The sequence below is a fragment of the Pelophylax lessonae genome (assembly GCF_965119305.1).
Source record: "Pelophylax lessonae genome assembly, chromosome: 1".
Classification (NCBI taxonomy): Eukaryota; Metazoa; Chordata; class Amphibia; order Anura; family Ranidae; genus Pelophylax; species Pelophylax lessonae.
The window spans coordinates 83,519,008-83,663,186 of record NC_138768.1 but is presented as its reverse complement, the minus strand read 5'-3'; the positions used below and the strand labels follow the sequence as shown (position 1 = coordinate 83,663,186).

General features: G+C 41.8%; 1 protein-coding gene across 1 annotated transcript; it reads right to left on the bottom strand.

Annotated features, from left to right (window-relative positions):
* Positions 1–22,687: 22,687 nt before the first annotated feature.
* LOC309544037 (E3 SUMO-protein ligase ZBED1-like) lies at positions 22,688–94,079 on the bottom strand (the record flags this gene model as incomplete). The annotated part of the gene is made up of 4 exons (XM_082243019.1): positions 22,688–23,360; positions 23,503–24,620; positions 92,209–93,057; positions 93,462–94,079. 4 exons carry the CDS (start codon positions 94,077–94,079, stop codon positions 22,688–22,690), a joined length of 3,258 nt encoding a protein of 1,085 aa, XP_082099145.1.
* Between the last annotated feature and the right edge of the window lie 50,100 nt (positions 94,080–144,179).

The window sequence follows — 144,179 nt, the reverse complement described above, 5'->3', positions numbered from 1 at the left end:
CCTTTCTGGGGTAGATACAGGCCTGAATGTGCAACTCATTGGGTTTCCTCCACTGCCCAATGAGAACCCTTCTCATGGAGCCAGTGGGGAGACTCCCCAGTCTCAATAGCAACATCTGGGAGACATGACAGCACAGCTGAAAATCATGGCCCTGCTGTTAGGCAGCCAAGGCCCACTATACTTTACCTAGCACCTACCTTGTAGGGTGCTACATAAAACTATCAATAAATGCTGTACATACTCACTCACTATGAGACCTGTTATCTGCATTCTGGAAAATACCTAAAAAAAGCTAAAATCCTACTGCTCTCTATCTCCATCTTCTGCTCATGTCCCCAGTTCAGCTGGAGATTTTGCAGCTGTGGTGGTAACTCTGCACATGCTCAGTTTTCAGTGAGTTTCTATGCTGAGCATTTCCTCCCTATCACATCTGAGCAGCCCGTGTGACTATATAGTCACACATGTGGGCGTATACGCAGTGGTAAATGACAGCTCACTCCCTCCCTCCTCCTCCACGCCCACTAACCAGTTAAACACACCAGGGGTAGGATATTACATGTAGATTTATGGTGGCTTCACCTCACGCTTATTCTAAGACACAGGCTGGAGTGGCATGACAAAGCCTGCGACTGGCAGAAATTCGCACACATCATGTTATTTCCACAAAATAATAAAAATGTGATTTTTTTTTTTACTCTGTATTCCAAAGGCTGTTTTTTTTTTGAACATGTGACCAGCAGCAGAGGACTAGAAGCTCCTCCTGCTTATGTTTTCCTGCAAGATCTAGGTCATGTGACAGCTGTATATTGATTAGGAAAAAGGTATTTTGATTTTTTTTTTTTATTTAAAATAATCACAGTGATCTACAACTGCGGCATGCGCTACGAGCTCAGTTTGATGGAGCCTACTCCCAATTACAACCCCTGGATGTTCTACTGGTGCTGAAGGGGAGTGATTTGCGAAAGCTGATATCTACCTTTTATGATATGTTAATTACTTTGTTGGCTACGCAGCTCGCCTTTTCCCTTAAATCTCGTTGGGAGGTAGATGCTGGGGAGATGGATGATGAGGACTGGAGTGAGGTGTTGGAGGTGGGCAGGTTGGTGTCTCCTAAGATGTCAGACAGACTTAAGCAAATCTACATCCTTCACAGGGCATATCTTACATCGGTTAGATTGTCTAAGTTTGATCCCTCTCGGAGCCAGGATTGCCCCAAGTGCCTGTTGTCTGCTGGAACCTTTAAGCATATTATCTGGCACTGCCCACGTGTTGTTTTTGGAAACAGGTTGGTACAGTTTCTGCATGACCAGATGGGCTCCCTGGTTTCGCTGGATCCTCGTCAATGCCTCTTGGGTCTGTTTTTCGGACTCGGAGCTGGACAAATGCACACTGAAATTTTTACATGAGTCGTTACTCAGTGCCAGTAAGGTGCTGGCTCGGAGCTGGATACAGTTCTCGACTCCTACTCTTGCTACTTGGATTGCTGAAGTAAATGCTACCTTAGCATTGATATCGTATTGATATTAACAGGGGGTGTTCTCCTAAATATAATAAAATTTGGGACCGGTGGCTGCAGTCGTCTCAGACGTGTTGTTCTTGATGGTGCTATTCACCTGTCTAATGCTGTGGCTGGGGCATGCACCTTTTCTGTGTTCAGGGGATATGTTTGCCTTTGTTGCACACCATGTTATTTCTTCCTATGGATGCCTTTGTTATTTATGGCTTGATATCTTGACATATTTACTCTATTACTATGGTGGGAACCACACAGGATATTTGGGGATACTGTTTGGTTTTATTTTTTTATTATTTGTTAATTATTGTTCGTTCTGATAACTTTCTTCTTAATATTTGGATTGTATCTCCTGCCGTGTATGTAATTCTTGAGCTATTTTGTGATCCTTTTGGGTATATCTTGTACTTTATACAGTTTAATAAACTTTGTTTTTGATTCAAAAATAATTACAGTGCCATCTTCCCCATACAGAAATAGAAGGTACAATGTAAATTAACAGTGTGTGTTTAATATCACATTGACTATCTGGGGTTCCTACCTTGATCATATATATATATAAACTGAACTACATTAACATATTTTATAAGAAAAACAAAGGGTTTTTGTTGCCCTTATAGGATTAATAATTTGGAAATGATTTATAGAATGTTTTTAAAACATAACCAAAATAATATATTGACATTATTCACATTAACATTGTTATGGAGCATGTTTTGAACAGATGCATTATATAGTATTACCAAAAGTACTGGGACACCTGCCTTTGGCCTAAAATGATAAATAATGTAATTTTTACATTTTTTTTATTGGGAATGTTGTATACTGTAGCAGAAATTTTTTTTTCCAGAATTGTCACTGTTTTTTTATTTATAGCGCAAAAAATAAAAAATCACAGAGGTGATCAAATACCAACAAAAGAAAGTTCTATTTGTGGGAAAAAAAGGACATCAGTTTTGTTAGGGTACAGCGCAATTGTCAGTTAAAATAACGCAGTGTCATATCGCAGAAAATGGCCTGGTCATTAGGGGGTAAATCCTTCCGGTCCAGAAGTGGTTAATGGCATCCCAGTTTTAGCCCGTAGGCCCACCCTTTGCAGCTATAACCACTTCAACTCTTCTGGGAACTCTGTCTGATTACAACTTGGGACAGAGTTGTCTAATACTGGATGAGTCACTGACATTCAGTTCTGTGTTTAAAATTAAATTTAACCACTTGCTGGCCACCAATAGTACATTTACTGCTGGTGGACGGCTTCCCCGGGCTCAGCAATGTACCTGGACATTGCGCCAAACTTCTGGGTTTACAGCCATGTGTGCATGTCCCTGCCTCGCCTGCTGTGGTTGGACAAAGCGTTCATCAGCAGGCTCACAGCCAATAATTATGGCTTTAACCGGTTGCCGACCGCCGCACGACTATATACTGCGGCGGTCAGCCCCGGCCAGGCAGAGTGACGTATCGGTACGTCACTCGCCTGTCACTGACTTGCGAGCCTATCGCGGGCGGGCGCGCGCCCGCCGAGGCGCGCGCCCGCCGCGGCTCGTTCACAGACAAGTCAGTGCGTGTGACCGGCGGACTCGATGTCCGCCAGTCACACTGCGATCGCTCCTGTGAAGGGAGAAAGACAGAGCGGCTTGTGTAAACAAGCCGCCTGTCAGTTCTCCCTGTGTAAAAGTGAAGATCTGTCCGTTCTACTATGTAGAACGGTTAATCTTTGCTTTTACACCAATAGGAATGTCCCTACACAGTTAGAATCACGCCCCTAGGACACACTTAACCCCTCCCTGTCCAATAAAGTTAACCCCTTCCCTGCCAGTGTCATTTTTGCAGTAACAGTGCATATGTATAGCACTGATTACTGCAGTAATGTCACTGGTACCCCCAAAAGTGTCAAAAATGTCAGTCAAGGGTCCGATCCGTCCGCCGCAATGTCGCAGTACCGAAAAAAAAATCGCAGATCGCCGCCATTACGCGTTAAAAAAAAAACACCAAAAATGACAAAAATCTTTCCCTTTGTTAGTAACTTTTGCGCAAACCAATCAAAATACGCTTTTTGCGATTTTTTTTACCAAACATAGGTAGCATAAAACAAATTGGCCGAAAAATGTTAAAAAATTTTGATTTTTACTTTTTTTTTTGGGGAATTTCATATAAAAAAATGTGAAAAATATTGTTATTTTTGCAAAATTTACGCTCTTTTTTTGTTTATAGCGCGTGATCAAAAAATCACACAGGTGATCAAATACCACCAAAAGAAAGCTCTGTTTGTGGGAAAAAAAGGACGTCAAATTCGTTTAGGTACAGCGTCGCACGACCGCGCAATTGTCCGTTAAAGTCACGCAGTAAAAAATCGCAAAAAAACCCCTGGTCCTTTAGCAGCCAAATCCTCCGGGGCTTAAGTGGTTAAACCTGCTGATTGCTGTGGCCAATCACAGCACATATAGAACCTGTGTGTGTTAGTAAGCAGAACATAGATCTAGCTGTTGTTATCTCCCTGATTTCACCCACTGTTCAGACATGAAATCAGGAAGAAAAGCAAGCAAACCAGTCTGTAAGGGAAAAAAAAACAGCACACATACAGTTAGGCATGCAGTTACCTCCTTGATTGCCCTCCTAACCACTTAGCCAGTGCCATTATAGTACAGTGTCAGTGTATGGTATTCTCACTGTATTAGTGTCATTAGCGACGATAGCATAACTTAACATCCCTCCCAACCAATGTCAGTTAGCTCAAGTCCCTGATTGCCCGCCACACTATGACAGTCAAACTGATCACCATCATTACTAGTATAGTGTCTGTCTGGGTCTGTATCCTGGTCATGGTCAGAACTATACCAGTGTCCCCGAAATATAGTTTCCCCAAAAAATGCGGTGCTAGCAGAATCAGCCTTGATCACTGCCAGCACTTGTGACATGTAGAAGAATACATTTTCACCTAAATTTATGAACACATTTTATTTCATTGGATGGGTTTTATAACAGAAAGTGAAAATAGTGTTTTTTTTTTTTCAAAATTTTTTTTTTTTCATTTTTATAATACAAAATTAAAAACTCGGTGGTGATCAAATACCACCAAAATAAAGCTCTATTTGAGTAAAAAAAATATATATAAATTGAATTGCATGTGCATACAGTGTTGCATGACCGAGCTATTGCTGGTAAAGTAGAACAGTGCTGAATAGCAAAACATGGTCTAGTCATGAAAGGAGGTAAAATCTTTGGGAGGTCAAGTGGTTAAGCTACTGGAATGTAAACAGGCCTTTTTACAACAAACTTCTAAGTAGTCTCTGAAAAAAGCAGACTAGAGCTCTACCTGCTTTTGGTCAGGTGGGGTCAAGTGAAGTCTCTGCTATACCCAAGAAGCGGTGGTATTGGTAAGTCAGATTAGCCTTTTCTGAAATGATATAGTGATCATACAATCACTAGGTCAGTTTCCCCTTTGCTTTCAGTAGTAAATAGGGTGGTCAAGTGCCTGCTACTTGCTACTGATACTGGGGTACCAGACAGATGTGCCCTCCGCTTTGGGCTCAAGACAACATCTTGGGGAGCCTGTATCACATTTTGACATATTTTGTAAGATTTTTGCAGCCATTTTGAAATGTAGAGGTACTATAAATAGCACAATCTGCATCACCAATGTGCCCCTGGAGTGAGAAAAGTGAGTTGGTGACAGGAACCTATTTAAATAGGCACAGATAGGTACCATAATCAGCTTTGTTTTGCCGGCAGACGGGTGGGCAGCTAATAAGTTTAGACTTGAAATTATATCCCCTGTGGGAACCTAGTCAGCAAGGTACGTCATTGACAGGAAGTTCCAAAATTGCTGAGATCCTCCTTCTATGGGAAGCCTTCATGCCTACTGAAGCCCACTTTGAAAGGGTGGGAGTAGTAGCTCAGAACTTAAAGGGAATGTAAACCCTCACATATACCCAGTAAAGTGAACAGCCTCAAAATGATACACAGAGATGAAACAAATCTCCCTACATAAGTTTTATTTGTATATCTACTGTCTTCAGCTTTCTACACTGTTTAAAAAGTGAACATCATAATTAGAACTTTTTCTTCCTGTTCCAGCACTGGGTGTGGAGTCTTGGCATACACTTTGAGACAGCTGATTGGAGGAAGGGCACACATCCCCCCCTGCACATGGGCAAAGTAAGGAAGAAACATACAGAGCTGTGCTGTGAATAGACCAGCTCTCTGCTAATCTATCGCTATGCACCCAACCCGACACAAATTTCCAGCTGCTTTTATCTCTTGTGTTGGAGAACTTGTCAGAAGTTATCGTGCTGATAACAGGGAAACGGAGCAGCAGAGAGGCACGGGACTTAGGGCTTTGGAGAGAGATAAGTAAAAACATTACAGATATATGTGCTCAGGTAAAATTTCATGAATGGGGTTTACATCCACTTTAAGGGATGCATTCTCTGATTTGCTCTTTAAAGTGATTGTAAAGCGTTAATTTATTTTTTCATTAAAATAATAAACATGTCATACTTACCTGCTCTGTGCAGTGGTTTTGCACAGAGTTGCCCAGCTCCTTCTCTTCTCGGGTCCCACGCCAGTGCTCCTGGCTCCTCCCTTTCTATTGGGCATCCCCACAGTAAGCAGCTTGCTATGAGGGTACCCCAGCCACTACTCTGTGTGTCCATTCACACACAGAGCCATGGCTTGGCCCAACCCCCTCCATCTCCTGATTGGCTCACTGGCTGTGATTGACATTGGCTCCCGATGCTGCCAATAACCAACCAGGAGTGCGAGTACCCAGAGGAACAAGGCTCTCGTGGACATCTCTGGATCGAGACGAGGGGGCTCAAGTAAGTATTAGGAGGGCTGGGGGGCTGCTGCACACAGAAGATTTTTTACCTACATGCGTAGAATGCATGAAGATAAAAAACCTTGTGCCTTTAAAGTTTACAACCTCTTTAAGCATTGAAGATCTGTAAGCCAAACCATAGGTACCAGTACTTGTTAAACTACCTTTACTGCCTGAAAGGTAGAATCTGGAAGGCTTCTATACCTAAAGTTCTCTGAATTTTAGCCCCGGTTCACACTTGTGCGTGTGCGGGGTTCGCATGTAATGTCGGAGCGCACTGCTCCGACATTACATGCGATCGGCTGTGCGGTGCGAGTTTAGCCATACGGTTTGTATGGCTAAATTCGCACCGCAACCGCACCAAACACGCACAGGGACCCTTTTTGGAAGCCGCATCAGGATCGGATCGCACAGCGGTTCACACTTGTGCGATCCGATCCTGTGCGAACTGCACGATCGCACTGCGATATGCGATCAAACTGGGGGTGTCGTTAACATTACATTGACACCCCCAGCGTATCGCATATGGCAGTGTGAACTGCCGGGGGTGCGTGTGCGATGCAGGAACAGGCTGCGGATTCGCAGCCTTCCCGCATCGCATAAATGTGAACCGAGGCTTAATGTTCTGGATAAAAAATTGTGTTCTTCTCTTGCTACTGCATGTGATGGATTAACAATAAATCATGAAAACATTAAAAAAAAAATGAAACGCACAATACTGTATTTGAAATATAATAAATATTAAATATCTTCATTTTCCTAACTGTTGTTACATGTACCAAGCAATGAGACAGAAATAACAAATAACTATAAATGGTATTGTTGAAATTGTTAAATTAAAATATAACAAGAAATAAATAAAACTGAAATAATATTTATTAGAAGTATAATAAAGTATTAAGACCATTAAAAAATATATAATACATTTTATATATTTTGTTTACCAATACAAAATAATAAATTACTGTATTTTCTGGCGTATAAGACTACTTTTGAACCTCAAAAAAATCCCCCAAAAATGGGGGGTCGTCTTATACTCCGAGTATAATATCTCCAAGGTAACCTAAGTATAAGTATTACCGGTAGATGAAAATTAGGGGGATCGTCTTATACGCCCAGTCGTCTTATACGCCGGAAAATACGGTGGTATTTATTATTTTTTTTTAATGAGAGGTTTGCTTTAATTTTAGGCTTTGCTGCTCTATGAGTGTGCTTCTGATTGAAAATATTAGACCGTGTGTAGTCTTAATGGCATGAAACACCTACAATGCCAATCCCCCTATGTTCTTTGCCAGAGTATATATAATACAGAGTATTATATATTGATTATAATAATGTGATTTGATAATACTGTCATGTACCTTTGTATTCATGTGATATTTATAATTATAGGTCTTCATTAAGCAACCTCAGATTATGTTTTACTATGACTGATTTGACATTTGTACTATTTGCAAAAGTTAAACCACACAAGAGAATTTAGGAAAAGAACAAACAATAAGAAAATGCACAAAGAATAAAGTAACCTTGTAGGTATCAAGTTCAATGGCATTTTATCTATTAGAATGAACACCACTTCTAACATACAAAACAGGCCAGGGGCTCTTAACTAGAGAATTTATCTGGACGTATTGCATTTCAATAAACTTGAATCAATAACTGGGGAACAGCACGGACCCACTGCACATAAAAGATAAGGCACAAACAAATGATTCGCTAAGTGACTGGCCATTATGTAAAGAGTAATAAACAAGAGTTTAACAGCAAAAAAAAGTATTGCTTGAAAAAGTTTTTCTTAGCAAGAAAGGTTAAAGGTACCGTAAATCCCCACTATTATATATTGGTTTATGGGGTAAGACTGGCCGCTTGGAACATTTTCACCTTTCCTAAGTGCTAACCAGCTACTGTATCTTTTACATATAAATTATTATTATTTTAGGTGTTCATTATATATATTAAGAATGAATTCCCAGCAGGGTACACATCAAGGTAGGGTTATCCACCTATCCCTTAATCATTATTTCTAGGCTCATCCCTATTCCTTATATACTTTATATTGCATAATTATATGTACATATTTTATTTTTATAACATTTTATTATATTTTAAATCTAAAAAGATAATATATAAAAATATAAAGCACTGCCAAATGACCAAATCATATTAACACAAAAAACATAACAATAGTAACCAAAAGTATAATCCAAAATTTCTATACCCCGTTCAGTTTATAAGCATATAATGCTATAAATTGCCCCATAAAAGTCCAGATATTATCAGTATTATCAAATCACATTATTAATCCAAATTCTCTATGATTGTCTCCATGTGAAAATATCAATGGGTCATTTCAAAAGGTGTTATCCCACACCTTGTAGATCAATTCACTCACCAGATTTAATTGACCAAAAAAGGCCAAAATAGTGCTCCATAAAACTTCCCAATACCTGTCAACGATGGCCTTCAAAGGATATATCCAACATGGTAAAATACATAGAGTGAAGCTCTAATAGTGCATTATTGTTCACAGTTCACTTACATTGTTATATACTTTAAATTATGCTGTATATTACTTGATTAATAAAGCTCACTCTGCAGCATCATCATACATCAGAGACCACTACTCTAGGATACCCCCTCTCTTTGGGTGAACTCCACCTGGAATATCCTGGAGCAGTGGGGGGGGGGGGGATTGTCAACATGGGAGGAAGCAGAGGTCCCATGTACACTATATATAGTCCTAGTCTTGGGACGAAGAGTTTAAAAAGAATATAGGGACTGATCTGAAGACGAACAAAAGGAATTACAAGACCAAGGTGCCTTGACTTTTGAACTGTTGGTATTAACCGCTTTACGACTGCCCGCCGCAGTTATACTGCGGCAGGCCGCAACTATACGTTGGTCGCGCGCAGGAGGCTAGGGGGCGAGCGCACGCCGCCGGTGAATCGCTCCCGCCCCAGCTCATCAGCGGGGAAGCTAATGCAGCGGGCAGGCGGCTCCGATTGCCACCTGACACCCAAGATCGTTTCCCGTTGTAAACACAGCTGACCGTTCTTCTCCCTGGAATGCTCATAGAGCCCCTGTGACCACGCGGGAGCGCGCCTCCGGGGGCGCGCGCTCGCTCCCTAGACCCTCACAGGCTAGCGACGTAGATCTACGTCACTTTGCCTGTGAGGGGCTGCCTGCCGACGTAAATAGTCATGCGGCAGTTGGCAAGTGGTTCACAGCCACGCGCGCAGTTGCAGTCTGCGTATGTTCGGTTATAAGAATTTGTCCTGCGTGGGCACACTGGAAGGGTAACTGGTTGCTGCATGCTGAGGTGGATGGTCAGGGGAAACCAAGGCCTCCATGGCTAGTATGGGAGTATGGCAATGACCACTACGTTCACTCTCAATAGTTTTAAGAGTAATCCTATTATAAGAGATGTTGGGGAAACGTGTAGGCTAGATTGCAGTTCCAGGGTGAGACTAGAGAATCTGACTCCTCTGCCTGAGGGTGCAAAAACTGGGACAGGTACCTCCGAAGTTGGCGATTGCTGTGGGATGCAAAGAGGTCTATCTGAGGCAGGCTCTCTATGTGGACTAGTTGAGAAAAGACTTGGGGGGTGTAAAGCCCATTCATTGTGATCTGGGAAACTGTGTGAAAGTCGATCTGCCTGCGTGTTCAATTTCCCAGGGAGGTAAACTGTCCTTAGGGCTTGTAGGTGACCTTCCGCTCAAGACATTATGGGCTCCCCCTCTTTCAATAATGTATAGCTGCAAATTCCTTCTTGGCATTGAATATAGGCAACTGCTGCCCAGTTGTCCATCTGCAGAGAGACTGTTGTGTCCCTGATCTTGTGATACGGGGTCCTGAAGGCCAAAAAGGCTGCCGGAACCTTCAGCATATTCAAGACCATTCCCCTGGCTGGGAATCTCCACTTGCACTGAACTGACTGACCCTCGCAGGGTGCTAGCCAGCCTGTCTCGCTTGGCGTCTGTGGTAACAGTGATCCAGTCTAATTGCCCTAAGGGATGTAACTTCTTCAAGACCTCTCTTTTCAATCACCACTGTAGAGGAGTCTTCATACTGAGCGACACTGTTAATAACTGTGGCAGGTTCTGTATGCTCTATTGCGCTAGGAAACCCAGCTGAATCAGACGCAGGTGCCAGGGGATCATAGGAATGCACAATGACATTGTGCCTAAAAGACTGGGGCACTGGGAGACAGACAAGCAAGTGGAAGTTGCTACCCCCAAGATTCTCTTCCTGAACGTCACCGCTTTTACTGATGTAATTGAAACAGAGTCGTTGGTGGTGTTGAAGAGCGCCCCCATGTACACTAACTGCTGGTATGGAATTAGTTGGCTCTTCTTGAAATTGATGATCCAGCCAAATCTTTGCAGGGTATGAATTAAGAACTCTCAGTGTGTCCACAATTCTTTCTAGTCCCTGGCTAGCAGAAGAATGTGTACCAGGTAGCGGTGAACCCAGGGACCCTGCACTCTGCGAGGGTCTAACACAGCAATGAGAACCTTGGTGAGGGTCCTTGGAGATGTGCATAGGCCGAAGGGAAGGCTGTTAAACTGCAGATGCGTCTGACCGACCTCAAATTTCAGATACCTATGGAAGGAAGGCAAGATTGGGATGTGAAGGGAGGCTTCTTGCAGATGCAATGAAAGCGTCCAGTCGTCTGGCTGTATTGTTTAAATAACAGTGTGAAAGGAATCTTGATTTTTTCCAAGAGGATAAAGCTGTTCAGCCTCTTCAGATTTTTAATCAAATGCCAACCCCCATCCTTTTTGCCAATGATAGACGGGTAGAGTAGAAATCTGTGTATGCCTGCCTTTTGTGATGCCCCTGGAATCTTGGTGGGCAAAAAGTGGTCTGGAGGAGGAGCATTGAGGAATTTCCATAAATGTCCCTGGGTGGCTGTTATCTTCACCCAGGAATCCATGCAACTTGCTAACCAAAGGAATAGGAGAAAGCTGCGCACAAAGAGAAATAACTGAATGGAAAAGGCTGCCAGTACAATAGTGTATCAGACCATAAGAATGTATAATATAGGTACAGCGCCACTAGATTAACTAACTAAGCTTGCAAAAGGTAAACTAGAGTCCATAAAGTCCACATAAGAGGATTGGTTCAGATGTAGAAAATGTGGCCATAAATTCCAACATCAATCTTGCAAAAGGAAGCTCCTGGCAATCATCCCATAAAGGTAATAAAGGTTGTCCCCTTACCGGAAAGTTAGACCCCCTGTTAAGGAAGGTCCACCAAGCATGCGATAAACGATCACCAGGAACAAACGATGCACCCAATTCTCCTCCAGTCCTCCACAGGATATCCGGACAGGATCATGGACTCAGTTGACCTCATAGACCCCAGATGTACATCATAGATGTTCCTCCAAGAATACAAATGGGGACGCACATAGTGAAGTATTTACAGATTTATTTGAAAGAATAAAGGTAAAAGCACTCACATGTTGCTGCTTGATACAGGCATGTAAAAAACAAATTGGATGGCCGCGGCTGTATGGCGTGTCTGCATGGGGGCTGGCGTGCCTGATACGTTTCGTCCTGCTGAGTCGTTATTAAAGGCGAAGCCCCCCATGTGCAGCACGCTCTTAAATAGTACCCCTAATTGTTTGGAATGCGATCGCGCACCACTTCCGGTGCGCGATGACGCACTTCCGCTTCCGGTGCGTGATGACGCACTTCCGCTTCCGGTGCGTGATGACGCACTTCCGGTTGCGGCGTGCGTGATGACGCACTCCCTGTGTTTTGTCGGTGCGCTGTGAAGCGCTTCCGCCCTCATTGGAAGTCAGCAAAAGGGAAAAAGCCGATTGGACATCGGCAATCGGAGATTTTCTGGTCTCCCGGCCGCCCAAGGCTAGCTAGAAAGGACCACTCCAATCGCACTATGTCTCCCCAGCCAAAAAACCCCTCCAGCCGACCATCGTGTGAGTTCACAATAACATAAAATATCCAAATAATCGCATAAAAAACATTAGGGATACAAACACATTAAATATAATACATGGAATATAAAAACCATATTCGTCACTAAAAACATCATACTTCACATAAAAAAGCAGCATAAATACACACCCCATAGTGCATCTTATCATATATTTTTATCACCCCTAAAACAAGCAATAGGGATCAGTAGTTGCCCATAGAAACCCATCACAGAAGGGAATAGAAATAATGATGCATGCCGATAATAGTAGATGTTAAAAACCTAGCAACTGTGTACAATTTAATAATATGGTGTAGTCACCACAAGAACATATACATATGTAAACATTCTAGAGCTTTAAAGAACTGAATAAGGGAAGCTGAAAAGGCTCATAAACCAAAATAAGCTCAGATGTCAACAAAAAGAAGACTGGGATGCCAACCAAACCATCAACTATTGTTACCTTTTGCAAACTTGCTAACCAGACATCCTCAAAGTGCGCCAACGTGGGTCCTAGTGCAATCATCTGGGAAAAAGATATATAAAAACAGCGCTTGATGAAAAAAGATATGTAAATATATATATATTCCCCTATTGGGTGAACAGCAGCTGCTCATTGCTTTTTAGTAACTAACCAAGCGCAGGTTTTTTTTTTTTTTTGCATTATTAGAAATCATCTGGGAAAGCTTACCATGAAAAGGGCTGGAACACTGCTGAACACATGGTTTTCTGCTTTTGGGCCCTGAGGAAGGTTGCTTGTGTTCCCTTCTAACCCCCACCTGAGCCCCTGGCCTGACGCCTGGATCTAGGCGCCCTGGACCTGGAGGAGTGCAAACTGCTGGGAAAATGTTTTTACCTCTTTTGCTTTACGTGACATCAGAAGGGGCGGTGCCTCTGTGTGACATAGTCAGGTGGCCCCTGCCTGTATAAGAAATGCCAAGGCGCAGAGTGAGCAGGCAGCGGGAGGCCTCCCAGGAGGTGAGAGAGTTTTTATTTTTTCCTATTTTTGGGGTCTGGCAGGCATCGTGATTGACAATAGATTTACATTGAGGGATTTTTTTATTTTTTAACAAAGGAATAGTCAAAAACTGTCTCTTGTGGTTTTTACTTTTTGACATTTTTTTGGCAAATGGGAAGGGGTTCAATGTACCCAATACCCATTCACATAGGGGGGGGGGTCAGGATCTGGGGGCCCCTTGTTAAAGTGGGCTTCCAGGTTCCTATAAGCACCCTGCCCACAGACCATGACAACCACAGCCCAGGGTTGTTGGAAAGAGGCCCTTGTCCCATCAACATGGGGACAAGGTGCTGGAAAGGTTTGTGTGCATTAGTTACCCACGTGACGCGCCTAGGTATTATCGATTGTGAATTAATTGCTGTGTGTATACAATATAGAAAATAAATTGAGCAGCTAATCTAAACAACAATAAGTTGTGTGGATAGGGATAAAAGTGAGACAGCGATCAATTTAATAATTAAATAAATGAATATAAATACACAAATCACAACGCAATAAATAAGATGGAATATAAAAATAAAAATAATATATAAATTATACAAGAGGGTTTTTTTTTAAAACCCTAAAGCGCACATATATTAAAGTGATTGTGCATATATTAGCATTCCAAATATATTAAAGTGATTGTGCATATATTGGCGGTCTTTATATTTCCAAAGTGCAGGTGCAAAAATGTGCAGCAAAAAACAATTTTTTAAGGTGCTTCATGTGCGGCAGAAAGCATTTCTTCATGTAGAGGGGGAATCCTTCACCTAGTGCTCAGCCCACTTACCAGACAACCCCTTGGGGTCTAGCGTAGGTAAATGGTGTCTTTACTCCCAATGGATCCTATTTCCCCGCTGGAGTATGACCAAGGTATCCTACAGCAGGTTACAAGGGCTGGCTTTGGGTCCCAGTGTCCGTCCCGTTTCAGGCATAGGGTGGTATCGACATGATATAAATAATGCAAAAAACTCTCATGGTGTAGTATGCATGGATTGTGGTTTAATAAAGGAAAGTAGTCACTTACAGTTTGAGTTTCATACAGCCAGCTGAAAGACAGCGCCGCGGCCGGTTTGCGTTCCGGCTGCGTTCCAGAACCCGGAAGTGACGTAGGGCGTAGCACGTGATCCAACGTGTTTCATCTGTAAGCGTATGACGTCATCAGGGATTGTGTGACCCTGATGACGTCATACGCTTGATGACAAAATGCATTGGATCACGTGCTATGCACTACGTCACTTCCGGGGTTCTGGAACGCAGCCGGAACGCAAACCGGCCGCGGCGCTGTCTTTCAGCTGGCTGTATGAAACTCAAACTGTAAATGACTACTTTCCTTTATTAAACCACAATCCATGCATACTACACCATGAGAGTTTTTTGCATTATTTATATCATGTCGATACCACCCTATGCCTGAAACGGGACGGACACTGGGACCCAAAGCCAGCCCTTGTAACCTGCTGTAGGATACCTTGGTCATACTCCAGCGGGGAAATAGGATCCATTGGGAGTAAAGACACCATTTACCTACGCTAGACCCCAAGGGGTTGTCTGGTAAGTGGGCTGAGCACTAGGTGAAGGATTCCCCATCTGCATGAAGAAATGCTTTCTTCCGCACATGAAGCACCTTTAAAAATTGTTTTTTGCTGCACGTTTTTGCACCTGCACTTTGGAACTATAAAGACTGCCAATATATGCACAATCACTTTAATATATTTGGAATGCTAATATATGCACAATCACTTTAATATATGTGCACTTTAGGGTTTTTTAAAAAAAACCCTCTTGTATAATTTATATATTATTTTTATTTTTATATTCCATCTTATTTATTGCGTTGTGATTTGTGTATTTATATTAATTTATTTAATTATTAATTTGAGCGCTGTCTCACTTTTATCACTATGGGAACAAGGTGCTTTGGGGATGCTGCCCCAAAGCACTCCCCATTTTGAGGGCAAGTGGCCTGGTATGGTTCAAGAGGGGGGGCACTTGTTCAGTCCTTTTAATTTAATCTATTCCTGACCTGCCAGGCTGCATGCTCACATAAGGGTCTGGTATAAAGTTTGGGGGGGTCCCATGCCATTTTTTTTTTACTTTGATGTGTGGTTCCCTTTAGAATCCATACCAGACCCCATGCTGTTTTTTTCTTTATTGTTTTAATAGCTGGGTGCCATCAATTGTAACCACGAGATATTTTAAATGGGATTTGACTGATTTTTTTTTCTTTAGAAATGTAATTTTTGCTGTAGCAGGATCTATACATGCTACAGATGAGCCGCTTTACAGGCACATTAATAGGACCCCCCGGCACTATATTTAAAGTTTTTTTTTTATTTTATTCTTATTGTTTAAGATTATTCTTTAAGCACAATTAAAATCACTGCTCCTGAAAAAACATTTTTTTTTTTTTTTTTTTTTATTGATACATGTCCCCCAGGGCATTACCCAGACCCCAATACCCCTTTTATGGCCAACTACTTGCATATAAGCCTTCAAAATGGGCACATTGATTTTTCCTGTTCGGCTCACATAGACTTCAATGGGGTTCGCCGTTTGGTTTAGAACATTTCCTCTGTTCGGTAGTTCTGCTGTGAACCGAACAGGGGGGTGTTCGGGCCATCCCTCCTGTCTATTGCCACCTCTCCAATAAAGTCCGCCAACACCTTCAACTCGTGTAGGGCTCAAATGATATAAGCTCTAGGGATTCCTTCTTTAATCGCTGTGACAGTACTCACGGGAATGAAAGACAGACAATACGCTAATATCATCAGCTCAACCACCTGTCTTCCAGACATCCTTGAATATGCTGATGTACTCACCTGTTATCTACAATAGGTTCTGTATTTACACCTATTGTTTGTTTATTGTATTGCAGGAGCTCGAGGACGGCCGTCTGCTACTTAATTGCCCCAGGTTGATTGAATCACAGTCATCTATTAGTTGCTGAGTGGAAATATACTGTTGGAGTTTCTTGTTCTTTAGATATGTTAATTCTATTTCTGTATACAATTTCATCTGCATAGGATAATGTAGTTAGGCAACCCCTGACCTGTGTGTAGTAATTTGATCAGGAGGGGGATGTGCTCATGTGTGTATAAATTGAGTGTGAAACTGTTCAATAAAGGAGAAGGTTCCAAAACTTGTACAAGCTAAGTTATTGTCTAGCTTTGTATGAGGGTGGCTGGGAAAATCTGGGATATATGTTCATGACTGCATGGAAGCCGTATACTGACGGAAGACCACAAATACAGTGTGGGTCGGTGGTTCCGTTACAATCGCTGTTTCAATATTCTGGGTCCTGAACTTTATAGCACTAGCCACTGAGGTTAGAGCTACAGCCAGACGGCAGGCTAGCCGGCTTTCTGAAAAGCTCTTTTAAGGTCCAGATCTATCCTCTTATCCATCACATTCTTGAATGAGGATTTGTCTTCCATACGGAGCATAACATTTTTAGCTAGGCAGACTACTGCCACGTCTACTATCAGCGGGGACTCAAGTGATGATTTATCTGCCTCCTGCAAAGAATACAACTTGTGTAACAGATTGAAGGAGAACCTTTTCTCTGTCTTCTGCCATTCCTGCTTTATAACATCCTTAATTTTATCTGTAAATGGAAAAAAGGATTGCCATTTCTGAAGAAAGGGGAAGTAGGATTTTGCCTTTTTAGGTGGATCCTCCTCTTCCCATGCATTGGACTATTTGACTGCATGAATATATGTCTCTGCCAAGAAAAAACTAAACCTGAGCTGCTCTGGGTCTCCCTCTGATGAAGAGGAGCTACTATTCTCTGCGAGGGCTGCTGCACTAAATGCAGAAGTCCCTGGCTGATCTTCCTTTGGGGCTTCCTGACTGGCACAGCTAGGGGGGTTTTCTGACCAGGATAATAGAAGTGAGCTCAGAGATAGAGTCTTGCACCACCTTTTTTCATAATGTTGACACTTGGACAGTCTCCTGTTCCCTGTCCACTGCAAAGTTTTCCAGGCAGCCTTTACACACCAACTCTTTGGGCATAGGTACTTCGCCAAAAATCCAGTAGGACTTTTTACTGGGCCGCCGATATTGCTCTGAAAAAGAGGAGGTATGATGTCTCTTTTTGGATTTCTTCTTAGAGTGGGAGTGGCTACAGGGCTTTGCTCTTTTGAAGAATGTACTATCTGTGCTCCTAATCTTTGATAGCGTGAGCATGCGGGGCTGCAACAGATCAAAACAATCTACATAAGAAGGCACTCTTTTGAAATTTCTGAAGACTTACCAACTCGGTGGTCCCCTACCTTAGAGGTTGAGGGTCTTGTATAAGCAACGATTGACTCATGGATTGAGGATAAATAGGATGGCCAACTTAAACGAGGAGAGCTTTAAAGGAAAATAGTGCCCAAGAAAAGGTCTTAGACATGAAAGAGAAAGGAAAAATATGCATAAATAACAAACAAAAAAAATTATTTTTTGGGGCATACCTGTAAAAAAACAACAGGAGGCGCCAATCAGAAGCCTGCCTACCCAGGAGCCAAAAGGAAAGACAATCCGGACCCAGGTAAAGGGGGCTCTGTCTTGCCCAAGCATCAAACGCAATCTGAGCCTTTTGAATTGTCCTGGGAGAGCGAGGGGCCTCCCCCAGGACTCCACCCCTTATTTCTGACAAGTGGGCAGCTTTTCCCCATAAGCAAAATGGCGGTCCACACACCCACTGGCCAGCGTGCATGCACGGCCCGGTGCGGCCTACTGACATAATCAAAAGCATCCCTGGGAAAGAAAACCAGCATGGGGCAGTGTTCTGCCAAAAACACCAACTTGCCGAGATCTTCAACGCCGTTATTTCCGGTGAGTGTACACCAGGAATAATTGGAGACTTTGGCCACTTGGTGTTTTCACACAACACCGGCAGCCTGTACACTTCGGTAGATGCTATAGTTAGTGCAGATTGTTAGTCTGCGGACTAACAATCTGCACTAATTATAGCATCTACCGGAGTGTATAGGCTGCCGGTGTTGTGTGAAAACACCAAATGGTCGAAATCTCCAGTTATATCTGGTGTACACTCACTGTAAAAATACGGTGTTGGAGATCCCAGCCAATTGGAGTTTTCGGTAGAAAGCGGCCATTCTCGCCCTATAAGGAGGCCAGCGATGCCCTAGGCAGCATGACCAAGACCCCAAAAGAGGCAAACAAAAAACACTTTCCAAAAACAGAGAGAAGGGAGGTACGCAAAAAAGGGAAAAGGAGAACACATATGTGGAGACAGAAACAAGAGGAAAGGCAACCCTGTGTGGTACAAGGGACCAAAAGAGAGAAGGAATGAACTAGCTGCCCCCCCCCCAAGCCTCAGACCACAGATACCTTTTGAGGAAACACTGCAGGCCCCCCCCCCAGAACACTGGGACTGCATCGTGGGAGACTGAATCCAGATAGTTACTTTACTGAGGCAGAGGTGGGGACATAGTACTGTTACTCTTCACTGGTGCATTGAGGTATTAGGAAAAAAAGAAGAATGGGGGTGCTAACTACTTCTTTTTTTGCTATTCACTGGTCCTGAGGGAGTGGATGAGAAACAGAACTCTGTCACTGGTATGCTGCCATATTGGCATCAGGAAAATACATTTATAGATGCAATAATTATCACGTAGATTAAATAATATGCCTTTGTATCTGTCTGTAGTTCAACTTTAATTTTTAACAATCGCCCTTTATTTACTAAAATCTATATAGACAATCCATTAAGAGGCAACATATACTGTATTTAAAGTGTGATTTGCAAATCTATATTTTCGAATTAATGTAGCAATAAATTACTATGATTGTAGTGTTTCTGTTTCTCAGTAGTTATTCCTGTGATTGTTTGTTTTATCTTTACTCCATATAATTAAAAAAGACACACACAGCCATCAAGGTGCCAATAATATACAATGTATTATGCTTTAATTTGTAAACTTAGCTTGGGAATTGTTATTGCTCTCAATTATGGGATTAGTCAGCTGTTGATTGTTTCCAACAAGGCGCTCAAGTCAGTTGAAAATAATACATATTTTTTCCTTTAATTGGAAATGTTTTATGATGAACAGAGTGGGAGTCAGTTTCCATTTATAAAGCTCACCTTGGGAAATTAAGTTATTCTAAATAATAAGATTTGTGTGACATGGGTAAATTATAAAATGAGCCACTCATTAATTGCACAAAATATAAATAAAAATATTCAGCTTGGCAAACTTTTAGAAACTTGCTGATAGCTTCAAATATAGTATAATAAATAGACAGATCATTCATAAAAGGAAAAATCGCTTCTGCGCTGTTGCTCCAATACAAACCTCAGCAGCTTGTTCCTAGTATTCCAGACTTGAAAACTTGCAAGCAATGCTTTTGTAGTGTATTGCAGTATTGTAAGTCTCTGTAGTGAACACCACCAAGTGGTGTACCTAGCATATCTGGCAACCAGGAGGCGTTCATTTTTTTTTAACCCTCCCAATCCCCCCCTGCAAAAAATAAAATAAAATTGAAGAAATAAAGTGACACGTACGCATAGCTAAATAAAACCTGAGCCTACTCCCTCTATACTCAGCACACATATGCCACAATCACTTTACCAGCAAAATATGCTTTAATGACTGTGCCACAAGCAAGACTGTAGAAAATAATTATTTGATTCCCTGCAGATTTTGTAAGTTTGCCCACTTACAAAGAAGTGAAGGGTCTAGAATTTTTATCATAGGTGTATTTTAAATGATAGAGACAGAATATCAACCAAAAATCCAGAAAGAACACATGATAGAAATGTAATAAATTAAGTTGCAGTTCATTAAGTAAAATAAGCTTTTAGGCGATTTCTGAAAACCCTCCTTTTCAGAGAAGCCTATCCTACCCACACTTAACAAATATACCTCCATTTTCTCCATCAGCCCATCCCCCACGGTTATTGCCTTTTGTTTCACTTGACCCTTCCTTCTAGATTGTAAGCTCTAACGAGCAGGGCCCTCTAGTTCCTACTGTTTTGAATTGTATTGTAACTGTATTGTCTTCCCTCACATTGTAAAGCGCTGCGCAAACTGTTGGCGCTATATAAACCCTGTATAATAATAAATCCCCTACCAACCAACAATAATTCTGCCTCCCACAGGCTGGCTACAGTATGTGTTCATGTGTAGACAGATTGGTTCTTTAAGAAGGTGCTCCTAATGCAAACTAGTTATGTGTATAAAAGTCACCTGTCCACAAAATCTCTTTCTTCCATTCCAACCCACCATCATGGGCAAGACCACAGAGCTGTCAAAGGATGTCAGGGACAAGATTGTAGACCTGCACAAGGCTGGAATAGGCTACAAGACTTTAGGTAGAAGCTTGGTGAGAAAGAGACAACTGTTCGAGCGATTATTCGCAAATGGAAGAAATACAAAATAATCATCACTTGCCCTCGGTCTGGAGCTCCATGCAAATTTTCACCTCATGGGGTAAAGAGGATCATGAGAAAAGTGAGGGATCAGCCCAGAACTACATGGGAGGAGCTTGTGAACTATCTCACTCAAAGCAGTTGGGACCACAGCCAGTAAACAAACCATCGGTAACACACAACGTCGCCATGGATTGAAATCCTGCAGCGCCCGCAAGGTCCCCCTTCTCAAGAAGGTACATGTACAGGCCCGTCTGATGTTTGCCAAAAAACATCCAAATTATTCAGAGAAGGACTGGGAGAAAGTGATGTGGTCAGATGAGACCAAAATTGAGCTCTTTAACATTAATGCAACACGCCGTGTTTGGAGGAAGAAAAATGCTGACTATAACCCTAAGAACACCATCCCTCCAGTCAAGCACAGAGGTGGAAACATTATGCTTTGGGGCTGTTTCTCTACTAAAGGTACAGGCCGACTTTGAGGGGCCAAAAGGAGGGGCCATGTATTGCAAAATCTTGGATGAGAACCTTCTTTCCTCAGCCAGAACACTGAAGATGGGTCGTGGATGGATCTTTCAGCATGAGCACATCCCAAAACATACCGCCAAGGCAACAAATGAGTGGCTCAAGAAGAAGCATATTAAGGTCATGGAGTGGCCTAGTCAGTCTCCAGACTTTAATCCTATAGAAAATTTATGGAGGGAGCTGAAACTTCGAGTTGCCAAGAGACAGCCAAGAAACCTTAACCCCCCTGGCGGTAATCCCGAGCGTGACTCGGGGTGGATTTTTTAGTCTAGGATCGGTATCCCCGAGTCACGCTCGGGGTGGATGTGCAGGGAGCGCAGCGGTGTCTCTTACCTTCTCCTGGCGATCCATCGATGATCTCCCATTGCTGTGACCGCCAGCCGAGAGTCCCGCCGAGAGTCCGTCCTCCATCGGTCAGATGACTTAATAGTTCCGTTCCCTGCAGCAGCAATGCTGCATGGGAGCAGAACTAGGGAGGGAAATTCAAAGCGTTGCACAAAACACAAACACATAACACATTTTATATATATACATAACACATTTTATATATATACATAACACATTTTATATTATATATATATATATATATATATATATATATATATATATATATATATATATATATATATATATATATATATATGTATATGCATATATATACACACATATATATATATATATATATATATATATATATATATATATATATATATATATATATATGTATATATGTGTATATATGTATATGTATATATATATATATATGTATATATATATATATATATATATATATATATATATATATATATATATATATATATATATATATATATATATATATATATATATATGCACACACACACACACACACACACACACACACACACACACACACACACACACATATATATATATATATATATATATATATATATATATATATATATATATATATATATTAGGGCTGTCAATCGATTAAAATATTTAATCGCGATTAATCGCATGATTGTCATGAGTTAACTCGCGATTAATCGCACATTTGTATCAGTTCTAAATGTACCTTAAATTAATACTTTTCAAGTTTTGAATACATTAATCAACATGGGAGTGGACAAATAGACGCTTTATGCAAATGCATGTTTATTATTAGTGAAACCATACTTAACATAGGATGAAGACTGGACATCTATCAAAGGGACCATAGTATCAAAAGTCATATGTTTATCAAAGAACTTGTTCATGTCTATTATACACATGAAAAAACAACAACATAGAAATAAACGGTTCCCATTACTTCTCTTTCTTTACTCAATTTACTTACACAAACCTTACATTTTTGCACGATAGGGCAGCTCACTTCTTGTAAACATGCTAACCTAAATGTACATTTATTATTACTGAAATCACCCTAAACAGAGCATAAAGAACATTGACATGTTTTACAAAGAACGTGTTCATGTCTATCAAACAGGTGGGAAAAAGAATATAAAAAACCCACAGGTTCCTCACAGATTATTTCTCTTTCTTTGCACTGAGCCAGTTGCTCAAACAGACGAGCCTGTTTACATTTTCAGATGACAGGGCAGCTCGCTTTTTCTGAACAACATGTCCTGAGAGTGAAAACAATCTTTCACAAGGTACGGATGTGGCAGGTGTTGATAAGTATATGCGTGCAAGGTAGGCCATCTCACTGTGTGCCCCTTCATGATTGGACCACCACTGCAGGGGACAGTCCTCTATGCCAATAGAGGGCTCTGCCTTGTAGCGCTCCACACATTTCTCAATACAGTCCTCTTCATCATCATCAGATGAAGATTCTGGCACAGACATGAGACATGTTATCTTCTTAGGTGGTTCAGTTGTCAGTGTCACTGGTTTATCTGGCTGTGCAAGCCCCTCCCTCTTGAGCAAGGCACAGACTGAACTCCACACCTCAGCTCTGTCAGCCCTGCTCAGACATTTGAGGTCCTTAAACCTAGGGTCCAGTGCTGATGCAACCCTCAGCCATGTGGTGTTGGTTTTTTCCTTCCGTTTGTCCATGTCAGTTGTGAAAGTTTCCTTAAACTTAATCATGTAGGCTGGGTCATCTTCTGAGACCTCCATCACACGTGATAGATGACACAACGCGGGCAGCACAACTGAGCAAGAAACAAATTTCTCTCCTCCTAAAAGTTCACTCACATACCTGGAATAATAGAGAAAAGCACTTTAGTTAGACATAATGAATCTCTCACTCACTTTCAATCTCTCACTCTTAACACACGCACGCGCACACACACACACACACACACACAAATATAATAATAATAAGAGTATCAATAAATTACCTGCAGTGTTCCAGCACAGTCTCCAACCTCTTCAGTTTATCAAATTCAGCTGCAGTTGGCATGTTGATGTTGCCTGCATGTAGGCCCAGTGCATCTCTCAATGGTTCTTGATTTCTCTCAACACGCTTTATCATTTCTAGGGTGCTGTTCCACCTAGTAGACACCTCCTGTACGAGTGACTCTTTCTTTTGAAGATGTTTGACTTGCTGCTGTTCAAGCTCGGCTGCGTTAGCAGGGCTATGCTTGAAATGACCCACTAACTTCCTGCATTTTGCCAAGGCGCCATCAAACGGGCTGTTTTGGAGAGAAACTGTGATGGCTCGGTGGAGGCTGTGTGCAATGCAAGGCATATGCTCGAACGGGAGCTGCCTGGCCGCTGCAATCATGTTGCGTGCACTATCAGTGGTCACTATTTTAATTTTGAGTTCAATGTTCCACTGTCTGGCTACTTGAAGAAAGTGCTCAGCGCAAACGTCAGCATAGTGTCTATCTTCTGTCTTCATAACGGTCAAAGCGTGAGACTGAAGTTTCCAGTGCGCGTCAAAATAATGTGCTGTGACGCCTAGGTAGCTATGGTTACTGAGGGAAGTCCAATAATCTCCGGTGAGCGCAACCGTGTTTGTCTGTCTCAATGCCTCCTGAACTTTAGCTTTCTCCTCTTCATATAAGTTGTGAATCTTGGTTGTAATGGTGGCTCTTGAAGGTAGTTCGTATGTAGAATCGTTAGATGCGATGCGAATAATTTCAAGTAGACCCTCGTCCTCGACCACATTAACTGGTCTACATGCTGTAGCCACCCATTTAGCTATAGTTGAGGTGAGTCTATTAGTTGTGGACTTATCCATCGATCTCCGCTGCAAACTTTGATCCATTGTGGTCTGCCTTTGACGAGGGGGAGGGGGGCTCTCCGTGTCAGTTGTATGCTTCGCCATCAAGTGATATTTTAAACTCGACGTGCTGCGGTGATAACTTAATTCACATCGACAATAACTGCAGATAACTTTTGTCTTGTCGACAGAACCATCAGACCTCGTTTTGTATATAAATTTTCCGTTCAGAAGACCCCTTTCTTTTTCCATTTCTGTTTGCTGCTGCATCTTTATCTCTCCAACTACGGGCTAGGCCACGGGTCAATATATATGAACTTCATGAAGTGTTTCTTTCTGTATAGACCACAGAAGAAAGAGGGTCAATTTAGTCAGCAGTAATGTTTGAGGCTATTAGTGTGTAACATAGACAGTTTATTGATAAATTAAATATATTGGGGTTTAGTAACACCCGTGCAAGATAAGGTTGTTAGTGAATACAATCAGTGCATTAATAGGAAACAAGACAGACATAACATAAAGTGACAGATAACCGGCCGGCATATACTTCAAGTGATATACATATATTAATCACAACATGCTTTAATAGCCGTAAATGTTCTTGAAGGGGCTCCTTTTGGGCAATCGGTCGTCGATTTTAATTGGTGACTGTGTATGGGCAGTTGTTCTTATTGAGTTGCTCCGAGGAAATCGTTTAGGGGTGGTTTTATCTAAGTATTGAAAGCAGGGCTGTAAGAACTACCGCTCAAGATTTCCTTGGTTGGGACAGCAGAATATGGCTGTATTGCCGTTATTATATAAACGTCGGTTCAGTACCGCATATAAGTGGAAACAGTGCTCCGATGGCTAAAAGCCATTTCTTCACCCCTGTGTGGTGAATGCTTTATTATGTACCTTTCTGCCGATCTGTAGGTCAGTGCGTCTGCTTCCGCTGTCCGCTCTCGTGCTGTCATCAGTCTCCGCTCTTCCTCGTGGTTCCTGGCGTCCGATGCTTGCTTGGAGCGATGAGGGGGTGTGCCGCCAGGCTAACTTGCGTAGCTTCGTCTGGACGTCGTAGGCCACGGGTCAAACAGCAAACAGGTGATGCGCGCTGCATTAATCGCGCGTTAAAAAAATTATCGCCGTTAAAATGAATCTGAGTTAATGCGTTATTAACGCGCTAATTTTGACAGCACTAATATATATATATATATATACCTATATACACACGTATATATATATATATATATATATATATATATATATATAAAATTATATTATTGATTTGATTATAATTCATGCGTTATATATTTATATATATATATATATATATATATATATATATATATATATATATATATATATATATATATATATATATATATATATATATACATATATATAAAATATATAACGCATGAATTATAATCGAATCAATAATATAATTGTATATATACATATATATATATATATATATATATATACTGTATATATATATATCTACGTGTGTATACAGGTATATATATATATATATATATATATATATATGTGTGTGTGTGTGTGCATATATATATATATATATACACACATATATATATATATATATATATATATATATATATATATATATATATATATATATATGTGTGTGTGTGTGTGTGTGTGTGTGTGTGCATATATATATATATACACACATATATATATATATATATATATATATATATATATGTATATATATATATATATATATATATATATATATATATATATATAATATAAAATGTGTTATGTATATATATAAAATGTGTTATGTGTTTGTGTTTGTGTTTTGTGCAACGTTTTGAATTTTGTGCAACGTTTTGAATTTTTGAATTTGTGTTTCAAATTTATCACATCTGGGATGTCTACTATACTCTTGTTTTGGTCAGGTTTAAGTCAGTAATTACTAAGAATTGTAGGCCTATAATACATAACGCCAAATTTCCATGAAAAAAATTGTACCGCTTTTGGTATATAATTCCTGACATAATCATACCGCCAGGGAGGTTAAGGATTTAGAGAAGATCTGTAAAGAGGAGTGGACCAAAATAAGAAATGTCTTTCCTCGGTGCTTGCCAACAAGGGTTTCTCCACCAAGTACTAAGTCACGTTCTGCTTGGAGACCAAATACTTATTTTACTCAGTGAACTGCAACTCAATTTATAACATTTGTATCATGTGTTTTTTTCTGGATTTTTGGTTGATAATCTGTCTCTATCATTTAAAATACACCTATGATAAAAGTTCTAGACCCTTCATTTCTTTGTAAGTGGGCAAACTTACAAAATCTGCAGGGGATCAAATAATTTATTTTCCCCACTGTACATACAAACCTCAGCACCCCAATTTTAATATAATGACATTTTTTCATGACATATGCTTTTCTACACACAGCCTACCATACAGAATCATTTTAGGATGAACGTAGTGGTCAAGAGTATGTCATGTACAGCCCAATGTACAGAGTGCAGAGGTCAGGACTATGTATTGTAAAACACATTTATGAAAACTTGAGCAGCCAGAATTTGGAGCATCTTTACAAGACAACCAATCAGCTTCTTTCCTCAGCTTGTTCAGATAAGCTTTGAAAATAGAGGATAGACACTGACTGGTTGCCTTAAACAGCTTTTCCAGAATCTGGATGCTACAATTTTGATAAATTCCATGTGGTGTCTATTGTAAAGGGGTCAGGGGAGCGTAACTCACATGCCACTTTGCAAAGTACAATAAAAAATTACCCTCACTTCCCAGTACAAATCTGTCCCCCTCCAAGCCCATAACCCCAGGGTCCTTTATAAAGGGGCGAAAGGGGAAGTTGCCCCAGGCCCCCCTGACAGATGGGGCACCCCTCTATACAAAAATTATATAAAATAATATAAAAAATGAAATATAAAGTAATAAAAAATACATAATAATAAAATATTATAAAATGTATTATAAAAAACAAACTTTTTTAAATTAAATGTCTCTTAGGAAGTAATATTTTGGCGGCCATCATCTATAAAACTCTGGACTTGTATCATTTTTCAAAAATACATTTTGGTGGCTCAAGAAAACCTCATATAGAACGTTATGACTGTGTATGTGTGGGCATGTGTGAATGACGTTGCGTCATGCATTTTAAAAATGGGTGACTATCGCTGAGAATGTAAACCAACCCTGTTTATAAGGGGCCCCCTGAACCTGAAGTGCCCTGGGCCCCCCAAGGACTAAATCTGCCTCTGCATATCCCCACAGCACAGATTTCCCCCCTAAGATCCCTAAATCCCCCCTCCCAGAATACCCCCTTAGTATAGACCTTCCTCAGTACAGACCAACCTCCCCCAAGCACAGACCTCTCTGTACAGATGGTTTCCCCCCCAGCACACACCTATCAGTACAAATACCCCCTCCCAAGAACAGACTCCTCTGTACAGGCACCCTTTCCCCTTAGTATAGATGTTTTAGCACAGACAACCTCCTCTCCCCAGTACAGACAACGCCCGCCTTCCCAGTATAGATTCCTCAATACAGACACCCCCTCCCCAGTATAGATCCCTCCCAGACCAGATTACTATGTGCAGTGGCAGTTCAGAGTGAGGGGAAGTCCTCCCCTGAGCTGTGTCATATGACCAGAGCAGGAAAGGAGCCACCCTGTGGCTCTGAACTGCCACTGTCAGAGGAGCAGCAGGTGTCGACTCTCTGAGGGTGCTGTGTATGCCTGACATGCGGTGCCATCTAAAACCAAAATAAAAGAAATGTGAGACGGCCACAGCAGCTCCAAAGAGTCCTTATTACATTACTTAGGAGGAGATTTTAACCCTCATATTGTAAATAAAAATATATATGTGTTTATATATACCAGTGATCTACCAATATAGTTTTTTTAGTAATGGAAGTTAACCCCTTCCCTGCCAGTGTCATTATTACAGTAACAGTGCATATTTATAGCACTGATTACTGCAGTAATGTCACTGGTACCCCCAAAAGTGTCAAAAATGTCAGTCAAGGGTCTGATCTGTCTGCCGCAATGTCGCAGTCCCGCAAAAAAAAATCGCAGATCGCCGCCACATCGCCGCCATTACTAGTTAAAAAAAAAAACAATAAAAATGACATAAATTTCCCATAGTTAGTAGCTGCGATAACTTTTGCGCAAACCAATCAAAATACGCTTATTGCGATTTTTTTTTGCCATAAATATGTAGCAGAAAACAAATTGGCCTAAAATGTTAAAAAATTTTGATTTTTACATTTTTTTGGGGGGAAATTTCATATAAAAAAGTGAAAAATATTGTTATTTTTTCAAAATTGTCTCTTTTTTTTGTTTATAGCGCAAAAAGTAAAAATCGCACAGGTGATCAAATACCACCAAAAGACATAAATGTTTAAAAAAAAGGACATAAATGTAGTTTGGGTACAGCATTGCATGACCGCGCAACTGTCAGTTAACCACTTGCCGACGTAGATAGTCGTGCTGCGGTCAGCCCCTCACAGGCAAAGTGACGTAGGGCTACGTCACTAGCTTGTGAGGGTCTAGGGAGCGAGTGCCGCCGGAGGCGCGCTCCCGCTCCCACGTGGTCACGGACCCCCCCGCGCGTGTGACCGGCGGACCCGATGTCCGCCGGTCACTCTGCGATCGGCGGGGGAGAGGGAGAAAGTCAGGCGGCTTGTGTAAACAAGCTGCCTGTCATTCTCCCCTGTGTATGAAGGATGATCATACGGTTCTACTATGTAGAACTGTTGATCACTCTTCATACATCTGAAGCCACAGCCAATCACAGTAGAAAGCACGCCACGCCCCTAGGGACACATAGCCCCTCCCTTTCAAAAAAAGTTAACCCCTTCACTGCCAGTGTATTTTTACAGTAACAGTGCATATGTATAGCACTGATTACTGTAGAAATGTCACTGGTAACCCCAAAAGTGGCAAAAATGTCAGTCAAGGGTCCGATCTGTCCGCCGCAATGTCGCAGTACCGCAAAAAAAATCGCAGATCGCCGCCATTACGCGTTAAAAAAAAAAACAACAAAAATGACAAAAATCTTTCCCTTTGTTAGTAAACGCGATAACTTTTGCGCAAACCAATCAAAATACGCTTTTTGTGATTTTTTTTGCCAAACATATGTAGCATAAAACAAATTGGCTGAAAATGTTAAAAAATTTTGATTTTTACATTTTTTTGGGGGGGAATTTCATATAAAAAAATGTGAAAAATATTGTTATTTTTGCAAAATTTACGCTCTTTTTTTGTTTATAGCGCGTGATCAAAAAATCGCACAGGTGATCAAATACCACCAAAAGAAAGCTCTGTTTGTGGGGAAAAAGGACGCCAAATTCGTTTAGATACAGCGTCGCACGACCGCGCAATTGTCCGTTAAAGTCACGCAGTGCCGAATCGCAAAATACCCCCTGGTCAGGAAGGGGGTAAAATCTTCCGGGGCTTAAGTGGTTAAAGTCGCACAGTGCCGAATCGCAAAAAGTGGCCTGGACGTAAGACAGCAAAATCTTACGGTGATAAAGTGGTTAAAGATCTAGAATGTAATTGCATTATAGAATAGTAAAAAAAAGTCAGTTACTTTGCTGAGTAACTAATTACTTTTTCTATGTGGTAACTGAGTCAGTAACTCAATTACTTTTTGGGAGAAGTAATTTGTAACTGTAACTAATTACTTTTTTAAAGTAAGATGACCAACACTGCTTAAATCATATATATGTGTAAAAAGGACGCTCCCACTATGATAACCTAATATGTGTAAACGGTAGCATAAACTCGTATATATATATCTATATATATATATATATAGATATATATATATATATATATATATATATATACACACACACACTATCAAAGTTCAGAAATCAATAGAAGTCAAAATCAATAAACTTTCATCCTATAGGTGAGAATTATTGCAGTTCCATCATATATAAATTGCTGAGATGCCAAATGCTGTAAATATAATTGGTGCAGTCCATGCTCCCCTCCTGTGTGCCCGCTCACTCACCAGCTGCCATAGACTCCCATAACAGAAGTCATGTGTGCTTTGCAAAACATCTGAGATGCTGGGATTAGTAGTACTCCAATGGAGCTCCTTCTTTGTGGGTGTGGATTCCCTTCATGTATAGTATAATGCCAGAAGAGAGGAGGAATATATAACGTAATTCCGTTTATTAAAATAATACTAAAACACAATATTGCACTCACTTTTGTACAAGGCAAAATAAGCATAAAACCTGGAAACTTGAAGTACTTGCATATCACCAGCCGGATCTGACACCACCCACGGTCAACTGACACGTTTTGTCCCTACCACAGAACGTTATAGATAGCCTTTGATAATGTCAGGTGGGAGGGACGAAACGCGTCAGCTGACTGTGGGTGGTGTTGTCAGATCCGACTGGTGACACGCAAGTGGCGGCGTACTTCCAGTTCCAGTGCTTGTTTTACCTTGTACAAAAGTGAGTGCAATATTGTGTTTTAGTATTATTTTAATAAATTAAATTATGCTGGATGATCAATTTACCACTAGTAATTGCATTTTCCCCCCACAATTCTTTACTCTAAACCCAATAAGAGAAATGTAATGGTTGATTTCTACACTTACCTATACACAATAAACTTTTAGAACACCATGCCATTTAGCAACCTTTTTATTGAATTTGTTTATTTTTTATTTTCTTTGCAGGGATGCAGGCAGCGAAAAACTTGGCATGGGTTTAACCCTTCACTACTCTATCCAAAATGTAAAAAGGTTATTTTCCCCAGGTGATCCTGCCTATAACACAATTCCTGTCCTAGGGTGACAACCAGTGTTAATTTTGATTTCAAATTGGGATGACTTTTTAGTCATAGTTTTTGTACTAAAATGGAATTTTATTTTTCGCCGTATTTTAGTCATCTGATTTGTCTTAGTTTTAGTCATATTTTAGTTGACAAAAAATCTCCTACATTTTAACCACTTAAGAACCGCCTTATGTACATTTACTGCGGCAGGGCAGCCCTTAAGCACAAAATCACGTACCTGAATGTGACTGTTTCCATCGGCTATAGGGGGCGAGCGCGCACCGCCAAATCCACACTACCGCTGTGATTGGACACAGCGGGAGCCAATCAGCGGGTCCGGCAGCCACGATAGTTTGGAGAAATGACAGAACGGCAGTCTGCTTATGTAAACAAGGCAGACTGCCATTCTGCCAGACAGGAAGAGAGGGATCCTGTGTTCCTACTAATCAGGAACACAGATCTCTCTCTTCCTGCAGTCAGTCCATCCCCCACAGTTAGAAAGCACTCCCTAGGAGCACACTTAATCCTTTGATAGCCCCTGATGTTAACCCCTTCCATTCCAGTGTAATCTATACAGTGACAGTGCATTTTTTAGCACTGTATTAGTGTCACTGGTCCCCAAAAAGTGTCACTTAGTGTCAGATTTGTCTGCCACAATCTCGCAGTCCCTCTAAAAATTGCTGATTGCTGCCATTACTAATAAAAACAATAAAAAAAAATAAAAAGTCCATAAATCTATCCCATAGTTTGTAGACGCTAAAACTTTTGCGCAAACCAATCAATATATGCTTATATGCCTATTGGGGTTTTTTTCACCAAAAATATGTAGCAGAATACATATTGACCTAAATTGATTTAGGAATTTGAATTTTTTTCTTTTTTTTTTATTGGATGTGTTTTATAGCAGAAAGTAAAAAATATTGTTTGTTTGTTTTTTACATTGTCTGTCTTTTTTTGTTTATAGTTCAAAAAATAAAAATTGAAGAGGTGATCAATTACCCCCAAAAGAAAGCTCTATTTGTGGGGAAAAGTGGACACCATTTTTATTTGGGTACAACGTTGCACGGCCATGCAATTGTCTGTTAAAGCAACCCAGTGACATATCTCAAAAAATGGCCTGGTCAGGAAAGGGGTAAAACCTTCTGGGGCTGAAGTGGTTATTTGACTAAAATCTTCAGTACATTTCAGTCAACTAAAATCGAATGGGTTTAGTTAAATTGTAATGCATTCTTTAGGCATTTCTCTAGACTTTCCAAACTCATTATATACTCCTGGAGTAAAAATCAATAACAATCATTAATAATATTATTTATAGTATTAAGGTTTCAACATGCACTACAGACACAGATTTAGCCGTTGTGATATTTAATGTCTTTATAAATAAAACCAAGTTTCATGAAAAAAAAAATAAAGCATCCCGATTTGGACTGCAAACACCTCCCACTCTCCTCATCTTCACTACATAGAGAGGAAAGGTTGTGTAGTTTACAGAGAAAAGGACCGATAACACCGTTTGAGATTCAGTTCACAAACAATTCATATTATTATTATCATTATTATTCATATAAATGGTTCAGTTTACAGAACACTGGATTTATAGCAGCATAAAAATATATATTTCTGTATTTTCAGAAAATGTTCCATAACAGTTTCATATAAACCAAAATATTGCTTTTTGACATAAGTGCAACTTTAACCACTTAAGCCCCGGAAGATTTTACCCCCTTCCTGACCAGGGCCTATTTTGCGATTCGGCACTGCGTGACTTTAACGGACCATTGCGCGGGCGTGCGACGCTGTACCTAAACAAATTTGACGTCCTTTTTTTCCCACAAACAGAGCTTTCTTTTGGTGGTATTTGATCACCTGTGCGATTTTTTGATCATGCGCTATAAACAAAAAAATGAGCGTCAATTTTGAAAAAATAACAATATTTTTCACATTTTTTATATGAAATTCCCCAAAAAAATGTAAAAATCAAAATTTTTTAACATTGTAGGCCAATTTGTTTTATGCTACGTATTTTTGGTAAAAAAATCGCAAAAAGCGTATTTTGATTGGTTTGCGCAAAAGTTATCGCGTTTACTAACTAAGGGAAAGATTTTTGTAATTTTTGTTGTTTTTTTTTACGCGTAATGGCGGCGATCTGTGATTTTTTTTGCGGTAATGCGACATTGCGGCGGACAGGTCGGACCCTTGACTGACCTTTTTGACACTTTTGGGGTTACCAGTGACATTACTACAGTAATCAGTGCTATACATATGCACTGTTACTGTAAAATGACACTGGCAGTGAAAGGGTTAACTTTTTTGGAGAGGGAGGGGTTAAGTGTGTCCCTAGGGGCGTGTTTCTAACTGTGATTGGCTGTGGCTTGAGGTGTAGGAACAGTGATCAACGGTCCTACATAGCAGAACCGTATGATCACTATTCTTACACAGGGGAGAATGACAGGCGGCCTGTTTACATTAGCCGCCTGCCTTTCTCCCGCTCTAATGGATGATCGCGAGTGACCGGCGGACATCGGGTCCGCCGGGCACACGCGCGGGGGGTCCGTGACCGAGCGGGAGCGCGCATCCGGCAGCGCACGATCGTTCCCCAGAGCCTCACAGGCTAGTGACGTACCGATACGTCACTTTGCCTGTGTGGGGCTGACCGCCGCAGTATATGTACTTGCGGCGGTCGGCAAGTGGTTAACATATATATTGTATATAAAAAAAAGAAAAAGTTATCGGCTATTATGCCATTGCACATATTACCTGAATATTTTACCAACATTACATATTGGAGACCCAAGCGGCCAGCTGGCACATCCGCTGGCTGTCCGGAGACACGAACAAACCGGAATCTGCTATGATTGGGTCTCCAATATAGCAACCCAGAAGTGATATTACCAGCCAAAGGCAGGGCCCCCATCAGGGGGGTACAGGCAATGCAGTTGTAAGGGACCTGAGTGCCCCACGTGGCCCATCGAGCCGGGCCCAGGACTGGCCCACACCTTTAGAAGCAGCTAATGAAATAAATCTTTAGCAGCCAGCCACTGACCCACGTACTGCCAGCAACAGAGAAGCACTACCTGCAGGCTGCAGCCCTGCACATAACCCGCTGAAGTCGGGACACTGATTCCTCCTCCCAGAGACACCTGCAGGTGATCCGTGATCCAGGACTCGCTTCGCTTCCAAGCTGAGGTGGAGCCTGCTGCTGGGTTAGTAAGGTGATTGGGCAGGACTCGGGGAGGGGGTGTGGCCAGCCTCATCAGTGGTAGGACCCAGTCCTCTCAGGTGCATGCAGATATGGTAAGTCACTAAATCAGTGTGTGCGCAGCAGCGTGCTGTTGTAGATTGGTTTGTTGAATGGACTGTATTTAATGTCCCCAGATGGGACATCATACACCTGACCATAACAAATTGACATGATGGCGTTACATTGTGGAAATGGATAAGAATGTTTTTGGGTGGAGGTGTGGACACAAAAAAAATTACAAGGTCATGGGACTTTGAATGAAGCAGGTCCCTTTGAAAAAAGAAATTTAAGAATAAAAATAAAAGATACATATAATTTCAAATTTATTATGAAGTCATTGAGCAATAATTCATGATTATACACAATACACAATGAGTTTTTCAAAATATGATACAAATATCTAAAAAGAAGCTGACATATAAAAATTCATGATTGATCAAATAAATTCACGTTGAGCTGATACATAAAAATATAAACTTAGGAGATTGAAAATGCATGATTGATATAGATGTAACAGACAAAAAATCTAGACATCCTAAGACTCTACGCGTTTCGCTGATCACTGTCCGCTTCATCAGTAGTTTGATGCCAGGGGGTATCTATAAATAAACATAAATTTGAAAGGGGGGGAAAAAAAAAACAACTATAAACTCACAAGTCAGCTCAAAGGGTGAAACCAGCGTCATGCTAGGATGCCGAACAAAATGGAGGAGAGGCAGCAGGTGCAGATCCCACATCCAGCACATGCGCCGGAAGTGGGTCCACACCAAACCCCCCTCCCCTCCATCAGTGTCAGATGGACGAAAGCCACCTTTGCATTGCGGTGCCAGGTGGAAGACGACTCCAGGGGAGGAGTGGAAGAGGACTCCAGGGGAGGAGTGGAAGAGGACTTCAGGGGAGGAGTGGAAGAGGACTCCAGTGGAGGAGTGGAAGAGGACTCCAGGGGAGGAGTGGAAGAGGACTCCAGTGGAGGAGTGGAAGAGGACTCCAGGGGAGGAGTGGAAGAGGACTCCAGTGGAGGAGTGGAAGAGGACTCCAGGGGAGGAGTGGAAGAGGACCCCAGTGGCCACCTGTGAAGCTCTTTTTTACTCCATGCCCAAGAGGGTTAAGGCAGTTCTGGAAAATAATGGTGGCCACACAACATTTTGACACTTTGGGCCCAATTTGGACATTTTCATTTAGGGGTGTAATCACTTTAGTTGCCAGCGGTTTACACATTATTGGCAGTGTGTTGAGTTATTTTGAGGGGACAGCAAATGTACACTGTTATACAAGCTGTACACTCACTACTTTACATTGTAGCAAAGTGTCATTTCTTCAGTGTTGTCACATGAAAAGATAATAAAATATTTACAAATATGTGAGGGGTGTACTCACTTTTGTGAGATACTGTGTATATATATTGTTTGTGGTTCCTAAGTAATTTTCTAGCAAAAAATACTGATTTTAACTTGTAAGCAACAAATGTCAGCAATAGGCCTGGTCTTGAAGTGGTTAAAGATAGGTAATCTACAAAAAAATACATTTATCTTCTTGGGTTTAGATATATACGTTTGTGTCCTACCAAAAAAGTAGTTACCCTTTACGCTAACGAAAACCTAGCAAGGACCAGTAAGTAAATAAATTCAGGCCATTTCCAGTTCAGACATCAGAATGTGTCATTGCCTAATTGCTACTACAATTACTCACTGTGCTAAGCTCCGAGTGAACCCGGAATTGTCAGCTGTGGATTGGAATCTGCTGTGTTTTTTTAACTTTGTATAAATAAGATATTGGACACATTACAGTTTTTCTATTTCCCAATGTACGCACTGACAACTTCCTCCTGTGTGTTTATAATGCAAAGCATTCTAGGTGTACAATGGCTGAGACCCTTCCTTATGTAACACAATGAAAGTATGCTCTAAGACAGTGGTTCTCAATTCCGGTCCTCGGGACCCACTAACAGGCCAGATTTTAAGTATTACCTTGGGGGATGCAGACTAGAATACTGCAATCACTGAGCAGCAAATGAGATCACCTGTGATGTAATTTAGTTATCTTGCAAACCTGGCCTGTTGGTGGGTCCCGAGGACCGGAGTTGAGAACCACTGCTCTAAGAAAGAAAATAATAGCCATTGTGTCCGAAAATAATTTTAAAGAACAACTCCAACAAAAATGTATTTGGCAAATATGGTGGGAAATTGCCAGATTTCTGCATCCAATAGGGGAATAGTTGCAGGAATATATGGAGAACTCAGACCCAGTCACAATATCAGACCAACTTTAAGTTTAAAGACATTTAAATAGTTTTTCAATATGCTGTCCCTTTTCTCATCTAAACATATGTGCAAATAACAAATAATAATAAACATAAATAGAATTAAAAAAAATATAAAGTCTCTTAATTTCCAATAGAAAATCTGTGATAGAAAGTCCACCAATCCAGGTAAAAAAAAAAAAACATTCATCCATGGTGACTCTTATTAGCAATCCAGAGCTCAGGTGCTTCCACACTCACCAGAGGTTTTTGCCCTCCTGCTATAAAGCTAAAGAGTCAATAAAGCTTATGAATATCCCCTAGAGCTGCACAATTAATCATTAAAAAATCGCAATCTCGATTCAACCCCCCTGTCACGGCACTGCCGCGTACTCACCTGCGTCTGGGCGCCTGCGGCGTTCTCGTAACAGAGTCTCGGTGCTTGCCGGCCGCAGAGACACCCTCTCCGGGTCTGCGGTGGCTCCTTCTCCTCCCCTTACCTCTGAGGACTGCAGCGGTACACTGTCATTGGAGGATGGCGGCCGCCATGCGGTTACAGTGTTTTACACAGAGGGAGAGAGGAGAGTTGAAGATCTGGTAAGATCAGGTTCTATGAAGCAAACCAAGATGGCGCTGGGTCTCTGACCTCCCTTTATAGCCCCTGGCAGCCCCACCTACTGGTGGGAGGTGGCGGGTCATGTGATCCTGGCTCCCTATATAAACCAAGCACACCTTCCAGTCAGTGCTTGGTTATTTTCCTTGCTCCTGTGTGTCTGCTAATTGCTTTGTCTGTGTTCCTGGTTCCTGATCCTTTCTCCCGCAGGTTGATACTCCTTGATGACCTGCCAGACCTGACTCCAGAGTTGTCGACCTTACCTCCTCCTCTTCATTAAAGGCCTCCGTGCCACCACAGACCCTACGGGGCCCTGTTCCCACTTCCAGGGACTGCTGAGGGTCGTGATTGTAAGGGAGCGCTGTTCAACTGCAACTGGGTTCCCTCTCCACTGCAAGACCCCAGGTGGGTTGTGACATAATAACCAAGCCGTAAAAATGGAACCCGCAGGAACAGCCAAAGCTTTTACTGCTCTCACCCAACAGATGTCAGCCTTGGCTCAAGCCGTCCAAGATCTACAAGCCAGTAAAGCTATGCTTCTTCCACATGAACAAAGAATGGCTCAGTCTGTACCACTTCCAGACTCACCCCCAGCCACTGGTCCGGTACTAACTGCATTCCCAGAACCAGCCATTCCTATGCCTGACAAGTTTACTGGAAAGAAGTCTGAACTGCGATCATTCATTACAGCTTGTGAACTACTCTTCATCCTAAAACCGCGCACCTACCCCAATGATTATGTGAAGGTCCGCACAACCATTGCCTTGCTGTCAGGTCAACCACAAACCTGGGCACACCAACTCCTGCACTCAAAAAGTCCAATATTGGAAACCTGGGACTCTTTTGCCGCAGCTATGCGTACATTATATGATGACCCTTTGAGACCCTCCGCTGCTCGCTCAGTCCTCCGTTCCCTCCGGCAAGGAAGAAGACCTGTGGAGGACTACACCACGGATTTCCGGGAGTTGGCGTCTGACACTGGTTATAATGATACTGGCCTGATAGAACAGTACCGACTAGGACTATCCGAGGCCTTAAACGATGAATTAGCCCGAGTTGGGGTACCCCCTTCCTTGGAGGGTCTGATCCTCCTAGTCACCCAATTAGACCGACGCTTCAGTGAACGAAGAAGTGAGAGACAGGCTCTAGCTAATCTCCGGATTCCCCAGGGCCTATGCCTTATGCTTCTCCGTCCTCTTCCTCATCCGAAGAACCTATGCAAATAGGCATGGTTCGTCGTCCACTAACGGAAGAAGAACGCAAGAGACGTCATTCTCAAGGACTCTGTCTCTATTGTGGGAAAGCCGATCACCAACTTCGGTCATGCCCAGTCCGACCCACAACTTCACCTGGTAAGGGTTCCTTAGCCCCTTCTTCCTGGACTTCTACTGTTCCATCCACCTCTTCTTACTTATCTGTTTCTCTTTCTCTCCAGTGGGGCAGTAGAGATCTCCAGATTACAGCCATCATCGACTCCGGAGCCAGCGAGTGTTTTATAGACCAGACCTTGGTCCGATCACATCATCTGCTTATGCAACTTAAGTCACGGCCGCTATCCCTATTCGTGGTAGATGGGACTCCTATCAAAACTGGATCCGTACTACATGAAACCGGTCCCATCTGTCTCCTCCTTGGTCACCATAAAGAGACTATCAATTTGGATATTGTACCCTCACCAATATTCCCACTCATCCTCGGCCTTCCCTGGCTTCGCACCCACAATCCAGCGAAAGACTGGATCAAGGGTACTTTCACCTTCTCTTCCACCTTTTGCACCACCACTTGCTTAAAAGAGACACCCACGCATCTACTCACGATAGACTTTGACCCTCCAGTTATCTTGCCAGACAAATACAAGGAATTCCAGGATGTCTTCAACAAACAGAATGCAGATCAGTTGCCCCCAAGACGTCCATATGATTGTCCAATCAATTTGCTCCCAGGTGCCCCTATCCCCTACGGACGTGTATTCCCTCTGTCTGAAACTGAACTCGTGCACCTCAAAGGGTACATTTCTGACAGCCTCGCCAAAGGTTTCATCAGACCTTCCACGTCACCAGCAGGAGCAGGTATATTTTTTGTTGGTAATAAAGATGGAGGTCTTCGCCCATGTATTGACTACCGTGCCTTGAAAAACATCACTATTAAGAATCAATATCCCTTATCTCTGATAACCGAGCTCCTAGATCGATGAAGAAAAGCAAAGATTTTCTCGAAACTAGACCTACGAGGGGCATATAACCTGGTCCGCATACGCAAGGGGATGAGTGGAAGACAGCATTCAGGACACGCTATGGACATTTTGAATATCTCGTCATGCCCTTCGGGCTCTGCAATGCTCCGGCCACATTCCAGCACTTCCTGAATGATGTCTTCCGTGATATACTGGATTCTTTCATCGTAATATATCTAGACGACATCCTGATCTTCTCCTCTTCTTCTGCTGAACATAACGAGCATATGAGAAGGGTACTTCTCCGTCTCCGTGAGCACAGACTCTATGCCAAATTGGAGAAATGTGTTTTTGATACAGAATCCGTGGAATTCCTGGGGTACTTGATCTCTCCGGGGGAAATACAAATGGACCCTCGTAAGATCACAGCTATCCTGGAATGGCCTATCCCTAAGGACAAGAAGTCTGTACAGCGCTTCATTGGGTTTGCCAATTTCTATAGACGTTTTATCAGAGGTTTTTCCCAGGTATGCTCCCCCATTACAGCCCTGACAAAAAGCCACAACCTGTTCACATGGATCAACCAGGCTCATGATGTCTTTGAGAAACTAAAAGAACTGTTTACCCAGGCTGCTATTCTCATCCAGCCCGATTCTACGAAGGTCTTCTTCCTTGTAGTTGACGCCTCCGATATTGCCATTGTGGGTATCCTATCCCAAAGAAGTGAGAGGGATGATCGACTTCACCCTGTGGCATTCTACTCACGAAAACTCCTGCCCGCTGAAATAAACTACGACGTGGGCGAAACTGAACTTCTTGCTGTCAAAAACACTCTAGAGGAATGGCGCCATCTCCTTGAAGGAGCACCCTTACCTGTAACTGTATATACAGACCACCGTAATCTAGAGTACCTACGTACTGCTAAGAGACTGCGTCCCCGTCAAGCCCGCTGGGCTTTATTCTTTTCCAGATTTAATTCGCAGATCACCTACCGCCCTGGGTCAAAAAAATCAAAAGGCAGATGCTCTGTCTCAGATGTATGAAAAGACAAACCCAACAGATCAAACCCAAGACACCATCCTACCTCCAAACCAATTCCTAGCAATACAGGTATCACTCCTAGACCGTATACGCAATTCATCGGTCCAACCACCGGTGGTGATACCTCCTCTGATCCAGAAACAAGGCTTATGGTACCATGGTGAACAACTGTATATACCACCTTCACTCCAGTCTGAGGTAATTGGCCAGTTCCATGATACCCTTTCAGCAGGTCATGGAGGAATTACCCAGACATTTGAAAACATTAGCCGTTATTATTGGTGGCCTTCTATTAAATCGGACGTCAGGGATTATGTCCTTTCTTGTGATATATGTGCTCGATTAAAGACCCCAAAGATAAAACCTGTGGGTCTTCTCCAACCTCCTGCAGTTCCTCGAGGACCATGGTCCGACATAGCCATGGACTTTATTGTGGATCTAAGGAAAAGTGCACCTAAATCAGAGACTGATGTGTCCAGTGATGATCCTGGGCACACACCGTCAAGAGACCTATTGGCAATCCAGATGGTCTCAATTGATAAGTAGGGAGCCACCGCAGCCAAAGTAACACTAATTAAAAAAGGGAGGGGTAAGGTCAGCCCCTAAGAACGGCTGCAATTAGGGATGCTCAAACCAACTTCTGTTCAAATTTCAAAAAACTTTATTGAAGAGCATAGGACACATTGTCTAAAAATACCCCTACACAGGGGAACAGTTTACAAATACATTGTAAGGTGCAACAGGTTATAAACCAATAACATGCATGACAAAAAAACATAAAACAATGACTCACACACACATGGCCGGCCACACATTCATCCCAGAAGATCAGACTAACAGACGCCAGGGCAAGCTGCATGTATCCCTATAACAGAGATATGTAAATGCTGCTGGCTCGTGGGTTCGCTAGTCGGCATGCCACAATATATTGGAATTGAATATTCAAGTGTATGACCAAAAGCTTCACCAACAATTCATCGAGATATAATAATCATCATAACATATGACCCCATCTAGTCAACCTGATACTTGAGAGCTAATTTCATACATGGCTGATGTATAAATTCTTGGACCTGTGTGACAGGAATTCAAGTTGATGGAGATGTTAGTTCATAATTTAGACTCAGACCAGGTCATGACATCCCAAATCGTGGATAAATAAAGACAATTTTTGCTGTTGGCATCCAAGGCAGTCCCTATATGGAAGGGTGTGACTGGAGGAATGTCTGTTTGCCGACAGAGATAGGGTTAATGTGGTAACAGTCCTTGGAATGGACAGTGACTATCGTCCCAGAATTGGTGAGGTATAGGCCACACTATAGTGTTTGGTAGCAATATCAGGCCGACATTATCATCCTACAACAGAAAGTCTCTCCTTAATGTGCTGGTTTAGGAGCGGGAGCTGGGGAGAGACGCAATATGGCGGACTGCGCGGACTCACACCAATATAGAGCTGTATCTAGTGTTGATAGAGTACTATTGGCCCACATATGGCCTTCCACTATGTAGCAGTGGCCTTGCAGTGTACTCAATACAGCCGGTGTTCACTGCCTTTTCTCTATCCCCAAAAGCTTAATAGCAATTGCTCACCGTGCGTTTGCTTCTCCTAATGGAAGAGCTTCTGTTGTCCATCAACGGGTATGGATGAAGCGAAGGCCCGATGGACAGGCTCAGCTCCGGCGTGCCACGAGGAGGCAGCGTGTACCGTGCATTGCGGTTTCAAAGCGTCATCGGCTGGAGCTGGAACGCATCGGTGGCTCTTCTGGGTGACATGCGGCCGGTGTGTGACGTCAACGCGCTTCGCATGCGTGACGCACGCTTCGTCAGGACGTCATTGGATAGTACGGAGGGTCAATTTAAAGGAAAGTAGCCTGATTCTCGAGTGCTATCAGCTGACAGCACAACAGACATTCCTCTATTACCACCTCCTGTGCAGTTTAAAAACCGGATGGCAGTACGCCATCTTGTGGTAAAAAACAGGTAATGCTTACTATATCGTGCCTACTGATATACAAGGCGTGGCTCCAGAACTCAATTCAAAGAATCAAAACAGACCAGACTTTGTGTTTTATCAGAACGTACACTAGCATACAGTCAGGGGTACAATCTCACCATGAATTACCATAGATCGATCCCCTCACAGATTGCTAATTACTGCTACCGTATTTAGAACTCGTCCGGCAAGTCACATAGTGCTTTTTCCATAATCATTGTATAAGACACAACATACAATAATCATGAAGGTAAACAAATACTATGCTTAATAAACCGGTCAAAGGATCCATATACAGGAAAAATATCAGGCATTACCCCGAGTTTTAGCTAAATTGCATATCTAGAAAAAAGCGATATTTTGTAATTAATTACATTTCAGTCCAGCTAAACTTCGGGCCATACCCGTACTTCGCTTCATCCATACCCGTTGATGGACAACAGAAGCTCTTCCATTAGGAGAAGCAAACGCACGGTGAGAAATTGCTATTAAGCTTTTGGGGATAGAGAAAAGGCAGTGAACACCGGCTGTATTGAGTACACTGCAAGGCCACTGCTACATAGTGGAAGGCCATATGTGGGCCAATAGTACTCTATCAACACTAGATACAGCTCTATATTGGTGTGAGTCCGCGCAGTCACACCGCCATACTGCGTCTCTCCCCAGCTCCCGCTCCTAAACCAGCACATTAAGGAGAGACTTTCTGTTGTAGGATGATAATGTCGGCCTGATATTGCTACCAAACACTATAGTGTGGCCTATACCTCACCAATTCTGGGACGATAGTCACTGTCCATTCCAAGGACTGTTACCACATTAACCCTATCTCTGTCGGCAAACAGACATTCCTCCAGTCACACCCTTCCATATAGGGACTGCCTTGGATGCCAACAGCAAAAATTGTCTTTATTTATCCACGATTTGGGATGTCATGACCTGGTCTGAGTCTAAATTATGAACTAACATCTCCATCAACTTGAATTCCTGTCACACAGGTCCAAGAATTTATACATCAGCCATGTATGAAATTAGCTCTCAAGTTTCAGGTTGACTAGATGGGGTCATATGTTATGATGATTATTATATCTCGATGAATTGTTGGTGAAGCTTTTGGTCATACACTTGAATATTCAATTACAATATATTGTGGCATGCTGACTAGCGAACCCACGAGCCAGCAGCATTTACATATCTCTGTTATAGGGATACATGCAGCTTGCCCTGGCGTCTGTTAGTCTGATCTTCTGGGATGAATGTGTGGCTGGCCATGTGTGTGTGAGTCATTGTTTTATGTTTTTTTGTCATGCATGTTATTGGTTTATAACCTGTTGCACCTTACAATGTATTTGTAAACTGTTCCCCTGTGTAGGGGTATTTTTAGACAATGTGTCCTATGCTCTTCAATAAAGTTTTTTGAAATTTGAACAGAAGTTGGTTTGAGCAATTTATTGTGGATCTACCCTTATCACACAAACACAACACCATCATGGTGGTAGTGGATAGATTCACAAAAATGGCACATTTCATTCCTTCTGTAGGACTTCCATCTGCTTCAAAGACTGCCTCCTTGTTCCTGCAAAACATCTTTCGGATACATGGATTACCCCAAACCATCATCACTGACAGTGGGTCCCAGTTCACCTCTCGTTTCTGGTCCCATTTTTGTCGTCTTCTAAGGATCCAACGATGTTTATCCTCAGCTTACCATCCTCAGACCAACGGCCAAACAGAACGTACCAACCAGATTCTAGAACAATATCTTCGTTGTTTCACTACACATCTGCAAGATGACTGGTTATCTCTGCTTCCCACAGCAGAGTTCTCCTACAATAACCACATGCACCACTCTAGCAAGATGACATCTTTTTATGCCAACTATGGTTTCCATCCATGTGCCCTTCCAGACCTACCTTGTCCAAACACAGTGCCCGACGTAGCCTCACAACTGAACAAACTTAGACATCTTAAGCCTATGTTGTACCAGACCCTGAAAATAGCACAACAACGCTACAAAGGATATGCAGACAAGAAAAGGTCCCCAGCACCCACCTATATCCCAGGAGACAAAGTCTGGCTGTCCACACAACATATACGTTACATAGGGCCTTTCACTATAACCGAGATCCTATCTCCCGTGGCCGTCCGCCTGGATCTCCCTTCTACCTACCGGTTACATCCAGTTTTTCATGTATCCCTCCTAAAACCTTGGAAACCCAACAGATTTCCTTCCCGTATTGTTGCTCCACCCTCTCCAGTGGTTGTGGATGGCTCTGAAGAGTTTGAAGTCCAAGAGGTTCTTGATTCCAGATGTCGTAGGGGAAATCTGGAGTAGGGATGATCGAACTTTTGAAAAGTTCGGTTCGGCCAGAACATCCGAACTTCCCGAAAGTTCGGCCCGGATTTCAGAACCCCATTGAAATCAATGGGACCCGAACTTCGGTAATCAAAAAACACAATTTTTAAGTCCTAAAACCCAATAAATGCTCCTAAAAAGTGCCTAGGGTTCTGGGTCATGCCCCATTAACTATTAATCACACAAAAAAAAGTTCTTAAAAATTGTCATTTTTGATAAAAATTATTGAAAAAAAAAAAAAAAAAAGAGAGAGAGATTTTGATTTTGACTTTGGATTTAGTATCCGGGGGGTCTAAAAAGTGTACATGTGAAGTTTCAGCTCTGTAGTATGTCCAGAACCATGAAAAAAAAAAAGATAATTTTTCAGTAGAACAGGGATGTGGGACCCTCCTTTAACACCTATATGATCTTTTTTTCTGGTTCTGGACATGCTACAGAGCTGAAACTTCACAGGTACACCTTTTAGACACCCCAGACACAAAATCACACAAAAAAAGTTCTTAAAAAATTGTCATTTTTGATAAAGAAAACAATTATTGAAAAATTAAAAAAAAAAAAAAAAAAAAAGAGATTTTTTGATTTAGTATCTGGGGGGTATAAAAAGTGTACATGTGAAGTTTCAGCTCTGTAGCATGTCCAGAACCATAAAAAAAAGATTGTTTGTATTAGAAAACTTTCAGCACAGGAGGTTGGCTTCGCTGCTGTAACACCTTGCCGGTTTAATTGCAGGCATTTTTTTGGGTTCTTTGCAGTCAGGAAAAACATCTGAACTTGTGTATAGTGGTACTGTGCACAAGTTCTGATGTTTTGCCTGCCTCCAAAAACCCCCAAAAAATGCCAGCAAAAACACACCTGGGCATTTTTTTTTACGCTAGTGTTTTTTTGGCATTTTTTGGGGTTCTTTTGAGGCAGGCAAAACATCTGAACTTGTGTATAGTGGTGTATATACACACATAATTATATGTATATAGACACCTAGCCATATATAGGTGTGATAGTAGCAGAAATATATTACTGTAAATGATTTCATTAGCGCAAGCATTTATTTCTGCTACTATCACACCTATATATGTCTAGGGGTATATATTCAGACATATATGTGTATATATACCCCCTATACACATGTTCAGATGTCATGTCTGACATCAAACATGTCCTCAAAAAAGCACTGGCAGTGGCAGCCCCTGCAGCATAAAAAATGCTTGGCTGGTGAGAAGCCATATTCCTGTCCCGAAGCAACTCAGAGAAATGATCATTTCTCTATAGCGGTCACCCTGCTATGGAAGGGTTTTGTCACCCTGCCATAGCAGTCACTGCCAGTTAACCCTACACTACACTACGGTCCCCTTACACTTAACACTTTCCCTACAGAAACTAAATTTTTGAAGCTAACTAAAGTGTAAAGGAGCACTCTAACTACACTAGATATCCCTTTCCTCACACTAATAAATAGCTAAATGACACTTTTAAAGTAAAATTAACAGAACTGCTTCCACTCTCTTCCATGTCCAGTATAACAATGCTAGGAATATGGCGGGGCGATCTTATATACTGGGGGGCGTATTCACTAATGATTGGTCTAGGGACCCCCTAGTCACTCCAATCACATTCCTAGCATTCTCCTGCCCCCTCAATTGGCTTTTGCTAATGGTTCTGGTCCAATCACGGGCTTTTAAAGCCCATTTCCTGAAGCATTGCATTTTGGTCGGTTCTGGTTGCCGAATTCCGAACTTTTTGGGCAAAAAGTTCTAAATTCGGCCGAACCTCGAACCCCCAATGTTCGGGCCGAACCGATGGTCGACCCGAACTGTTCGATCATCCCTAATCTGGAGTATCTCATCCACTGGAAAGGGTATGGCCCAGAGGAAAGATCTTGGGAGCCAGCTAAGAATGTTCATGCACCTGCCAAGGTTAGAGCTTTCCACAGAAGACACCCTGGCCGACCAACCCTATTTCGCGCCCTGAGGTCGCGTTTAGAAAGGGGGCTCTGTCACGGCACTGCCGCATACTCACCTGCGTCTGGGCGCCTGCGGCATTCTCACAACAGAGTCTCGTGCTTGCCAGCCGCAGAGACACCCTCTCCGGGTCTGCGGTGGCTCCCTCTCCTCCCCTCACCTCTGAGGACTGCAGCGGTACACTGTCATGGCAAGATGGCGGCCGCCATGCGTTTACAGTGTTTTACACAGAGTGGAGTTTGTTCTTTTAGATCAAAGGGATGAACTTCCGTTCAGGGCAGTTTAACCACTTAGAGACGAAGCCTTTTTCTGACACTTGTTGCTTACAAGCTAAAATCAGTATTTTTTGCTAGAAAATTACCTAGAACCCCCAAACATTATATATATATATATATATATATATATATATATATATATATATATATATATATATATATATATATATATATATATATATATATATATATATATATATATATATATATATATATATATATATATATATATATATATACACACACGGTATATTTTTTTTTTAGCAGAAACCCTAGAGAATAAAATGGCGATTGTTGAAATATTTTATGTCACACTCTATTTGTGAAGTGGTCTTTCAAACACAATTTTTTTTGGGAAAAAATACACATCAAAAAAACAAAACAGTAAAGTTAGCCCAATTTTTTGTATAGTGTGAAAGATGATGTTAAGCTGAGAATCATGATCTTTATTCTAAACAAAAAAATTGTGATTCTCATTTTATCTTGAATCGTGCAGCTCTAATATCCCCCGGGTCCTACTATTTACTCTCTTCTGATGTTATTGTCTTGGGTCATTCGTTGCATAAAAAGCTTCTATGTTCGCATCTAGACTCAGGAGAGAGAGGGGGCGGTGCCGAATGGCAGCCTCGTGTCTGAATGGGCACACTGAGCTGCAGCTCGGCTCTGTGCCCCCCACAGCAAGCTGCTTGCTGTGGAAGCACTCAACAGGAGGGAGGGGCCAGGAGCACCAAAGAGGGACCCGAGAAAAGGAGGATCAGGGCTGCCCTGTGCAAAACCAACTGCACAGAGGAGGTAAGTATAACATGTTTGTTATTTAAATAAAAAAAAAACCCACAAGACTTTACAATCACGTTAAGTTGATTATGAAGTCGAGACTGGACAGCTTCAATACAGTTTGATAAAAGATTGAACGGAAATTAAATTGAAGCAGGATAAAACAATGTCAATGTCGAGCAATTTTCATTTAAATTCAATCTTATTGTGCTTATTCCAAAACTACCATTTGTTAATTAATCTTTACTCCCCTTCTTCCATTGTAAGAAGGTGTTGTGTGTGTATGTGTGTGTGGCTACCACTTGCCACAGAATCATGTACCTGTACGTAATTTTGCTCAAGTGGTTGTCCCGGAGTGATGCGTAGAGCTGCAAGCATCACCCTGGTACCGTTTTTTAGAGCGGATGATCGGCTTTCTTGTAATAACAACCTATGCAATAACAGCCGCTCAGCTGTTATTACAAGCAGTGGGAGGTGACGTCTCTCCCCTCCCACCACCTTCTGTGACTCGCCCGGGCTCTTCCATCCCACCAGGAGACCTGAGCCACCAGCCAGCATGTCCGCCAGCTGGCCAGAGACCCGAACAAAGCTGGAATCGGCTTTGATCAGGTCTCCGATGTAGTAACCCAGAAGCGACGTCACTAACACAAATAACACAAAAAGAAAGCTCAATTTGTTTGAACAAATTATATAAATTTCATTTGTGTACAGAGTTGCATGACCGCACAAGTGCCAGTTAAAGTAGAGCAGTGCAGAATAGCAACAAATGCTCCGGTCATGAAGGGGGTAAAACCTTCCGGAGGTCTAGTGGTTAAACAACAAAGGTCATGACAAGGAAAATAAGGATGTGTCTCATTCAGGAGTTGGAATTGCCTTCTATAATCTTTTAATTAAACTAATCTGTCAAATACACATTTGTGTGGCAATCACTTTATTTAAACAAAGAGTTTGCACAGCATGCCCGCTAAAATCTGATTTATCCAAATCCAATAATGGATGGGTGACGTCCTGTCCCTTCCTTCAGTAAAGAAATGCTGGAATTCCCATGCACATAAAAGACAGTTGGGCTAAAGGTAACCACTCATAAAAAACAAATAGTTCTCATTGTTTTTGCATAAAGACTTGGACTTAGCCCTGTATGAGCGCAGAATTGGATGAGCAAATAAGGAAAAATCCGCTTACAGGCACTTCACTCAATCCAATAGAGCTATCACTAGTCAGGATGGGATTATTCTAGAATATTTGTTCAGCATTATGAACATTTTTCTTTAAATATGAACTTCAGTTGAATACAAAAGATGCAAATGAATGCAGATGTGTAACAAGTATTACATAATTGCATTTATTTATTTTATAATTTTATTTTATTTTTGCAAGCAGTAGAAGTACCTGAATTTGACTTGTTATACACCTCTCTTAGTCCACTGTACAGAAGAGTTTAGACTGGGAGAGGGAGAAGCAGCACCAGGTGCCAAATAGGGTAATCCACAGTTAAAGCGACACTAAACTTTGGCTTAAAATTGGTCCCCAGTCCCACCATCTTGGATGTGGGGGTTGGCCGTGACTTCCTGAAGTCTGACACTGTACATGCATGATTAATGACAGCACAGTGTGACCAGTCTGCAGCCTCCCGGGATGTGTGATGTGTCCCTGGAAAATGCAAGTGGGAAGGAGGAGGGGCCAGGCCAAGCTGATGTCATTCTCGAGAACTGCAAAAGTTTGGAGCTGGTTAGGGTGACCACCTTTTCAAACTGCCATTTAGGTCACCCCCCGGGTTTGTCCTGGGGTATGCCCTGCAATGCACTGCAAGCTGCACAGTGCATTCAGCTCCCTGAGTGGGCAAAGCCTTGGGCGCAGTAAAAGCTGGTTGTTAAGTAGTGGCAGAGTTGTATAAAGTACTCAAAACCCATACTTGAGTAAAAGTGCAAGTGCTCGATCAAAAAGTGACTTGAGTAGAAGTGGAAGTGCTCTATCAAAAAGTGACTTGAGTAGAAGTACTAAAGTAGTTTTTTTTTAATTTTGCTACTCAAGTACTGAAAGTAAAAGTACCAGTAGTTTTGAAAAAAAATTGCTACTCAAGTACTGAAAGTAAAAGTACAAGTACTGTGTTATGTAGTTATTAAAGAAAGAAGAAGTCAAAAGTTTGAACATAATTATTGTTTTTTATTATTTCAAATGCAGCTTTTATTTATGCATACAGTAGCATTTATTTTCGTATGCGCTGATAATACACATGTTTTGAGCTTCATGCAAACCTGCCATCTACTGTTCTGGCAGTGGTAATTTTTATAATTGTAACGAGTAACTATGCAGCACAAAAAAAAATACTGGAGTAGAAGTATTGAAATCATTGAAAAAATGTAGTGAAGTAAAAGTGGAAGTAGGAGAAAAAAATTCTACTCTAGGAAAGTACAGATACCGCCTTTCGGTACTTAAGTACAGTAGTGAAGTAGTTCTACTTAGTTACTATACATCTCTGAGTAGCGGGCGGGGAAGCCTGAGTCATCAGCTGTCAATGGGCTTCCACACTGACAGCTGAATAATAATAAAAATAAAATGCCAGAAAAAAAAATGTTTTTAACCTCTTGCCGACCGCCCACCGGGAGGAGCAGAGGCAATTGCCGCTGCCCTCCCGCGATTGTCGGGGAAACTGACAGAAGACCCACCTGCTTATGTAAACAAAGCAAGCGGATCTTCTGTCAGACAGGCAGGGAGAGATCAGCAGTTTCAGGTAAGCTGAAACCGCGATCTCTCTGTGCCTGTCACAGAACTCCCCCCCCCCCCCCCACGCAGTTAGTAAGCACATTTAGGCATACATTAACCCCTTTGATCACCCCCAGTATTAACCCTTTCCCTGCCAGTGTCATTTATACAGTAACAGTGCATAATATTTAGCACTGATTACTGTATTAATGTCACTGGTCCCCAAAAAGTGTTAAAAATGTCAGTTAGGGGTCCGATCTGTCCGCAGCAATGTCGCAGTCCCGCTAAAAAACGCTGATTGCCGCCGTTACTAATAAAAAAATAAAAATAAATAAAAAGTCCAAAAATCTATCCCGTAGTTTGTAAATGCTATAACTTGTGCACAAACCAATTAAAATACCCCGTTTTTTTGGGATTTTTTTTTACCAAAAATATGTAGCAGAATACAAATTGGCCTAAACTGATAAAACAATAAAAAAATTTTATTTGGAATGTTTTATAGCAGAAAGTAAAATATATGGCGTTTTTTTTTTTTTTCAAATTCTCGTTGTTTTTTGTTTATAGCGCAAAATCTAAAAACCGCAGAGGTGATCAAATACCACCAAAAGAAAGCTCTATTTGTGGGAAAAAAAGGACATCAATTGTATTTGGGTACAGCGTCGCACAACCGCGCAATTTTCCGTTAAAGTAACAAAGTGCTGAATCGCAAAAATTGGCCAGATCATTAAGGGGGTAAAACCTTCTGGGGCTGAAGTGGTTAAAAACTGGTGTGGAGTCCCACCAGATTCTATACCAGACCCTTATCCAAGCATGCAGCCTGGCAGGTCAGGAAAAAGGGGAGGTGAGCGTCCTCCTCCTGAACCGTACCACATGCCCTCAACATGGGGGGGGGGGGGGGGATGGGTGGATGCTATGGAGCAGGGGAGTCTTTTTTTTTTTTTTACTTTTTATTTACCCCAATTTTATTGTTTTCATTATTTATCTGTCAGCGGGGAAGCCCATTGACAGCTGATGACTCATCGGTTGTTAAGGACGCTGCGGCCGGCTACTGGCTCCGCTCCTTAACAATCAGCTTTTACTGCACTGGGCAAAGCTTTGCCCAATCAGGGCACATAATGCGCTGTGCCGGGTGGCTGTGTCAGTTTCATTCCGGGACACTGTATTGTCCCAGGGCGACGGTGCCTGGGAACCAGGACAGACCTGCAAAATGTGAGACTGTCCCGAGTAATCCAGGACACATGGTCATCCTAGAGCAGGTACCTGTTACCACATCCACATATATATATCTCAAAAATCTTCAAACATGAACATTAGACTTTACTCACATGAGGGGGAACCCACAAAATGGTATATAATAACACATTATTTTATTACAAAGCTATAAAATACGTTCAAGACCCGAAGAGGCCAATAAGAACAACTTGTACTTAACCTCTTTAAGACCCACAGTACATTTAAACTGGGCAGGCAGCACAGGCAGGCTTGGCAACTTATATATACTTTGCTTTGCACATCCGCACTGGTGCACACCCTGATGTGCGCAAGCACACCACTCCTGTAACTGCTGTTTTCACTACACACAGCGGATTACGATTCTCAGTACCTGGCTTAATGGTGGTGGAATTTACAGAATGGTTCACACTGGGGAAGCACACACTGAAGTTAGGAAGTTGTACAAGATCTATTTGCCACATCCTGATAGCAGCACAACAGCAGTGGTGGAACTCTTTTAGTTCAATTTACAAAGGACTGGTTTAACATTTAGGCTCCATGAAGCTGTTGTTATCTTTTTTTCTGCTCCTAGAGGCTGAATAGTGTTTGGATGTCAATGTGGGAAATACAGCAAAGTGTGAGTGGTAGGATTAGTACATTTGGAGGATAGGGTTGTAGCACTTTATTTATTTGCAGTAAATGTAATATTGGTAGTATTGTGCAGAGTGTCAAGGGGTCTGTGGTAGTGAGCCCTTATAGATCCCCAGCTCAGGATTCCCCAGGGCGCGGAGTCTAAGCCCCAGCCTGCTTCTTCACCCTTGCCCCTGATGGTGGGGATGGACTTGCAGCAGACTGGAACCAGGTTGCGGCCCCCAGGTAGGCCAAGCTGAGAATGTGGAGACCGCTGGCGTGTGCAGGGTAAACAGGAGACTATAAGGAGATCCAAGAGACAAGCCGAGGTCAGGACAGGCAGCAGACAAACGTAGACGGAGAAACAAAGCCGGGTCGGTACACAGGAGATCAGATACAATAGCCAAGGGATACACGGATGGGAGCTCAGAGAACAGCGAAGTTGCTCAAGCAAGGAACAGTGCACTGAGCATTAGTATATATAGGGAAGCAAACAGGGAGGTGTAAAATATAAAACTACCTGCGCTGCTCCCCGAACCAAATAAGTATATATATATATATATATATATATATATATATATATATATATATATATATATATATATATATATATATATATATATATAATAAATATTGTGCTTAAGGTGCTAGTGCTTAACTCAATATGCGTAATACCTATATCAAAATTACCAGTCCATATGTATAACAAACGTGAATAAATAAATAAATATGACACAATAAATGTGAAAAATTACCAGTCCATATGTATAACAAACGTGAATAAATAAATAAATATGACACAATAAATGTGAACGGTTGTCTTCTTCTTGTGCTCAAAAGATTAAAAACAGTGACAGTCTTTGTGCATAAACACAAGTCCAAAGTGCTGCGTGCTCATATATAAAAAGTGCTGGTGCTCTTTGTACACGAGTAGGTGCTCCCCTCTTGGTCCCCTACTCACCAGAAGCCAAATAATAAAGCGCTTTCAAAATATCCTTTGAAGATAAATGCCTTATTGGACCACCAATTCAACAGCTTTGAAGGTATACTGTAGATCACAACATCCAGGTGATGCTCAAAAAAGAAAGAGATGCTGGCATCGTGAAGTATGTAAAAACTTTATTCGATGCACACAATACAGGTTACACTTACAATTTAGCAGAGGTTCACACGCCTGAAAACCATCCCACGGGTCGCCACTCAGAAGGCTGTCCTCACTCCCCGTGTCTCCGTAATCCGGAAGCTGGATGCAGTCAGGCGTAGTATATATTCGGACGAATAGCTTGACGCGTTTCGCTCCTCGCACAGAGCGTTATCAAAAGCGAATTCGTCTCGAATGCATACTATATTTATATGGTACACTAATTCCATAATTGCAGACACCTAGAGGAACCGGAAGTAGAATGTCGCCATCTTGTAACTCCCATCATGACATACTTCCTGTTCATTACCATCTAACTATATCCTTAACTTTCTCTATAATGACCACAGATATGTTCCTCCTTAATCTGATCTAAACCCCCTTCTTTGTATTAAAATCCTGATTGGATATTATATACTCCTTAAGTTCGAGTTTTAATGTATTATGAATTTCATGGCGAGACAGGAAGTAAGGAGACCACCATCTTGGGACTCCTATTATGACTCACTTCCTGTACAGCGCCATCTTGCTATACCCTTCTTCTTACATACATAAGCTGCGGATATGTACTGTGTGTTATGCGCCTTCCTCACACTCCTCATAAATCAATGCCACGTTATTAGGGTGCTTTTATATTGTGGGCTGGACTATTATATGTAAAATGTCGGTAATGTCATTGCGGCGAAACCGGAAGTAAGGAAGCCGCCATCTTGGGACACCTTACCTACCTCACTTCCTGTCCAGCGCCATCTTTCTATACCCCTCTTCTTACATACATAAGCTGTGGACATGTACTGTGTGTTATGCACCTTCCTCACACTCCTCATAAATCAATGCCACGTTATTAGGGTGCTTTTATATTGTGGGCTGGACTGTTATGTGTAAATTGTCGGTAATGTCATAACGGCGAAACCGGAAGTAAGGAAGCCGCCATCTTGGGACACCTAACATACCTCACTTCCTGTCCAGCTCCATCTTTATATACCCTTCTCTTTATATGTACTGGCTGCAGATATATAATGATACCTTACTTAGACTTTATATGTATCGGGGCTATATTGACAATTATTCTTTCCTTATGACATAGGATCTTACATGTATTAAATTGATCTGTCATTACGGCGAACCCGGAAGTCCCGCCGCCATATTGGGACTCTCACAGCGGTGCACTTCCGCACATCACCCTATTGTTAACTATTATATCTTACTCAGTGAAATTTATAAGATAATCTTATCTGTTTTGATGATTGTTAACTATTTAGGAGGCATGGGTTTTCTAATTCCGATAACTCTTAACAGTAAAAGAATGATAAATAAAATTATATACCTACACATTAACTCCATTCTGTATGACCACCTTATAAATATACCCAACTTATAAATATATCAAACTATATCAGAAATCCTGCTATCATTATTATCAGCGTATAACCCTATCCTAGCTGAAAAACTGGGAATGGGACATGTATCCAGTAACGGATTGTATATTCCCCTCGAAAAAACATATGAGCTCCTAGCTGTTAAAATTAACTCATTAATTGAGACATAATGTATACATATTATCCTATATGTCTATATGAGAGGCACAATACATTACCAGATTATTAATTAAGATTACTAAAAAATCTAAATATTTCAAATATTTAGAACCCTTTAAAATATAAATATTAAAATTAAATTAAAAGTTATTAATAAAACAATTAATATCCAGTTCCACATTGAGACCTGCAGGAACCATGGTTTTTAACTGTTGAATCCACCATGTTTCATTTTGGGACACCGCCCTTTTTAAATGTGTCCCTCTCCAATGGGGAATGGTTCTATCTATCCCACAAAACGTCATTCTTTTGGGGTCTTTATTATGAAACAGTCTGAAATGGTTGGAGAGGCTGTGTTTGCGGAACCCTTTCTTTATATTACTAATATGTTCCCTCAACCGTACTCTCAGTTTTCTCGTAGTGCGGCCCACATACTGTAGGCCGCATTCACATTGTAGTACATATGTCACATGTGTATTCCTACAATTAATAAATTTATTAATCTCATACTCTTTCTTTGTTGTCCAGGATTTAAAACTTTTGATGCTCCTTCTGTTGTCTTTGCGGCATGTATTACATGCCACGCATCTACCGCATTTATAAAAACCTTTTCTATCTAAAAAGGTGACCAGTTTCTTTGGCGGGTCTGGAATACTCTTAACTACTTTGTCCTTCAGAATGGGGGGTCTCCTATAAATGAACCTTGGTTTGTTTGGCAATATTTGTTTAAAAGTAGGATCCCTTAGTAAAATGTTCCAATGTTTTTTGATACTTTTCTCTATGTGTCTATACTGCTGTCTATACTTTTTCACATTTATTGTGTCATATTTATTTATTTATTCACGTTTGTTATACATATGGACTGGTAATTTTGATATAGGTATTACGCATATTGAGTTAAGCACTAGCACCTTAAGCACAATATTTATTTATATATATATATATATACTTATTTGGTTCGGGGAGCAGCGCAGGTAGTTTTATATTTTACACTTTTTAAGGCACATCCCTTCCTTATACCGAGCAGCAGCTCACCCTATTTTATTCTTCTAATAATTTTAATCCTCAGCGCTAGCCTTTTACAACTTTAAGAGGGAGGTGACCCATGAAGTAATTGATAGGAACAGGATATAACCCACAGTGGAGCAGGCGACGCCCATAGAAGCCCAAACACCACATGTGAAGGGAAGCAAGACAGAAGCACTGCAGCAAGGAGGTAAGAATATACAGACAAAACTATAGGCTAACTTGTGACACAGAGATTATATGGTATAGGTTCCATCATAAAATTATCACACCAATCAAGGCAGATCTCAAAATGCCAAGCGCATTAATCCATGTTTTAAAGCAAACCTCATGGCACATAAATCTATTAAAGGAATATGGAATGTATTCCATATGGAAAAAACAATTGGCCCTGACCACATTATAAACACCCTGCAGGGACAAACAACAGGGGACTAGGCAATAGTGCTAGCCTTGCAGCTCCGATGTGGGATCAACCAAGCTTTGAGATAAAGATTATACAGCGAGTGATGTCCAAATGCAGTTTATTGAAAAACATAAGAACACAGAACATCACCAAAGAGTGACCACTAGATGGAAGGAATCCACATAGGATTATGTGACTAGGACAATGGAGACACCATCGATCCCACATAAGCTATAAAACAATAAAAGTATAAAAAACAAACAACAAATAAAATTAACTCAATTGTGCAAGTATCCAGCAGCTAGATTCTTCAACTAAGTCAATCTCTGTGCAGGCATCCAGCAACCCAAACCACCCATTTGCACACTCTCAATCCTCCTTATTTACCCCCAACAGCAAGGTGAACACCCGCAGACCACACACAGCTGTGCACCCGCCATCACTGGGCACCCACAACATAGCCCAGGTGTATACAACTCCCAGCCCCTCCCGAGCATCGCCCAGTACAAAGGAGGAGAAGGGAGTAAAGCATGGGAGATGGGAGGCACAGCTATAGAGTGCTATTATTATATGTTTATTATATGTATCGCTTTTCTTCTTCTTTATTTGATCAGTTACCACTGCTTCTCATGCGTCCTGAAGAAGCAGAAACGGAAAACGCGTTGACTCATAAGGACTTATTTCCACATAACATTTCATATTTAGACAGTAAGACCATGAATCACTACATTATTTAGTACAAAGTGTGTTAAAGAGTTTCAGTTGGTTATTTAGCTGTAGATTAAATACAAGTTGTTTTTGTTGACCTCTTCGGGTCTTGCATGTATTTTTTAGCTGTGTAATAAAATATTGTATGTTTTTATATACCATTGTATGTGTTTCCCTTCATGCAAGTAAAGTCCAAAGTTCAAGTTTGAAGGTTTCTGGAGGTTCCTCATGTGTGCGCTCTAGTGGGATAACATGAAATAAGTAGTGTGCACATCAGCCGCTAGATAGAGATGACCATCACTACTCTACATTACACATACGTAGGTTGCCAGCAGAAAGAAGACGAGCTTTTAAGGGATAAACTGTAATGTGAACCTTACAATGAGAGTGAGTGTTGTTGCACCTAATGCCCTTAGTAGTGTCAATAAAAGAATTGTGCTGTAAGGTGCAAACAAAGGCTAAAGTCTTCCTCCTTAGTGTCCTTGGTAAATAGTAAGTGGGTCATATATAAACATCGATATCATAAAGTCAAACACTGGTTCCTAGATAAACTCTAATACAGTGATTATAAATTTGAAACACAAATATGTACTGAAAACAAAATCGCAACAGAATGGTGTGAAAGCAAAATCCCAATATCAAAATATTTATCACTTTTTTTCACACAAATTAAGCTTTCTTTTGTGCTACTTAATCACCGTTGAGTTTTTAATTTCTTGCTAAAAACTAAAAAAGACCGTCAATTTTAAAACAAAAAAGTTTTTGTTAGTTTCTGTCAGGAAATGTTGTAAATAAGTTATTTTTCTCCTTCACTGTTGTGCGCTGGTGAGGCTGCACCTATGGGCACTGTTAGGCTGCGCTGATAGGCACTGATGAGATGGCACTGAAGGGCACTAACGAGGTAGCACTGATGAGGAGGCACTAATATGCAGCACTCATGGGCACTGGTAGGTGGCACTGATAGGCAGCACTGATGGCACTGATAGGTGGCACGGATGGGCATTGATAGGTGGCATTGATGGACACTGGTAGACGGCACTTATGGGCAATGATAGGTGGCATGGATGGGCAGCACTGATGGGCACTGATGTGTGGCACTGAAAGACAGCACTGACTTGCATTATTGATGGGCACAGATTGGTATCACTGATGGGCACAGATTGACGTCACTGCTGGGCACAGTTTGGCATCACAAATGAGCACAGTCTGGCATCACTGTTGGGCACTGTGGGGGCTGCACTGATAATCAGCTGTAATTGGACACAGCTGATCACATGGGTAAACTGCTGTGTCATTGGCTCCTTACTGGGATCAGGGTCGCACCGTGTACCAGTGACTGCGTGTACAAACGCAGTGAGATTGGGGTTACGTCATATGACATCGTCCAAGAACAACGGAGCATCCCGCCCGCCGTCATTTGTCTATACGGCGGTCGGGAGGTAATTAAAGCAGTTTTTTCTCTATAGAGTCTTTAAATTTTAAATTTTCTTTGAGTTGATTATTTTTTTCTGTCTTTAGTAAACAGTTTAAGAAAGCTTCATTGTAATTTTCAAGATCAAATTTATATTATTTTGTTCCGATGTCAGTGGACCCTTAAACGGCGTAGGGTCGGTACTGGGGGAAGAGCAGGATGAGCTATGATTACATTTTTAAATGAAGGTCCACTAAGTTTCAACATTTTACAAAGTTTGAAAGTGACTTTAAACATTATGTACTTTAATGTTTTCTCAAATGACTTACTTCATATATATGTTATTTACTCTTCAAATAGCAATGAAGGGAAATGCAGAGTATTATATTTGTTAATAATGAGCCATTCAGCTATCTTCATAAACAATATTGTGAATGTGAGTTACCTGTTTAAATATAGCTGAGCACAAAAAAACTTCCAACATGGGATGAAACCAATGTCATCTGTGTAATGCATGGAAAACAATTGTTTAAATACACATAAAAATATAATAGAATGAGCATAAAGGGGAAGAAAAAAGCCTAACCTGGCTTTCATTTTATTGTCTATTCCCTTAATAGCCTCCTACACTTATAATTATCATGCTTTGTTAAAGAAGTGAGTGACAAATAGGCAGGTCATTAACTTTCCTTTTCAAATCTTTATAAGAATAACAACTTTTTTATTGGGCCCCTTTGGTTTGCTCTTGTCTTCCAATGTAACAAATAAATATAGAAAAGAGGCAATTAATAAGATTCCGATGTACAATGAATACGATGGCTCATTGTGATAAAATCACATAGAAAAAGTTCTAAAAGGTAGACAAGAAAATACGTATCCCAGCTTATGTCTTTATGTAGCATTTAAATTAGCATAAATGTAAAGAATAAAAGTTGGAGAAAGTACTCACGTGTATGTATCCATACATTAAAGAAGTTGGATGTATTTTATAGCGTTTAAATTATCATAAATATAAAGTTGGAGAAAGTTCTCTTGTGTATTCATATTATAAAGAAGAGAACTTTGGGACTCATTTACATGGATGAATTGGCACAGACAGAGGCAAGAGACATAATTTTGCTGTAGTTAAGCAGACACGTAGCTGAAGAGAGCTGCAGCTGCTCAACCTGTACAAAGCAATGACAGCCTAACAAAAGCCGCAGCTGTCTCACAACATTTGCATGTACCAGTACATCCATCGGCTACTTACAGTTAGGGACAATGTCCGGCCAGGGTTGGCTATCTGTCCCTAGATGCAGGTTACTACTCAATATGTGGATACATGTGGACAGTTTCAGCTTCTGTCAGGCTGCCATTACTTTGTATGGGCTTCCAGGCTGCAGCTGCAACCACCTATCATTCCACCTGCACCAATATGCTGTCCCTCGGTGCTGCCCATGTCTGGTAATCCATGTGAATGAGTCCTTAAAGCAGAACTAAACTGTAAAAATGCTATTTAATGCATTTTTAATATCCAAAGCAAACTCACCCATCAATGTCTCCATGCTTTATTTTGTTGAGAAATAATTTTTAAAAACCTCCCTAGCATTTTAAGCAGTGGCCATCTTGAGTAAGGGCATATGATTTATGTAGCATCTACTTCATGGAATCCATCTGCCTTTAGCTCAGGCATGCAAGCATGAGGGTGTTCTTAGCTGAGGAAAAACCCTCCTCTCCTCCCCCAAAAAAATGCCCACAAAAACTCCTGGGATGTCTGCAGTGATGACTCTAGGAACAACATTTAAGGGGGCACATAAGACACCACAGTCAAAACTGGGGGGGGGGGGGCACTAATAATTTTCACCACTAAATCATACCACTGAAAAAAATGAAATATTTATATATAAATATGATTTAAAAATATGAGTGTAATGTGGTATGCAATGATACCTGTTATTGCATATTTAATGCAGTATATTTCAGTGTATGACGTGCCATTTACCACAGTATATCTCTGTGCATTACTGCACATTTAATACAGTATATTTCAGTGTGTTATGTGTCATTTAACACAATATATTTATGTGCATTAGTGCAGTTTTACTGCAGTATATTGTAGTGTGTCGGTGAATTGTGTCTGTGTAGTGATTACTTTCCATTGATTAAAGTGCATCCACGTACACATTTCCTTGTCTTTATTACATTGTGTTAATAAGCACCTTTCCATTATGTCTGGGATGCCAACAAGGAGAGGCAAATGTTCCCATGGCACTGTGAGGGGGTCAGCAGCGTATGTGTCCACAGGTAAAGGTGAACGTGGTCAGTCCTCAGGCAGGGCATCATTTCCTCTGTTTAGTGATGTTGCCCCTGCTATCCAGCCACAGCTTACAGAGGTGGTGGTGGACTGGCTTACTAAACCATCATCCTCCTCCTCCTCCTCCTATACCCAAGCAGAGACTAATGCGCAGTCGACTGCAGCTGTCAGAGTGGCTAAATCTTCCTTCTTGTCCCTCAGTTATTTCTGCTTTAGCCCCAGCATCAGGCATGGAGGAGTCAGCTGAGTTATTTGAACACTGCTTCAGCCACTTGCTCCTTGATGATGCATAGCCATTACTTGATTCAGAGGTTGGTTCTGAGGTTGAGGAAGGTAGAAACATGAGCCTACAGAGAAGGGAGAACACTGGTACAACAATTGGCCGTCAAGTTCCCCCAGCCACAGCGTATTGCCAAGTTGTCTCCAGTCGTAATGGATGAAGGAGATGATGATGATGAGGTCACTGGCGTGACTTGGGTGCTGGATAGAGCAGAGGAGGAAAGTGAGGGTGAGGTACAACCCCAACGAGGCAGCCATCATGGAAAAGTAGAGGGCAGTCACCCTATTCCATCACATTGTGGAGCTGTTATCTCCCGACACCCTTACGACAGCTCAGCAGTCTGGGTCTTTTTTAGCACATGTGCAACCAATCGCACTGTTGCAATTTGCAAACTTTGTGTCAAGCACATCAAGCATGGCAAAAACACCAGCCATTTGGGTACCACATGCTTGACAAGACATTTAACCTCCCACCACATTGGCAAGGTCACCGGAAAGCCACACAAAAGGGCTGCAATTCTGTTCCTCCTCCTTACTTATCTCAGTCTACCCCCTCTATACCTCATGACCTCTCAGCAGCCTCCACTGACAGGGATGATGGTATAGCGCAGGGTGTCCCAGCTCCTTGCAGCACATCTGCCAGAAGCACACCTCCAGCTGCAGACTACAGCCGGGAAATGTATCTGCCCCATCTGCTGCAGCAAAAAAAATACAGACACTGCCACCCACATGCCCAGCATCTAAATGCAAGCTTGTCAAAGCTGCTGGCTTTACAACTTCTGGCTTTCCATCTGGTGGATTCTGCCCCTGCTGTGAATTTGCAGAATGTGCTGTACCACAATGGCAGGTTCCCAGTTGGTATTTCTTTGTGTTGTGGTGTCATTGGGCAAGGCAGTAAACTGCAAAGTCCATGTTACTGCTTACACGTGGTCCAGCAAGCATGGTCAGGGACACTATATTTAGTTTACAGCACATTGGGTAACTCTGCTTGCAAGTCGGAAGGATGCAGGACAAGGCTCAGTGCTGCAGCTTGTTGTGTCACCACATCTTCATACAGCTAGTGGTGATGATGCAAGATTTTTCAGCTCTACCCCCTACTCCTCCTCCATGCCCTCCTCTGGGGAATTGCCCTACGAACCACAAGTACCCCTAAGTGTTCAAGGGGCTATTCAATGAGTCAGGCTAAAAAGTGTCATGCAGTGCTTCAGTTGGTGTGTCTAGGGGACAGGAACCACACTGGAGCAGAGATTCTTGCAGCTCTGTAGGGGCAGGCCCAGAGGTGGTTCACGCCATGCCAGCTGGAGCACGGAATGGTGGTATGCGACAATGGCACAAAACTTCTGTCCGCCCTTTGACAGGGAAAGTTGACACATGTGCCATGCCTGGCACATGTCCTCAGTTTGGTGGTGCAGCATTTCCTAAATAGGTACCCAGGTTTGGAAGATCTCCTGAAGCAGGCCAGAAGAGTCTGTAGCCATTTCAGGCGGGCATACACAGCCAATGCTCGGTTGGCTGAAATTCAGCAGGAATTGCACCTGCCTGTAAACTGCTTGATTTGTGACATGCGCACCAGGTGGAGCACGACTTTGGCATTGCTGAAGCAGCTGCACATGCAGCAGAGAGGCATCAATGAGTACCCATGTGAGTATGGCACAACCATAGCCCCAGACCAGCTCCGCTCTTTTCCCAACGCCTGTGGCTGCTGATAAAGGATGCATTCCCTGTACTGTCACCTTTCATTGAGGCCACAAGGATGGTGAACCATGACAATGCATGCATCAGTGACACAATCCCTATTGTGTTCCTACTGGAGCGGACTCTGTGTGGCATTATGGACAGGACACTCGAGGCAGAGCAGCGGGAGGAAGAGGAGGACTTCCTTTCCTCTCAAGGCACTCTTTATGCAGACACCATTTTTCCTACGCCACAGAACGCACAAGAGGAGAGGGAGGAGGAGGATTCTGGCAGTCTTGGAGGCACTGAAGCAGAGGAAGACATACATCAACCCTCAACAGATGGTTTTCAATCCCCAGAACCCTTGGGAGTAGTACGTGGCTGGGAGGAGGCAGTTCCAGATGCTGTAATCCTCACTGACCCCGAGGAGTCTGCTTCTCATGCCTCCGCAAACTTGCGGTGCATGGGCTCACTCATTCTTCAAAGCATGAGAAAGGACCCAAGGCTACGTGGCATCAAGGAGAAGGATCACTATTAGTTGGCAACCCTCCTTGACCACCGTTACAAGGGGAAAGTCTCAGAACTCATCCCGTCCCCACAGAGGGTGCAGAAGATGAAAGCTCTTGAGGACACTTTAAAGAGGAGTTTATCTAATGCTTTTCCTGACTCAGGTATGTTACAGTGTCTTGGAAAACATTGTTTTGAGGCTTTTGTTGGTCAAGAAAGGAGCAGTAGAGAAGGGGGCCACCTAAGTGCTGCATTTAGCAATTTATTTAGTCCTCGCTGCCCAGGGCTCTCAGCTTCCGCATCCCTTCAGCAGCATCTGCATCATTATGGTGGGCGATTATCTAGGGCCAAAAACAGACATGGAGAGCTTTCCAGTTGACGGTCCACTGGGTTACTGGGTCATGAGAATAGACCACTGGCCAGAACTTGCCCAGTATGCAGTGGAGCTGCTGGACTGCCCTGCATCCAGCGTGCTTCCCGATTAGGCATTCAGTGCTGGTGGAGGCTTTGTTACTGATAATAGAACACATCTATCCACAGACTCCGTGGATCGTCTGAACATTTTATCAAAATGAATCAGTCCTGGATTACCAGCAGCTATGAAGCTCCTGATGCCGATGTTACTGATTAAGTGTTTTTTGGGATATGGAATCTCTGCAAGACTTCTAGGCTGCCTAGTGTTGTGGGTATTGATTTCTTCTGAAAGAAATTTTTTGGTGTATGTTTCATGGGCACAATTAACACCCAAATACCAATTTTTCCGCACCTGTTTGACAGGTGCACATCATTTCAATTTTTGACAGAGGCAATTCTTGCTGTCACCAAGAGTACCTCTATAGAGTTATGATGTGAAGGCACCTTTGACACCAAAAGACCAATTTTTCCACAAATGTTACTTCTATCCAAAGTCTGCGGAAGAGACACCAGAATTTATCCAAAAAATCTCTAATCTTTTTTCCAGTGCACTACATTGTGGCCTCATCATACAGACTGGCTCCCCAAACCTTTGTTGACAAAATAAAGAAAGCTTGCAGGAAAAAAATTCATTTTTTTGGCTTTATAAATGCAATTATTTCTATAGGCAGCTTCTATACACAGTATGGATGTGGCATTTTGCAGGTACCCTCCAGACACTATATTAAAAGGAATTTTTAATTTTTATTGTTATTTCTAATTTTGATGTTTTCACTTTAGGCATCAGTAAAATCACTGTCTTATTTAAAAATGATGTTTTTTACAAACTTTTTTTTATTGATACATGTCCTCCAGGGCAGTACCCAGACCCCCATAACCGTTGTATGTCCAATTACTTGCATACTGTATAAGCCTTCAAAATGGGCACTTTTGGTTTTTCCTTTTCGGGTCCCATACACTTCAATGGGGTTCTTTATTGGGTTCCAAAGTATATGCAGTAAGAGCCCCTAGTGTTGGTGCCAGTTTACACAGTCATAACTGTCAGAAACTGGGGTTAATAAACACTGTGACTGGCTACTAATGCAGCTTTGTACAAATTGTTAATACCTTAGGGGGGGTGAGAGGCCACTAGCCAGTAATGCAAGGGGTTACTAATAATGACAATTGCCAATACTGCAGCTTTGTACAAATAAATGAATAGTCTCTTGGGAAAGTGAGGTGGTTAAACAACATTTCCACTAGCTAGTAATGCAAGGGGTTAATAAACACTGCCACTGGCCTCTAATACAGCAATGACCAGTGGCAGTGTAAATTAACCCCTTGCATTGCTGGCAATGTTAATGAATCCCATCACTTCCCTCAAGGGTTTAATAATTTCTTTCTATCAGACCGATGCTATCTTCAGCTGCTGCACTCACACTTGTGTTACCTCTACGCTGCTCGGCACTTCCGGCCTGGATATGACATCATGTCAGAGCGGCAGCAGTGGGTGGGACTAACTTTCCCCTGTTAGGCGGAGATGACGGCGCCTGACAGTATGGCTGTTTCTTCATGCCGAGTGCAGGAGCTGAGAGAGCGCTCTACTACTACCACTCTGCAACATGTCCCCATGATCTAACAGTCCGCACGATCCAGATGTGGCAGCCTAATTTAGTGGTGGGGGGCAAGGAATAACCTAAGGTGGGCAATTGCCCTCCCCTCCCTGATCCCCTGTAGGGATGCCACTGGATGCATGACATAGTTTTGGCCTAGGTCGCAAACCAGTAAACAACTAAAGAAATGTAAAAAATAATAATAATAATTAAAGCAAATAAATATACAATACCATCCTATCTATTTACTAATTCTAGCGGCAAAACAAATAAAATTAGTTAATGTTGACTGAAAGAGTTTAGGTCCACTTTAAATCTGCTTAAAACTATTTTTTCAGATTTGGATAAAACAATATTTTAGTGGAATTTCACTGGAAATATTTTTCTGTTTAAGCTCTTCCCATTTGCCAAGTCTATTATAAAGGAACCCCATCTTGAAATCATTAATCCATAGCAGATATAGAAACCCAATTAGAAAGACTTCAACACTGGTATCATGTTTGCTGGTTTTTAAAGAATGCATAACTATTTTTAATTATTTTTTAGTCCTAAACATAATAAAGAACACATAAAAAGAAAAGAAAAACAAAACAAAAACACTATATTCAGATTTTGTGTTTATATCAGTATTTGTATGTGATTTACAGTATATAGCATTGTTTGTGTTATATAACAGTTTGCTCAGTGATTTACAAAATAAAGGGAGACAGTACAGAAACAATACAATTCAAGTCAAAAGAATTAAGCCCCATACACATAGGTTCAATGCCGGGCAACATCGGCCAGTTCAATAAAAACATTCAGCCCATGTGTATGGGAGCCAGTCCAAATGTTGGATGAGCATGCAGGAAAACCCAGCATCTGACTGGCTCCCGATCAGCACTCTCAGCCAATGGCAGCTGAGAGCGGGGGGGGGGGGGGGCGTCCCCCTGTCGGAACACAACTGCTCAGCGGGGGAAATCGCTGTACTAAGGTTGGATTGTTAGTACAGTGGCTCCGACCAGAGCTGGGTCTGAGTTGAACAGAAAAAGATTCAGTCTGTACCAGGCTTTAGGAGGGTTTGCAATCTTGGTCTCTATTAATCTACAGCCTTAGGCGCTGACCTGAGAATCCTATGGCAAGGTATATTTGGAATGCAGTGACTGTGATTTGTGCACTGTGTCCTGTTGTTTTTAGGAAAAAATGCTGGATGCCCTTGAATGGCATGGACACTGACCAACTTTGTGATGTGCTTGCTGTTCATTGGATTTAAATTCTGTCCTGACACATTCTTTTCCCCCTCCCCACCATTTTTCTTTTTTTGTGGGGTGAGATATACCTTGTGTCAATGCAGTCTTGATTAAGAGAGAAGGTTTTTTGTAGATATGGTGATATATGGGGCTTGTCCATTGGTGCTTGTTTGTGTCCACATGGATTAGTGTACCCACATTACATATTTGAGAGATAAATAATTTCATAGGGCAGAAAGCAGATAGCCCACATCTTCAATAAGACAGTATTTACTAGTAATTGGAAAAGGAGAAGAAGAATTGGACTTTATTGGCACCAGTATTAAAAATTATATATTTTTATTAGAGAATAGTATAAAATTGTTAGACAAAAAATCAAAGAAAAAAAGACAAACATACAATTCCATAAAATAAGGCGTACAGCCTCAAATAAAGTATTTACTAGTAAACTTTCTCTTTTTTTGTTCATCCCAATTTTATATGTAATTAAAACAAAGGTGACCAGCGCTATGGATTAATAAGGTGTATGCAGAAACAGACGGTGTGAGCTGCCAACAACCAAACCCAACAAGTTGGGTTGGAAATAAAATAGTGCAAGTGGGGTTGTGAACGGCGCTACCGTTTTTCAAGAAATAGCAATATTATATTTGCTTAGCGTGAATGGTGATACCACTTAATGTGTGCCTTGAATAAATAGATAAATAAATTTTAAAGTGCAATCTTATAAAATGCTGTATAAAAATATTGTGTAAAAATCAATAAAAATAGATTATATAAATGCCTTGTATCTTAAATTATTGGTGATAAAGTGCATAAGTGCTAGTGCAAAGAAAGGAGAGACACAAGGCTGAAATAAATTAGTGAATTTTATTTAAAAAAAGACCAGGTGAAACATATATCTATCCTCACTATGAACCAAAGGTGATGGTGTTTGGTGAAGAGAAAAAAGTAAAAGCTGCTGTGAGCAAACGAAAAAAATGTATACTGAAGTTAATAGGTGTAAGATGAATAGGATAAATGAATTAATGTGATGAATTCGGGTTGCAACAACCTGCGTGACCGCTAGGTGTCGCACCCTGCTATATGACCTGATATCAGTTGCAGGAGGGTACCGTATATCTGGGTTCCGCTGTCCCCTCTGACTTCCTGGTGGGTCTGCGTGATTCCTCAGAAAGAAGAAAGGAGACCCCTAGGTATCATATCCAAACAACATGATAAAAAAGTGTAGAGACTCACAGGGAGATTCGAGGCTGTCCGCGATCAGTGTAGTGTGGCCGGGAAGCTTCCGCGTTCCACGGCTCTGGCTCCGGGTGCCGGAAATGACGTTAGACGTCGCTGACTCCGCCCTACCGGTTTCGTCACAAGACGTCTACTAGGAGCGGCGTCAACAACCTGGCTTCCCGGCTGTTAAATAGCGTTCCATCACCTAGCAACAACACGGCCTCCCCCGCCGCCATATTGGTGCTGACAAATGAGGCCGGACGGGGGCCATCTTTTGCCCCCATGCAATGCCTGCCTATTTGTCATTTAGGAGTGTTTACGCTATTCACTCATCATTTCGTAGACAGCCTGTATGGATCACTATATTCAACAAATAAAAGGCAGTGTTTAAACTTTATTGGTGATATATAAAAATAGGTTAAAAATTCCTCAAAAAATTCCTTTGTTATATAAAAATCTAATTTATGAAAAAAATCTAATTTATGAAAAAAACCACGGTAGGTACTGGTTATGGAGAGCTTATAGTTTATTTGTGTGAATGTATTAAAAATTACAGAATTTGGTTAAAAAATTAAAAAAAATTTTTTGTTAAAAAATTACCGGATATTTTACTTGTAAAAGGAAAAAAGGAGGGAAAAAAAGGAAAAAAAGGGAAAAAAGGAAAAAAAAGGGGGTTCCCATTTCGGTGTGATAAATATTCATCTATGTTATACCCATCGAAATGTTTTTCACATTTTTTGCCAAACCTTCTCATCCAACATCAGTTGAGAATAGGGAATAAGATTTGGGATGAAGCACCCTAATTGCTCAGGGGTTGTTGTTTCTCTTGTTGCAATCTATTCCCTACAACAAAATGGGAACCCCCTTTTTTTTCCTTTTTTTCCTTTTTTTCCCTCCTTTTTTCCTTTTACAAGTAAAATATCCGGTAATTTTTTAACAAAAAATTTTTTTTAATTTTTTAACCAAATTCTGTAATTTTTAATACATTCACACAAATAAACTATAAGCTCTCCATAACCAGTACCTACCGTGGTTTTTTTCATAAATTAGATTTTTTTCATAAATTAGATTTTTATATAACAAAGGAATTTTTTGAGGAATTTTTAACCTATTTTTATATATCACCAATAAAGTTTAAACACTGCCTTTTATTTGTTGAATATCGTGATCCATACAGGCTGTCTACGAAATGATGAGTGAATAGCGTAAACACTCCTAAATGACAAATAGGCAGGCATTGCATGGGGGCAAAAGATGGCCCCCGTCCGGCCTCATTTGTCAGCACCAATATGGCGGCGGGGGAGGCCGTGTTGTTGCTAGGTGATGGAACGCTATTTAACAGCCGGGAAGCCAGGTTGTTGGCGCCGCTCCTAGTAGACGTCTTGTGACGAAACCGGTAGGGCGGAGTCAGCGACGTCTAACGTCATTTCCGGCACCCGGAGCCAGAGCCGTGGAACGCGGAAGCTTCCCGGCCACACTACACTGATCGCGGACAGCCTCGAATCTCCCTGTGAGTCTCTACACTTTTTTATCATGTTGTTTGGATATGATACCTAGGGGTCTCCTTTCTTCTTTCTGAGGAATCACGCAGACCCACCAGGAAGTCAGAGGGGACAGCGGAACCCAGATATACGGTACCCTCCTGCAACTGATATCAGGTCATATAGCAGGGTGCGACACCTAGCGGTCACGCAGGTTGTTGCAACCCGAATTCATCACATTAATTCATTTATCCTATTCATCTTACACCTATTAACTTCAGTATACATTTTTTTCGTTTGCTCACAGCAGCTTTTACTTTTTTCTCTTCACCAAACACCATCACCTTTGGTTCATAGTGAGGATAGATATATGTTTCACCTGGTCTTTTTTTAAATAAAATTCACTAATTTATTTCAGCCTTGTGTCTCTCCTTTCTTTGCACTAGCACTTATGCACTTTATCACCAATAATTTAAGATACAAGGCATTTATATAATCTATTTTTATTGATTTTTACACAATATTTTTATACAGCATTTTATAAGATTGCACTTTAAAATTTATTTATCTATTTATTCACGGCACACATTAAGTGGTATCACCATTCACGCTAAGCAAATATAATATTGCTATTTCTTGAAAAACGGTAGCGCCGTTCACAACCCCACTTGCACTATCCAATTTTATATGTGGCCAATAGATGGGAGGAGAGACAGATATACCCCAATCTCTTTATACCAGTTGGCGTTGGCGAGTAGACCTTGATGTTATATATCCTCTAAACAGCCTGGAGCTTTTATATTGAATGTAGGAGGAGATTATAACCCTCATATTGTCTATATGTTTATATCAAGAGAAGTTTCACCATTTAAACTTGGTAGAGTTTAATACTATCACATAGAGATAGAACGTTGATTCATATAAAAATGGCATTGACCTCACCCTATAGGTATACCTGGTATGGTCATTTACATACCTTTTATGATTTACAATAAAGGTTAAGTTTAAGTTAAGTAGGTTTTTGGTGCGTAGGGAAGGACATCCCTGTCTAGTTCTAGTTTATAAACAGTCAGCTTTACAGATCTCCAACTCCAACATTTTGCTGCAGCTCACTGATCAGACACCTGCACCCATGGTGGTGTCTCAGGTCAGGGCCTTCCCAATTCCAGCTGGCAAAAAGGTCCAGTTAGAGCGATTCCCAGTGATTTGATCACTATGTCAGTTCTGACATAGTGATTAGATGCAGACTAGGGGCTCCATTGACAAAATGAAAGCCTGCAGATGAACATTGATGTCTTCAGACTGCTGTGTTCATCTGCAGTGCCATCTATTTATTAGTTCAAATACAATTACATTATTAAAAGAATAATACTTTTTTAAATAAATAAAAAGTTATACTTATACTGCATATAAGTAAATGTAATCTTTTTTTTTTTTTGTATTTGTCAGCCTATAGTTAAATCTAGAAAAATTCTTTATGTCCTTAAAAATGTAAATAAATAATGTTTAGATTTGCAAATTAGATATTCAAATTAGTCATAGATTTTAACTTTGATCTGGGGCATCTAGACATCAATTACCTCTGGTCACGAAAGGAGTAATGGCTAATATCAAGACTAAAAAAAATCCTTCAAATCTTGCACTTGGTCAATGGGGAACATGTTCATGATAAATTACACTGTGATTACAAAGCCTTATTAAAAGCAAAATCCTGGCGCCTTGTGCGGTTCCATTTGCTAGTTCAATTTTGGCAAGGAAGAAGGCAGGTGTCATGATTTAAGAGATTTCTGCATTTCACGTGTTCTTACGGCTGTCAAAATACCCAGGAAACTCTCTGAGCTCTACTTGTGTTGAGATTGCTCCATCAGTTTATATTAGCTAAAAGACGATATTAAAACGTATGGTGTATTTACTATACTGATAATAATAAACAATCTATCATCAAATTATTTAGAAACTTAATTATGAGAATTATAACAGGGAAATATCTCTGTTGTGAAAGCAAGTTTGCTATTGAATACATTTAGTTTTCCCTTTACAGAGTAAAATGGCTATTGTTCTATAAGATGTGTGGTTTTGCATTCATCACAGTGCTCAGTGCAGTTACATAATATAGCACTCAAGTGTGTTGGGGCAATAAAAACACGTGTCTAAAGCAACACATTGCAAAATCAATTATCACGTACTATTGCACAGTGCTCACTACTTCTTTACATATTGAGGCTCATTTGATAATATAATACAATAAGTACCTGTGGGTGACTCCTAATACACCGTACGACCAACAAGCATAGGCATGCGCAGGGGGTATGCATGGGCACACCGAAATCACTACGTGCGGTGCCGATTCCCCCTACTGCCTGGGCTTCCCCCATGTTGCCCCCCCACCCGTCCCCCCGCCCCCATCTCCACCCACCACACCCTGCATTGCTGATCATTTCCCTCTCCTCCTCTTTTCCCATCTGCTGAAGAGGTTTTCAGGATGTGAGTTAGGGAAGGGGCTAGTAAACATGTCAATTATCAGCGCCTTCCTTTTATAAATGAACACAGTAAACACACTCACTCACTGTATCCATTTATACCTGAAGCATAGTAAACTGTGTTTCCTAGGCTTCAGTTTGTGAATTTACAGGAAGCCGCCCAGCACAGAGCACTTTGCATTCATTCACTGTCCCGCACAGCTAAGGCTGCAGGGAAAGGCATGTGTTTGAGCTTTAACCACTTGCCTTCTGTGCACTTAAACACCCTTCCCATCCAGGCCAATTTTCAGCTTTCAGCGCTGTCACACTTTGAATGACAATTGCGCGGTCATGCTACAATGTACCCATTTGAAATTTTTATCATTTTTTTCACACAAATAGAGCTTTCTTTTGGTGGTATTTAATCATCTCTGGGTTTTTTATTTTTTACAAAAAAAAATAATAAAGACAAAAAATTTTGAAAAAAAAAAAACGTTTTTCTTATTTTCTGCGAGTAAATTTTGAAAATAAATTTTTCTCCTTCACTGATGTGCGCTGATGAGGCGGCACTGATGGGCACTGATAGGCTGCACTGATGGGCACTGATGAGGTGGCACTTATGGGCACTGATGAGGTGGCACTTATGGGCACTGATGAGGAGGTACTAATATGCCGCACTGATGAGCACTGATAGGCGGCACTGATAGGCGGCACTGATAGGCGGCACTGAGAGGTGGCACTGATAGGCGGCACTGCTGGGCACTGATAGGCGGCACTGCTGGGCACTGAGAGGCGGCACTGCTGGGCACTGAGAGGTGGCACTGCTGGGCACTGACAGGTGGCACTGCTGGGCACTGACAGGCGGCACTGAGAGGCGGCACTGATGGGCACTGATAGGCGGCACTGATGGGCACTGGTGGATGGCACTGGACACCGACGGGTGGCACTGATGAGCGGCACTGATGGGCAGCACCATCAGTGCCCACACTCAGTGCCCATAGTGCTGCCAGTCAGTGCTCATCAGTGCCTAGATGAGCAGGCACTGATGGGCACTGACTAGCAGCACTATGGGCACTGATTGTGGGCATTGATGGGGGGCACTGATGGCGGGCACTGTGGGCACTGATGGGGGGGCACTGTGTGTGTGTGTTTTTTACCTTGTGTAATCAGGGCACTGGTGATCGGTGCCCTGATTACATTCTCCTGTGTCCCCGGCGCTGTGAGGCTCCCCCTCCTTCCTCACACTGCAGGCTCCGTGTGAGGAAGGAGCGCCGGCGATGAGAGATGATCTCATATGTTTACATATGAGATCATCGCTCATTGGACGGCCAGATCACGTGGTGAATGGCCGCTGTGATTGGCCATTCACCACGATCTGTGATCGGCCGTGTCCAAGGGACACGGCCGACACAGATTTTCCCCGCAGCGCGCTCGCGGGAGCGCGCTGGGGGCGTGTCACTGGGAGGCCGTTTAAAAACGGCCTCCCGAAAATTTGAGTCCGCGCTGCAGCCGTATATAGGCTGTAGCGCGGACGGGGGGTGGTTAAGGTGCACACCCTAATGCAATAAGCTACGCGCACCTATGCCAACAAGTTTATGGTTACCCCTCCAAATAAAGATATTTAGAGTGGTGAGAACTGCTACAGCATACAAGACTTTTAATACAAATGTGCAATTCCAACCTTGGAGCAACAGTTTGTTGGCATACCTTTTTTGTCTCAGAGTGACTCTGCCCCTATGTACAAAGGCAACTCTTAAAAGACATGGTTTGATGAGTGGAGTGTAGAAAAGTTCTGATAGCCTGCACCTCAACCTTATTAAACTAAATAGGGCGAATTGGAACTCTGATTTTGAGTCAGGTCCTCTTTGCCAACCTCAGTACCTGACTTCACAAATGCCCTTTTCTGAATGAGCACTACTTTTTACAGACATACTCCAAAGTCTTGTGGAAAGCCTTCACAGAAGAGTGGATTCTGTTATAGCTACAGAGGGAGAGCAGCTCAATATTAATACCCATGGTTTCTGAATGGAATGTCCAGCAAGCTCACATACAGTAGGTGTGGTAGTCAAGCATTCACAGATTTTTCAGAATAAAGTGTAATATCCAACACAGACATGCACTTTAGTTGTCTCCTTAGATTGAATCCAGTAGAGGAAAGCAGGAGGAAATTGTTACCTCTTACCCCCTACATCTGTAGACTTTTTTAACCGAGGTGCCGAGGCACCCTGGGGTGCTGCAAAAAGTCCCCAGGTGTGCCATGGCAAAACAACATAAAACTGTGTACAGTCCAATCATGAAAGGGCTCCTCTGGTAACTTCTGTGTACAGAGAGGTGGGAAAGAGCACATCCCGCACCTTCTGAAAACTGTGCAAGCCGCCCATGTCCTACCAACCGATTATGTCATCGATTGCTAAAAACAGGTCAGGTAGCCCACACAGCTTTCAGCTTTTCCGGCAAGAGTACAGATAACACCATAGAGGAGGAGAGAGCCAGGAGGAGGCGTGGAAGGTGCTCTCTCCCTCCTCACTGTACACAGAAATTAATAGAGGAACCCTTTCATGATCAGACTGCACACGCTTGATTACCATCCCCTATCTTCTCACCAGGCTGCTCATGTCCCCGCAGCAGAAATCATGAGTGGGGGCTGTATTCAATCCCTGCACAGTCCTGATCTTAGGGTTCTGTGCTATCTGCTGTGTACAGACAGGAGGGAGAGAAGGAGGGGGGGGGGGAGCACACCCTGCACCTATTTAAGGCTCTATACTCCTTTCTGCTGCTGTCACTACTTCTGTAGCGATGAGAGGGATGTGGTGGGATGGGAAGTTTTGTGCTGGGAGGGGGAGGGGGATTTGTACTAGGAGGGGGAAATGGGCGGGGGGGGGGGGGGGTGGTTGTGCTAGGAGGGAGTGATTTGTGGTAAGAGGGGGTATTTAGAATGGGGGGTTCTGCTAGGAGTGGGGATTTGCCTTACAAACTACATTTTAGGGCTTTTTCACACCAGATGCAGTATTGCGTGTGAAATCGCATATTTTCCCACACCTCACAACAATGTACTACCTTTTGCAGAAGTGCAACACACAAGAAAGTTCTCACACTCGGACACACCTCCTTGTGGGAATGAGCCCTCGGAGTGGTGTGCCCCAGGATTGTGCACAATTTTAAAGTGTGTCTTTACTGAAAAAAAGGTTGAAAAACACTGCTCTAGACAATGCCCTATATTGAAATGTAAACAAATCCGCGCTTAGGATAATTCTAGATTCCTGGTATTTAGTATTGGCTGCAGCCCACCTTTATACTATATTACTAAGAATATAGTGAGAATGAAGAGAAAGGAGGGGGAAGGTGTATGGCGCTGCCAAAAACTGCTGATGTTTCTATATGTCCAAAATTTAGGCGTTATAGATACATACAAAATAAATCACCACTATGAATAAAGTGTCCAGTGCATCCTATGTGTCTTCCTATTGAATGTGCAATACTAAAAGATAATACAAATAAATAATAAATAATTGTGCTGAAAAGTGGATATAGAATAAGTGAAATTTGGTATGATGAGAAAATTAGATGAAATGTATGAATTAAAAAATAGATAAAGGGGTGGATTTGTACAGAATAAAAATAAATATATAAAAAATATAAAAATGGATCCACTTAAAGTATGACTTAAATAAGGTGCACAATAGGTAGATAAATATTATAGCAGCAATGATACAAGAATAAATAAGTCCGTTACACCTAAGAAAGAACATTGTTCTTTTTGTTCTTTCTTAGGTGTAACGGACTTATTTATTCTTGTATCATTGCTGCTATAATATTTATCTACCTATTGTGCACCTTATTTAAGTCATACTTTAAGTGGATCCATTTTTATATTTTTTATATATTTATTTTTATTCTGTACAAATCCACCCCTTTATCTATTTTTTAATTCATACATTTCATCTAATTTTCTCATCATACCAAATTTCACTTATTCTATATCCACTTTTCAGCACAATTATTTATTATTTATTTGTATTATCTTTTAGTATTGCACATTCAATAGGAAGACACATAGGATGCACTGGACACTTTATTCATAGTGGTGATTTATTTTGTATGTATCTATAACGCCTAAATTTTGGACATATAGAAACATCAGCAGTTTTTGGCAGCGCCATACACCTTCCCCCTCCTTTCTCTTAATGCCCTATATTGGACATCTCTTGGAAATAACAACTGAAAAAAAGGAAAAAAGGTATATGACTGCTAAATGTAAATTTAAAATTGCTAACCCTTTCTTGCATGTACATTAAAGTGTATCTCTCAAAAAAACATAATTTGTTTCATTTTCAGTCGGTTGTACATTTTTGGGTTTGCCATCACATTCTGGGCTCAATTCACTGAAGAATATCTCATGAGATAATTGAATCACGTGACACATTTTCTCCAATTATCTCAGGAGATGCTGAAAATGTCAATTCACGATCACCTCATGAGTTATTTACCTCACAAACCCAAAACATGAGGTAATTAACTCATAAAACAGCATTAACCACTTCAGCCCCAGAAGGTTTACCCCCCTTCTTGACCAGGCCATTTTTTTGCGATTCGGCACTGCATTACTTTAACGGAAAATTGCGCAGTTGTGCAATGCTGTACCCAAATAAAATTGATGACCTTTTATCCCACAAATAGAGCTTTATTTGTTGGTATTTGATCATGAAATTTTTTTTTTACTTTATGCTATAAAACACATCCAAAAAAATATGTAAAAAACATCAAATTTCTTTATTCATTTAGGCCAATATGTATCCTGCTACATAATTTTGGTAAAAAGAAATCCCAATAAGTGTATACTGATTGGGTTGCGCAAATGTTATAGTGTCTACAAACTGTGGGATAGGTTTATTGAATTTTTATTTCTTTTTTTACTAGTAATGGCGGCGATCAGCGATTTTAGCGAGACTACGACATTGCGGAGGACAAATGTAAAACTAAGTGACACTTTTTTGGGGACTAGTGACACTAATACAGTGATGGATGCTAAAAATGCACTGTCACTGTACTAATGACACTGGCAGGGAAGGGGTTAACATCCGGGGCAAACAAAGGGTTAAATGTGCTCCTAGGGAATGCTTTCTAACTGTGTTGGGGATGCTTTGACTGGGGGAAGACAGGGATCCGTGGTCCTGTTCTCAGAGAACAGCGATTTGCCTTGTTTACATAGGCAGACCGCCGTACTGCCTCTCCTGAGATTGATCGGCGGGTCTAGGTAAACATCGCGTCTGCCGGACCCACTGATTGGCTCCTGCTGTGTCCAACCACAGGGGGAGCGGGTGGACGGCATCGCCCATGCGTGCCCCAGACCCAGTGCAGGAAATCATGTACAGGTACATGATTGCACGCAGGATGGCCGCCCTGCCACAGTATTTCTGCATGGGGCGGTCCATAACAGGTTAAGGTCAATTCACTAAGGAAATAAATGAATAATAAATATGTAGTGGTCCAGGAATGATGTATTGGTAAGGAATGTAAAAATATAATCTCCAATTTGGAGAAGTCTCTCTACCTTTTTGGATCAGTTTCTCATCAGTAATGCATAGAAACCTAAATATGGAAAAACACAGAACCATCGAGGCTGATTTAAAGCGCTGCATAAATTGCTGGCGCTATAGAAGTCCTTAATAATAATAATCAATAATAATAATTTAGTTATATAACAGTATAACTAAAGGCAAAGCGTTTTTCTTCGTTTTTTTTTTTTAGTTTTGGATAGGGTGGAGATGGATTAGCACACCTGTCGGGTTTTTTTTGCTGTCTGTGCCCCATTAGGGAGATTATCCCAAGTTTGTCCTGTGTACCATTATCATTGAAAGTGACATAAAATCCCACATTTTGGGCTGTCCCCAGAAAAGTAATGGATGGGAAATCTTCCAATGGGGACGTTTGCTCTGGTGACCTGGTGGGCCCCAAGGGGAAAAATGTTTGCCAATACAAATATATAAAATAATCTTTTTAAGAAGGTGCCAGTGTCATTGAAAACCTGACAGGGCTTCTGACTTTTCCTCCCATCATCTGAAACTTAGAAAGATTTTGATAAACTTGAATGGTTGTGATGGAGTTTTACAAACTTTGTGTATTTTAGCTGAACACAGACGCTTATCAAAAATGGATGTGGCTTTATCAGATAAATCTGGATGGATAATGATGGGGAGCTTAAACCTTTTCTAATTATTTAAAGTGCAACCTTTGAAGCTAATATTATACCAAGGAAGACATTAGGCTTAAAGGAGTTGTAAAGGCAGAAGGTTTTTTTATCTTAGCCCTCCTTATACTTACCTGAGTCCTCTCTCTATCCAGTGATGTCCACGAGTCCCTCGGCCGTCCGGGACTCTTCCTCCTGATTGCCTGAGACACAGCAGTGGCGCCATTTGCTCCCGCCAATGTAAATCAAAGTCAGTTAGCTAATCAGGAGTGAGGGGACAGGCTGAATGGACACACGGAGCTGCAGCTCGGCTTGGGTGCCCTATAGCAAACTGCTTGTTGTGGGGGCCTCGACAGAAGGGAGGGGCCAGGAGCAGCAAAAAAGGACCCAAAAAGAGGAGGATCTAGGCTGTCCTGTGCAAAACCACTGCACAGAGGAGGTAAGTATAATGTGTTTGTTATTTTAAAAAAAAAAACTTTACAATCACTTGAACTGGACATGCATATGGCCACATTCCCAAAACATGGAAAGTAGGTAAAGAGAAAAGTACACCTGACTTATCTCAACTTTTGTAAGTCAAATGGTTTAAATCAGGGATTCCCAAACTACGGCCTTGCAGCTGTTGCAGAAATACATGACTAGGCATGATGGGAAATGCAGTTCCTGAACAACCAGAGGGCCGTAGTTTGGGAATCCCTGGTTTAAATAAAAGGGCTACAGTTTAAAACCAAAAAAGAAAAGCCACCCCTTCCCTCATATCATCAGGTCAATATTTACTATTATCTTAATTTCTAAAGCCCAGAAAAACTTGAAAATTTCCTCTGAAGCTGCAGTCAAATAACTTTTCCAACCTCCTTCTCTACTTGCTCTGATTGGGCTGTAGTATGGGGAGTAGCAGCCTTACATTATGTCTGTCACTGACTATGAGTATTACTGGGCAGTGGTGCAGAACATAACTCTACTACAGGTGATAACACCTTGCAGAATCAGCATCACTACTGTCTGTCTCCAAGAACAAAAGAGAAGCATGTTTATGACAGCCAGCCTGGACAGTAAGTAGCAATGTAATGCTGAGTGTCATACAGCTTGAAGTCTGGATGAAGCCAATGATGGAAAAATTGGAGACAAGACACTTGCGACTTCCGAAGGTACTGTCATTTTTTTAAAAAAAATTACTGGAGTTCTTCTTTAAAGCAGAACTAAAATTAAAAAAATACCTGTCAAAATGGCTGGGAATTGAGATTTTAGATGTGTAGTTACCCGACATGCTGGAACTTCTAAATTTGGCCTGGACATCAGTGGGGAAGTGGGGTAATATCTAACCCTGGAGAAATCCTTACACTGTCTCAATAAGGAACATATTCATGGTAGCACAGCAAATTACACTTTTTATTATTAATTATAATGATTGAAAGCAAAATCCTGGCACCTTTTTTTTGCAGTTTTGGCAAGAAGAAAGGCAGGTGCCACCACTTCACAGATTTACGTAATTCACACGCTCTCACCGCTGGCAAACTCTTCATACACACAAACTCTCTGAGCTCTGCTTGTGTTAAGATTGCTCCATCCATTTATTTTAGCTAAATGATGATGTAAATGTTGTGATTATTTTCTATTGTAATAATAATAAGCATTCTTTTCAGTATTTTAATTGACTATTCACTGAAATAAATGGCTATTGTTCTTTTGGATGTGTGGTTTTTCATTCATGACAGTGCTTTGTTAAGTGACATAACATAGCATTCAACGTAGTGGGGAAATAAAAATACACATAAAAAGCAACACATTGCAAAATCTATTTTTGCATACTATAGCTGAGCGTTTCTGTAAATCGAGAAGCTCACATGATAATACAATACGTATAAGTACCTGTGGGTGACCACAAATATACTGTATGGCCAAAAGTATATGACATTAAAAACAATTGTTGACTTCCAACCTTGTGGTGACAGCTTTTGGAAGGTCCTTTTCTGTACTGCCTGACTGTGCCCCTGTGCACAAACTAGGTCCACAAAGACATGAGTTTAAAGTAAAGCAGGGGTAGGCAAGAGGTGGAGATCTACCTGAACAACATGGGAGAAGTCAAAGATTACTGGGAACAGCACAGAGCACACCTGATGTAAACCTCTAATTGCCATACTACCGTGCCGCAATCCTGTGCATTGCAAGGCAATCATGGGTTTAAATCAGATGGGGAGGAGGCAACATATCGCCTCCTCACTACTTGTCAAACACACTCAGATCACTTTCCAGAGGAGCAGCAGTGCATGAGCCCTTAGTTGCATTCGGCAGTGGCACCCTTAGGGCTCAATCACACATAAAGTTAGTGAGTGGTGAAACCCTGTAGTTGAGTTGTGTTTTTTTCCACCACAATCCCTACCCCCTTTAGTTGCTGAGGCAGCAGCCAAAAGGGGCACACATGCCGCAGCAGGAACTAAGCCCCTGTTGCTCTTAATGGGTGCTACTGCCTGCCAATCGCGATCCATTTAAGCAAATGGCGCCACTCTGCATATGCCCCACAACTGTATGCTTCTGCGGGGTCCAAGGGGTAAATCAGGAGGTGAGAAAGCAACACAACGTTGCCCACTTTAACCCGTTGTTTGCTGTGCTTCACAAGGTTGCAAGGCACTTGCAGAGTGGTCTCATTCACTTGAATGGGTCATACTTGGCAGGTGCTACACCAAATGACAGGGTCCAGAACATTTGCTGCAGCTTCAACATATGTACACCCCTGGCCACTGCAGCTAAAAGGGGTGCGGCATCATAAAAACACGTCTTAATTACCGGGTTTTACTACCCCCCAAACTGCAAATGTAAATTAACCATTACTGTTCTGATCCCCCTATAACAGTGATGGCGAACCTTGGCACTCCAGATGTTTTGGAACTACATTTCCCGTGATGCTCAACTATACTGCCGAGTGCATGAGCATCATGGGAAATGTAGTTCCAAAACATCTGGGGTGCCAAGGTTCGCCATCACTGCCCTATAAGTCTGCTTTCACACTGATGTGCTGTGGTTTACCTGCACCGCGGGTGCAGCATAGTGCATTTGCAACTTTCCTGGCTTAGCTGTGCTTTGCCATAGACTTCTATTATATCCTGCAGGTATGGTGCACTTTCAAAAAGGGCAAAACATCTCCTGCATTCAGAAAGTGCACCAAACCCTCAGGAAAAATAGAAGTCTGTGGCTAAGCACACATAACCCGCACGAAAGCTGCAGATACACTGCACTACATCCACAGTGTGGGTAAACCGCAGCACATTAGTGTGAAAGCAGCCTTATCTTACCTGAAGATCTCTTTTTTTCTGCTGCTGGCACCACTCTGGAGACCACTAGCCGGGATACGAAGTGGAGTGCAGTTGGTATCACTTCGGATGGGACAGGAGCCAGCACTATAGGCCAGGCATCGTCTTGCTTGTGGATCTTGCTCCCTACTACAGCTCCATCTATACAAATAATCCCTCTGCATTGCACTCTGTTTTAATGCTCTTGAATGGCGGGTCAGCAAGCCCAGACCTCGATCTACCATTCACCTGTACAAGATTCTAGTAGATTGCGATCTACAGGTTGCTGACATCCCCATGTAAAGGAACTCTGGTAGCTTTTTAGTGCTCTGGGACCATCCTTACAGAACACCTTTTGGATAAATTGGATCTCTGATTCTGAGCCAGGTTTTCTTTGCCAACATCAGTACCTGACCTCACAAAAGCTCTTTTGGTGCATGGGCACAATCCTACAGTCATACTTCAAAGCCCTCCTAGAAGATTGGTGGCTATTATAACTGCAATTGGGGGAGGGCTGACACTCCATGATAATGGCCATGGACATGGTTTCTAAATGAAACAAGTTCATATAGCTGTGATGGTCAGACACCTATGGGTTTTTGGGTGAAAAGTGTTGGATTTGACACTTTGTTTGTAGAGAGCATACTGTATATTAAAAACGCTTGGTGCACCTGTACGCATGAAAATGTTATGTGCCTGGCTGTGAAGCAGTGGGGAACCCTGTCATTTGCAGCCCCTACAGGGGGTGGTGCTACACTCATATAAATGCAAGTAAACATGCCTATGCGCATTTAGTAGCGCCTGGCATTTACTATTGGTAATGGATTTTAATGGACACTGAAACAATATAATATTGAATATTAATGAGAATCTAGGAAATTCCTACCTGTACAGGAAGTTCCTGATGTCTTTTGCTTTTTTCTGAAGTGTGGGTGACCTCTGCTCTCTCTGGAAGTAACATGGCCCCACACGTTGTCCAGAGGGATTTGATAGCAGCAGTGCCATCTTAAAAGCATTATAGGCCCCCGGGAATGCAGTGCACCGGGGCCCTGCCTACACAATTACCCACAAGAAAAAAAATGCACTGACATCCTTATTAATTTCGGTATCAATTGTATACAAAATGAAAGTGACATGCAGACATTTTGCCTTTCTGAACATACAAAGACAATATTAATTTCTGCACATAAAGAAAAGTTAGTACCAACCCTTTCTTTCCTTTCAATCAGGCTGGCTTACACTTTAATCTTCTACAGCAGTGCCCCCGCCCTTGCGGCTTGTGCTGCCGCTCCCCTGGTGTTTGCCTGTCTCCCGGTGGACCTTGGAAGCAGGCAGGCACTCCTGCTGCTGTGGGCACCTCTCCATGGCCCGATTAGCCTGACAGCAGTGCCAGACAGCTTCCAAGTTCGGCAGCTGGGTCCGGTGAACACACACACGGACGGGAGTCAGACTTGACTGTCCTGTGTGTGCCTGTTCCCGTGGAGGCAGACAGGCATTCCTGCAGTTGTGGGCTCCCCCTCCATGGCCCAAGTGGCCTGACAACATCGCAGGGCCAACAGGCGCTTGCCGCCTGCTAAGTTCGGCGGCGGGATGCACATGGGAGTCAGAACTAATGCAGACATCTTAACCTGCAAAAATTAATTTCAGAGAGGTGTCACTCCACGCCCACCCCCCTCCCCCTACCAATTTAACTCAACTAGAGGATGATCAAATGAAATGCAATCAGTATACAGAGGTTTACTTCTTCTGAGAGATATTAACTTCTTCCTATCCGCGCTATAGCCGAAGTACGGCTACAGCGCGGACTCGAATTTCCGGGAGGCCGTCTTTAAACGGCCTCCCAGAGACAGGCTCCCCGCGCGCTCCCGCGAGCGCGCATCAGGGAAAATCTGTGTCGGCCGTGTCCCTTGGACACAGCCAATCACAGATCGTGGTAAATGGCCAATCACAGCGGCCATTTACCACGTGATCGGCCCATGCAATGAGAGATGATCTCATATGTAAACATATGAGATCATCTCTCATCGCCAGCTCTCCTTCCTCACACAGAGACTGCGTGTGAGGAAGGAGCAGAGCCGATCAGCCGTTCGGGGACACAGAAAAATGTAATCAGGGCACTGATCACCAGTGCCTTGATTACACAAGGTAAATAACATACACTAAGTGCCCACCATCAGTGCCCACAGTCAGTGCCCATAGTGATGCCAGTCAGTGCCCATCAGTGCCTGCTCATCTAGGCACTGATGAGCACTGACTGGCAGCACTAAGGGCACTGAGTGTGGGCACTGATGGTGCTGCCCATCAGTGCCGCCCATCAGTGCCGCCCATCAGTGCCACCCGTCAGTGTCCATCAGTGCCACCCATCAGTGTCCAGCAGTGCCGCCCGTCAGTGCCGCCTCTCAGTGCCCAGCAGTGCCACCTCTCAGTGCCCAGCAGTTCCACCTCTCAGTGCTCATTAGTGCCGCCTATCAGTGCTCATCAGTGCCGCCTATCAGTGCTCATCAGTGCCGCCTATCAGTACCTCCTCATCAGTGCCACCTCATCAGTGCCCATAAGTGCCACCTCATCAGTGCCCATAAGTGCCACCTCATCAGTGCCCATCAGTGCAGCCTATCAGTGCCCATCAGTGCCGCCTCATCAGCGCACATCAGTGAAGGAGAAAAATTTATTTATTTTCAAAATTTACTCGCGGAAAATAGGAAAAACTTTTTTTTTTTTAAATTTTCTGTATTTTTTCTTTTTTTTTTGTAAGAAATAAAAAACCCAGAGGTGATTAAATACCACCAAAAGAAAGCTCTATTTGTGAGAAAAAAAATGATAAAAATTTCATATGGGTACAGTGTAGCATGACCGCGCAATTGTCATTCAAAGCGTGAGAGCACTGAAAGCTGAAAATTGGCCTGGATAGGAAGGGGGTGAAAGTGCCCGGTAGGCAAGTGGTTAAAGGAACTCTCTAACCACCATGACCACTTCAGTGATTTGAAGTGGAAATAGTGGTAGGAGTCAGAAACACTGCACATGCTGGGATATTATGTGCTGGGTGCTAGTTGCACCCTTAGCACATGTGACTTACTGCTGGCAGGTACTGCTGATGGTTACTGCTGGCTGCTACTGCTGGCTGCTACTGCTGATGGTTACTGCTGGCTGGTACTGCTGGTGGGTACTGCTGGCGGGTACTGCTGGTGGTTACTGCTGTTCTAGTTCCAGTGAAGGGAACCCTTAAGGTGTCAGCATACCAAGACATTTTGGACAATTTCATTCATTTCAACTTTGTGGAAACAGTTTGGGGATGGCCCCTTCCTGTTCCAACATGACTGCGCACCAGTGCATAAAGCAAGGTTCATAAGGACATGGATGAGTGAGTTTGGGGTGGAGGAACTTGACTGGCCTGCACAGAGTCCTGACCTCAACCCGATAGAACACCTTTGGGAGGAATTAGAGCAGAGTCTGTGAGCCAGGCCTTCTTGTCCACATCAGTGCTTGACCTCACAAATGCTATTCTGGAAGAATGGTCAAATATTCCGATAGACACACTCCTAAACCTTGTGGACAGCCTTCCCAGAAGAGTTGAAGCTGTTATAGCTGCAAAGGATGGGCCAACTCAATATTGAACCCTACAGACTTAAGCCCCATACACACACACAGATCGTCGTCATACAAATGTTCGTCTTTTCTCCCCGGGATGTCGGTGTCTGTTGAAAAGTGCAAAGACAGCACAAGGACAGCACAAGAATTTTGTCCGCAGACTTCAGCTGACTGCAGAAGTGATGTCATGTAATGGTTAACTTTCCCTGTGTTTTTTATTTTCTGAGCATGCCCAGTCTTGCAAATCTGCGGTCTGTCGGCTGATTTCTGTACTGACAAGGCCCGTACACACGTACCGATCGTCGGCATACAAACGTCGGTGGACGAAGGATCTGCCGATTGTACGCGTGTTAGTATGGTGCCTCCGACAGATGTCTGCGCACAATCCGCGGACAAAAGTCTTTCTTGCAAACATGAAAATTTTTGTATGCCGACACCAGAACGGACGATTGTTCGCCTGTCAGTACAGAATTCGGCCGACAGACCGCAGATTTGCAAGACTGGGCATGCTCAGAAAATTAAAAACACAGGGAAAGTTAACCATTACATGACATCACTTCTGCAGTCAGCTGAAGTCTGCAGACAAAATTCTTGTGCTGTCCTTGTGCTGTCTTTGCACTTTTCAACAGACACCGACATCCCGGGGAGAAAAGACGAACATTTGTATGCCGACCATCGGTACGTGTGTACGGGGCTACAGGCAAACAATTGTCCGTTCTGGTGTCCGCAGACAAAAATTTTCATGTTTGCAAGAAAGACTCTTGTCCGCGGATTGTGTGCAGACAGCTGTGGAAGGCACCATACTAACACGCATACAATCGGCAGATCTTTCGTCCGCCGACGTTTGTATGACGACGATCTGCGTGTGTGTATGGGGCTTAAGACTAGGATGACATTAAAGTTCATGTGCATATAAGGGTAGGCTTCCCAATACTTTGGGTAATATAGTGTATCTCTCCCATAATGGGCAATTATAATGTGTCAACTTCCACATTATGGCAGCAGCTGCTGCCATTCACAATTGATTTGTTTATTTCAAAGTAAAGAAAGGTGTAAAAGGATGCTCTTTAATTAATTTGTTAAATTAAATGCAATTTGCTCAAGAAGAAAAATTATCTATGTATAGATGTGTGCTATTAAAGTTATCTCAGTTATGAAAAACTGAAAAATAATTCAGCCTTGGAAAATTCTATAGCTTTACAATAACAAAAGCCTCAAGTCCCAACAGTGCAACACCTTTTGTTCTTTGTGGCCAAGAAATGACAAAATAACACGCAATTATATACAGTATCACCTTAAAGCGGCTGTAAACCCGAAAATTAAAAAAAAAAACCTGCAGGACAAAGGCATAATGAGCTAGTATGCATCGCATACTAGCTCATTATGTATTACTTACCTTAGAATGAAGCCCCGACACGGACCCCCGGACATCGCTGCGGGCGCTGCCATGATCCCTCCGCGTCTCTTCCGGGTTCGGCAGCTCCGGCGCTGTGATTGGCCGGAGCCGCGATGACGTCACTCCCGCGCATGCGCGCGGGAGTGATTTTCCGGCAAGCTCCCGGCATTGAAAACTGAAGGTCCCCCCGGACCTTCAGAGCGCATGCGCCGCTCGCGTGAGCGGCTGCATGCACTGCAAATATCTCCTAAACCATGCCAGTTTAGGAGATATTAATTGTACCTACAGGTAAGCCTTATTATAGGCTTACCTGTAGGTAAAAGTGTCAAAAAGCGGGATACTACCGCTTTAATTATGATGTCTTTGCAAATCCACTACCTCAAAAACAGTAACATGTAATTTATTGCATCAGAGTCATGATGCTTTCTGAACTATTTTAAACTTTTACAAATATACAGTGTCTGCTGTAACTTTTTAGATCTGCTTAATCTAGTTTCCCTTTTTAAAATGTATGTATAGCCAAAATGTTTTTTTTTTTCAGTGTTAAATGCAATAAGAAAGGGTTAAAACCCTGTCAGTTTATCTTTTGTTCTGCAGACACAACAGGAACTCAGAGGAAATATCTACAATGCAAAAGCAGTTCCTCTCTTTAAGTGTTTGTCATAACAAAATGAAAAAAAAAAAGTATGAAGTGTATCTCTACAATACATGCACATTTCCCCAATGTATCTAATTTAAGAACCTACAAGAACAGAAAAATACAGAAGAAAGGTTCTTATGTGTTAGACATGCACTCTCCTCCTTGCTGACAACACACATCATTTTTGTGAGGTGTCAGCCCTCCCAGTTGTCTTTTGCTAAATTGCTCAAATCCCCACACTACATCCCCATCACTACAACATAGACTAATTATTCTGTGGTCCAAGATAAGACGTAGAAGAGCTAATTAGACCCATTGAAATAACTTATGAAGTGTCACCTTACTGCTTTTCCAGATAGACTGCTTTGTTAATGTGCACCTAACAGAGGAAATGTGGCAGTTTTTCTTATAAGAAACTCCCACAGATTCCCGCTAAGTGGGACCCTTGGGATATGTGAAGTTAGCTATCAGTTTACAGTTAACATCCCTCTCCCTGCCCATGCAATGATTACACAGCAGGGCCATCTTTAATGCAGGGCAAAGGGGGCAGCTGCTGCAGTCATTGTTGTGGGGCCTAAAGCAGCTGCCCCTTGAACTCAAGCTGCCCGCAAATTGGGGTCCAATCAGAGCCGGCTTGGAATACTCAGTCACTCACACAAATACCACTGCTAATATTTCATTCCATGAGTGTTCCTTTGGCAACCATCTTGGTGGAGCCTTCAGCAGTTGTTCCCCTCTAGTTCCCATCTTTGAAAAATTTCCGGGTTCCCAGGCCATATCATTTCTGGTGTCTCACACAGCAGCTGGAATCCGGAATAAGCTTTTACTAGCTTGGGAGACACCAGTACACAGGGTCCCTGTGCTCCAGGACTGGGAGCTGAACTATTCCACTGCCTCCCCACTCCACTACAGGATACAAGAGTGGCGTAAGCATCGTTATTAGGGATGATCGAACGGTTCGGGTCGACCATCGGTTCGGCCGAACATTGGGTGTTCGAGGTTTGGCCGAATTTTGAAATTTTTGCCCGAAAAGTTCGGAATTCGGCAACCAGAACCGCCCAAAATGCAATGCTTCAGGAAATGGGCTTTAAAAGCCCGTGATTGGACCAGAACCATTAGCAAAAGCCAATTGAGGGGGCAGGAGAATGCTAGGAATGTGATTGGAGTGACTAGGGGGTCCCTAGACCAATCATTAGTGAATACGCCCCCCAGTATATAAGATCGCCCCCGCCATATTCCTAGCATTGTTATACTGGACATGGAAGAGAGTGGAAGCAGTTCTGTTAATTTTACTTTAAAAGTGTCATTTAGCTATTTATTAGTGTGAGAAAAGGGATATCTAGTGTAGTTAGAGTGCTCCTTTACACTTAAGTTAGCTTCAAAAATTTAGTTTCTGTAGGGAAAGTGTTAAGTGTAAAGGGACCGTAGTGTAGTGTAGGGTTAACTGGCAGTGACTGCTATGGCAGGGTGACAAAACCCTTCCATAGCAGGGTGACCGCTATAGAGAAATGATCATTTCTCTGAATTGCTTCGGCACACCCGTATGGCTTCTCACCAGCCAAGCATTTTTTATGCTGCAGGGGCTGCCACTGCCAGTGCTTTTTTGAGGACATGTTTGATGTCAGACATGACATCTGAATATGTGTATAGGGGGTATATATACACATATATGTCTGTATATATACCCCTAGACATATATAGGTGTGATAGTAGCAGAAATAAATGCTTGCGCTAATTAAATCATTTACAGTAATATATTTCTGCTACTATCAAACCTATATATGGCTAGGTGTCTATATACATATAATTATGTGTGCAAAGAAACAAGGAGTTAAGTGAAAACCCTGGTGTGAGGGTCTAACACAAACACCATGTTTAAAGTAAAAGAGATCTAGAAAGAGTGGGGGAAAAGAAAGGGAAAAGAAAGGGGAAAGGAAGAGGGGGGGGAAGGGAAAAAGAGGGAAAAAAGAAAAAGAAAGAAAGGGTTAGATTAAGGAAAGAAGAGATAAGAAGGAAAGATAGTTGAGGGCTAATGGGATTTTAACGGTACTTAGATCAACGATGGAAAAACCACCATGTATAAAAATATATAAATTTTATTATTCCATTAAAAATTACATACAAAATAAAGAGAAAAAAAAATTTTTTGTAAAATAAAAGATTGTACAGAACAGATTACCATCATAGTCATATCAATTACATACAGTTCTGAACATTGCAGGCAGGATAGATGTTATGCAAGCTCCAATAACCCCAAACCAGGGTACCGGGCATTAACCCAACATGTTTCGCGGGTTTCAACACTCCGCTTCTTCAGGGGTGTAAGATTATACAATATATTGGTTGCCTTAGAGTTCCTGTGTAATAGAAATATGTTATGAGAACATTGTAATCAACAGTTTTATGCAGAGGAGTTATTTGCATGCACAAACACATACAGGTCCGGGGTTCCCACCACCAAAGCACATGCAGGGGTAGCCACCCAGTGAACGCCTCACCCACGGATGTGGAGGGGGTCATTAGGGTAGCGTGATTTTGATAATAAAGGTTATGTGGGACATTGTCACAATACCTGTATGTGATAGTATCGGTATCTGGTAGGTCATAGAATGCCCATGAGGTTGTATGGCCAGATAAGGTGGCACTTCTTTCTGTTGAGCATAAGAATATTTATGTAATACCGTAGCTAAAGGGGCTCTAGGTTTGCAGGGATTCATAGCTCTATTAAGATTGAAGCTTACCAGACTTGAGTTAGAAGTATACAAATGTATCTATAAATACATCAGGATATCCCAAGTAGTTCTTTTTTGGCTCCAAATTTGCATATAGGCAATTATGGAGGGATGTGTGGGTGTTCCGGATAAAGGCTCCCTTTAAGGAGGTGAGAGGCACTTGGATGTCTGTATAGTAAAAGGCAGGTTATGTATAGATTAGGAGAGCATAAATCTAGGTATATGCAGATCTGTCATATCCAGAGAATAGCTCCCCAGCGCTTACCTCGTGTCTGGTCTGCTTGTGTACACCCCGGCATCTGCAGGGGAATTGTTCGCCCGCCACCTTATGAGCGTCCCCTCAACCCGGCGTGTGTGCGCACTTCCGGGCGGAAGTGACGACATCACGTCGGGTCAGGTCTCTAACGGCGCTCGCCAAAGCGCAGGCGCGCGCCGTGCTGCGTGATACTCAACCGCAAAAGCAGCTGTACGCAGCCACATGATCAGACGTGGGCGGGGACATGGCCCCGTAAGTCTGTCAGTCCAGAGATCACACATCCGTTGGGAGTGCTGAGTGATACCGCCCCCCGCAGTTGGGTAGTGGGAAATGAAGGACAGTGAATGTGCATACCGAAGCTCCAATGCGGACATCAGATCCTGTATAGATGGAAAATGAATCTATAAACATTGAAAAAATACAGCAATATAACATCATATACATATATGAACATAGGACACCAATACTAGAAAAGCATTTGCAAAAATACATATATTAAAGGGTATATTGTATGGTGCTGAGATTGTTCCCAATAGTAACGGCACCAGCAATAGCTAATACTAGGCATCACAAAAAATTCTGTGTAGCCTGTCATATCAATAACTATTACAACATAGTCTAAATTTTGGTTGCTGATCTGTAATGATGAATAGATGTTAGCAAATCCAGGGAGAAAGAAAAATAATAAATAAGAATATGAAGAAAAGAAGAAGAAATAGGCAGACATATATTGTTTAATACAATATATATAAGATAAGACTGTTTAAAGTGATCCCTCGATTGAATGTAAGTCGAGGGAAACTCTCATGGTCAAAATTGGTCCCATATGCATGTAGATCGCGGCTGTAACAAGCGGCCATACGGATCCTTCCATGGGGGTCCCGGATGGTACCATGCAGAATACGAGATATGATAATATGCCGCATATTCAGCCAAGAAATGGTTTATAAGTAATCATTTCGTTGATACCTGGGGGTTGTGTAGCGTTCAATGTTTCAATCCAATAGCATTCTTTTTGAAGAATGCGCTTGTCCCAATTACCCCCACGGGGATCCTGGGGAATAACCTCTAGGACAAAAAATGATACAGCAGAATTGTCAAATTTGTGGTACAGATTAATGTGTCTGGTGACACTAGTTTGATATGTGCCTCCCTCCGAATGATACACATGGTCCCCAATTCTTTGTCCTAGTTTGCGAATTGTCTTACCGACATAGTAAGAGCCACATCGGCAAGTCATTAAATAAACCAGTCCCTGTGTATTACAGTCAGCATATTTTTTAGATTTTAGCCATTGGCCATTAGGCAAGCGGATACCATTACCACTGTGGTTCCAAGGGCATCTACTGCAGGATCCACAGGGGTATGTGCCTTTTTTATTACCACAGTAAGGGCTCTGAGTTGTATAATGACTTTTAACAAGATTATCCCTGAGGGATGTGGCTCTTCTGAAGACTAAATCGGGTCTAGGTTTAACGTATTTATTTAGCATGTAATCCTGTGTGAGGATAGGCCAGTGTTTGCGTAGGACATCACGAAGAATTTCCTCATGTGCGGAAAATCTCGTGATGAACCTCACATTTTGTTGGTCATCCCTAGAGGCGGTTTTATACAAAAGTTCAGATCTTGATTTTGCCTTTGCTCGATTAAATGCTTTTCTCAAAAGACTTTTAGAATAACCTCTGGCCAATAGTCTAGATCTTAGATGATTGGCCTGAGTGTGGAACTTCATGTCGGTTGCACAATTTCTACGAATTCTAAGATATTGCGCATATGGTATGCTTTTTATCAGGGGGGCGGGATGGGCACTCGCTGCGCACAATATGGTGTTGCCTGCGCTGGGTTTCCGGTACAAGTCTGTGTCGATATGGCCATTAGGCAGCAGAGAGATATTGAGATCCAAAAAGGAAATTTGATGATGGCTGATGGTGTGTGTAAATTTTAGATTAAGATCATTGTTGTCCAGTGCTAATAAAAATTTCTCTAAGTCCTCTCTGCTGCCTGTCCAGATTAGTAGTAAATCGTCAATAAATCTGTGCCAAATGAGGACATGGGACAGCCATTGCTCCATGTCCTCATTGGAAAACACCAAACGCTCCCAGCCGCCAAGGTATAGGTTGGCATAGGACGGTGCGCAGCAAGTGCCCATCGCGACCCCCTGTATTTGCAAATATATCTGTTCTAAAAAAGTAAAGTAATTTCTAGTCAAAATAAATCTGAGTAATTCAAGGACAAAATCCATAAGGGGCCAAGTGGTATGGTCTTGTTCTTTTAAGAAGGATTCAGTCATCCGGATGCCCTGCTCGTGCGGGATACTCGAGTATAGAGCCTCCATATCAATGGCTACGAGCAGGGCATCCGGAGGAACTTGAATCTCTTCCAAATGTTTGAGAAGATCAGTGGTATCACGTATGTATGAAGGTAAACCACATACGTGAGGAATAAGGAATGAGTCAACAAATTTGCTGGCATTCTCAGTTAATGATTCGTTACCGGATATAATCGGTCTACCTGGAGGGGATGAGATGTTTTTATGAACTTTCGGTAACGTATAAAACGTAGGAGTTTTTGGAAACTTGACGTTTAAAAATTTGTAGACGTCTTTATCTATTAATCCGGCTGTATAGGCATTATTGCAAAGTGATTTAAATTCTTCAATAAATCCTTGAATGCATATGGATTGGATGGGACGGTACCAATCAGGGTTTTCCAGGACCTTCATGCACATCTGTTCATATTGAAAAGGTGACATGATCACGATGTTGCCACCTTTATCTGATGGCTTTATCAGTATGTTTTTGTTTGCTTTTAACTGTTTTAATGCTGTTTCTTGTTCGTGTGTTAAATTGCTAGTTACAGGTGGCCAAGAAATAGATTTCAGGTCCTGGGAAACCCTTTGGACGAAAGTCCAAATGTGAGGATTAATAGTTAGATCAGGAAATTTTTCTGATTTAGGTTTAAAAAATTTTTTGGGGATCAAGGTACCCTGTGTGTGGGGGGGTTTCACAGTGGAGGCCGGGGCATCAATGACCGAGACCACCTCTGTGTTGCCCTCCTCATACAGGAGAACCAAATCTTTGAGGGCTCTGCTTTCGGCCATGGTAAGATGTTTGGTTTGTTCCGCTATTTGTCGTTCAAGTTGTTTTTGTTTCCTGTCGGTGTCAAATATGTATCTAAACGTAAGGTTTCTTGCAAAAAGGTGCAAGTCCTTAATGGTTTCTGGGGTGTCGATGGATTTTGAAGGACAAAAGCCAAGGCCTAACCCTAGAACATCTTCCTGTGCCTTTGTGAGTTTGAAGTCAGTTAGATTAATAATATTGAAATTTTTTTTGGTGTTGTCAGTGTTTGAACAGGAAATTAATTTGTTTGTGGTTTTATATAGATATCCAGGTTGCCCTGTTTGGAATTCTTGGTGATTGGGGTTTGGGGTAACACTAAAAAACCATCATCATTTTCAGTTTGAGTGTTGGAATTAAGGCCTTTTGAAAGGATTTTTTGAACAGTCGGTGTCAGGTTTGGCATTTGTGAGGGTGTGAGAAGTTGTGCGTGAGTGTCTGTTTTTTTCTTGCTATTTTTGTTAGATTGGTTAGGTGAGGGGCCCATTCCTCCCCTTCCACGTTTTTGTGATTTGGTGCGATTGTGTGTAGCTGTGACACTGTGTCTTGAGCCCTGTGATAAATGTGATACAGAACTGGAAAGTGAGGAGTCAGACTCCATGTGTTCTTCTGTGTTCTCTGTGGTGTTTCGTGTTGGGGGCCTACGTGACCGTGAGGGATGATTCTTTGTAGTCCATCTGTAGGCATAGCCTTCTACAAAGGCCTGTTTATCTTTATTATATTTTTGTTGTTTTTTGGTGAAAATTTCCTTGTTTAAAGCTTCCAACTTATTTTTGACCTCTTGCCAGCTAGTGACAAAGGTAGGTATATCAAATACGTGTTCGAATTGGGTGTTCATGACTTCAATCTCCTTGTCCAACACTACCATATCTGATTTGTGCTGGGTCACCAGAGCCTTCATTAGATCTGTACTACATGTATTCAGAATGCCCTCCCATTCTTTTTTAAAACTTTCTGTGGGGTCTCGTAAAGTTGGTAAATTATGTATCCTGAGTCCCTGAGGGCTGATATTGTCATTAATATATTTTAAGAAGAACTCGGTGTGCCAGTACAAATGAGACTTACGTTTTAGTAAACTGTGCATTTTTGTCAAATATACCTGTAAATCTTCCTCAGTTTTGGTTCGTACCCCACAGTTGGACTGAATATCTGCCATAAAGCCCGTCCAGGCATTCCCCATTAGGTCCATGGCCGCGTATACAGCCGTCAATCAACAGTACTGGGAAAGAAGCATTTGAACGTGAGAGATAAAGAATGAAAATATCAAAAGAAGTTAAATTATAATATCAGAATATGTAAACTTATAAGTAGAAAATCCCTAGAAAGCTATAATTATAGATCAGCAGCCATTACAACCTTATTAATATGTAGTCACAAGGTAAGTAAAACAAACATTCGGACAAGCCGAAACAAAGAGAGCGCCCTCGGGTGTGTTATCCACCCAAATAGATTATATAATCAGATGTTTGTTGTATAATTGTGGTATGGTACCAACATCCCTGATAATGATGCAAAGAAACAAGGAGTTAAGTGAAAACCCTGGTGTGAGGGTCTAACACAAACACCATGTTTAAAGTAAAAGAGATCTAGAAAGAGTGGGGGAAAAGAAAGGGAAAAGAAAGGGGAAAGGAAGAGGGGGGGGGGGAAGGGAAAAAGAGGGAAAAATGAAAAAGAAAGAAAGGGTTAGATTAAGGAAAGAAGAGATAAGAAGGAAAGATAGTTGAGGGCTAATGGGATTTTAACGGTACTTAGATCAACGATGGAAAAACCACCATGTATAAAAATATATAAATTTTATTATTCCATTAAAAAAAAATTTTTTTTCTCTTTATTTTGTATGTAATTTTTAATGGAATAATAAAATTTATATATTTTTATACATGGTGGTTTTTCCATCGTTGATCTAAGTACCGTTAAAATCCCATTAGCCCTCAACTATCTTTCCTTCTTATCTCTTCTTTCCTTAATCTAACCCTTTCTTTCTTTTTCTTTTTTCCCTCTTTTTCCCTCCCCCCCCCCTCTTCCTTTCCCCTTTCTTTTCCCTTTCTTTTCCCCCACTCTTTCTAGATCTCTTTTACTTTAAACATGGTGTTTGTGTTAGACCCTCACACCAGGGTTTTCACTTAACTCCTTGTTTCTTTGCATCATTATCAGGGATGTTGGTACCATACCACAATTATACAACAAACATCTGATTATATAATCTATTTGGGTGGATAACACACCCGAGGGCGCTCTCTTTGTTTCGGCTTGTCCGAATGTTTGTTTTACTTACCTTGTGACTACATATTAATAAGGTTGTAATGGCTGCTGATCTATAATTATAGCTTTCTAGGGATTTTCTACTTATAAGTTTACATATTCTGATATTATAATTTAACTTCTTTTGATATTTTCATTCTTTATCTCTCACGTTCAAACGCTTCTTTCCCAGTACTGTTGATTGACGGCTGTATACGCGGCCATGGACCTAATGGGGAATGCCTGGACGGGCTTTATGGCAGATATTCAGTCCAACTGTGGGGTACGAACCAAAACTGAGGAAGATTTACAGGTATATTTGACAAAAATGCACAGTTTACTAAAACGTAAGTCTCATTTGTACTGGCACACCGAGTTCTTCTTAAAATATATTAATGACAATATCAGCCCTCAGGGACTCAGGATACATAATTTACCAACTTTACGAGACCCCACAGAAAGTTTTAAAAAAGAATGGGAGGGCATTCTGAATACATGTAGTACAGATCTAATGAAGGCTCTGGTGACCCAGCACAAATCAGATATGGTAGTGTTGGACAAGGAGATTGAAGTCATGAACACCCAATTCGAACACGTATTTGATATACCTACCTTTGTCACTAGCTGGCAAGAGGTCAAAAATAAGTTGGAAGCTTTAAACAAGGAAATTTTCACCAAAAAACAACAAAAATATAATAAAGATAAACAGGCCTTTGTAGAAGGCTATGCCTACAGATGGACTACAAAGAATCATCCCTCACGGTCACGTAGGCCCCCAACACGAAACACCACAGAGAACACAGAAGAACACATGGAGTCTGACTCCTCACTTTCCAGTTCTGTATCACATTTATCACAGGGCTCAAGACACAGTGTCACAGCTACACACAATCGCACCAAATCACAAAAACGTGGAAGGGGAGGAATGGGCCCCTCACCTAACCAATCTAACAAAAATAGCAAGAAAAAACCAGACACCCACGCACAACTTCTCACACCCTCACAAATGCCAAACCTGACACCGACTGTTCAAAAAATCCTTTCAAAAGGCCTTAATTCCAACACTCAAACTGAAAATGATGATGGTTTTTTAGTGTTACCCCAAACCCCAATCACCAAGAATTCCAAACAGGGCAACCTGGATATCTATATAAAACCACAAACAAATTAATTTCCTGTTCAAACACTGACAACACCAAAAAAAATTTCAATATTATTAATCTAACTGACTTCAAACTCACAAAGGCACAGGAAGATGTTCTAGGGTTAGGCCTTGGCTTTTGTCCTTCAAAATCCATCGACACCCCAGAAACCATTAAGGACTTGCACCTTTTTGCAAGAAACCTTACGTTTAGATACATATTTGACACCGACAGGAAACAAAAACAACTTGAACGACAAATAGCGGAACAAACCAAACATCTTACCATGGCCGAAAGCAGAGCCCTCAAAGATTTGGTTCTCCTGTATGAGGAGGGCAACACAGAGGTGGTCTCGGTCATTGATGCCCCGGCCTCCACTGTGAAACCCCCCCACACACAGGGTACCTTGATCCCCAAAAAATTTTTTAAACCTAAATCAGAAAAATTTCCTGATCTAACTATTAATCCTCACATTTGGACTTTCGTCCAAAGGGTTTCCCAGGACCTGAAATCTATTTCTTGGCCACCTGTAACTAGCAATTTAACACACGAACAAGAAACAGCATTAAAACAGTTAAAAGCAAACAAAAACATACTGATAAAGCCATCAGATAAAGGTGGCAACATCGTGATCATGTCACCTTTTCAATATGAACAGATGTGCATGAAGGTCCTGGAAAACCCTGATTGGTACCGTCCCATCCAATCCATATGCATTCAAGGATTTATTGAAGAATTTAAATCACTTTGCAATAATGCCTATACAGCTGGATTAATAGATAAAGACGTCTACAAATTTTTAAACGTCAAGTTTCCAAAAACTCCTATGTTTTATACGTTACCGAAAGTTCATAAAAACATCTCATCCCCTCCAGGTAGACCGATTATATCCGGTAACGAATCATTAACTGAGAATGCCAGCAAATTTGTTGACTCATTCCTTATTCCTCACGTATGTGGTTTACCTTCATACATACGTGATACCACTGATCTTCTCAAACATTTGGAAGAGATTCAAGTTCCTCCGGATGCCCTGCTCGTAGCCATTGATATCGAGGCTCTATACTCGAGTATCCCGCACGAGCAGGGCATCCGGATGACTGAATCCTTCTTAAAAGAACAAGACCATACCACTTGGCCCCTTATGGATTTTGTCCTTGAATTACTCAGATTTATTTTGACTAGAAATTACTTTACTTTTTTAGAACAGATATATTTGCAAATACAGGGGGTCGCGATGGGCACTTGCTGCGCACCGTCCTATGCCAACCTATACCTTGGCGGCTGGGAGCGTTTGGTGTTTTCCAATGAGGACATGGAGCAATGGCTGTCCCATGTCCTCATTTGGCACAGATTTATTGACGATTTACTACTAATCTGGACAGGCAGCAGAGAGGACTTAGAGAAATTTTTATTAGCACTGGACAACAATGATCTCAATCTAAAATTTACACACACCATCAGCCATCATCAAATTTCCTTTTTGGATCTCAATATCTCTCTGCTGCCTAATGGCCATATCGACACAGACTTGTACCGGAAACCCAGCGCAGGCAACACCATATTGTGCGCAGCGAGTGCCCATCCCGCCCCCCTGATAAAAAGCATACCATATGCGCAATATCTTAGAATTCGTAGAAATTGTGCAACCGACATGAAGTTCCACACTCAGGCCAATCATCTAAGATCTAGACTATTGGCCAGAGGTTATTCTAAAAGTCTTTTGAGAAAAGCATTTAATCGAGCAAAGGCAAAATCAAGATCTGAACTTTTGTATAAAACCGCCTCTAGGGATGACCAACAAAATGTGAGGTTCATCACGAGATTTTCCGCACATGAGGAAATTCTTCGTGATGTCCTACGCAAACACTGGCCTATCCTCACACAGGATTACACGCTAAATAAATACGTTAAACCTAGACCCGATTTAGTCTTCAGAAGAGCCACATCCCTCAGGGATAATCTTGTTAAAAGTCATTATACAACTCAGAGCCCTTACTGTGGTAATAAAAAAGGCACATACCCCTGTGGATCCTGCAGTAGATGCCCTTGGATCCACAGTGGTAATGGTATCCGCTTGCCTAATGGCCAATGGCTAAAATCTAAACAATATGCTGACTGTAATACACAGGGACTGGTTTATTTAATGACTTGCTGATGTGGCTCTTACTATGTCGGTAAGACAATTCGCAAACTAGGACAAAGAATTGGGGACCATGTGTATCATTCGGAGGGAGGCACATATCAAACTAGTGTCACCAGACACATTAATCTGTACCACAAATTTGACAATTCTGCTGTATCATTTTTTGTCCTAGAGGTTATTCCCCAGGATCCCCGTGGGGGTAATTGGGACAAGCGCATTCTTCAAAAAGAATGCTATTGGATTGAAACATTGAACGCTACACAACCCCCAGGTATCAACGAAATGATTACTTATAAACCATTTCTTGGCTGAATATGCGGCATATTATCATATCTCGTATTCTGCATGGTACCATCCGGGACCCCCATGGAAGGATCCGTATGGCCGCTTGTTACAGCCGCGATCTACATGCATATGGGACCAATTTTGACCATGAGAGTTTCCCTCGACTTACATTCAATCGAGGGATCACTTTAAACAGTCTTATCTTATATATATTGTATTAAACAATATATGTCTGCCTATTTCTTCTTCTTTTCTTCTTCATATTCTTATTTATTATTTTTCTTTCTCCCTGGATTTGCTAACATCTATTTATCATTACAGATCAGCAACCAAAATTTAGACTATGTTGTAATAATTATTGATATGACAGGCTACACAGAATTTTTTGTGATGCCTAGTATTAGCTATTGCTGGTGCCGTTACGATTGGGAACAATCTCAGCACCATACAATATACCCTTTAATATATGTATTTTTGCAAATGCTTTTCTAGTATTGGTGTCCTATGTTCATATATGTATATGATGTTATATTGCTGTATTTTTTCAATGTTTATAGATTCATTTTCCATCTATACAGGATCTGATGTCCGCATTGGAGCTTCGGTATGCACATTCACTGTCCTTCATTTCCCACTACCCAACTGCGGGGGGCGGTATCACTCAGCACTCCCAACGGATGTGTGGTCTCTGGACTGACAGACTTACGGGGCCATGTCCCCGCCCACGTCTGATCATGTGGCTGCGTACAGCTGCTTTTGCGGTTGAGTATCACGCAGCACGGCACGCGCCTGCGCTTTGGCGAGCGCCGTTAGAGACCTGACCCGACGTGATGTCGTCACTTCCGCCCGGAAGTGCGCACACACGCCGGGTTGAGGGGACGCTCATAAGGTGGCGGGCGAACAATTCCCCTGCAGATGCCGGGGTGTACACAAGCAGACCAGACACGAGGTAAGCGCTGGGGAGCTATTCTCTGGATATGACAGATCTGCATATACCTAGATTTATGCTCTCCTAATCTATACATAACCTGCCTTTTACTATACAGACATCCAAGTGCCTCTCACCTCCTTAAAGGGAGCCTTTATCCGGAACACCCACACATCCCTCCATAATTGCCTATATGCAAATTTGGAGCCAAAAAAGAACTACTTGGGATATCCTGATGTATTTATAGATACATTTGTATACTTCTAACTCAAGTCTGGTAAGCTTCAATCTTAATAGAGCTATGAATCCCTGCAAACCTAGAGCCCCTTTAGCTACGGTATTACATAAATATTCTTATGCTCAACAGAAAGAAGTGCCACCTTATCTGGCCATACAACCTCATGGGCATTCTATGACCTACCAGATACCGATACTATCACATACAGGTATTGTGACAATGTCACACATAACCTTTATTATCAAAATCACGCTACCCTAATGACCCCCTCCACATCCGTGGGTGAGGCGTTCACTGGGTGGCTACCCCTGCATGTGCTTTGGTGGTGGGAACCCCGGACCTGTATGTGTTTGTGCATGCAAATAACTCCTCTGCATAAAACTGTTGATTACAATGTTCTCATAACATATTTCTATTACACAGGAACTCTAAGGCAACCAATATATTGTATAATCTTACACCCCTGAAGAAGCGGAGTGTTGAAACCCGCGAAACATGTTGGGTTAATGCCCGGTACCCTGGTTTGGGGTTATCGGAGCTTGCATAACATCTATACTGCCTGCAATGTTCAGAACTGTATGTAATTGATATGACTATGATGGTAATCTGTTCTGTACAATCTTTTATTTTACAAAAAAAAATTTTTTCTCTTTATTTTGTATGTAATTTTTAATGGAATAATAAAATTTATATATTTTTATACATGGTGGTTTTTCCATCGTTGATCTAAGTACCGTTAAAATCCCATTAGCCCTCAACTATCTTTCCTTCTTATCTCTTCTTTCCTTAATCTAACCCTTTCTTTCTTTTTCATTTTTCCCTCTTTTTCCCTTTCCCCCCCCCCCCTCTTCCTTTCCCCTTTCTTTTCCCTTTCTTTTCCCCCACTCTTTCTAGATCTCTTTTACTTTAAACATGGTGTTTGTGTTAGACCCTCACACCAGGGTTTTCACTTAACTCCTTGTTTCTTTGCATCATTATCAGGGATGTTGGTACCATACCACAATTATACAACAAACATCTGATTATATAATTATGTGTGTATATATACCACTATACACAAGTTCAGATGTTTTGCCTGCCTCAAAAGAACCCAAAAAAATGCCAAAAAAACGCTAGCGTCAAAAAAAAAATGCCCAGGTGTGTTTTTGCTGGCATTTTTTGGGGGGTTTTGGAGGCAGGCAAAACATCTGAACTTGTGTATAGTGGTGTATATACACACATACATATATTTATATACACACCTAGACATATATAGGTGTGATAGTAGCAGAAATATATGCTTGCGCTAATGAAATCATTTACAGTAATATATTTCTGCTACTATCACACCTATATATGGCTAGGTGTCTATATACATATAATTATGTGTGTATATATACCACTATACACAAGTTCAGATGTTTGCCTGCCTCAAAAGAACCCAAAAAAATGCGAAAAAAACACTAGCGTCAAAAAAAAAAATACCCAGGTGTGTTTTCGCTGGCATTTTTTGGGGGGTTTTGGAGGCAGGCAAAACATCTGAACTTGTGCACAGTACCACTATGCACAAGTTCAGATGTTTTTCCTGACTGCAAAGAACCCAAAAAAATGCCTTCTATTAAACCGGCAAGGTGTTACAGCAGCAAAGCCAACCCCCTGAGCTGAAAGTTTTCTAATACAAACAATCTTTTTTTTTATGGTTCTGGACATGCTACAGAGCTGAAACTTCACATGTACACCTTTTAGACCCCCAGATCTGAAATCCAAAGTAAAAATGAAAAAATCTCTTTTTTTTTAATTTTTTCAATAATTGGCTTTTTTATCAAAAATTACAATTTTTAAGAACTTTTTTTGTGTGATTTTGTGTCTGGGGGGGGTCTAAAAAGGTGTACCTGTGAAGTTTCAGCTCTGTAGCATGTCCAGAACCAGAAAAAAAAAGGATTGTATGTATTAGAAAACTTTCAGCTCAGGGGGTTAGCTTCTCTCCTCGGTTTTCACACCTTGCCGGTTTCAAAGCAGGCAATTTTTTGGGTTCTTTGCAGTCAGGAAAAACATCTGAACTTGTGTATAGTGGTACTGTGCACAAGTTCAGATGTTTTGCCTGCCTCCAAAACCCCCCAAAAAATGCCAGCAAAAACACACCTGGGCATTTTTTTTTTTTTTTGACGCTAGCGTTTTTTTTGGGTTCTTTTGAGGCAGGCAAAACATCTGAACTTGTGTATAGTTGTATATATACACACATAATTATATGTATATAGACACCTAGCCATATATAGGTGTGATAGTAGCAGAAATATATTACTGTAAATGATTTCATTAGCGCAAGGATTTATTTCTGCTACTATCACACCTATATATGTCTAGGGGTATATATACAGACATATATGTGTATATATATACCCCCTATACACATGTTCAGATGTCATGTCTGACATCAAACATGTCCTCAAAAAAGCACTGGCAGTGGCAGCCCCTGCAGCATAAAAAATGCTTGGCTGGTGAGAAGTGATCATTTCTCTATAGCGGTCACCCTGCTATGGAAGGGTTTTGTCACCCTGCCATAGCCGTCACTGCCAGTTAACCCTACACTACACTACGGTCCCCTTACACTTAACACTTTCCCTACAGAAACTAAATTTTTTTAGCTAACTTAAGTGTAAAGGAGCACTCTAACTACACTAGATATCCCTTTCCTCACATTAATAAATAAAAATCAAAAAATCTCTTTTTTTTTTTTTTAATTTTTCAATAATTGGCTTTTTTATCAAAAATGACAATTTTTAAGAACTTTTTTGTGTGATTTTGTGTCTGGGGAGTCTAAAAGGTGTACCTGTGAAGTTTCAGCTCTGTAGCATGTCCAGAACCAGAAAAAAAGATCATATAGGTGTTAAAGGAGGGTCCCACATCCCTGTTCTACTGAAAAATTATCTTTTTTTTTTTTTCATGGTTCTGGACATGCTACAGAGCTGAAACTTCACATGTACACTTTTTAGACCCCCCAGATACTAAATCCAAAGTCAAAATCAAAAAATCTCTATTTTCTTTTTTTCAATAATTGGCTTTTTTATCAAAAAATTTTTTTTTTTGTGTGATTAATAGTTAATGGGGCATGACCCAGAACCCTAGGCACTTTTTATGGGCATTTATTGGGTTTTAGGGCTTAAAAATTGTGTTTTTTGATTACCGAAGTTCGGGTCCCATTGATTTCAATGGGGTTCTGAAATCTGAACCGAACTTTTGGGAAATTCGGGTGTTCTGGTGGAACCGAACTTTTCAAAAGTTCGATCATCCCTAATCGTTATTGCACAATTCCTGTGATTTTAGTCTCCTTTCAATAAATGGTTTAAGATTATATGCTGCATTGTGTATTGCCCATCTTAAACCCAATGCCAGACTGAGCAATCAATGGGTATCTTGGATTATATGTGGATGTGCGCTCTCATATTGAACAAGTTATCTTTTCTTCATTTTATCCAGAGCCAGCCACCACTTGATATTAATGTTGTTACATGTTTTAAAGCGATATTAAAGTTTTGTTTTGTTTTTTTAAATAAAAAACATGTTAAAATTATCTGCTCTGTGGAGTTGTTCTGCACAGAGCAGTCCGATCCTCCTCTTCTGGGGCCCCACGCCGGCGCTCCTGGCTCCTCCCTCCTGCCAGGTGCCCCCACAGCAAGCAACTTGCTGGTCGGGCACCCAAGCAGGCATGCTCCTAACGCACAGCTCGTGTGTGTCCATTCACACATGGAGCCGTGGCTCAGTCCCTCCCCCTCCATCTCCTGATTGGCTCACTGCTGTAATTGAAAGCAACAAGAGCCAATGGCTCCCACTACTGCCAAAAGCCAATCAGGAGTGTGAGTCCCAGGAGAGACAAGGCTCTCGTGAACATCCCTGAATTGAGAGGGGGCTCAGGAAGTATTAGGGAGGGCTGTTGCACACAGAAGGTTTTTTACCTTAATGCATTGAATGAATAAAAGGTAAAAAAAAAAACCTTTTGCCTTTACAACCACTTTAAGGTTCATAAATATATATCATCATCCTAGCACCTGATTTTCATTGGAATATACAATATTCACACAAATACTAGTAGCCTGCGTCCCATCCCAGTAATGTATATGCAAAGGACCCAGAATTCAGAGCGGAGGAGTCAGCAATGCCCTGTGTTATAAACACAGCAGGCATTATGACTGGAGACAGCGCCTTCGGGTTGGTACATTGGCATCGAAAGGGTTAAGGAATGACAAAGGGGTGGGTAGGTGAAGTGGTGTAAATTTGGTTCGCAGGTTATTGGTGGGGAAAAGTAAAAAAGGAGGAGACTTTTGTGTCACTGCAAGTCACGTGACTTATTGGTTCCTCAGTCTGTACAATTTTCATGAGGGAACAAGTCGCCCACCCCCCCCTTCTCTCTTCTCCTGCACTTCTCCCCTCCACGTGCTTCCAAATCTTGCACCTCCCCCCTGGTACAAACCTACCTCACCATGGAGCAACTCATCGATCACATCCGGCAGGAAGCTGTGCAGCTTGAGAGGACTGGCTGCGGGGTCTGGTCACAGGACCCCCCCCTGGCTTCTGAGACATGACTACTCCGGGTCCGGCTCTCTGCTTTACATCTCAGCCCCTCCTCCACCCCAGGCTGTGCAGCGTTTGGGCTCCAAGGGTTCCCGCTCGTGCTCCAGCCGCAAGAAGAGAGCAGCGGCATCTCAGCATTCTGCCACCCTTGACAGAGCACAAATTAAAGTGAATAGGGCTCTGTCCAAGTTTATCGCTTCAAGGAATGGCCTGGTTGCCCGTCATGTGGATTTAGAGGGTAGATGTTGTTATTTTTGTATGGATGAGGTTCATCTAAATGAGGTGGGCCTTGACATGTTCAATCTACAGGACTGGATTGAATGGGCTGTATGGCGGTTAGGGAGTTGATAAGGGGATCATCGATCTCCTGACGGTGGCTGTTATCCCTTTTGCAGGCTGAGGTGGAAGGTGGCTGATGGAGTCAGTAGCATGGGGAGCAGGAAGCCCTTAGTAAGACCCTGAGCCTAACCAGGATGGCTAAGGGCTTAAGTGGCTCCTAATAAGTAAGAACATTTGAGATACGCCACTCAGCACTGCTAAAGGGATCTAGCGTTGGCTATATATGTTTATTGGCTATATATGTTTACTGGTTTAATTGTTCAATTTACAGTTGTTAAGCTGTGGCCGATACACAAGTAATAAAGTATCAACCCAGTTGAAAGAATTTTGTTGTCAGTGTGAAAATTTTATGGAAAAGTACTACCAAATCATACAAGACCTAGATGTAGGTGGCCATCATCTCAAAGTCAGAGAATGAAAGAAATACCCCCTGGGGAGTGGGACTATATGGGTGACCAAACATCCAAAATATACAAGAGTACATAATTATAAATGAAAAAACAATTTTTAAACAAATAGAAATATAACATATTGAGAGACTAACATGTCTCTATGTAATATATAGAAATTGTTAAAAATTGTCACAGCTTACATAAGAAATGTCATACAAAGAAATGGTGACTAATACTGCAACGAATACTCCAAAGAAAAAATCCAATGTGTTTCAGGTGTAACCACCTTTCTTCAGGGGTCTATTTGATGGAGGCTTATTAAATTACTATTTTTTTTTTAAATAAAGAGTTTTACAAAGTTATATATCACTTTTTAATTTTTATATATCTTTAGTAATAGAGCTTTTGTGGTAAGCATATTATTACATACTGCAAATGACGTATGTATGAACCAAAAACAATAATAGACACAAGGAGGATTAGAGGTGCCGATGTAAAGGGGTGGAAAACTCCACAAAGGTATCCCTGTATGTGAGGGAGCACTGTAACGCAGTACTAAACCATGACTCTCGAAGGTCCCCACTGAGGATAGGCTGATGTCTCTGTAATATTGAGGAAAAGTAGTAAATGCAAGTTCAGTTTCAGCATGCCAATGATATTTTTAAAAGCTGAATTTTTTTAAAAAAAATGAGAGGGATAGAATGAATGTAGAAATATATACCTTTAAAAGGATGAAAACATCCAAAGGGTATTTCTTTATATTTTTACCTTAGAAGAATCCAACTTCAATGGGAGTTCTGTGGTTTCAGGGAGAGGTCTCTATATTTGGGACATAACCTCTCTATTTGAATGCGTCTGCTAGGGAAAATGCAAAAAAAGATTAGGTAAATTCTTTAGCTAGATGGAGTCTCAGTATCAGCTTTTGGATATATAGATAACAATTTGACAAATTACCTTAAAGCAAACAAATATTGTATTATGCATACTAGCACATTACAACATTGCATTGCAGGGAATCTATTTTTTTTTTTTTTAACCGCTTTAAACGATTCTTACTTCTGCTTGGACTTTGGCTTTTTGCTTTTTCATTCGAACATTATAAAACACATTTGTCAACACAGTCATTTACTAATGAAAGATGGAGCAGAATCAGTTATTTTAAAATGACTCAGAAACTTCCATCTGACCTCAGATTGGAGAAGCATCCTTTTTCTACAGTAAATCTGTCAGTTATATAAGGAAATAAATAAAAAACAGGAATAATAGAATGACAGAAAGACAGATCAGCATCTAAAAACAAAGAAACACATTGAAGGATGAGGTGAAGGAGGAAACTTCAACTTGTATGTTGATAGAATGGTGTCAGCTTAACCAACAAGTGATACGCCAACTTTAGAAAACAACATATAATGTATAAATAGAGAAATGTTATAAGTCTGCAATAATAAGGAACCATTGGTGTGTACCCTATGGACACACATGATCACAGCTGTACGTTGTACATTTTTACCTCAAGTTCATTGGAAGTTCTCCATCATAACATTTGCCAGCTCTGCATTTATATTTTTCCATTCTAAAATATAAACAGCGCACAATACATACACAAGTTGTTCATGTTGGTGGCTTCCAAGGACCTAATTGTTCAAATGTGGTAAATTTGAATAGTTGGAATTAAAGTGGAAATCAGGGCACTGGAAAAAAGACATAGGGCAACAGCAAAACTCGTGTTACAGTCCCTTGAAATTTTCCACATTTTGTCAACTTACAACCAAAAACAAAAAAATATTTTATTGGAATTTCATGTGATAGACCAACACAAAGTGGCACATAATTCTGAAGTGGAAGGAACATTATATATATATATATGAAAAGTGTGGAGTGCATTTGTATTCAGCCCCCTTTACTCTGATACCCCTAACTAAAATCTAGTAGGACCAATTGCCTTCAGAAGTCACCTAATTAGTAAATAGAACCCACCTATGTGTAATTTATTCTCAGTATAAATACGGGGGTCCTGTGAAGCCCTCAGAGGTTTGTTAGAGAACATTAGTGAACAAACGGCATCATGAAGACTAAGGAACACTCCAGACAGGTCAGGGATCAAGTTATGGAGAAGTTTAAAGCAGGGTTAGGTTATAAAAAATATCCCAAGTTTTGAACATCTCACGGAGCACTATTCAATCCATCACCCGAAAATGAAAAAAGTATGGCACAAATGAAAACCTACCAAGACATGGCCATCCACCTAAACTGACAGGCCGGGCAAGGAGAACATTAATCAGAGAAGCAGCCAAAAGGTCCATGGTAACTCTGGAGGAGCTGCAGAGATCCACTGCTTAGGTGGGAGAATCTGTCCACAGAACAACTATTAGTCATGCACAAATATGGCCTTTATGGAAGAGTGGCAGAAAGAAAGCCATAAAAAGTCCCGTTTGCAGTTTGCGATAAGCCATGTGTGAGACACAGCAAACATGTGGAAAAAGGTGCTCTGGTTAGATGATACCAAACTTAAACTTTTTGGCCTAAAAGCAAAACGCTATGTATGGTGGAAAACTAACACGGCACATCACCCTGAACACACCATCCCCACCGTAAAACATGGTGGTGGCTGCATCATGTTGTGGGGATGCTTTTCTTCAGCATGGTCAGGGAAGCTGGTCAGAGTTGATGGAAAGATGGATGGAGCCAAATACAGGGCAATCTTAGAAGAAAACCTGTTGGAGTCTGCAAAAGAATTGATACTGGGGAGGAGGTTCACCTTCCAGCAGGACAACGACCCTAAACATACAGCCAGAGCTACAATGGAATGGTTTAGATTAAGGCATATTCCTGTGTTAGAATGGCCCACTAAAAATCCAGACCTAAATCCAAATTGAGAATCTGTGGCAAGACTTGAAAATTGTTGTTCACAGGTGCTCTACATCCAATCTGACAAAACGTGAGCTATTTTGCAAAGAAGAATGGGCAAAAATTCCACTCTCTAGATGTGCAAAGCTGGTAGAGACACCCAAAAAGACTTGTATCTGTAACTGCAGCGAAAGGTGGTTCTACAAAGTATTGACTCAGGGGGACTGAATACAAATGCATGCCACACTTTTCACATATTTATTTGTAAATAAAATTGAAAACCATTTATCATTTTCCTTCCACTTCACAATTATGTGCCGCTTTGTGTTGGTCTATTACATATAATCCCAAAAAAATACATTTATGTTTTTGGTTGTAACATTACAAAATGTTGAAAATTTCAAGGGTTATGAATTCTCTTTCAATGCACTGTATATGCTTTAACAACAAAAAAAAGAGACCATAAAATTATTATTATTTGTTTAATTAGGTCACGTGATCACACTGATCTGTTTCCCATTCCATAATCACAGCTTAAAAAGAGGGAACACTACGCAAGCTCTAGTGGATAACTGTATAGAATGGATCACACAACACCTAGAGATTTGTTCTCCATCCAAGACACTGAAAAGACTCCAATACGAATGACTCTTTGTGGATGGAGGGAGAGTTGGGGAGACACTGGTGTCACTGGTAGGATCTGCCTCCAGTTTACACTCTAAGCCATTATGGCACCAGAAATAGCAAAAAGCTAAATTGTATTGTGATGCCATCACTTCAGCCCACAGAACCTGCTCTCCACATCAAGATCGAGATTTAATGCCTAATACATAAAGAATGAAAAACAATAATTTAAAAAAGAAAGGCATTTTGAGTGTGGGTAATGAATGCTACAGATGAAAATAAATTTGCAGTACCTGAATATGTCTTGATATTAGCCTCCTGTAATCCCTTGTATTGCAACCTAGGTGAGGGAGGAGCTCAATAGATGTCAATCAGTTAGATTAAAATCTACGTTTATTTGTAACATTTTGTCACGTACCTGGGTGTCCTTGAACCGGGAGGTTCCCTGTTCCATAGCTTGCAGCCTTATCTGTTGTGCCACAAAGAAGCTCTGGAGTTTTTGCAGTTATTTTCCAGCCTGATGCTTTACTTTTGGACTCACTAGCTCCACCTGCTGCCAGCTGCAAACAATGTACAATTTAACCAGCTGTGAACAATGTACAATTTACTCAGCCTTTAAAAAGCAGCACTTCCTGTTCCTCAATGCCCGTTTGTTTGGAATATCTTCCTGGGTGTGCTGCTTGCTCTTTGATAGACTTTCGTGTATGAACTTTTGCCTGTATTCTTGACCCCTCTTCAGCCTGCCGAATCTGTACTTCACCGCCAGCTTGTGTATGACTTCTGCCTGCCTGACCATTCTTTGGATTACGTTTGGATACCGCTTTGCCCGATCTGTTGCCGGCCTGATCCCTGACTACGTTTTTGCCTGAATCCTCAGCACTCAAACTCTACTTTGGACTTTACCTAACAGGTACCTAACACATTTTGAAAATTAGCAGAATGTTTAGTACATTCAATGAGTAGTGTCCCCTTTGCTGGAGACTGCTTTCTTGATGGAAATCTAAAGTCCTCTGCCTCCAGTATTGCAATAATCTTCTGGTGCTGCGGTGGTTAGTAGACTTGAGGAACCTGTGACAGGCACTCATCAAGAGTGCTGACTATGTCACCATTTCAAAAAAGAGAGCAGGGTCTGAGACTGCTTTATAGGTAACACACCTCCATCCCTATTCGTACATAAAAAGAAAAGAAAAACGCCCATGGGACTTTAAATGAGGTGGGTACCGAAGGCCATAAATACTGCATTTATTTTTGTCATATGACAAAATAAAATGCAGTATTTATGGCCTACGGTACCCACCTCATTCAAAGTCCCATGGGCGTTTTTCTTTTCTTTTTATGTCACCATTTCTGCCCCCCTCCTCCATTCATTGTAGCTTTACTATAGCTTCCATGAATTAAAAGCTGTCTATGAGTAGAGGACAGGCAAATTTATCATAGGCTGTAAGCACAATTTATTTTTTATTAAAAGCTTTGTTTTGCAATATTTAGCTATGTGGCTTCTCCCTTTTTATGTTTGATGCAAATGGTCTCTGTGGAACTTTATGTGGAGTAAGGATTAAGGTGTGTATTCTGGTTGTGGAGACACAGTTGCTGCAACTACAGACGGGAACACTGAGCCACCTGGGTGATTGATGGAGAGAGCGATCGGCAATCCTCGAGAGATAAAGTGCTTCTGATCTCTATAATTTGAGATCACCCATCTAGTAAGAGGCCATATTTTCTGAGGAGCACTTTTTTGCACTAGAGCACCTTTATATTTTTTGAGCACAGAGCACTTTGAAGGCACATGGACACTTTAGTTTGGATCATGAACTTACTGAATATGGACTTTTGAATTGATTATTGGATGAATTTTTCATTTGTAGTGAATTATTTGAATATATCATTTTCATTTGGTCATCGCTGACTATTTACATGAATTTCTAATTGCGTACAAGGATGTTTAGAACTTTAATTATATGCATTGGTATTTACATTGTAGCGGAGTGTCCCAGAGAGAGCCAGGAAAAGTCCTGTTCGGGGTTTATACATCACCCAGGCATCTCTCCTATACCTTTAGGGATCTATGAGCCATGATCCAGTTCGGATTTTCGTCCTCTTCACCAGGCCAATTTAATCTCACCTGAGACAGACAGCGAGGCTCTCTCTCTCAGCCTGGGAACACAGACAACGTTTGTCTATGAGAGCGGAAGGTCAGTAAAACTACCTGTGTGTGTCTTTGGAAGCTGACAAGCTGTAGGCTTGCTCAGTCTGTGTTAGTTAGGGACTGCATTGTGTGTAGTAAGCGCCGGGACACGGCTAGGCTTTTGTTTATTATTATTATTACTGCTTGTTTTCTAAAAATGTACTGTACAGCACCTGTATATAGACTTGTATATAAAACCAATAAACACCGCACTGTTTGTCACTACCTCACTGGATTTGGTATCTGTGCCTGAAAAACTGCTTATCCCAGGGAGCTTTGCACCTGCTACCTGTTCCCCAGCTTACATATGGTGGAGGATGCGGGCAGTGGTAGTAAATTACTACTTAAAGGGCCAGTACCTGGAGTGACTAAACATGGAGGAAATCCTCAAACAGTTGGTGTTATCGAACGCTGCACAGCAGCAAGCGAACTCTTTGTTTAAACAACAGATTGGTGTTGTACAAGAAAAACGAAGCAAGCAAACGCTGCACAACAGCAAGCAAACTCTTTGATTCAACAACAGATTGGTGCTGTACAAAATCAAACCCAGTTGATGTTTGAAAAACTGGCAAGTGCTGCAGAAGCAGACAGAAAGGTGCTGGTTGAGGTGGTGCAGACACTTGCACAGAAGTCTGCTGTGAAAACAGAAACAGTTAGAGACCACACCTCAGCCATCCATGTTGGTCGCTTCCTGTCCAAGATGACCCAGAGGCCTTTCTGGTTACATTTGAGAGAACCGCTGAGAGGGAAGGCTGGCCCAAAACCCAGTGGGCAGGATTGATCGCTCCCTTACTTACTGGATAATCGCAGAAGGCCTATTATGATTTGGAGTCCGTGGATGCAGGAGAGTATGAGAAAGTCAAGCAGTAAATCCTGGCGCGTCTCGGTGTCAACTTGGCCGTTCGAGCCCAGCGGGTCAACAGCTGGTCCTTCCGAGATGAGAGGCCCCCAAGATCACAGATTTTTGACCTAATCCAGCTGGCGCGAAAATGGCTACAGCCGGAGTCCTTGTCTGGGCCACAAATATTGGAGCGTGTAGTCATGGATCGGTTCCTGAGGTCATTACCAACTCCTTTGCAGAAGTGGGTGAGTCAAGGAGACCCCAAGTCGGCGGACAACCTGGTGGAGCTTGTTGAGAGGTACTATGCTGCAGAGAACCTGGCCACCACCCCTACAGCCGCACGGACTTTCCACCCAAAGCCACGGTCTCCCCAGACAACCGGTATGACTGTTCCAGGGGAAGTGGGTGGTCAGCATGGCAAGGAGACAGGGCGGAGGATTTTTGGTGCCAGAGCTGAAGTTTGGCGTCCCAAACAAGGGAAGTCACTGCCTGTCAACAAACCTAACTGGGGTAACATCAGGTGTTTCTGTTGCCAGGAACTGGGACATGTTGCAGCAAACTGTCCGTTGACAGATGAACCCATGCAGTGTGACATGTCTCTAAGAAGGCAGTCTATGTTTGCTGCTGTTTCATGCACTGCTGCGCCAGGTGTAGGAAAACACATATGCCAAATGACTGTTAATGATAAGCCTATTGCAGCCTTGCTGGACTCGGGAAGTCTGGTGACTTTGGTTAAAGCAAAAATGGTTGAAAATGTGAATTTAAATGCAAAAAAAGTTGCTGTGATCTGTGTACATGGTGATACTCGGGAGTATCCTATAGCGACTGTTCGCTTTGAAACTGATTTAGGTACGGTGACCCATCCGGTCGGACTTGTGCCCCACTTAGTGCATGAGGCCATCATTGGTAGAGACTTCCCTAAGTTTTGGGAACTGTGGGACGGTCCCGACTCGGTCACCGTAACTGACTTAGTGGTGGAGCCAGAACCCCTGGCTATCACCGACAATGTGGGTTTAAGGGATCTCTCTCAAGGGTCCCTGGATTTTCCTTTCTCTGTTATGGCAGGAGAACTGGAGGAGCCTGAGGAAGTCCCCACAGTCTGTCAAGGTGGACAACCTTCTGCTGACCCTGAGGGTACATTGGAGTTTGCTGATCCTAATGTACACAAGGAAAACTTTGGTACCGAGCAGAGAAAAGACCCTACCCTTGCCAGGGCCTGGGAGAATGTAGTACTGGTTAATGATGTACCTGGCGAACCAGGGGACAGGCCCTATTTTCCTTTTTTCAGCAGCAATGAGGATTTATTGTATCATGTATATAAAAAGAACGATGAAATTGTTGAACAGTTGGTGGTCCCTAAGCAGTGTTGCCAACCCCCCGGAATGAAATTTACTGGCAGAATGCCAAAATTTACGGACAGCACCAATTTTTTACTGGCACTGCAAAAATGTACATAAAACAGCCGTTTTCAGTGCTAAACCGTGCAAATATGAATAATTAAACTATAAACATGTAGCTAGCGCTATTAACAATGTGAGGAGGTTTGAGGATAGGGACAGGATACAGGAGGAGGTTTGAGGATGCGGACAGGATACAGGAGGAGGTTTGAGGATGCGGACAGGATACAGGAGGAGGTTTGAGGATGCGGACAGGATACAGGAGGAGATTTGAGGATGCGGACAGGATACAGGAGGAGATTTGAGGATGCGGACAGGATACAGGAGGAGGTTTGAGGATGCGGACAGGATACAGGAGGAGATTTGAGGATGCGGACAGGATACAGGAGGAGGTTTGAGGATGTGGACAGGATACAGGAGGAGGTTTGAGGATGCGGACAGGATGCAGGAGGAGGTTTGAGGATGCGGACAGGATACAGGAGGAGGTTTGAGGATGCGGACAGGATACAGGAGGAGATTTGAGGATGCGGACAGGATACAGGAGGAGATTTGAGGATGCGGACAGGATACAGGAGGAGGTTTGAGGATGCGGACAGGATACAGGAGGAGATTTGAGGATGCGAACAGGATACAGGAGGAGGTTTGAGGATGCGGACAGGATACAGGAGGAGGTTTGAGGATGCGGACAGGATGCAGGAGGAGGTTTGAGGATGCGGACAGGATACAGGAGGAGGTTTGAGGATGCGGACAAGATACAGGAGGAGATTTGAGGATGCGGACAGGATACAGGAGGAGGTTTGAGGATGCGGACAGGATACAGGAGGAGGTTTGAGGATGCGGACAGGAGCCTCTGGGCTCCCACTCCTGCATTTAAGCAAACAGATAAAATCCAGGGTCTAAGATTAATAATTGTTCCTTTATTTTTGTTGGATAAGCTTTTTTTTTTTTTCTTTCTTAGGCATTGTGATTTAGAGAAGGTCACTCACACTCAGGGGGCGCTCCATCCAGAGTCCAGCAGCTTCTCCAGCCTGTGGAAAATTTGGTGTGCTTGGCTGTGCAGGGTGGGGGGGGGGGATCCCTATTCACCAGCGGGGTAGTGCTACATAGAGATTGGTAGAGATCATTGCCATCACAGTAACATTGCAGATCAATGCTACCACATTTTTGAAAGCACTGAAAAAAGTGTGAAAGAAATTAATAAAACTATTTGCCTAGCAGAAGCCAATGTTAATAACATTTTTACTTCAATGGCCGGAGATTTGTTTATGGCTGGGCAGGCACTGGCAGATACAGTGTAGGACAGTTTGTGTAGTGCAAGTTTGGTATTACAGAATGCATTTTATATGGCTTTCTCCCAGTATAAAGAGCGGTAAGGCATTTCAAGGCTTACATTACAAGTCACACCATGCAGCTACAGCGTAAGTACAGGAATGCATCTTCTTCTCATATTGTTCTAGATAACCTTACCCAATCATCAGGCAGTGAGCAAGTAAGCACTAAGCAGGAAAACGACTTACTCTGCAGGCTGCATGAGGCCATTCCACTCGCTCGGCTCCTGGAGTCCTGGTGCGCTGTGGCGGGAATGCACCGCCCATGACATCATCACTCGCCTCCTGACGAATAAGCGCTGCTCAGTCTCTAGCCAGACCCGCCCCCAGCCGAATGCAGCATCGAAGCAGCTGATCCTCTCGGGCATCTCCGGAAACTGAGCATGCGCAGTTCCCGAGCGGAGCCAGCCACAGCCATTTTTGCGGGCACTTTTCTCCTGCTACGGGCATTTACGGGCAGGAGAAAAGTGCCCTGCTTTTACGGGCTGTCCGTAAATCTACGGGCGGTTGGCAACACTGTCCCTAAGCCTTACAGACGAGTGGTCCTGGAATTGGCTCATGGACACTTACTAGGAGGTCATTTAGGGGTTGAAAAAACCACTGAAAGGGTGTTACGCAGGTTTTACTGGCCTGGGATACAGAAAGATATTGACAATTATTGTCAATCTTGTCCTGTATGTCAGATGTCAGCCCCACTACCCCACTTCCGAAATCCTTTAGTGCCCTTACCCATTATTGAAGTGCCCTTTGAGAGGATCGCCATGGACCTCGTAGGTCCACTCCCCAAATCTGCCCGGGGTCATCAACACATTCTTGTAATCATGGATTATGCTACCCGTTACCCCGAGGCAGTTCTCTTACGCACTGCATCCGCTAAGAACATTGCTAAAGAGTTGTTCATGGTGTTCAGTCGCGTTGGGGTCCCTAAGGAGATCCTTACGGACCAGGGCACCCCATTTATGTCACGAATAACTAAAGAATTGTGCAAGTTATTTAAGGTGGCCCAGTTGCGAACCTCCGTATACCACCCTCAAACTGATGGCCTTGTAGAACGCTTCAATAAAACATTAAAGAGTATGTTAAAAAAGGTTGTGGACAAGGATGGAAAAAACTGGGACTTATTGATTCCGTACTTGATGTTCGCCATCAGGGAAGTACCCCAGTCCTCTATGGGATACTCTCCTTTTGAATTGCTTTATGGGAGACACCCTCGGGGACTCTTAGACATAGCCAAGGAAACCTGGGAGGGGGAGCAGACACCCCACAAAAGTGTCATTGAGCACATCGCTCAAATGCAGGACAGGATTGCAGCGATCATGCCTATGGTAAAGGAACACTTACTGCAGGCCCAGGCAGCCCAACAGAGAATATACAACAGGGGAGCCTGACTCCGAGTCTTCTCACCTGGTGACAGGGTCCTGGTGTTAGTTCCCACTGTCGAGAGCAAGTTCCTAGCTAAGTGGCAGGGTCCCTTTGAAGTATTGGAAAGAGTTGGGGAGGTCAATTATAAAGTGCATCAAGCAGGAAAAAGGAAGCCAGAGCAGATTTACCATATTAATCTGTTAAAGCCCTGGAAGGATAGGCTGGCCTTAACTGCGAGGTCCGTCCCTGTGACATCTAGGGTTACTGAGTCCCCTCTGGTCCCTGAGGTCACGGTTCCAGACACCCTGTCTTATTCCCAAAAACAAGAAGCTAGAGAGTTCCTGATAAGGAATAGAGAGAAATTTTCGGAGTTACCCGGTACGGCTTTAGCAGTTCAGCATGATATTGTTACTGAACCTGGGGTCTGTGTCAAGCTCAAACCGTACCGAATTCCCGAAGCAAGGAGAAAGGACATTAGTGATGAAGTAAAAAGGATGCTGGAGCTAGATGTCATTGAGGAATCCAATAGTGACTGGTCAAGCCCCATCGTTTTAGTCCCAAAACCGGATGGTACTTGGAGGTTCTGTAACGACTTCAGAAAACTCAATGCAGTGACAAAGTTTGACACATACCCAATGCTCAGAGTGGATGAACTTATAGACAGACTTGGCAAAGCCTGCTATCTAACTACTTTATACTTGACCAAAGGATATTGGCAAATACCCCTGACTGGTAGCGCCAAAGAAAAGACTGCGTTTGTTACCCCAGGGGGTTCATTTCAGTATAAAAAAATGCCTTTTGGGTTGCAAAATGGCCCTGCGACATTTCAGAGGGCCATGGACAGGACCCTAAGACCTCACCGACAGTATGCAGCTGCCTATCTGGACGATATAGTGGTACATAGCACTGACTGGGAGTCTCACTTGCCCCGTGTACAGGCTGTTCTGGATTCCCTCTTCAAGGAAGGTTTTACAGCAAACCCAAAAAAAATGTGCAATCGGTTTAGAGGAAGCCAGGTATTTGGGCTACACTATTGGTCGTGGAGTCATTAAACCTCAGTTAAACAAAGTAGAAGCCATCCAAGAATGGCCACGTCAGGGGAGGACTGGCAACTTTTGGCCCAGGGGGCAAATACAACCCAGAGGCCCATTGTGCAGCGACTCGGATCCCATCCCAGACATTATAAAGCAAACAAATAATAGTGAGGACCTTACCTCACTGATTAGGTGGCAATTAGCCTGCTGCAGCCTCGACCTCTGGGTCTCTTCCCTCCTGCGGAGCTACATCGTTTTTTTCATTCAACCCAGCAAGTTGAACTAAAATAATTTGTCAGCTCCTATCAGAGCCACAGCCGCTGTACTAACTATCCATTGTTAGTACAGTGATCACCCCTGATGTTCATTTGTGTTCCGACAGGAGGACAGCCCACCCCCCGCCAGATCACTCCGGTCAGCGCTCTCACCCATTGGAGGAGAGCGCCCGCTGATCGGGAGCTTGTTGGCTGCTGGTTTTGCAGTATGCTCGTCTGACAGAGGCCGGCCAAAAAGCCAGCTTCTGTCGGACCAGCTGCCTTACACATTCTATGCAATAAGGTGAAACCCTTGTTTGCTGCAGTTGCCCCCAGAGCCTCTCCTTTTTCTGAGCCAATCCAGTGATGTGCACAAGCCCAGCGGCTCCAGCGGCTGTTTCTGTCCTCATTGGATAGATTGATAGCCATTGACTGAAACCATTGGCTCCCGCAGCTGTCAATCAAAACCAGTGACATGGGAGCGGGGGGCGGGGCCGAGTCTGTGTCAATGGATGCAGCAGTGGGACTTGGGAACGCGCCGGCAAGGTGTACCCCCACGTCTCTCTATGGTGGCACCCGATGAAGGAGCCAGTAGGTTTTTATTAACAATTGGAACCTTTACAACCCCTTTAAGAAAATCCCCAAATCTTCTGTTATGTGCTCCAATTAGGTGTAAAATGTCACTTTGAACTCCACCTTATATCCAGAACTCTCTTTATGTATTATATGTGCACAAAATAGGGCAAGAGCACATCTAATACCTACAGAAAATGATGGCAATAAGGTGTGAGTTGGAAGTGAACTACGTCATTGCCTGGGGAGATTAACATTTAGGAGGTTAAAACAGGCAGTGAGGAAATGTGATATCCCCTCCTCACTGACTGCCAAATGCCTCTGAAAAGTGACCCGAGCATGGTTCTCTTCAGTGGAGTGGCAGTGCCTGCTGCAAATGCATACAATCCTTTGGGCACGGTGCGCTGTAGTTTGGCTGCAGTGCTGGTGTACTCAGTTTTCCTTAGCTGCAGTCCCATAGATTTATTTTAGGTTGTGCGTTTTTCCTGCTGTTCTTTTTAGAAAGTGCATCAAAGTTGCAGCTCTTTTTGTTCATTTTAACCACTTAAAGACAGTTTTACCCCCTTAAGGACCAGGCCATTTTTTTGCGATATGGCACTGTGCTACTTTACCTGACAATTGTGCAGTCCCCAAATAAAATTTATGTCCTTCCCCCCACAAAACAAAGCTTTCTTTTGGTGGTATTTGATCACCTGTGCAGGTTTTTTTTTTTTTGCGCTATAAACACACAAAAAAGAGCGACCATTCTGCAAAAAAACAACAATATTTTTTACTTTCTGCTGTAAAACATTCCCAATAAAAAAAATTAAAAAAATCTAAATTTTTTCATCATTTTAGGCCAATATGTATTCTGCTATATGTTTTTGATTGGTTTGCGCAAAAAGTTATCGCATCTACAAGGGGATAGATTTGTAATTTGTATTTCTTTTAGTTTTTTTTACTAGTAATGGCGGCAATCTGTGATTTTTTTTTGCGGGACTGCGACATTGCAGTGGACAGATCGGACCCCTGACTGACATTTTTGGGGGGACCAGTGACATTACTGCAGTAATCAGTGCTATAAATATGCACTGTTACTGTAATAAAGACACTGGCAGGGAAGGGGTAACACCAGGGGCAATCAAAGGGTTAAGCGTGTCCCTAGGGTGTGCTTTCTACCTGTGTGGGGGATGGACTCACTAGATGAACACAGAGACCTGTGTTCCTAAATAGCAGGAACACAAGATCCCAGTGTTCATTACTGACAGAATGGCATACTGCCTTGTTTACATAGGCAGCCCGCAGTTCTGTCTGCATGGGGGGGGGGGGCAATCGCAGGTTGCCGGCGGACATTGCGTCCGCCGTACCTGCTGATTGGCTTCCTCTCTGGCCAATCGGCACATGCCCCTGCTGTCTATTACACTAAACAACATACAGGTATGTCGTTTCGTGTAATAGAGAAAAACTGCAGTGGCTGGTAAGCAAGCAGTTAAATGTACAGCCTAATAGAAGTCTATGAGACTGGGGGAAACATGGAGGAAGACTGTGGGGACACCAGCAGCACTGCAGCCAAATCACACTACACAGGAGCAGATACTGCACAGGCTGGTGAAATAGAACTCCTTAGCTGCAGATAAGGAAATAGGAGAAGGGAGAGGGATTTGGGAGAGAGCAGGAGGGGGGGGGGGGAGAGATCGGTCACAGCTCACTTACTTGAATGCAATGCACGGCTTCAGGCTTACGATGTGGCTGTCAGTTCAAACTTCCCGCCCACACAATCCTCTTCACAGACCTCGGACACACAGGCTTCCCCGAGTGTGGGCGGGCACATTGAGAGAGGGGCGGGAGGAGGCAGAGCTTTTCTGGAGGGGGCTGTGCTGTGCAGTGTATGGAACACAGACTCAGCCCTGTGACTCCCTGTCACAGGACACAAAGAAACTCGCAGCACGAGCGTTCCTGGCTGCTCCTCTCTGACACCGGCCGAACAGTAGACTCGGCCAGCTCCGGAACTGCACATGCGCAGTTCCAGCTGGCGACAGAGCGGCCTTTTTAATGGGAATTACAGCGGCCTGGGGGGAGAATGCCTCCTTTCCCCCCGGGCCAGTCCGCCTCTGGGCCACGTCCTGCAAACAAGAAGCAGGTCAGAGCCTTCCTTGGAATTGCAGGGTACTATAGGAGGTTTATCCAGAATTTTGCAACTCTAGCTTCCCCACTGACCGACCTTACGAAAGGGAAAGAATCAGTAATGGTGAAATGGTCCCCAATAGCAGAGGAGTCTTTCCAAGTCTTAAAGAAGGCTCTTTGTGCACAGCCAGTGTTGTACTCCCCTGATTTCTCCAAGGATTTCTTGGTTTAGACGGATGCGTCTGATGTAGGTATTGGGGCCGTATTGTCACAGGTACACAATGGGGAAGAACACCCTGTGGTATACCTGAGCAGAAAGCTTAATGAACACGAGAGAAAGTATGCAGTCTTTGAAAAGGAATGTTTAGCCATAAAGTGGGCCTTGGACGCACTAAGGTACTATCTGTTAGGGCGCCAGTTTGATTTGATAACTGACCATGCTCCTCTGAAATGGATGGCCCAAAAGAAGGAGACTAATAGACGGGTGAACCAGTGGTTTTTGGCTCTACAAGATTACTCCTTCACTGTAAAACACAGGCCAGGTGTTGAGATGGGGAATGTAGATGCCCTGTCCCGTGTTCACTCCTGTTTGGCCACAGGTGTTCCAACCCTGGGGTTGAAACAAGGGGGGGGGGGATATATAGCAGAGTGTCCCAGAGAGAGCCAGGTAAAGTCCTGTTCGGGGTTTATACATCACCCAGGCATCTCTCCTATACCTTTAGGGATCTCTGAGCCATGATCCAGTTCGGATCTTCGTCCTCTTCACCAGGCCAATTTAATCTCACCTGAGACAGACAGCAGGGCTCTCTCTCTCAGCCTGGGAACACAGACAACGTTTGTCTATGAGAGCGGAAGGTCAGTAAAACTACCTGTGTGTGTCTTTGGAAGCTGACAAGCTGTAGGCTTGCTCAGTCTGTGTTAGTTAGGGACTGCATTGTGTGTAGTAAGCGCCGGGACACGGCTAGGCTTTTGTTTATTATTATTATTACTGCTTGTTTTCTAAAAAGGCACTGTACAGCACCTGTATATAGACTTGTATATAACACCAATAAACACCGCACTGTTTGTCACTACCTCACTGGATTTGGTATCTGTGCCTGAAAAACTGCTTATCCCAGGGAGCTTTGCACCTGCTACCTGTTCCCCAGCTTACAACATTTAAAGGGATAGCACATTTTTTATTCATGGTGACCAAACTGTATTGATTAGATGCATTTGAGAAATGGCCAGCCATTGAGCTAACTGTGTTGTCTGGCTTCCCTTAATCTCTGGATTGGATAGACAGAAATACAAAACCTTTACAAAGTACATTGTAAAACAGCTCCTATGTATGCATTTCAACTATATATTTGCATAGTTGTTTGCTTAAATTTAAGCTCTAAAAATTTAGAGAATAATAACAGATACTTTTATACTTTCTTTAGTTGTTTGAACTTTATGAATGCTGTCACAAATGTGGACAATTCAAACTGTGCACATGGTTTAAAAATTCATAAACAGATGTTACCTTTTACTTAAAACTGAATGTCAAATTGATTATTAGATGCAGAGATACAGGGGATGATGTTATATGCACATTTCACGTTTTCCAAGCTTGGCTCTGCACCTTCCACATCCCAAGCCCCCATATTGGTGCTTTAATGTGATAGGAGGCACCACTGACCAATGAGGAAGCTCAGGAGGTAAGGAGGAGGGAGGGAGCCAAGTTAAAGGAGTTCTATAGTGAGAGAATACACTTTAATTTTATAGCATCACCATTATACCACTTAAATACATATTCAGTAAAAAATTTAAATGCATGTGTCAGAGAAGTGGGGTGTTCTAAACTAGATCAAACCCCAATCATTATATAAGCTTTAAAGTGTTTCTAAGGGTTCTTTTTTTTTTTCTTAAATAACAAACATGTTTTTCTTACCAGCTCTCTGCAATGGTTTTGCACAAAACAGCCCCAATCCTCCTCTTCTTGGGTCCTCTGATGGTGCTTCTGGCTCCTCCCCCCAATTGCCCCAAAAAAGCAGTTTCCTATGGGGGCATTATTGCAGACTCACTTCCGAGCCAGACTGTTTGTGTCTATTCAGACACACAGCTTAGCTCAGCCCGGACCCCTGCTCTCTGGTCACTTGCTGCTTTCTCTAAGCCAGTTAGAAGTGAGGGAGCAGACAGAGCCTCAGCTCTCATGCATATGAGTTTAAGAGGGGCTGGGGGGGAAGCTGCGCGCACTCACAAGGTTTTTTCTTTTCATGTATAGAATGCATGACGTTAAAAAAAAAAAACCTTCTGCCTTTACAACCACTTTAATATGTTAACATAATTTTAAGTTATTAAATACCCTAATATATGTCCTAGTTTAGACACCCCTTTTTACGGGTTGACAAATTTTTCAAAATTGTAAACCTGGGTTGTCACACCTGCCAAGGTTCGCCATCACTGCCATAGGTGAACACAGATAAATGGCATTCCAAAATATTTGCATAAGTAGGTTATACAGTTAGGGGCAATAGAATGCATCTACCACTCTATAAAAGATAATGATAAGTTGTGAGATAAGCTGGGGGAGATAGGGAAGTGAATAGAGAAACAAATAAAGGAAAAAGAATGGAAAGGAAAAGTACCAGAGACCACCTTTCAGGTACACAAATATCATGCTAATGAATTACCACTAACCATTGAGGCTAAGAATGACATTTCTATCACTGTTTTAGAATACAGTTAGGGTTATCCAACCATACAGACCAGTATGGTTTGTTGAACCGGGATGTAGACAAATATTAAGTTGCTAGTAAGCTCTTTATGTGACACTGGTGATTTAGAGTCAATAAGGTGTCACTAATGGTAGTTATATTGCTGGATTTCCGAAGCCTAGCGATGTTGAGCTTATCCACTATAAAGAGGTGTATGAGTACCGCCCTGACTTCAGGAGGGAATTAGTTAATCCCTAAATGTAAGATTGCAAGGGAGAAAAGAAAGCACATGGCTGTTTTATCTTCTTTCTTGCCTCCCCCATTTCCTGCCACAATCAGTTATTGTTTAACTACCTTTGTGAACCAGTTAAACAAGTTAATTAGCATTTGAATAGAGGAAACCCAGCATCTGAATTCAATATGGCATGTAAAATATATTATTCCATACATTTATGTTATTAAAAAAAAATCAATAAAATAGCCATAACAACAAGACTACAAGCAGCCCTGCCAACACAAATCTTGATTCGCCATTGTCCCTATCAGGAAGCACCAACTGATGCTGGAGTGAATGCATGTGAACCGAAAGGGACTGAAAGAGAATAACAGAACTAAGATGAAAAATAAAAACAGACTTTTGTGGGGGGGAAAAAAATTACCATTGTTTATGATATACAAAGCTTTAGCAGACTAAATGTAAACTACTTTAATTTTAATTTCAACCACCAGTCACACAATAGAGTCAGTCTCTATTATAGCCACTAACCTAAATAACGCATTATTTTTTAACACAAAGCAGTAATTAGGACACTTTTACTAGCTCATCTTACCAAACTTTATGATGTTCCCCATGAAAATTGTTTATTGTTTTTCTATTACTGTAACTGGTTTGTAGTATTTAGAAGTCTTAATGGCGAGTCTTCTATAGCGATAACAATGTACTGGAATATATGCCAGATGTCTAAGTGAATGCAAGTAAGTGCTTTCTCCTGCACTGCAAGCTGCGTATAAAACTAACACATCATTACATTCAGTAAATTGACACAAACTCTCTGCAGTGCCTGAATAAACACATAACTCACTGCTCTATCGGAGTTCATCTCATTTTTCAAAAGTTAGTGACATCCTGTGTGATTTCCTTAGGAATAGTATGTGGTTGCGTGACATTTTTAAACTATTTCCAAACATTGTGAGTTTGTCAGTTACATCTGCAATACATTCTTTTTGTTCCTCTGGCATTGATATAGCATACATGTAAAAGGAATTGCTGCAGAACCTTAGGGACAACAAATTGTGGTATTAGGTGGGGCAGGTAAAACATCTTCTTTTATTATTGAAAGGTATCTATCTAAACCTAAAAGCCCAAATAAATTATACTGAAGCTGACCAGTCCTTAGGTGTGGTGGCTGCATTAGTTTACTTTTTCTGGGCTTTTTTCTTTATTTTCACCTGCTGATCTCATCCTGTCCCAGGATGGCAACACACACACTTTCTGTATCAGAACAGCAAAAACAAGACAGGACTATAGAATCCTGACCCTCTCCTATTGTCCATAATATAGAGCAGTGTTTCTTAACCAAGGTGCAGTGGCACCCTGGGGTGCCATCTGGGTTGCCTCAGTTTGCCCTGGATCAGCATCATGAATTGCTAGGTGCAAGTGGGCTCGCCACCAGCACCATAACAACCTATGATATTCTAGCACTAGGACACACCACGTCATTTATTGCTATGTTGGTGAAAGCCAGGGCCCACACCATGGCAGTGCATGACTCTGATCCAGCATAGGCAGCATTCAAGAAAAGACAGATGACAGAAGCCTCTTCCAGACCATCTCCACCATCTGTTCTCTGCTATGCTGCTAGTGCCAAAATGTAGGGCTTTGATGTGAAGAGGGGACTGTGATGTGATTTGGAGACTCTGATGTGATGAGAGATTCACATAAAGGGGACCTTTAATGTATAGGAGAGACTGTGATTTGATGAGGGGCTCTTGTGTATAGGGGGACCTCTGATATTTGGGGGGAGGCTCTGGCATGAAGGGGAACTCTTAAGTAATGGGGGAACACTGTCAGTGTGCCAGGAAACCAGACCACATGAAGATGCAAGTAAAATAAAGCAGTTTATTAGAGCAACAACAATAAAGTCCAAAGGCGGGTAGTCTGCCGCTGCAGGGTCGTCTGGCGATGATGGGTTGTCTGCCAATGCAGAATCGAGAGACAGGAAAGTTGTCAGCCAAGCCAGGTCATGCACGGAGGAACACAGAGAACAGAAGACTGCTAGCAGTAATTCACCTTGGAGCACAAACACAAGGGCAAAGGACTGCAAGCCAACAGGTGATATACAGTGCCTTGCGAAAGTATTCGGCCCCCTTGAACTTTTCAACCTTTTGCCACATTTCAGGCTTCAAACATAAAGATATAAAACTGTAATTTTTCGTGAAGAATCAACAACAAGTGGGACACAATCATGAAGTTGAACGAAATTTATTGGATATTTCAAACTTTTTTAACAAATAAAAAACTGAAAAATTGGGCGTGCAAAATTATTCAGCCCCCTTAAGTTAATACTTTGTAGCGCCACCTTTTGCTGCGATTACAGCTGTAAGTCGCTTGGGGTATGTCTCTATCAGTTTTGCACATCGAGAGACTGAAATTGTTGCCCATTCCTCCTTGCAAAACAGCTCAAGCTCAGTGAGGTTGGATGGAGAGCGTTTGTGAACTGCAGTTTTCAGTTCTTTCCACAGATTCTCGATTGGATTCAGGTCTGGACTTTGACTTGGCCATTCTAACACCTGGATATGTTTATTCGTGAACCATTCCATTGTAGATTTTGCTTTATGTTTTGGATCATTGTCTTGTTGGAAGACAAATCTCCGTCCCAGTCTCAGGTCTTTTGCAGACTCCATCAGGTTTTCTTCCAGAATGGTCCTGCATTTGGCTCCATCCATCTTCCCATCAATTTTAACCATCTTCCCTGTCCCTGCTGAAGAAAAGCAGGTCCAAACCATGATGCTGCCACCACCATGTTTGACAGTGATGTGTTCAGGGTGATGAGTTGTGTTGCTTTTACGCCAAACATAACGTTTTGCATTGTTGCCAAAAAGTTCGATTTTGGTTTCATCTGACAAGAGCACCTTCTTCCACATGTTTGGTGTGTCTCCCAGGTGGCTTGTGGCAAACTTTAAAGGACAATTTTTATGGATATCTTTAAGAAATGGCTTTCTTCTTGCCACTCTTCCATAAAGGCCAGATTTGTGCAGTATACGACTGATTGTTGTCCTATGGACAGAGTCTCCCACCTCAGCTGTAGATCTATGCAGTTAATCCATAGTGATCATGGGCCTCTTGGCTGCATCTCTGATCAGTCTTCTCCTTGTATGAGCTGAAAGTTTAGAGGGACGGCCAGGTCTTCGTAGATTTGCAGTGGTCTGATACTCCTTCCATTTCAATATTATCGCTTGCACAGTGCTCCTTGGGATGTTTAAAGCTTGGGAAATCTTTTTGTATCCAAATCCAGCTTTAAACTTCTCCACAACAGTATCTCAGACCTGCCTGGGGTGTTCCTTGTTCTTCATGATGCTCTTTGTGCTTTAAACGGACCTCTGAGACTATCACAGTGCAGGTGCATTGATACAGAGACTTGATTACACACAGGTGGATTCTATTTATCATCATTAGTCATTTAGGTCAACATTGGATCATTCAGAGATCCTCACTGAACTTCTGGAGAGAGTTTGCTGCACTGAAAGTAAAGGGGCTGGATCATTTTGCACACCCAATTTTTCAGTTTTTTATTTGTTAACAAAGTTTGAAATATCCAATAAATTTCATAGTTACATAGTAGGTGAGGTTGAATAAAGACAATAGTCCATCCAGTTCAACCTGTGTAGGTGTGTGTGGCTGTAATCATCTAACATACCCCTGAATGTTCTGATCCTTGAGATGTACGTCTAAGAGTCTTTTGAAAGCCACCATACTACCCACAGAAACCACCTCTTGTGGTAGAGAATTCCACAATCTTGTAGCCCTAACAGTAAAGAACCCCCCACGTTGCCTGAGGTTAAAATGCTTCTCCTCTAATCGCATTGTATGCCCTCGAGTCCTCATGCAATCCCTTCGACTGAATAGCTGTTTTTCTATGCCGAGTTCACCATTGAGATATTTATAAATTGCTATCATGTCCCCTCTCAGGCGTCTCTTCTCCAGGGAGAATAAATCAAGCTATTGCAGACACTCTTCATAATTAAGGTCCTCCAATCCCCTAATCAGTTTAGTTGCCCTTCTCTGGACTCTCTCCAGCTCCAACACATCCCTCCTGAGGACTGGCGACCAGAACTGGACAGAATACTCCAGATGTGGTCGGACCAGAGTTTTATAAAGTGGAAGGATTATAGTCTTATCTATGGAATACATCCCTTTCTTTATGCATGCTAATATTCTGCGGGCTTTGGCAGCTGCCACTTGACATTGCATGCTATTGCCTAGTCTATCATCTACCAAGACTCCCAGATCTTTCTCCATTTTTGATTCCCCCAAGGGTTCCCCCCCCTAACGTGTATTGTGCTTTTATGTTTTTAGTCCCCAAGTGCAAAACCTTACACTTCTCCACATTAAACCTCTGTTATTTTGTCCAGATCATTCTGTAGGATATCTGCTTCATGCTGTGCAGTTATTGCCCTGCCCAATTTTGTGTCATCTGCAAAAACTGATATCGAACTACTGATCCCGTCCTCAATGCTGTTTATGAATAAATTGAACAAGGTTGGTCCCAGGACTGATCCTTGTGGGACCCCGCTTACCACCTCAGACCAGTCTGAGTATGCGCTGTTTATTACCACCCTTTGGACACGCTCTTTTAGCCTGTTCCGTATCCAAGAGCAAACCCTGCGGTCGATACCTGCAGACCTTATTTTATAAATTAAGCACTTGTGGGGAACTGTATCAAACGCCTTAGCAAAATCCAGGTACACCACATCCACTGGTCTGCCCCTATTCAGCTCACAGCTCACCTCCTCGTAGAATGTTAAGAGATTGGTTTGACAAGAATGCCCATTTGTAAACCCGTGCTGATTACTGCTGATGATGTTGTTGTCCTTTGCAAACTCTACGATATGGTCCCTTATCATCCCCTCCAGAAGTTTACATACTATCGATGTCAAACTGACAGGCCTATAATTTCCCGGGATATGCCTCTGCCCCTTTTTGAATATCGGTATCACGTTAGCTTTCCTCCAATCCCCTGGTACATTTCCTGTCATAATACTGTCAGCAAAGATCAGGAACAGTGGTCTAGATATAATCTTACAGAATTCCTTGAGTACTCTCGGATGTACGCCATCCGGGCCTGGTGATTTGTTTGGGTTAATTTTATCCAGCCTTTCCCTGATTTCACCCTCTGTTAGCCATAGCGGCAAGACCTGTGTATTACTACTAACCATACAGTCATGGTCAGTGTACCCCTCCTTTTCCTGTGTAAAGACTGATGAGAAAAAAGTGTTCAGCACGGTTGCTTTTTCAGTGTCCTCTGTAACCATCCTCCCATCATCGTTAATTATGTGTGCAATATGCTCTGCCCTAGATTTTTTTGCTGTTGATATATTTAAAGAATTTCTTTGGGTTCTTTTTACTATCCTCCGCTATTTGTCTCTCAAAGTTGACTTTAGCCATTTTGATTTCGTATTTACTTTTCTTATTTGCCGCCTTGTATTGCTTGAAAGCCGATACTGTGCCCTCTGATTTATATTTCTTGAAGGCCATTTTTTTTCCCCTAATAAGTTTTTTAACATTACGGTTTAGCCAGCCAGGTTTGGCTTTGTCTCTTCTAAATTTATTTCCCATAGGAATGCAATGCAAGATGCATTTGTTTAATATGTTCCTAAAGCATTCCCATTTTTACTCTGTGGTCAGTGATCCCAGGGTTTGGTCCCAGTTTACCCTTTCCATCAATGAGCACAATTTTGTAATTTTGCAATTTTGGAGCACAATTTCGTTCCACTTCATGATTGTGTCCCACTTGTTGATTCTTCATGAAATATTACAGTTTTATATCTTTATGTTTGAAGCCTGAAATGTGGCAAAAGGTCGAAAATTTCAAGGGGCCGAATACTTTCGCAAGGCACTGTATATAGTCAGGTGTGCAACATCATCACTGGGCGACGTCCAGGCAGCAGGCAGTGATGATGAGTTTATAAAAGACAGCAGTCTGCACATGTAAATGATGGCTACCAACAGGAAGGCAGGGTAAGACCTTGACAAACCTATGATGCGTTTTTCCCAGGCTCAGATTTCCCACTGATCAGTGACATGCACATCTTTTAAATTTTAGACTGGGGTGTCTTGAGATTTTGCATACTTTTAAAGGGTGCCATGAAGATAGGTTGAGAAACACTGACATAGAAGGACAGGGTTCTGTAGACTTTGGAGAACATGTACAGTAATTGATAACAGTCTACTAAATCTACTAAAGGAGGAGACAGCAGAGGGACATATGGTATTGACCATAAGTAATGTCTGAAGATTCTGATGAAGGGGGAGTCCCCGCTGTCAGGATGCAATAGCGCGGCGGGGGGAGATCCTTGCATCCACATTGCTTTTGTGGATGTGGGGGATCTGAGTTTTTCTTCATTCAACCCGCTAGTTGAAAAAAAAAAAATGACGTGCATACCATATGTTAGGCTTTACCAAATCCAGTAGATCTAAGGACAACATTTCAAATAAAACTTTGGATCACTGATTATGGCTAAACTCCAGACACAAGGGATATGTAGGTTCTGTGCAGTAAGCTACCTTCTCTAGTGGTGGTCAACATTCTTGATATAGGAGGCATCAAGCATGGCCCCTGACATCACCAAAAGGACAGATATTATAATCAGTAAATGTAATACTACAGAAAACCTTTAGAGACTGCAAACATGTAACAGAAGATGGTCAAAGACTGCAGGCATGCTACAGGTAAGGAATGGAGACTGAGAACATGCTACAGTAGTTGTTGGAGACTGGGAGCATGCATCAGGAGTCAGTTATAAACTTGAGATACATTATGTGATACTACTAAAATCACTGCTGTTATAGCTGTTACAAATCCATGCTTCCATACTTTGTGCTACCTACAGCCCCCTCTAAACTTGCCCAGTCTAATCAAGGATATTACAAACTACTGTCTGCAGGGGCAGCACAATACGTGCCAACGGGCCACAGGTTAGGCACCAGAGCCCTGCATTGTATTTCTTTGGCAAAGCAAATTAATTTCTCCTTCCTTTTCTTCTCATCAGCCTCTATTGATCCATGAACAGCGTAACTGTACGTGCCTTTTCACCTTCTTTTATTGCTAATTTTCTACTCTGCACCCAACTATTGATCTGGAACTCAAACTTCATCCTCTGCTCTTCTTGGGGTGCAAGGGGATGAAACCATGTTCCTTGTGTGGGCAATGAAGGAACTGTACTTAGTGCCAGATGATTTTTCAAAAAGTTTAGGTTTATGGCGTTTTAAGTGTGGGTCAGTGGACTGCATTGCAGTTATTCTGGTGCAGCAGATTTTAGCACATTATTTGTTAAAAATAACTTTCTTAGCATACAGTATCTCACAAAAGTGAGTACACCCCTCACATTTTGTAAATATTTTATTATGTCGTTTCATATGACAACACTGAAGAAATGACACTTTGCTACAATGTAAAGTAGTGAGTGTACAGCTTGTATAACAGTGTAAATTTGCTGTCCCCTCAAAATAACTCACAGCCATTAATGTCTAAACCGCTGGCAACATAAGTAAGTACACCCCTAAGTTAAAATGCCCAAATTGGGCCCCAAGTATCAATATTTTGTGTGGCCACCATTATTTTGCAGCACTGCCTTAACCCTCTTGGGCATGGAGTTCCCCAGAGCATCACAAGTTGCCACTGGAGTCCCCTTTCACTCCTCCATGAGGACATCACTGAGCTGGTGGATGTTAAAGACCTTGCACTCCTCCACCTTCCGTTTGAGGATGCCCACAAATGCTCAATAGGGTTTAGGACTGGAAACATGCTTGGCCAGTCCATCACTTTTACCCTCAGCTTCTTTAGCAAGGCCGTGGTCATCTTGGAGGTATATTTGGGGTTGTTATCATGTTGGAATACTGCCCTGCAGCCCAGTCTCTGAAGGGAGGGGATCAACCTCTGCTTCAGTATGTCACAGTACATGTTGGCATTCATGGTTCCCTCAATGAACTGTAGCTCCCCAGTGCCAGAAGCACTCATGCAGCCCCAGACCATGGCACTCCCACCACCATGCTTGATTGTAGGCAGAACACACTTGTCTTTGCACTCCTCACCTAGTTGCCTCCACACACGCTTGACGCCATCTGAACCACATAAGTTTATCTTGATCTCATCAGACCACAGGACATGGTTCCTGTAATCCATGTCCTTAGTCTGCTTATCTTCAGCAAACTTTTTGCGGGATTTTTTATGCATCATCTTTATGAGAGGCTTCCTTCTGGGATGACAGCCATGCAGACCAATTTGATGCAGAGTGTAGCGATTGGTCTGAGCACTGACAGGCTAATCCCCCACCCCTTCAACCTCTGCAGCAATGCTGGCAGCACTCATATGTCTGTTTCCCAAAGACAACCTCTGGGTATGACGCTGAGCATGTGCACTTAACTTCTTTGGTCGACCATGGCAACGCCTGTTCTGAGTGGAACCTGTCTTGTTAAACCGCTGTATGGTCTTGGTCACCGTGCTGCAGCTCAGTTTCAGGGTCTTGCCAATCTTCTTATAGCCTAGGCCATCTTTATGTAGAGCAAGAATTCTTTTTTTCAGATCCCCAGAGTGTTCTTTGCCATGAGGTGCCATGTTGAATCTCCAGTGACCAGTATGAGAGTGAGAGCGATAACACCAAATTTAACACACCTGCTCTCCATTCACACCTGAGACCTTTTAACACTAACGAGTCACATGACACCGGGGAGGGAAAATGGCTATTTGAGCCGAATTTGGACATTTTCACTTAGGGGTGTACTCACTTTTGTTTCCAGCGGTTTAGACATTAATGGCTGTGTGTTGAGGTATTTTGAGGGGACAGCAAAGGTACACTGTTATACAAGCTATACACTCACTACTTTACATTGTAGCAAAGTGTCTCTTCTTCACTGTCACATGAAAAGATATATTAAAATATTTACAAAAATGGGGGGGTGTACTCACTTTTGTAAAATACTGTATATTTGTTTTCTAATACAATATTTTTAGCAGTATAGCATGCTAATATGCATCTTGCTGTAAGAATTAGAGTGATAGTATAATTTCAGTATGAAAGGGTAATTGAACATAAGTTCTATGTCTAGTTTAAAGTGACCCTGTCAGCACAGGTTATGGGCCTGTTTGTTGAAACAATAGGGTTGATTTATTAAAACTAGAGAATGCACAATCTGGTGCAGCTGTTCATGGTAGCAAATCAGCTAGTAGTTTTACTAAATCAACCCCACAGTCTCATTGACCAGTTAGACCAGTTGGATAGGTGGAATACCATTTTCTCTCATTACACTCAATGTTTGTTCTCCTGGGATGTACGTCCTGCAGTGACCACCAACCAAATGCAAGAACACACATCCCAAATAAGTAAAAGCTTTCCAAAATGTAACAATTCCAAGATCAATGTGTCTGTCCTGTTTCACAAAAGGCAATAGTTAATAAGTATTACCTCCCTGCAGCATATGGCAAGAGGTAAAGTTTGCAGTATAAATCTGAATGAAAAGTAAACATTGGCCTTGGAATGTGAAGGTTTTTCAGCAGGAATTTTATTTCCATCAGTGGCATCAGGAAGAACTTGATGAGCAAAAATGTCTTACATATAGTTTGCATGCTAGCAGCTGTGTAGACATTTCCCAATCTGTGTAAAATGCTCCCATATGGATAATGCAGATGTGATTAATGAAGCAATGCACAATTATTTTCACTGTAGATAGTGTAATTGTACGTTACTCATAAAACTTCCACAATATTGTACCTACCTGTCTTCCTCTCTATAACCAATGTATAATATAAACAGTTAAAACAAAATACGTATACAAAGTGAATAAAGTCTTCCTAAGTATTCCACCTACCTGTCTGCTGCTCTTTTCTCTGTTCCTCTCATACACTAAATTTAATAATAATTTAATTATACATTACCTATAGACCTACTGTACCTACATGTTCTCTCACATGTTTATTTATCTCTATCACTGAGCTTCTCTACCCTCCAGTGACTTAGGCCCCATTCACACTGGGTATTTAGCCCTGGTACATGGGGCTTTGGCATTTAGCTGCGGGTGGAAAGCACAGGTGTTCCGCATGGTCCCACTGTGGGCAGTTTGTAAAACTCTATGAGAGGCTGACCGCTGCTGTAGTGGGGTGGAGCACCTAGCAGCATGAATGTTTAAGGCAGTATGCACCCAGGGGCGAATGCCCGGTTTGAAAGAAGTCTGTGTTCTGGGCATTCGTCCCTGGGTGCATACTGCCCTAAATGTAAGACCCACTTGGTGCCCTGTCTAGCCCCATCCAGACAGCAGTTTTACAGGCTGCGAGCAGTGGGGCTGAACAGAACATCTGTGCCCCCGTTCTGAAGCTAAACACCAGAGCCCTATGTGCATGGGGCCTTAAAGGATAACTGAACCCAAGAACAAAAATGAAATATATTGCAGTGTACAGTCCTTAGATGTGGTAGCTACATTGGTTTTCTTTTTTTCAAGCTAAGAACATTTATATCAAGTACAGAAAATACTTGTTGATTTTTCCAGAAATGCAGTGTCCTTCCTTCCTGGTCATCTTATGTAAAATAACCAATTGCCCTGCCCCACATGTAATAGATATGAAGAGATACAGATTATATAGGTACTCAAAGTAAAAACAGCTTTACCTTTTTTCTAAGACCTCAATTCCTTTCCCAATCCGTTTCCTTTGAAATGAACAACAAAAAGAGGTTTTATATACCCAAAATAAACCTTGGCTTTATAGTAATATACTGTATATCAGCCAAAACATGGTATTTTGTCAGTTGGTTCCTTTACATAATCAATTGGGGAATGGTTGGCCCTCTTCATTCTACAGAAATTTGGGCTAGACAATAGGGAAAAACCAGGGTTAAAGTGGAGCTGTGATCTGGGATCTTACCACCAGGGTCCCTGAAGCTTTTGAGATGCCAGAGGTTTATTGACCATGCTAATATGTACATAGTTACATAGTTACATAGTAGGTGAGGTTGAATAAAGACAATAGTCCATCCAGTTCAACCAGTGTAGGTGTGTGTGACTGTAATCATCTAACATAGCCCTTTATCTCCTGATCCTTGAGATGTAAGTCTAAGAGTCTTTTGAAAGTCACCATACTACCCGCAGAAACCACCTCTTGTGGTAGACAATTCCACAATCTTGTAGCCCTAACAGTAAAGAACCCCCCACGTTGCCTGAGGTTAAAACGCTTCTCCTCTAATCGCATTGTATGTCCTCGAGTCCTCATGCAATTCCTTCGAATGAACAGCTTTTTTTCTAAGCTGAGATCCCCATTAAGATATTTATAAATTGCTATCATGTCCCCTCTCAGACGTCTCTTCTCCAGGGAAAATAAATCGAGCGATTGCAGCCGCTCTTCATAGGTAAGGTCCTCCAATCCCCTAATTAGTTTAGTTGCCCTTCTCTGGACTCTCTCCAGCTCCAACACATCCCTCCTGAGGACTGGCGACCAGAACTGGACAGAATACTCCAGATGCGGTCGGACCAGAGTTTTATAAAGTGGAAGGATTATAGTCTTATCTCTGGAATACATCCCTTTCTTTATGCATGCTAATATTCTGTTGGCTTTGGAAGCTGCCGCTTGGCATTGCATGCTGTTGCCTAATCTATCATCAACCAAGACTCCCAGATCTTTCTCCATTTTTGAGTCCCCCAAGGGTTCCCCTCCTAACATGTATTGTGTTTTTATGTTTTTGGTCCCCAAGTGCAAAACCTTACACTTCTCCACATTAAACCTCATTTGCCATGTCGTTGCCCACTCCGTAATTTTGTCCAGGTCATTCTGTAGGATATCTGCTTCATGCTGTGCAGTTATTGCCCTGGCCAATTTTGTGTCATCTGCAAAAATTGATAACGAACTACTGATCCCGTCCTCAATGCTGTTTATGAATAAATTGAACAAGGTTGGTCCCAGGACTGAGCCCTGGGGCACCCCGCTTACTACCTCAGCCCAGTCTGAGTATGCGCTGTTTATTACCATCCTTTGGACACGGCCTTTTAGCCAGTTCCGTATCCAAGAGCAAACCCTGCTGTCGATACCTGCAGACCTTATTTTATAAATTAAGCGCTTGTGGGAAACTGTATCAAACGCCTTAGCGAAATCCAAGTACACCACATCCACTGGTCTGCCCCTATCTAGCTCACAGCTCACTTCCTCGTAGAATGCTAAGAGATTGGTTTGACAAGAACGCCCATTTGTAAACCCGTGTTGGTTACTACTGATGATGTTGTTGTCTTTAGCATACTCTACGATATAGTCCCTTATCATCCCCTCCAGAAGTTTACATACTATTGATGTCAAACTGACAGGCCTATAATTTCCCGGGATATGTCTCTGGCCCTTTTTGAATATCGGAATCACGTTAGCCTTCCTCCAATCCCCTGGTACATCTCCTGTCCTAATACTGTCAGCAAAGATTAGGAACAGTGGTCTAGATATAACCATACTGAGTTCCTTGAGCACTCTCGGATGTACGCCATCCGGGCCTGGTGATTTGTTTGTGTTAAGTTTATCCAGTCTTTCCCTGATTTCCCCCTCTGTTAGCCATAGTGGCAAGTCCTGTGTATTACTACTAACCATACAGTCATGGTCAGTGTACCCCTCCTTTTCCTGCGTAAAGACTGACGAGAAAAAAGCATTCAGCACGGTTGCTTTTTCAGTGTCCTCTGTAACCATCCTCCCATCATCGTTAATTATGTGTGCAATATGCTCTGCCCTAGTTTTTTTGCTGTTGATATATTTAAAGAATTTCTTTGGGTTTTTTTTACTATCCTCCGCTATTTGTCTCTCAAAGTTGATTTTAGCCATCTTGATTTCGTGTTTACACTTCTTATTTTCCTCCTTGTATTGCTGGAAGGCCGATACTGTGCCCTCTGATTTATATTTCTTGAAGGCCAATTTTTTTCCCCTAATAAGTTTTTTAACGCTACGGTTTAGCCAGCCAGGTTTGGCTTTGTCTCTTCTAAATTTATTCCCCATAGGAATGCACTGCAAGATGCCTTTGCTTAATATGTTCCTAAAGCATTCCCATTTTTCCTCAGTGGTCAGGGATCCCAGGGTTTGGTCCCAGTTTACCCTTTCCATCATTGAGTACAATTTTGGAAAGTCTGCCCTTCTGAAGTTTAGGGTTCTTATGTTCCCCACTTGCCTTTTTATATTGTTATTTATACTAAATGTGATCATCCTGTGATCGCTAGAGCCCAGATTGTCCTGGACTCCTACCTCCGAGATTATGTCTGGGTCATTAGTGATCAATAGATCCAGGATTGCATTCTCTCTAGTAGGGGAATCCACCAACTGCGACATGTAGTTATCCTGTAAGGTTTCCGTGAATAGACGGGCCTTATGCGAGTGTGCAGTCCCCTCTTCCCAGTCAATGTCGGGATAATTGAAGTCCCCCAATATGATGACTGATCCCAGTTTTGCCGCTTTACCTATTAGTGCTAAAAATTCCAGCTCTACCTCCTCCCCTTGGTTAGGTGGCCTATAGCAAACCCCCACAACTACTTTTCCCTTATCTTCTTCCCTATCGAGTTCAACCCACACAGATTCTAAATCCATGCTCATCCCATCCGTAATGTCACTCCTTTCTAGCACCTTTATATTGTTCTTGACATAGAGACATACCCCTCCCCCTCTTTTTCCTACCCTGTCCTTCCGGTACACAGAATACCCTTGGATTTTTGCCAGCCAGTCATGTGAGGGGTCGAACCAAGTTTCTGTTATTCCCACAAGGTCTATGTCCTCCTCATGTACTAACATGTCCAACTCATCCATCTTATTAGCTAGGCTCCTGGCATTAGCATATACCCCTCTTAGTTTTACGGAAGTTAAACGTGATTGGCGGTTATGTTTATTTTTGTTTGGTCTGCTGTTTTCCCGCACAGACCTGCCAATTGATGTTGTTGACCTAATGTCGCTGCTGACCCTACAACTGCCTTCAGTCCTCTGCTCCCTCCTGACTGATTCTACTTCTGAGCCCTCCCCCCCGTCTCCTAGTTTTAGTGTACCTGTCACTAAAATTTCAGCTTTGCATAGGCATATCCTTATAGACTATGTACAGGCAAAACTTCTTCTTTGTAGCTTTGGAGGGAATAGGAAAGAATTAGAACCCTGTAATCTTTAAATAATAAAAAAAAACTGTTTGTGTATCCAAGAGCCCCTAAATTTATTTAAAACAGGGAATCCCATTCCCTATAAATATGGCAGGTCCCTGCACCCAGTAACCATTTACAAATTATAGAAGAAAAAAGCGATAGCCAGGGACCACTCCTGTGTATTTCCTTGCAAAAGTTACTTTTAATAATTTATCAAATTGCAAACACATAAATCTAAGCACGCTTATCCCTCCCATTAAAAACTGGCCAATGTTGTCCAAAAGTTTAAACTCTTTTAGTTTGTAATAAATGGAACTTTATATATGGTGGTTTCCCATGAATATTTTTTGGGAAGCATTTTATTGAGGAATTATATTCCTGATGTGTTTGATTGGTTTGAGTAGGGAAAGAAACCCTATAAAGAAAGCTGGAAAATGGCTCCAGGTGTCTGAGCCAAGAACCAAGAAAAGAGCAAAAAAGAGCGAAGGAAGGAACAAAGGAACAAGAGGGGTATAGAAAGAAAACGTAAAAAGAACAAGGGGAGGGAGAGGGGAAGGGGGTAAAGAAAAGGGGGTGAAGGAAGAGAAAGATTTAGGAAGCAAAAAAGGGGGGTGAATGGGAATGGAAAGAAGGGGAAAAATTTAAAGAAAAAAAAGGGGAAGGGGAGAAAACCAAAAAGAAAAGAAAATCAGACAAATAAGATGAGAAAACAAAAAAAGGGAAAGGAGTCCAGACAAGACTAAAAATAAATAATTTTATTTTATATATAGTTGTTATTTCATGCTCTATGGTACCTAAAAAATCCCACTAGCCCTCCACATTTTCTTGTCTGGACTCCTTTCCCTTTTTTTGTTTTCTCATCTTATTTGTCTGATTTTCTTTTCTTAAATCTTTCTCTTCCTCCCCCCCCCCTTTTTCTTTCCCTCCTTCCCCTCTCCCTCCCCTTGTTCTTTTTACATTTTCTTTCTATACCCCTCTTGTTCCTTTGTTCCTTCCTTCTCTCTTTTTTGCTCTTTTCTTGGTTCTTGGCTCAGACACCTGGAGCCATTTTCCAGCTTTCTTTATAGGGTTTCTTTCCATACTCAAACCTTGATATTCAATCGGGATGTCGGTACCTTGATACATTTCTTATATCAAACACTACTGCTTCATGTGTTTGTGTGTTTGATTGGTTGTATTGTATGTCATTGTATGATAGTGAGATTCAGAGTGTAGGGGGAAAGGCTCGCCTAGTTTACACTTTTCAACAACACTTTTCAATTGGGAGGTGTGCTTATAATTTTTGTGTTTACAATTTGATAAATTGAAAAAGAAAAATAGATTTTGTAAAGCGATACCCTGTTGTGGACCCTGGTTGTCACTTATTTCTTATTTATATAATTTGTAAAGGATGAGGACCCTCTGTTAGGTCTTAATTACTGTATCTGTCCTCCTTGGGTAGATTCACCTGTTCTTTTCATCCTGGTGAATGCTGCCACCAGGACAGAAAGTTGTGGGATGCCCAAAATAAAAAAAGTTTTCACCTGAACACAAATATAAGGAAAATTTCTCAAGTTACCCAGTGTTGTGTGTATCTTAATAGCTACAGAATATGTATCCAGTTATAGAATGATGATTATACTGTAATAAAAGTTCCGGTGCCTTCTTTTCTCCTTCCCTGAGTGCACCTCCTCCTGTGATAATCACTCTGCTGAGAACATATTTAGTCATTTATACCCATAGCATACATTGCACGAGTCAAGGACGTTGTTCATCAGAGAGCTGTGTTCTTCATTTCGTATTTCTTCTTAAGTTTAATTAGAAAAGTCTGGGGACAAACAATTCTTGGAAAAGATTTGGTTCTGACTTTTTAGTTCAGTTATCCTCTTCCCAGCAGTGCTGTAAAAAAGGAGTACGATGTTAATGGTGATATTCACTGTTGCATGTGATAATATATTGTATTTATCTACAAGGTAAAAGCACAGCAAAGTCTTGTTTTCAATTTATTCACAGATAGTAATGAGAAGGAATACAGATGAGCAAAATCTTTGTGGTTTGCATAGCTGATGATTTTGCTGTGCTGGGAAAAGAGATCCCATAGCTTGAATGTTATATGATTGGTTTTCTACTTTCTGTACAGGTTTATTGGAACTTTTCTTGAGTCTTTAAAATTATGAACTAAACAATTCACAAATCTCAGCAAATAAATCAAAGTGTGTGATTAAATGTAGAGGTTAGTTCAGTTAAACCACACGTCAAAATGATCAGTAGATCCAGAGATACAAGATGCTGGTGTTATATGAAAATATCAACTTATCCAGCACATTGAGCTTGGCCATGCTCCTGCCTGAATCTTCCCAATGGTCCATTAAAGTGTTTTTCTTCCTAGATACAAATGTAAAAGCCATCTACTAGCAATAAAGAGAAAGCCGCTCCAGGTGAGCCCATTAGCCATCCACCCACAGCATAGCCAGGGTTTAGGTGAAGGTGCTAGCACAGCTCGTCTGCAGATGCACAATCAAAAGAAATCCAGAATTCGCTGCAACACTTCACCTTTATTGATCCTTCATGCAACAGACATCACAGACATGTGCGGGATACAGTAAACGTTAATGCGTTTTGCGCTGTGACTAATGCTTACTCATATTCGTACGAGGTCTGCAGTTACACAAATTTTCCATTGAGAATAGCACCATTATAAAAACAACCCCATTGGCTCAGAGAAGGACCAGGGCACTGTCCAGCCTAGGTCACAGCTTCTGGACTGATCTAAGGTTGGAAAAGGAGACTGAGGGCCCAATTAAGATTTGGTTCTGTATAGGTATTGTTCTTTAATGTGACAAGCTGGCTCATTAATTTATTTTATGGCTTGGGAGGCAGGAAGGGAGGGAATTAAGTTCAACATATACAGGAAAAAAAATAAAATTTCCATACAATTCCAGTGTTCCATGTCTCTGGATCTTCCTGTTTTTTTACCTCATAATATACTGAGTTTGAATTACCCAGGTTTGTGACAGATGTGTTTTTAAAATGAGCGGTGGTTTCTGCATTCATTCCTACCTATGTTGTTTAGTAGGAAGATTTTCCCTGGAATATCATGGATCTGTTCAGATTAGTCTCTTGATGCTTTCTGAGAAGGATAGCTGCTAGGAAGCATATTAACAAAACATAATATTAACAAAATGTTTAATGTAGCTTTGATGTGAATTCTCTGACATTTTATCTGCTCCTGGCCCAACTAACCATAACATTATAGTTCTTCTGTATAGGTCTTCCCCAACCACCGACTAACTAGACATCTCCACCTTGGTTTCCTTTTCTTTCCTTAGTGACCTTGGAGCTTCAAACATCGAACACTGTTATATACACTAGTGGCCACAATTGTGGACACTTTTGAAAAATACATGTCTAATTTGGAGCAATATATTTACTCTGAAAAGCATTGAAACCTCTCATGTTATATATAATTGTATTCCAATTGTAATGTTCAATACAGCTGTGTAATATTTAATATTATATATTCAACCATAAATTATGTGTTTTTTTTTTTTTTATGTAAAGAATGGCAGCATCTGGTAGGATAGCCTTGAGGAACAATGCCAGCTTTGTACCTTCTTGACATAGAATGCATTACCTTTGGATATACTTGAAATTACATTTCTGTGAAGTATGAGGGAACAAAAGAAGAAAGATGTTTTTTTTGTAATTTGGCAGTTTATCTACACTTATGAAAAATGTCATACAATCTTGGCAGATGCAATTGTGCAACAAAATCTCGGGTACTCTAAAATCTAGAAATTCATATTGAGGTATGAGATATGAAGAAATGTCTAAATCAAATTAGGCAGAGACAGAAAGAAGGCGTCTACCCCAAATGATGACAGGAGAATAAAAAGACTTCACACTTCACAGGAATTTCATTTCCAGCAAGACAATGCTTCTTGCAACCCTGCCTAGGATGTAAAGGACTGGTTTTCATCCCATCATATTAAAGTTATTGATCGGCCAGGAAGCAGCCCTGTCCTTAACCCTGTCGGGACTATTTGGGGTGATTAAAATAATAATAGGTAAAAAAAATGGATTTAAAAAGCCATGTATATTTCATATTATGCATATAAGATTCTGAATGGTGCAGCGTCCATCTTGTTTTTAAGTTGAAGGAGAGTTCATATGTACTTGTTAAACAAAATGTCTCTTACAAGCTTACAATAGGGTCTTATAATTTCAACAGAGGTCTTTGTATCTATGTAATCGTAAATAAGGTAATACATTGACATCTCATCAGATAACGGACAATTAACGAGACACCATACTAGTCTAGCTTGTAATCTTATCTGTATATAACAAATGGACAATACCCCAGTATACTCTAGCAGACATTTAAAGATGGACTATATATATAAGTTTTTAAAGATACATCATTATGTGTGTGAAGATATTAGCCATAATTATGTCATTATATTATGTAGGCATATACATATATATTTAGGAATGTTATATCACATTTTGGGTTTATATTCTTACAGTGGTAATCTTAGAATACATTATTTTTAAGTGTGAGAACATATGTATCTCATCACTAATTACCTCATTTCAGAGAAGTTTGTGTTTAATTGTTCAAGGTGTTGTAAATTCTACAAACCAGATGAGATGTCTGACAGCCTATGGCATGGTCAAATAAGTAATGGCTTTTCACTAGCCAACAGGTCAAAGATCATCAGATAACAACATATTCTAATTATTGTTAACTACAAAATCTAATGAACGGTACGATACTGCCCTCTATAGACAAAATACCAAATGCAGTCTTGGGATTATTCAGATATTCCCATATAGAAATATTATATTGTATTAAAAATATAATTATTGAAATGGTTTACCAGATCCAATAATTTGCCAGAGAATGATGGAGATACAGATGGACATTTATGTATGTACTGGGAGTATGGACAAAGTTTTATGTTGTGTTTTGTGATTACTCTTACATATAGAGAAATCATCCTTTAATTTTATTATCATACATTGGGTTAATTATCAGGAGAGGTGTGGCTCTGACCTCACCAGTTTAGGTATAGAAAATCCCGACCAATGGGGATAATGTTTCATCCCTCTGGGTTTAACTTATGGTAATTTTTATAGCCCTTTGTTCATACCATATAAAAGACCAACCCAGATGAGAGATAGGACACATTACATTACACTACTGACAACACACCTTACACTTACATCACACACGCTACTACGTCCATCTATAGACTCATCCAGACATACTCCATCATCCATCATTCATCTGAAACTTGGCATCCATCTTAGGACTCTGGTAACGACCATTTGAAGCTAGCGGCCATCTTAAATGTGGTAAATATGCCTTGCTGTATTATTTGATTTTATTCAACAATTGTTTATTTCCTTCCTTATATGTTTTATATTGCATATTTAAGGGTAATAAGATTACAATCCCAGCCATATAAACCATAGTAGATTTTTCTCTAAAAAGCTGATTTTTGTTTTTGTACATTTTTATTAATATCAGGTTTAGTGCATTATTTGCAATTTTAAGTCTTCCGTTTTGCATGGCTTATTCTCACTCCATCTGCAGTGGAATGACTTTCGGCCGTGTGATTCGCAGACAATTGTGGTCTGTTTATATTGAACATTTATCTATGGCTTATGCTATACCTGGAGAAATGGTAATCTTGCTTTCACTTTCACTTTGTTTCACTTTCACTTTCATTATTGAGCTAAACATCACATTGCATTGATTATTTGAAGTTAGTATTTTTTTATGTAGAAGTTATCTTTTTGTGTCATTTCTTGTTTGATCATATATTGTGATTACATGTCTTGAGAATAAATATTTTATATATATTCCATACTGTAGACTGTACTCACTAAGATTGGTATATGCTTTTAAAAAGAAATTAATCAATTAAAAAGAATTCATGACATATTGATTTGTGGCAATAGATGAAGATTCTCCTTTCTCATAGATCTTTGCTTATTAGCCATAAATAGACACTGTTATATTCAGAGCAATATAAATTTCTGACATAATGAAGTACGAGCGCAAGATATTATTATTAAACATTCTTACAACCCCATCGAAACCTCTGGGCAAGACTTAAGTGTGGTGTTGGAAAAGAAAGACCAAGAAATAAATGAGAACCCAATAAATGAGAACCCAAAAAATCTATAATAAAGTGCTGGTATTAGTGTCCATTTACACTGGTAAGACTTGTCAGGTGATTTGGTCAGCCTGACAAGTCGTGCACCGTCGCTCCCACTGTGTAGTACAGGAGCCGTTCTAATAGGAGCGACACAAGTCGCTCCGACTTAGAAAAAGGGTCCTGTACTACTTGGGGGCGACCTGGAGGCGACTTGCATTGACTTCCATTATGTGAAGTCTGTGCAAGTCACGCCGAAGTCACGCTGCACGCGACTTCACAGGTCGCCCCCTAAGTCGGAACGACCTAATGTGAATGGGGTCTTATATTATTACAACAGAAGAATTTAAAAACGTTCTGTGTTCTATGCTAGAAAGATACAAAGCTGTTATTCCAAAGGTTCCAAAGGTTATCCACATAGACATTGACATTTATGTTTCTTAAGGCAAGAATCCTTCCTGTTTGAATAGATATGATATTTAGTAGTATAAAATTGTGAGAGACAAACTCTAATGTTCCCACTGCAAACAGTACTCTTCACTAATCCTTTGACTCCCAGCGGTCGTTGACAGCTCAACAAGCTCCACACAGACTCCACCATTTTAAAGCCCTGGTGCCAATTTATTAAACCCATCATACAGACTGTATGGGCTGACAAGCCCTAACACATTCAGAGCTTACTCATAGTATAAGCACCAATTGGAGGGAAACGCATTGGGGATTGTACATACCAGGTGGTAGAGCCTGTACACGCCTTAAAAAACTGACTTTTAAAAAGTGAGCAGCATTCAATTTGGAATAAATAGATATATATGTAACATGAGGAGTTTCATCATTAATTAGAAACGTATTACTCTAATCGAGACAAATTCTACATTTTTCAAAATCGTCCACAACTTTGGTTGCTAAGCATACAAGTTGTCACAAATTCCTTTGGTTGCTGGTGCTGGCACGTACCTCGGGCATCTCAATATTGGTTAATTTGGCTATTCATAACAGTGATGGGCCAACGGTGAGGTGTATGGGGTGAATGGCAGCAGAGGAGGAGATACTCCTCATTCAGGCATCAGAACAGCCCAGTGTCTGGGTTCTTCTACAAGAAAATGAAACTAGAGGTGCCTACTAGTCAATGTAAGTGGTAACTTCAAATGTAATTGGTAACCACAAGTTTGTTTTAAATAAATTATGTTCATGCTTCCTTACGGAAATCCCTCACTGAGGCATTGTTTTATAAATTTGCATGGAACTGGTAATATGCCATTGCCTAAACATAGAGACATACACTGCTGCTGGCATCATCAACATCAGTTG